The sequence below is a fragment of the Uranotaenia lowii genome, unplaced genomic scaffold, assembly GCF_029784155.1.
Source record: "Uranotaenia lowii strain MFRU-FL unplaced genomic scaffold, ASM2978415v1 HiC_scaffold_59, whole genome shotgun sequence".
NCBI classification, from domain to species: domain Eukaryota; kingdom Metazoa; phylum Arthropoda; class Insecta; order Diptera; family Culicidae; genus Uranotaenia; species Uranotaenia lowii.
In genome coordinates, this window is record NW_026598522.1 from 1 (window position 1) to 125000 (window position 125000).

Sequence of the window (125000 nt, forward strand, 5' to 3'; positions counted from 1 at the left end):
AATTATTATAAACTTGACGTTCTATAACGTTCATTGAATTTTCTGATAAATTTCATTAAAAACTAAAACCATGCAATTGTATTCCATGAGCAAACTCGTAAAAAGTATTAGATTTTTTATTAGTGCAAAAACACTAGAATTTCCGATATTGTTCATAGCCCGATTTCGTTCAGTGCATGGCTGGCGAACGGTAAACAATGTGCAGCTGGAGACCCCGTACACCCAACCTTCGGGTAGTGGTCATATCACCTCTTGTCTTACAACTCTGATTTTCTACCTCCCCGTGGTGCTAGCTGAGGTGCGAGCAATCTTAGCGGAAACCGGGTACCCCGGTGTATGCTCCGCAGTGAACAACATACGAAATCGACGCCCGCCTCGGTTAACACGTTCATCGCCATGGGACCCATAAATGGGTGACGGCTCTCTTACTCAAGAAAGCCGCTCAGTTTCGCCATGCGTTGGTAATCTGGAACTCTCCCCCTCTCTTTACTTTCACGCACCGAGATTTTTTTTTGGGCAACGAACAATGCGGTTGGCAGAGGGCGAGCTTGACGAAGCCACTCTCGAAAATTTTTGGAATACCATCAAGACATGTTGATGGCTGTCTGGTCGTTGCGGAGCTATGTGGTGTATCTATAGGTAGGAACAAGACTACCCTTGTACGAGTGTGAGAATCTGTTTTTTCAATGTTTTGATTGATACGTCACAAACGCTCATGAGCGTCTCGACGTTGAAGTCGCCGTTCATCGACGACATGCAACGTTTCATGTTATTTCAAAAATCACAATCAAAGCACTCTTTTATTTACGCTTTTTTTTCCTGACGCGTAACACGGCGACGCTATGAGTTCTAAATAATGAACAGCTTCCCAAACATTCCTCCTAATCACGGTGAACAATATGATAAGGTGATATCTTCCCAATAATGTCGTCATTACTATCCATCTAGGATTATCTTAGTCACAATCGTTCATAAACAACTGTATGGATACAACTATCTAATAGTAGAGTTTTTGATTGTTCCCACCTATAGATAAACCACATAGGTTGCGGACAACGTCATCGGGCATGTGGAACGAACTCGACGGAACGAGTGGTTCGACGAGGAGTGTAAGAGGGTGATGGACGAAGATAACGCCGCGCGGGTGGCAGCGCCGCCTGGAGCAGGAGGAGCTCGAGGATCTGGAGCAGCTGCATTGTTCCCAAGAAACAGGCAAATTCTATCAGAGACTCAACGCATCCCGCAAAGGCTTCGTGCCGCAAGACAGAATGTGCCGGGACAAAGGCGGAGGCATCCTGACGGACAATCGTGAGGTGATCAAAAGGTGGAAGCCGCACTTCAATGAACACCTGAACGGCGCACATGCATGAGATTAAAACGGTGAGGAAAGATACATCGCCGGCGTAGCCTATGAGCCACACCAAAACCGGTTGATGGGTCGGATTTGTTGGTAGTCTTTCGGAAGTCGGAAGTTCAGACTTCCGAAGTAAAGTTTAGTGCTGACCGTAACGAGCTATGGAAAATCATGGACGAGAAGGGCTTTTCCAGGAAGCTGACCAGACTGATAAAGGCGACGATGGATAAAACACAGTGCTGTGTGCGGATTTCGGGTGAATTGTCGAGTTTATTAGAATTGCGCAGGGGGCTTCAACAAGGGGATGGTCTATCCTGCATGATGTTCAACGTGCTGGAGATAGTCAAAGACTTTGTCTATTTCGGCTCACTGGTGTGGTGACCGCAGACAATGAAACCAGCCATTCGCGAATGATCAGCGGAAGTCTTGCCTACTATGGGCTCCACAAGCAACTGCGGTCTAGAAGACTTAAACCTCGCACAAAGTCAAAACTGTATACAACGCTCATTAGACCGGTTGTCCTCTACGGGCACGAGACGTGGATATTGCTCGAGGAGGACCTGCGTACACTCGGAGTATTCTAGCGACGAGTGTTAAGAACTATCTTTGGCGGTGTGCAGGAAAACAGAGGGTGGAGACGAAAGATGAACCACGAGCTCGTGTGACTCTACGGCGAACCCAGTATCCAGAAGGTGAAGGCTGGCCGGATACGCTGAGCGGGACATGTTGCGAGAATGTCGGACGACTGTCCTGCAAAACAGGAGTTCGCTACGAATCCGGTAGGAACAAGACGAGCGGAGACGCAACGAACGAGGTGGTTAGACCAAGTGGAGCGTGTTCTGGCGAATGTGGGATGCCCAAGAAGTTGGAAAACGGTTACCATGGACCGAGTGAATTGGAAAATTATTGTACATCAGATTATGTCTTAAGACGGAATACCCTGTAAATAAAAAAAAATCTTGTCTGTATACAAAATCTGACACACATATTTTTTTCGAACGATTTCTTTAAAAAATAACTTTCTTATTTTCATTCTATAAATTTGGAAACTCACACGTGCAAGTTTTGTGTGTCGATAATCGGTTTTCGCTATAAAATTTCAGATTCAGAAATATGCTTTTTTACACACTACTTTTATGTCTTCAACATCATCTGTTTCCCCAATCCCCATTCAAGGCCATTGCACTTTATGAAACCGAACAACATTTGGCTTATTTAAATTCCCAAATGACAAAATAAAATAGAACAAAGAAAAGCTATCACATCACGTGGGTGTATGAACTGAGCCATTTTTTCGAATCTCGATGAAGCCGGCTAGAATATTTTTTCCATTAAAAATTTCAATATCAATAAGATATGGGAATGGATTTTTCGATTTACTCCACCGATGATGATTGGGGACAGGTTTTTTGCGAGTTTCTTTAGAACGCTCGAAACCACTATTTGGATATGGTAATCTCTGATGAGTAAGTGGGGCTATAAAAAGCGTTGATTGGGCGATTGTCTAGCGACATTCGGTCGGAATCATTTCATCGATTTGGCTGAGCCACCTGTCTCATGCCTTGTTAGAAATCGTTAAAAATTTCCTATATGTTTAAGGAATATCAGTTTGATCTGTATAGTTGTTATGAGGTTTGAAGGTTCTTCAAATTTTATACAAGTATGCATCGCCAGTGTTATTCCTTAAGAGGCTGTTAATCATTATCTTAGCAGATTTTCGATAAGTTAATGTTACCTGTGCCATTTCCTCTCTTATATAGATAATAAGTGTCTCATTACTTCCTACCAAAAAAATCCCTTCCATATTTTTTCAAACTGAAATGCTGTCTTATTTTACTTTTAGTTTGTTTACCTGATTGTTTACCACCTTACGTACCTCAACAAAGTTATATTTTATTTTTCACTTAAAAATCCAACCGCGTCAGGTAAGGTTCATCTTCAAGAGGTAGCAAATCGGCATGCTAATATGCGAGTACACTCGCGAACATTCAGCGAGTATACTGCTAGTTCGCAACGACCTAGTCTGTCTCTTTTGATTTTACGCCCAGCCAGAGTCCGAAATGTGTAATTTAGTAATTACCTGAACCCGTCTGTCTGTCTGTCTTTTGAGCGGCCAATTCGGTTGGACGAACGACCCGGGGTTTGGTAATTATGTCACCCTCGTTCGATTTAATCGTCTTCGATGCGCCCGAAGGGGGAACGAAAACTCCCCCCAAATAGGTCAACAACTTACAAAGTTGGTGAACTTTAAAGCCCGAATGATTGGATCATTGCGTAACTCTTGAAATCGCACGTACTTACCTAGAAGAGATTTTTGGTTTCTTGATTCTGAGCTCGAAATATACAGGTCAGATATCCCAAGTTTGAGCTACGAATAAAAATTCCCTAAATTATTTCGAGTTCTAGAACTCTAACTTTAAACCTGAAGTTTTTCTCTCCAACAATTTTTTTCTGATATCTGTTTAAAAATTTTGATTAGAAATGAAAGTTTTCAGATGCTTTACCATGTATCTCGTGTGTTAGTAATGGTTTAATCTTCCATATAAAAATTTAGACTCCGGAAATTAATAGATATGGATATTTTGGAAGGATTTTCCATCAACCGATATCATTTTAAAACGACGACGACGCTATCGAACGAAGAATCGCTCTATCCAAAATGTCATCAAGCTTTCAAATCGACATGCTTTTTCTTTCTGCTTAAACCGCACAGCAAAACAAACGGCGTCGTAAATTTCATTTCCCATCACGATTTTACTGGCAGATAGCAGCAGCAACAGTTTGACTGGGTGGAATCCGACCTAAAAGCTGCGGCGTCGTTGTCTTCGGCGTCAATTGTAACAAAACCGCGGATTTTCACTTTCATTGAAGTCACGATTCGCCCATTGTAAACAGTAACATTGGTAGGTACACATGAACCAAATTCATTGACTGTCTTCTTACGTTTAAGCTTAGGGAGGTTAGTTGGGTTTAAAGAGTATGAGAGTGCCATCGGTAAACTTCCCTGGTATTGTCGTGGTTTAAGTTATCTAATCGCTAAATAATAACGAACTGTATCGGTAGCTCGGATCGGATCGCGCCCATCCCTTTAGCCATGTTCCATTTGTGGTCAATCGATTGATCGGTGGTTTCGATAGGATTCAAAACACCGAGTGCCAAGGGTCATAAAATCGGAGAGATGATCATCTATTCTGAGGGTTTGTTGCCATGTCTGAAAACAAAAAAAAAGAAAATTTAAAGAAAAAAAGAAATCATATGAAACTTTAAAAACATCTAACACTTTGTTGGAGATCTGTGTAGAAGAGATTGAAAAATATTTGAAAAATGAAAAACGTTAATGGCACGTTAACACGTGCAAGAAACACATTTTACCGAATGTGCTTTGACCTTTCGAAACGAGTCGTCATGTTGAATTTTAAATCGCCTTAAAGTATGCACAGTTGGTGAAATCTGATGGATGTCATGCTCATGACCGTTAGGTGTAGCACTGCTCAATAATGTTGATTAAGACCAGTTTAAGTAAATGGTCCCTATCGTCCCCTGGGACGTTGAAGGTACCAGGGGAGCGGTGAGCACAATTTTGAAATTTGGGGGGGCGTTAGAAAAGCCCAGGATGCGGTGAGGTCATGTTCAGATTCACATTTTTACAAATTACGAAACAAGGTAGAATTGAAATGACAATGAGTAAGTTCAATGCACAACAATGAAATTACATTACAGAACTAAACATCAAATTGCTGCCAGGTTTGAGACTAAAATATTTATAATTTCGCAGCGCCTGCAGAGAAATTGTTTGTCCCTGTATCTCGATTCCTAACATTTTTTTCATTGTAACAGATTTCGTATACGATCTGCATATTGTTCTGGTTTCGTTAGTTTATTTAGGGTTATACCAAACAATTCATTTATTGCAAAGCTTGTTAAAAATTATTTTTCAGTAACTTTGTAAAAAAAAGCGTCATTATAGATTTTTTGGAAAGAAGAAATTGACAAAATTCTTTTTAGCCGAAATAACTCTCATTTTAAGTTCTAATTTATTCATCGTTATCGTTATCGATCCAAAAATACAATTGGGCCCTTTGCTGTTTAAACTTTAAAAATCATTATTTCACTAAAATTGACAAAGTTCAGTAATTTGAATCTATGTTTAGGTTTAAGACCCGTGAATGCTGCATTACTTTAAACAGGAATGAAATTTAAATTTAAGGTTTCATGAAGATTTTTTAATTATAACTGTTTTTTTTTCTCATGACAAACTGATTGTTTTTATGTATAAGTATTAGTCCTACAAATTTTATAAGTTGGAAGCAATATAAATTTGAAAGTTTTTAATTTTGTCTAAAGACAACAGAAACAGAAAATAAAGCTCATTTTCTTCCAAATATCCCAATCATCATTATGTTTTTTTTAAGATTAAAAAATGGCTCAGAAGTTTGAAAACCACTGTTTTAGGCAATAAATTTAAAGATTGTTGAAATGTGGATCATATTTTTTTGTAATATGAAACCCTAAGATGGATCATAGCAAATTTTTCTTTTACATTCTAGAATTTTTTTCTTGAAATTCAGTAAATATTTGAAAAAACAACCATTGTGATAGAAAGATAAGAACATTTTCTTATCCTTTTTCTTCTTCTACCACCAACATGACTAAAATTTGTATGTATCCTGGAAAAAGGGGGGGGGGGAGGGGGGTTTGGTGACTGATTTTTACTAATCATCAGTTTTTCGCTCAGCAATGTACGAATACAAAAAATAAATAAAACAAATTATGTTTGTGACTATATGGTTATTCATTTTTAAGTACTTTTACTTTAAAAATTTTCGTATTAAATCGTAACTTTAGAAAATTGGTCCCAAACCTAAAAGGTAAGCGAAATTCGCATTCATCGATGTTCAACATCTTTGAATTTGTTTAAGAGTCTGGTAGATAAAAGTTGATTTGAGCATAAAATAAGCTTTTAAGGAGAGCATTCCATTTATTTGAAAAAACTTATTCTATACTCAAATCAAACAAGCTCAATCTTCCAAACTTTTATGAGAATTCAAAGATTTTAACCTTTGATGAAAATAACTCAAATTAAAAAAAAAGTAAAAGATAAAAATCATCAGATTTTTAGATCAAATTTGTTTGATGCAAACTTGAACCAAATTGATGATTTTGGTATGAAATTTGGCTTTAAAATAAACTTCAATATTGACACATTGCGGTCCATTCAAAAGCTTAATTCAAATGTCATGAATCTAATTTTGTTGTCCTCTATGTGTTAATAATGTTTAACAGCACACCGAAACAACATAGAATTTTGTTGCGAGTTTTTAGGTGAAGTCAGGTACATGTTTTTTAACAGCAAATATTTTTCATAAAGAATCAATTCCATAATAAAAATGCTGTGGAAGATTTTTAAAAAATAAAATTTGAGTTTTTTGCATAAAACGAAATGGTCTATACAAACTAAATTTGATTAGAAATTAGAAATATGGAAATTGAATTGACAAGCAATCATATGATTTCTTGAATCCCTCATCAATTTATATTGATTGTAAATTTAATAAACAAGCTAAATCTGTTTCTGAATTTTGAATCTGCATTCTGAATCTGAATTATGAACCTCAATTCAAAAGTTGCGCTGTATACGAATTTCAATACGATTTCTGAGATGTACAAAAAAAATACGATTTTCGAATCTTATTCCAGATCAGAATGTTATGAGCCAAGTTTCAGAGTCCTCATTCATGAATCTATTATTCAAATTCTGTAGTCTGTCTGTTCTGTCTGTCAGTAGTTCTGTAGTGTATTCTGTAGTGTGTTGTGAATCTGAATAGAAATATGAATTTCAAGTGATCTAAATCTGATTTTTTTAAATTTGGATTGCCATATCGAAGCTTTTATTGTTTGAATTGTTTTATGTAAGAATAAATATTAAGAATTTCGAATTTGAATATAAAACAATTTTTTCTTTTTTTCATATTCGGAAAACAATTATCAAAATATTGAAAATGCATTTGATCTCGAAAAACATTATTCAAATTTGATATTGAATGCCAAACCAAATTTAAACCAGAATTTTAAAGAAGCTTCTCATTTCTCATTTCTTTTGATTAATCGAACAGACAATCAAGAATCCTGAACTGGACACAGTATCTGAAATTCGAAAGTAGGAAAACAATTTTGGTTATGGGAATTATGGAATTAGAGCTTCCGAAATGGGTTGAATTTAATTTAAAATTTAATATTCATACCTGAATTTCTATGAACAAGTGAGATATATTTTGAAAAAGTATAGCAAAATTTTGATCCTGGGATGGATCTTTGAAGTTTTGGCATTAGTTTTTAGTCTAGATTGTTATTCTTTGTTGTTTTTTAGTTGACAAAAGAAGAAATTGATATTCGTTCCAGCTTCATTGCACTTAAATTAGGATTTTAACACTAAACATATCGGCACTCTGTATAAACATAATTTTTACAATTTAGAGTTTTGGAAATCCGAAAAAACATGCTGCGGGAAAAAGGGTGTAAGTCAGTTATCAGGTGCTCGTATTTCTTCTGAAGCATGTTTTCTCGGATTTCTTTTCTTAGACTTTGAATAACTTAAAAATCAATGATTGTAGCTGAATATTGTCTGAGAACTATATTTGAGTAACGTTAAAAGCTTTCCAAAACTATAAATTTGGTAAAAAATCGGACGAGAAACAAGAGAGTTCAAGCGGAAAAGATGTTAGGGGTCATTTGACCCCCGGCGCGACGGTATCAATAGGTATACCACATACGTATTTCGAAATCTACAAACTTAAAAAAAGTATGTTAATGACAAAATACGTGAATTTTGAAAATAAAAATAGTCATGAAGAAAAATTTGCGAAAAATCAATAATAATAGGAGTTATAGTTATTTGAAGTCATTTGACCCACTTCGATACAAATAGTGTTAAATATCATTGAATATAGTGTTTTAAAAGTTCAATAAGTATAAAAACAAGTTCATCTCATTTTTTGAAAAATATTCTGATATTTAGAAACTCTACACTATCTTTAAAAGTGTGTGAATTACGTACAAAATTTTGAAGATGAACGCATAAATACCTATACATGAATAATGAGTTTTGTAAAAAAGCGGCCTTTTTAAGATCTGGGCACTAGAGTAATTCCTTTTTAAACATTTCTGTTCCTACTACTTGAAACACGTGCGATGCCGTTAGTAGGTCGACGCCTACTTCTCCAATTGTGATAAAACAAGAAAATCAAAACAAATTGATTATTGTAATAGGCGATGGAAGCGCTGTCGAGTTTGGGTGATGGTTTTGCGTTAGTGCAAGTGGAATTGAGCTAAGATTTCACCCAACTTTTGACAGATCTTACGAGTTTTTCTTAAAAAGAGATAGAATAACTTTTCGATTACAGGGGGCAATAACAAAAAAAATAATAAGAACAAAATTAATACAAATCTGAGAAATAACAAAACTGAAAAAACAACATAAAAAATTGAATAAATGAAAAAAAAAACAAAAAAGTTATATTAATGATTGAAATTTAAAAAAAAAATCAAAATAAGAAATACAACAAAATTGAGGAAAAAATACAATAAAAATAAAAATATGACATAAATGAAAACAGTGCAAAAATGATATAACACTGAACACTGAAAATAACCAACAACAAAATTGAAAAAAATAATTGAAATATAGAAAAATTAAAAAATATATTTCCAAAATACAAAAATAACCAAAGCGACCAAATTGAAAACATGAAAAAATGATAGAAATGTAAGAGTAATATAAAACGAAAACTAATGCAAATTACAAAAGCAACATAACAAACATAATAAAAAAAACAAAAAAAATGCGCAAAAATTGGTACAAATGACAGAATAATAAAAAACAAATAAATTATGTATCAAACCAGATCAATAAACATTAAAAATGCAAAAAAAAAAATCAAAAATTTAATCCCAAAAATATTAAAAAAAAACAAGAGAAAAAAATGTCAAAACAAAGAAATGACAGAAATATTTAAAATAACATGAATGATACAATCCACAAAAATGACAAAATCCACACAAATAACAAAATAAGCTTTAAAAACACAGAAAAAAAAACAATACTAAAACGGATAGATTTAAAACAATACAGAAAGATAAAACAAAAGTTAACTTTATTGAGAAAATTTACAGAAAAAGTACAAAATAACTGAAGAAATGACTCAAGTATCAAGACCGATAAGAAAAAACCCAAAAAAATGACAAAAATGCACAATAGAAAACACACATAAAAAATGACAAAACTGAAAATTGCTAAAAACCTCTAAATTATTTTTTTTAAATGACAGAAACAAGAAACAAAAAGACGGATATTCTTAAAATGATTTAATTTACGAAACATCAGAAACAACAAAAAAAAAACAGAAAAAAGGTGATAGCATAAACAAAAAAAGCAGTAATGATGATGAATAAAACCAAAATGGCAATACTGACAACAAATGAAAAAAAAAAATTACAAAAAAATGACAAAAAATTAAGACGAAGAGACAAAAAAGGCAAGAAAGACGAACTAAAAATGAAATAAAACATATAAAAAATGACAGTCTTGAATAAACAGATTGGCAAAATTACAAATATGGAAATTATAGCGAAATTGAAAAAGATGACAGAAATAACATAGACTTAGATGCCCAAAGTGACAAAGCGAGAAAAATAACACAGTGATGAAAATGCGAAATAACAAAAGAGACATATAGGAGCATAAATTAAACAAATACCTACAAAAACTATAAAAGGTTCATAAAATGACGATCATTTTGGACTTTAATCATCTCAACCGATTCCTATAAACTGATTGATTTTACAAGGGCCCCTAAATGATTTTCACTAACACGGACGTCTATTTGAACCGACGCAACTATACGCGCATCAGCAATTTTAACTGCTGCAATCGAAAAAGTAAGAACCTATCAGGTTCCAGCACTTTTGTTTGCTTACATATGCGGGTTACAACAATTGTGGTCCTGATCCTGATTCAGATCCTAATTCTTGATGATAATCCTGATCCTGTAAAAAAAGATTATGATCAGAATCGGAATCAGGATCAGGATTTGAGTTGTAGCAAATTGTGACTTTTATAGTCACTGAAAATTAACTGCCAAAAAAAGAATTTAATCTGTTGGGATATTTTCGATCCGTTGTGTTTCGCTATGCAAGAGATTTTTCGGATCATCTTAAAAAAAAGCAACAAACAATCGGTAGTGTATCATACATTTATTTATAGCATTTTTCATAAATTTCAACTTTCCCATCCAATCGGAGTTTGCCGCAATAGTTTTAGGTTTATTTTATTGCCATCTTATAGTAACTAAGGGGGGTGTCTTAGCAAAATTTTGCTCGCAAAATAACGATTGACGATCGAAAGCTTCATTTTGCTTAACCCTTTTTTCGGGACTGAGAAAAACCAACTTTTATCAGTAGTTTAGTGTAACTTCTCGCAAACTAAAGCTAAACTTCACTCGATTACTTTCGACTTGACCTGCAGTACAGCTATCAGTTAATGCACTCTCACGCAAACAGTTTTTTTTTTAGATTTTCCCCCAGCTTTGCAGCAATGGAATTACGATGTTTTTTTTTATCAACGAATATTTCTAAAAATTTGCTTTGCTGAGTTTCAATTTGCAAGTAGTTTGAATTTTGGATTTATGGTTTAAGTATTTAAAAAATAATTGTAGTTGCTGAGAACACATCCCCAAAATGGAACATTTGTCGAACATTTCTGCAGGGAAAGTCTAACAGAGAAAAAGATGCGTGCATTCGGGAATAGCACACTTAACCGAATCGCATATTTATTGTAAAGAAAGCACGAGGGAAAATTCTCTGAATTTTCCATCACACTTTTGCCTCGACTTTCGTTTCGTTTCGTTCTCACTTTTTAGTCATTTCAATTATCATCTTCACATGCCTAAATTGGTTTCTTGGACGGAAAACAGTACACTTGCTTTTCTTAGCATTTATGTTTAGAGGAGGTTGTTGGATGGTAAATTAGGTTAGTGCAACTATTATTACACCAAATAAATCGTAACAGTATGGTAGTTTTTAAAGGAAGAATAAGGAAATCATACTAGATAGTGTCTTTTCTGGCACTGTTAAGGGGAAAGTTGTCAATGAGTAAGCGGCCTCTAAAGCACAGAGAGTCCGTTTCAAATTTACATTTGTGTTTAGGGTTATTTTGTTGCTTTCTAGCATCTTTTGAGCCAATCATTGATAAAAACACTGTAGTTTCGAAATCGCCAATTCTGCAACCTTCTACTTTGCTTCCTATTATGTTATAATATCTCGTTAATAATTTTCTTCCTATCAATTTACAACAATATTTACAGAAAAATCTCAGATTGCAGCCAGACTCTCTCACTCCCAATGTGCTCATACAAAACGTTCTTTTATTCGGTACCTGTTCACACAATTATCTTAATTGATTAGTACCTATATGCAGATAATTTATAGCTGTTAGTGTTCTATAGTTAACTATGTTGTTTTTTTTCGGAAACGATCCTAGCAAATAAATGTCCTTTTCTTTCTTTGTCTATATTTAGGAAAACGGAGGACTAATGATTTTCCAGTCGGTTAGTAGCATTCCAAAAATTATCGCTAGGAAAAATACAGTAGTTGTTGTCTTTCGCTTTAAAATAAAAAACCATAAACGGATGGAACAATAAAAATGTGATCTCGCGATTACAACGAGACCACGACACGTGTACATTCACACATTGTATTTGACCACAAACAGCGCAGTGTCTAAAACTTAACGGTAATATTCACACCCCACCGGTTGCCGGGACTGTCTCATTCGAGCGGAGTCGGTTCCTCCGGAAAACCCGTCACTTCGGTTTGCTCCAGCACCGGATTGCCGTCGCACTGGTACGATATCCGCAACCGCATTCGAAGGGTGGCCTGAAGAGCGATTTTTATAAAGTTACAGTAACTTCTATTGTTTTTTTTTAAATCTTACCTTAGCAGTACTAGTGACTCGCATCTCTTGCGTGATTGTTCCTCCCGGGGGTAACGCCGATCCAGAGGGTGACAACATTTGAAGGGTAAAGCTTTTTGGTACGGCAGCCTGGTGAAATAAATTTTAACATTATGAACAAGTTTCCTTTTTTCGGACAAACGATCGCAACTAACCTGGAATAGATATTGTTCTAGGGAGCTCAACGAGTTATTGACGGCGCTCATGACTATCTGTAAACATCCACCACTGTTTTTCGCTACTAACTGTACGAGTAGACCGTTCTTATCTAAGGCCGTTAGGGTTTTTGCATGTTCCTAGAATTAAAATTCAAAATGAGAGATGTTCAACCAATTTTAGTCTCACATGAGTCGACAAACCTCATTATTGTTGATGGACGTGAAGTCGCTGAAAATGCTTCCGGTTGTGTTGGGTGCCGCCAGAATGCCACCCGTTGGAATTGTCATGGGCAGGGCCGCAGTAGGGATGGCAGCCGGTGGCACATTCGCTGAGGTTAGATTGGAGTTTAGTAGATTTTCGAGTCCACCGAAGGAGGAAGATCCGGTCAGGGGGCTACTATTGGACGTTGTGATTCCCGCAGACATCGTTTTGATGCTGTTGTCATTGATGCTGTTCAAATCGAGGGCTCCACCTAGGGGAGGAATGGCCGCTGGCGGTGTACTGGCAGGCATATCGAGTCCTCCGAGTAGGTCCAACAGATCTTGATTGTTGGAACCGCTGCTAGCGGGTGCCTTACCGTTAGTGCTAGCAGTACTGGTAGGAATAATCGAGTTTGCAGCGGGTGTCAGCCCAATTCCATCATCCTCTCCTCCAAGCAAATCCAAAAGAGCATTCTAAAAAAAAGTTTTAATTAGAAATTAATACATTTTACTTGGACAAATATTTGAATTTGTACTCCTACCGAGTCAGTTCCAATCTTAATTGAACCAGGGTTTGAGAACAGCGTGCTACTTTCGATATCATCGGCACCGCCCTCTATTAGGTCGATACTGTTCGAGTGTTCTTCATAAATGCCTCCATTATCCGTTCCATTGGTCAGCGACTTCTGAATCTTGGGCATCTTCTCTAGCAATGCCGGCCTCAGATGGCTGTAGTCTCGGAAGAGTTGCGCAAATTCTACCCCTCGTTGCTGCAGATCGATATGCAGATGGGTTCCGAAAGCTTCGATGATCTGTTTCGCTCGCGATTCTCTGTTGGAATAAAAAAAAATTAGAAAACTTTCTTTGACTAATGGTTTAAAACTATCAATACTTACTCCTCCTTCGACTGGATTCTTGTGCTCAGCTTGACCAGCGAAATCAGCGTATACTGCTTGCTGGTCGTCGAAACGGACGTGGACCACAGAAGCTTCTGGTACAGATCTATCAATTCATTCTCTGGAGGAATTTCAACATCTAGAGGTTAAGTTTACGCGCAAAAGAAAGAATCGAAAAGAACACAAAAAAGAACTACGTTCTACATATTGCATCTCTACTGGGTGTGTATACATAGTCTAGAAGATACCAATTTACACAATGATAAGGGGTGCAACCCGAAGGTTTACAAGGTGATTTTACCAACATCCATTTTCAACAAGGCCAAATAACGTTACGTTACCTCCGATACGGTCGCTGCTCAGTACAAGATCCCCGTATTCGCCGATGGTCCAAACGGCCACCTGCAGCAGCGGTTGCTTGTCCTCGTAGGAGTTGGTAATGTTGTGCAGCGAGTCCCACAACCGGAGCCCGATGTAGGCTTGCTCCTCGGCCGGGCTGTTGAGGATCAGCTGAATTGTGGACGAGACCACATCGTCACGGACGTAGTTGCCGGCCTGAAATAAAAATTTTTAAGGAAGAAAAATTAGCGTCAGTTTCTGTTATCTTCCATTAGAAGATTTGACCCGAGCGAAGGAAGTGTGAGAAGTTTGTCAAATTGCTGACCTAAGACAATGTCTTTTAGTTGACCTTTCGAATTATTCTAAGGCAATCATCAACAGTTCTCGAGCTCCTCAGACCTTTCTATCAAGCCTCAGTAAGCCTCAGAAAACGCATAAAAACTTCTACTTCTGATAATGATACGATATATGCAGTAGAGCTGAGAGAGAGGTCTATCTGGTGATGTTTGATTGTAATCGAGGCTTTCATTTACTAGTAAGGAGCGGTGGATCACACTCTAAATTGAAATTCCCTAGCTTTATCCTAGAATCGCAAACTGTTACCAGCGGGATTTCATCCAGATGACTTCATCCACGCTGAGATACCTGTCAGTAAAATGCTCTTTTCTCCTTAAAGTTCACTGCGGAGAAGGTGTTATCATATCCTTAAAACTTCTATCGCAGGACATTTCCAACACTATTCGGATACTTTCCAGCGGTGGAATGATTCTATTCCGCACAGTATCTACTATGCAGTAGACTAGATTTTGTAGTTTCGATCGTGGGGTCAGACGTAACTCTACTCAAAAGCTGTTGAGATCATAGTAGCGATCGCCTCATCACCAACCAAGCCATTGCTAAGAGCAACCTAACAAACCGTTGTTACCTAGCTGTTATTTTTCAGTCCAATCTTAATAGCCGTTCAAACCAGTCGAAATACACTTAAGCTCTGCAAATTAATAAACGCGTTTTCCTATTGATTCCGAGTCAGTTTAAATTAAGTCCCAGTTGTTAATTTAAACTCAATAGGTTATGGGCACCACCACGAAGGAACTCGCGCACGGAATCCAACAGTTCAACGGAAATGCGGCGGAATTTGCGAACTGGAGCTACCGGGTTCGACTGTACTTAAAGGCGGCAGGTGTCTCGGCAGTTCTGGACGGAGAGCCTCCGGTAACAGCTGCTGAGAGGAGAGCGTTTGAAGCATTGGATGCGAGGGGGCAGTCATTGCTGGTAAGCTGCCTAGCAGACGAAGTCCTTGAGGTCGTGCGTGAGAAGGCAACAACCAGGCAAATGTGGGAGAGTCTTCAGGCTACATTTGCCAAAAAGTGTGTTGCTGATCGGACCATCACGCGGAAGCAGCTGTCCAGGCTACGGTTGAAGGAAGGTGGTGACATGCGGAGCCACCTGGTTGAATTTGACGGGCTGGTTAGGAAGCTGAAAACGGCAGGGGCAAAAATGGAAGAAGAGGATATCGTTTCGCAATTGTTTAACACACTCCCAGACTCCTACGATCCACTCGTTACGGCACTGGAAAGCGTGAACGAAGAGGTTTCCTTGGAAACAGTTAAACAAAGATTGCTAGCCGAAGAAGCCAAACGATCTGATCGTGAAGAGACGTCTACCGATTTCCAATCAGCTTTTTCTGGAAACCGTTACGGTAGAAAACAAGGATCGCAAATGAGAGGCAAATGCCACAGGTGTGGTAAGTCAGGACATTGGAAACGAGATTGCAAGAATGAACCGGAAGAAAATGAAAACGGATCGAACTTGGCGAACAATCGATCTGTTAGTTTCATGGCCGGGTGGGATTCATACTCCGGAAGTAATCAACGATGTGTGGTGTTCAAGCTGGACTCTGGTTGTAGTGACCATCTCATTAGCAACAGGTCGCTCCTTACATCAAGTCGTGATCTGAAGGATCGGATTAGCATCAACGTAGCAAAGAAGGGACAGGTTATGTTTGCCAGAACGAGCGGCGAAATCAGCGGGAGAAGTAACAAAAATTTCACCTTCCACATGAAAGACGTGCTGGTTGTCTCTGACCTACGGGAAAATTCAATGTCCGTGAAGAAATTAGCCAAGTGATTCTGAAGAAGGGCTTCGATGTTTTGGCCACAGGAAGACTCCATGGAAATTTCTACGAAATTGAATTGTTCGTCGAGGAGAAACAGGCAAACTTGTGCGAGCTAGAGGGGGATCCGGATGTTGGAGCAGAATCAATAGTCGACGAAAATGTATCTGGCGATTCAGTCGATGACGTTTACCACGAACACGCAACACCGGAAGCGCTCCCTTCGCACTCAGAACGACGTGACATTTCTGGATGTTCGACGTCCAGGTCCAGCGCGGGCTCCCTGGCTCCCTGGTAAGTTCATTGACAACGTTATGAGGTACAGTGCCACTGCTGGTAATTTGTATATTGCAGAGGTAAATGATACAGAGGAGGATGAACTGCAATCAACACAGAAAAATCACGAAGAGCGGTTCGTGAAAGGCCCAAGCAGTTTGAAAACTCAAATGTACAATTGGACGTCCGACGTAAATAATGGCTGTAGAAATGCTGGTCGATTGAAAATAAGGCGAAAGACCAAGAGACTGCAGTCAGACAACGACAACACTTTCATTGCCATGGGCAAGTTGTTAAAAATGTGTGATTTTAAGGGAACAAGACCACACACAAACCGATTCTTTGAAAGGATCGGAATAGACGATCGAGAGGGGGTGTTGAGATCATAGTAGCGATCGCCTCATCACCAACCAAGCCATTGCTAAGAGCAACCTAACAAACCGTTGTTACCTAGCTGTTATTTTTCAGTCCAATCTTAATAGCCGTTCAAACCAGTCGAAATACACTTAAGCTCTGCAAATTAATAAACGCGTTTTCCTATTGATTCCGAGTCAGTTTAAATTAAGTCCCAGTTGTTAATTTAAACTCAATAAAAGCCTTAAAAGCTGCTGTTGTGCCACTTCTAGTCTAGTCCGCTCTGTACTTTCGTTCTACAATACACCTGGAGCTTCTGACTTGATTGTTTCCAGAATTGTTATGAACATCACTTCAATCTGGAAGAAGTCACCATCAGCATTCAACTCAAGACTTGTACCTCTTTTATCGAAGTTTTCTATTGGTGGTTGATACGCAAGGAGGGAGGTGACAAAACTACTTGGCAAATTTTCGGCGGAGAATTCTTCCTACATCGACAAAAACGGATTGCCATCGGAAGTTCGTCGACGGTTGGCAGCGGTGGAGCAAGAATCCAAATTCGAACCGAAGCCATGGAAGGTCAATGACTGATAGACCCTTGAAAAGTTTTCGATTTAACAACCAGAGCTACTGGAAGGTCGTTGGATCGGTGATATAGAAGTTCGTAACAGGTCATTACGCTGGAGTCACTGAAAGGTCGCTGGGAGTAAGAAGGCCATCGGATCAAGTGTGTTACCAAACATGGTAACGATGGGATAGGCTTTATGTTTCCTGCAATCATTTCCGTGTACTATATGTACAGAATCCATCTCCAAATTCCTTTTGATCTTCCTTTGCTACATGTGTTTATTTTGACAGTTCGAAATAGCTCGAATTCACGAGAATATCGGCAACACTGTCGCAGACAGAAAATAGGGGAAAAAAAAAAGTTAAAGGGGTTGTATATAAGAAACGACCGAGATGTGTACGTAGAATTACGATAGCCTATCTTTTGTCAATGTGTTTTTCATATTTAATAAGCGATGATGCGGGACAAAGGGTCTAGAACGCACCTTTGAAGCTTTCCATTAAATATGCTCTTGACTCAATTTCAACATCTATTAATTTTCTCCTACTTGGCATCTGCTTTATCTATCCGTCATTTAATTTCAATCTTTTATTCTTCAATAAAGAATTTTTGTCGTAACGTTCACTGCAATGTCATTAAACTAGCATATATCTAATATCAACGGTGACTATTCGTAAAAATATTAAATAAGCATACCCGAATAAAGTTTTTTTTTAACAGGAGTTGTTTTTCCATAAATTGTTTATTTTATACCTTCTAATGGTCTGAAACGGCCGATATGTTTGGTTTGCAGCTCTTTACAGCTGCATAACAAAAGGCGAATTAAATATAAGTATAAGCAGCTTCATGGTCTATATCGTCGAAATGTTTGCGCCCGACAGTTATGCAAAGAATTTGATCAGCACACGAGCTTTGTATCAAACGCTTGCGAGAAAAGCTTACAATGACTGCTTTGATCTAAACGCTTGACTCAGTGCAAAAGCTCTCAAACAGTTTAGCCTCATGCGTCTCATTGGAATCAGTTTCATGTTTTCATTTCCCTTCAGATCGCATAGCAATCACTAGCTAACATCGTTTCTTTTACATGGGATTTCCGAGGAAGCGATAGAAATAATAAGTTAACTTTTCAGCTAACAACTATAAACGGCCCTTATCAGGGCCACAATATTTAAGAGAGAGGTTCTTGAATTTTCATTTTTTGGACGGTGGATGAGCGTTGAGTGGGTGGCGTGCGATGGGTGGGTGGGTGGTGTGCAATTGGTGTGTGGGTGGGTTGGTATGCGATGGTTGGGTGAGTGGGTGTTTGGTGTGTGATGGTTGGGAGCGTGGGTGGTTGGTGTGCGATGGGTGAGTGGTGTGCGGGTGATTGTCGAGCGATGGGTGGGTGGTGGAGTGTAATGTGTGGGTGGGTGGTGTCCAATGGTGGGTGGGTGGTGTGCAATGGGTGGGTGGTGGTGTGCTGGTGGATGTCGAGCGATGGGTGGGTGGTGGTGTGCGGGTCGGGTGCGAGCGAGGGGGGTTGGTGTGCGATGGGTGGATGGTGTGCGATGGGTGGATGGTGTGCGATGGTGGGTGTTGAGCGGGTGGGTGGTGTACAAGTTGGGTGGCGAGCGACGGTGGGTGGTGTGCGATTGGTGGATGGTGAGTGGGTGGGTGGTGTGCGAAGGGTGGGTGGTGTGCGAAGGGTGGATGGTGTGCGGTGGGTGGTTGGGTGCTGGGTCGGTGGTGATGTACGATGAGTGGGTGGAGGCTTGCAGTAGGTTTGTGTTGGGCCATGGGTGAATCCAGGCCGGAAACAATGCGGTTTCTCCTTCACTCCTCCGGTGGCTGGAGCACTCCATCAGGCAGCCTTGGTCGCCAGCTGCTTGCGATGTTGTTTCCTTGAAAGCACGAACACGAATGAAACATGAGGCAGCGAGTCGCACTTCTTTTTATATCTGCGCGTGGAAGATTTCCGTACCATCCGTATATGCGCTGAATGAGTATTGGTGCACCAACACATAGCCAACCCAAAATGATGCACGAAAAAGATGTCTCTGAAAGAGGAGTTTTTCGTGACGCGAGATCCGTTCGCGAATTTCAATTTGCCCCCCTATAGTGTTGCCGTAAGACGTAATTCTACGTCAAAACAGAAGATTAGTTTGGAGCGTCGCTAAAAAACGGTCAAGTTTCGTCCTGAGTACCTTGAGTAATTGGGGATTTTTTTTTATTATCTGACAATTTGCGCCGGGGGTCTTCAGATTTTCCCAAAAATTGAAAATTTGGTTCATTTTTGCGACTTAAAAACACATGTATTTTTTTCAGATTTCTAACATTTTTATTTTTTGATTTAGCTTCGGTTAGATTTTTTTATCAATAAAAAATAACCATTTTTCAAAGCTACATAACTCTGTTATTTTTCAACGGAAATTATAAAATAGCACATCAAAATGCATTGAAATTTTATCAGCTTTCCAAATAAAAAGGCTGGAAAAATATAAATAAAGACCTTCAACATGAAAAGTTGTAAAAAAACTTTAAATGGCGTCTTAAAGTACCGGCTGCACCACCGAATATTTTGCAAAAAATACCATTGAATAGCTCAATTTATGATGCAACTTTCATCTGAAGACACCAAAGTGGGCCATCAACTCCTTGAAGAGTTATGAAAGAAATAATGGCAACAAATCTCTTTTTTTGCATCGAAAACAAACAATGGTCGAACAATTGCACTAACACATGGAGCGAGCGCGTACTTCTAACAACATGGAAACAAAAGAACTTTTCAAAGCAGGTAAAAAACACTACTTTTTCGTGCTATGTAGAGTATTTGCAGCATAACTGACTTAAAATTTTTACCAAAATTCTTAGTATCGTATTGTTAATGTGATATAACAAATAATGGAAATGTTGCTTTTACAACTTGGTCATATGCTATATAACGTATTAACTTTTCGATCAAAGATCATTGTGAAGCATAATCAATGCCAATAGTAGAAGGTTCAGTCCCTGTGTTTGAGATCACAAAAACGTGATCAAAAAAATGAAATATAGACGTGCTTTACATAGTTTTTATATCGGGAGCTAAGCACTGGACACCAAAATCCTTTCCCGTTGATCATTAACAAAGAGTGTGGCACAAATGTAGAAATAATCGGAGAGCTCAGTATGGCCAGCCCAGGCTGTAAACAGCATCATTCCCATTGTAGGTAATATGACATTGAAAATATGATACTTTTACCGTATTCGTTTTCTCCATTCGCCCAGTTTTGAGGTTTACCATACTAGAACGAACATAATTTGTCGTCAGTGTTTTGCTACCTCGATCAAACGAATCTTCAGTGTTCCACCGTCCATTTTAAATCAAATCTGTTGAATTACGAATGCAAAACTGAGCGCATAAACTTCTAAAGATGACAGCAAAATTTGCAAAACTTGTTGTGACCTGGTGCAAAACTGGGTATAAACGAATACGTTATTAGATTTTTGGATATAACATGAAGTCAGTTTAGCTGCAACACTCTACCGCCCCTACTTTCATAACAGTCCATTTGCAAAAACAAGCAAGCGAGAAAATCAGCTTTTCCTGTTTTGGAATACATTCTTAAATTGTGATCACCACTTTCGGCATGGACGAAAATCGTTTCTAGGTTGTCATAATAAATCGTCAGACCTGAAATTTTCGAAATTAAGTTATTGGTAAGGTCGAGAGCACCATTTTTATTCATCATGGGACTGTTAATCGACCATATTTGAAACCTTTTTCAAATCTACTCGCATAACAGTCCCATACAGAATATTTTTTTCTCACCAAGCTACTTTCTAAGACTTAAATTTGATCATTTTTGAACTTCTAAATGCAACTGTCAGAAAAAGAAACATACAAAATATCGTAAATTCCACATTGTAAGTTGAATATTTTTACGATTTTTGATTGCATCCGATAGTTTTTCGCTCAGGAAGTCATTCCTAAGGAAGTCAGACCTGCCTTCAAAACTCGTGTGCATCATTCGACATCAAGTGAGTTAAATTTGTTTTAAATGATTCAAAGCAATAAATCAAAGACTATTTCGCCGAAAGAAGCATTGAAAAGTAACCAAATCCGTGGTATTTCATGGAACTGTTATTCGGGTATATTTCATATAGGACAGCCACAAATTGATATTTTTTTCGAAATTTGTAGAACAAAACCAAAGAATCTTTTTTAAGTGTTTTATATTGAATCCCTATGTTGACCTAAAATGACGAAAATTCATATGGGACTGTTATACGAGTAGGGTCAGTCTACAAAGCACAAAAAAAAGTGTTTTTTACCTGCTTTGAAAAGTTCTTTTGTTTCCATGTTGTTAGAAGTACGCGCTCGCTCCATGTATTAGTGCAATTGTTCGACCATTGTTTGTTTTCGATGCAAAAAAAGAGATTTGTTGCCATTATTTCTTTCATAACTCTTCAAGGAGTTGATGGCCCACTTTGGTGTCTTCAGATGAAAGTTGCATCATAAATTGAGCTATTCAATGGTATTTTTTGCAAAATATTCGGTGGTGCAGCCGGTACTTTAAGACGCCATTTAAAGTTTTTTTACAACTTTTCATGTTGAAGGTCTTTATTTATATTTTTCCAGCCTTTTTATTTGGAAAGCTGATAAAATTTCAATGCATTTTGATGTGCTATTTTATAATTTCCGTTGAAAAATAACAGAGTTATGTAGCTTTGAAAAATGGTTATTTTTTATTGATAAAAAAATCTAACCGAAGCTAAATCAAAAAATAAAAATGTTAGAAATCTGAAAAAATACATGTGATTTTAAGTCGCAAAAATGAACCAAATTTTCAATTTTGGGGAAAATCTGAAGACCCCCGGCGCAAACCCGTCAGATAATAAAAAAAAATCCCCAGTTGTCAAAACCGGAAAACGCAGAGCCATAAGGAAGAACATCGGGTCAAGCTACCGTTTGACCAACCCAAAGTCTAGAACCGCTCATCAGCTAACTTCAGTTCGAGTCAAAACTGCAGCATATACACCCTGCCCCTTGTTACGATTCAAGACTAAGGACCTCTCCTCTGACGACTCGAGGTCTGGCCTTTACTCGCAACTCTAGGCTCCGTTGGTTTCCACGACTATCGTGGGCTCCGCCTCTGTTCGAGACCACTGCAAGAGACCAATGACCTCTCCTCTAACGACTTGAGCTCCACTTGGTTTGGCTCGAGGCCCTCTCCTCTTTGCCGTCCGTGTGCCGAATCGAGAGCAGCTTATCCTAGACTCGCGCCTGTCACAGCACACGTCTGGGGCTTTACCAAAAACTACTCGGATGATTCCCGGCGAAGAATTCATCCTACACCGACTCAAGTGACTCACTTGCCGATGACGTGAAGTCACCCTACCCGAGAGTATTTCTCGGCATAAATACTCTCCCCAGACATCTGTAGCACCGTTCTGGAAAAGCAGCCACGGGAGGCCTCTTTCACTGGATACATCCGGAATTCTTCGTCTTCACCGGGTGGAAGATCAGCCTTCCGAGTGGACCAATAAAGCCGGTTCTATTCAGCCGTCTCTGGGATCTACTCCAGCTGCATCGGAACTAGCCCTAGCATCGTCGAATAGTAAGCCTGGAAATTCCTGCGTCCGAGTTGATCTTACAGGAGCGTTAAACGGAAGTAACGATAACAATTCTGAGCAGTGCATATTATTCTGTAGAATATCTAAGATTAAGAGCCGTTGTAGGAGAATGTCTTGATGCCAGCGTCGGTAGATTCAGCAACAAGCAGCGCTGTTCGTAGAGCGTGAGGTTCAAGTTATCCATGTTATCTGGCACAGAGCGTATCTGAGGAAGCCTCGTTGTACTCTTTCGATCCTGTTTGCCTTTACAACCTTGTAGGTAGAGCCTAGAATTGCACTCCGTATTCGACAATACTGCACACAAGAGCACAACAATAAAGTGCTTTTAAACTGTAGTAGTCGTTGAAAAATTGCGTGTTTCGTCGTATGAAGCCAAGAACCGCAAAGCCTTCCCCAGGTAACCATGAGCACTAAGCTAGCAGTTAATTTCGCCAAATCTGGGTCATAGAGCTTAGAAAGAGCAGAGAAGCTCTAAAGATGTTTTTGGATACCATTTTAACAAGTCGTTAGGCTTATGGTTACTTGGGTCAGCTTTTGTAGTCGAGCTATGCTGCGAGAAAGTGAGCTTGGTGTGCAAAGTTATGCCAAGGTCCTTGAAGATGCTGCTTAAGGTAGTCGATGACATTTTGTATTCTTAGTTCAAAGGTTGACGTTTACGAGTAAAAGAAATGACACTACATTTGAAAATATTAGGAGCCATACCATTCTGATAACATCACGTTAGTACTGAATCGATATCTTTTTGAAGAGCACAGCAGTCAACTAGTAAAGCAATTTACGAACAATCTTGAGATCGTCGGCGTACAACAGCTATTCCGACGATATTCTATCAAATGCCTGGCTCAAGTCTAAAACCGCATCGACTTGTTGACGTTTGTCAAGCCTAAATAATAACCAACTTCGAAACGTACGTCATGAGGTTGGTGGTCGTAGATCTACGTTTAATGAACCCGTGTTGATCTTCAAAAATACATATTGATATTGATGAAGCACGTCATAAACGAGGCTCTTGAATTTACATACCTACCGCCGGATTTGAGGATTGGAGTGATCGATGCGATCCTCCATGCGGTGGGAAAAGTACATTCCGTTAACGATTGGTTAAAAGTCGTCGAAATTTGTACGGATAACGAATCGGCGCATTTCTTAACCAGAATAGGAGGAATGCCATATGGTCTAGGTCCATTTGTTTCATCTAACATATTTAGCTTCCGTGAGACGTCATTCGAGGAGAAATTCAGCAGAGGATGTTGAATGTTCTATTCAACTATTCGGCAAGCTACTTAAGTATGATTCGTATAAAGGTGAGGAGTTAGTGCTAAGCACGCTCTGAATGCCGAAGAATTAAGAATGTCGAGAATTGGTTTGCAACAGCATTTGGTGTTTGATGAATGCAATTGATGACGTCACAGAAACTTGTCACAGAAACTGAAACAGAACGTGTAATGAGGTGTTAGGCGCTCTCTAAGTTACGTGCCTCAAGATACTCATTTATATCATTTGAATCATTATTGACATTTTTCTCGCTGTCTTCAGACGATTGCGAAGGTTACGAAGTTCGATGATAAGTGGCAATGGAAGGTGTAAAGCCAAAGCCTTTGAAAGATAATCAAACCAGGAAATCATTTGGAATGTCGTCGAGTAGGGTCTACTTAAAGGTCATCGGACAAGAAGCCATTGGAAGGTAGTTGAGCCAAGAACTTAGTGGAAGTACGATGGACAAGTTCTCCTGGGGGGTCGCTGGACCATGGAAGGTCTTAGAGGTGCTTTGGAAGGTCGTCGTATCTGATACGACCTGATCTGATTCAAGAACTCTGCACTGTGTCTGAGGCACCTCCAGCCAGGATTTATGCTCGAGAACCATGTACTGTGTCTGAGGTATCCCGGCACCACAAGCTGGCCACCTCCAGCCAGGATTTATAACTCGACTGCATGGTCATATAAAATAGCCATACTTTGGGCAACTTATCAAGGAACTTCCAGCTTCCCAGGTCCTGGCATTAGCTTCCAGAACTCGAGAAACCTGTACTGTGTCTGAGGCACTTTTGTAGCTTTATTGTACTGGTATACAAACTACGCATTAAAGGGTGATACGGTAAAAATTTGGTCAAGGGAAAACGCGTGTAAATCGGTGAAATCGTTTATTTAAAAAATCAAATTAAATTTCTTTTTCAAGTTTAATTAGTATAAAATTCAGGAAAAATATTCAGTTAGGCTTCCGCTTTTCCAAACCGGAATTGCCGGGCCTTACGCTTAACCCCTTCCATCAGATTTTGTACAGCCACCTTGTCCACCTTCTCCGCCGCAGAAAGCCAGTTTGCCTTGAACTGCTGCTCGTCCTTAGCAGTTTTTTGGTCTTCTTTAGGTTCCGCTTGACAATAGCCCAGTATTTCTCAATTGGGCGGAGCTCTGGCGTGTTGGGAGGGTTCTTGTCCTTGGGGACCACCTGCACGTTGTTGGCGGCGTACCACTCCATGGCCTTTTTACCGTTATGGTAAAATGCCAAATCCGGCCAAAACTGTACGGAACAACCGTGTTTCTTCAGGAAAGGCAGCAGACGTTTATTCAAACCTCTTTCAAGTAAATTTCTTGGTTGACAGTCCCGGAATCTATGAAAATATCGCGATATTATATCGCGAACTTTGACAGTTTCATGTGCTTGAAAATATCTGCTACCTTCCCCCTTCCTTTTGCCGTACAAAACTCCTGTTCCGGAAGCTGCTTGTAGTCGGCTTTGACGTAGGTTTCGTCGTCCATTACCACGCAGTCAAATTTCGTCAGCATCGTCGTATACAGCCTCCGGGATCGCGCTTTGGCCGTCGTATTTTGTTTATCATCGCGATGTGGAGTCACTACCTTCTTGTAAGTCAATAGTCCGGCTTGTTTTTTGGCTCGATGCACGGTTGTAGACGATACACCCAGCTTATTTGCGGCATCTCGGAGAGAGAGGTTAGGATTTCGCTTGAAACTACCGGCAAATCTCTTTGTCGTCTCAGCGGCTTCCGGTTTTCGATTTCCCCCCGATCCAGACTTCCTGGTTGTCGACAAACGTTCCCCAAACACTTTAATTACATTTGTAACGGTTGATTTGGCAACTTTTAGCGATTTTGCCAGCTTTGCGTGCGAGTAGCTCGGATTTGCGCGATGCTTGAGCAAAATTTTGATACGCTGCTCTTCTTCCTTGAACGGCATTTTGACAACTGAAAAGTGAATTCCGAAATCGAAACAGGAGTAACATTTTACACACACACACACACACACCTTCAAAATGACGGGTGTTCAGGTTTTTTAAATGCAAAATTGAAAGAAATAAGTCAAGTTGATACTGACCAAATTTTGAACGTATCACCTTTTACAACCTCCAACCTTTTCCATTCGTCGACTGCATAGTGACGTTTGTCATCATACTTTGGCTAGTTTCTTCGGGATTCACCCGTTTACCGGGTTTTGACAATAACCCCCAATTTTCGAGCGTTCGTCAGGCTGTGTTCGAGGCACTTCTGGGCTCCGTAGCTTTACAGTTATGCTAAACCCACTACGTACTTAACGGTACGAAAAAGATGAGAATGAATTATTTTGTAAATATTGTCCTTTGACCGCAACATGGCTTCCAGATATGTTCAAAATTGTTAACTTACAACTTACAAACCCGATCGAATCTCCCTTTCATGATCCAATTGAAGTTCATTCGTCGACAGTTTCGTCCTGTTTGTTTATTAAAATTAAGAAACAAGTCCTACTCACCGCAATCAGCACACTGAGCAACGTGTCCAACCGCCAGCGAATGGACGACGAATACCGCTCCGCCACCAAAACCATCCGGCTGCTGCACTGCGCCTTGAACTCGGCATCGGCCTTCTCCAGGAAAATCAGCAGCTCCTTGGACATGGCCCGAATGTTCTGAGAATTGATTAGCGCAAACGATAGCTCCATCGCCCGCCGCCGAATCGAAACGTCCGGATCCTTGAGACATTCGAGAATGGTGCTGCGATGCCGCTGCACCGCCGAGATATCCGCGTGAACCGTCCTCAGCAGCGTATTGAGCGCGACGTACCGGATGTTTTTGTCGCTATTGAGCAGGAACCGGCCCAGAATGTTAACCGCCAGCACCCGAAGGCCACCTTCAGATCTGGTAGAGAAAAAAAAACCAAAATTAGAAACGTATGTTTCGAGAAATAACGTTCTATCAGTTGGTTACTTTATATCCATGATGGAGAGGACCGTTTCGTAAAGGATGGTGTTGCCCACGTTTTTACTGGTTTCGGTGTTGGTCGCCACCTGGGCCAGGATGTCATTCATTGCTTCGGAAGCTTCCGGATCGTTGTGGCCCAGTATTCGGAGAAGTCGCAAGATTTTTACCTGTAAGATGGAAAAAAAAACGTTACATTAAAATTATGTTCGTTTAGTCAAAGGAAAATTCAAGCATACCTGCAGGAAGGGATCACTCACGCCGCTGACGTCGTGCTCCGGGGAATACCCGGCCAGAATGAGATTTTTCAGAATCCGCACCAGATTCGGTACAATCTGCGAAGTAATTGGAACGAAATACAATCAACGGAAAGAAATGCAAATTAAGGTGTATGTATGTTGCGGAAACAAACAGCAGCTCGATTTGAATTGTTTTTTTTTTTGTTCTGGATGAACTGATTTTTTTTTGCACGTTCCTTTACTTGGTTGGTCACAATTCCAGAGCCAAGGAACAGAGAGATTGAATGAAAAAAAAAAATCGTTTGGAAAGAAAGGCGGTTACTAGAAGTGACAAATGTTGAGAATAAAAATGAGGAGGGTTTCCCAGGAAAGGTATACAAACTGGAAAGGGTAGCGGCGAGGCAGATGATTGAGGCAACAAGGCGGATGTGGGTGGTGGGAAAAACAATTCTTGATGCACATGCAAAAAAGAAGCTGCAGCCTGGAAAAGTTTTGCACAGCTGGCTGCTAGACGACAGATGCACTTTTAGCCGGTGAGGTTTTTTGTCATATTTTTTTTTTCTAAAGGGAAGGAAAAAATTCGCAAACTCAAACTGTGTCAATGGAAAGCGAAAATGAGAGGAAATTTTCATAATTTATGACAACAACAGCCGGGACTGCGGAGATAAAACTGAGCATGAAAAAACGCTTATATTCCAGTCCGGAAGCATGCGAAGTTTTACTGGTTAGGATGTTTCAATTCATGACTGCATTTTTTTTTTAAATTTAAGGTTGAATTTTACAACCGGATGTTGGTCATAAAGTGTTTTTGGCTTTTTTGGTTTTTTAAGTATATCAAACAACTTTGTTTAGAAATACTCGACGTTTCGACCAGTTTTGGTGGTCTTTTTCGTTGTTGGATAAAAACGACACTGACAAAAACAACAGACAGACAATTCTTGTTCAAAACTGATCGAAACGTCAGGTATTTAAGAACAAAGTTGTTTGACATGCTTAACAGACCGAAAAAGCCAACATTTATTTTTTTTAAATTTTAAACCGATAATTTTAAGGTTTGAATCACCCTAACGCTTCAGTCGGAGTTAAATCATATAAATTTCACGCCGTTTTTCCTGAAATAATCATAAAAAAAGCTTTCCGTACGACAAACGTAGCTGATAATATAATTGCATGCACACAGGGACTAATTGGATTTCACATTTGCACATTCGGCTAAAAAGGAAAAACTGATCAAGCCGAGATGGAAAATGAATTATTTCAGGCGTGATTGATGTGTACTGTTATGCGAATGAATGAAAAATTTGTTTGATGAACAAGTGAAAACACACACAAAAAGTGAGCGGAAACGAACTACTGAAGCATTCATGCTAAGATAACAGTCGGGATGCGAGACTGATATCTTTCTCTTGACGATTCAGTTGATTTGAATTGATAATCTAATACTAAAGTGCTATTTCGAAGAATTTCTTTAACAGAGAGTTCAGATCAGTTTGACAACTTTTAGTCAATTGAATCTCAGAAGTCAAATTATAAAAAATCAAACTTCAATTTTCAATAACTTTTTTTAGTCAACTCTCTATTCTGGTAATTTTTTTTCAGCTCTTCATTCTCTGAACTTTAAAACCGAAATTCATTTTTTTTTACGCTCAACTCTCAAATTCTAACTCTCTTCTAAACTTTCAACTATCAACTATCGTTCTCAACTCCTGACTCTCAACTCTGACTCTAAATTTTGCACCCTCGAGTCGTGATCTCAATTCTCTAGTCTTTACTCACTACTCTCGACTGTCGACCTACAAATCTCGAACTTCGACATATCATTATTAACTTTTATATATCTGATCTCTAATCTAAACTCTCGGATCTCTACTCTTGACTCTCGAATCTTTACCTTTTTAACACTCGACTCTGAATTGTAGAATCTAGCTAAACTCTCAGCTTCAAACTCTTTATTCCTGTCAATTTGTCATTTTTATCTTTCAATGTTCAACATCAAATTCTCGACTTTCGGCTCTTGACTTCCAACTTTCAACCCTCGTATCTCTGCTCTAAACTCACAACTCTCGACTATTAGCTTAGCTTAGCTTAGCTTGTTTGACTACTCACATCCACCTGAATCATTGAACTCGAAATGCTGCCTTACTAATTTTTACAAAATGATTTTCTTCGAAAAAAAAATGTATCATTCTTCTAATTATCAATCAAATGTATCATTGTGTGTCTATCATTTCCTTCAATAAAAGCATTTCGAAAACCATGATCACAAGCGTGGCTCAGTAGAAATCATTCCACATCGCCAATGGTTGCTACTCCGTGATTGACCGAGGCCATCAGTTTTGTCCAGAGGTCAAAAGAATGGTGTCTGGGATTGACAGCACATTCACAATGTCCAAAACTGATGCTCTCTCTTTGCACATCAATAACGGCGCTGGCCACGTCCTAGTAGTCAATAGATAGAGAGGAAAATAAGAGAAAGGGATGATAGAATATAAAATCATGCTTTAGGACCGAGGTTACCTCTGCATCCTAGCAAAACAATTTTGGTTTGGAGGTTTGGGTGGTAGGATATGATCAGGACACACTTTTGACTAGTGTGATCAAGTTTATTTTATCTATCTTATTCTCGAAATTTATTTTACTATGAACACTCATTAACTGTTTAAAGGTAAATCCAAAAAAAAAACACAATTAAATCAGTAACTTGATCGTGAAAACCTTCTTCGTTTCTTGAAATCGTTTAGTCAATTAAATAGTTTAACTTTATAGTTCAAGATTAGTTTTGGTAAATAGTGCGAACATAGGTTTTCTTACACCTTTTGTTTTCTTTTTTTTTCAATCCTTTACAAAATCCAGGTTCTTGAACCTGCCTCTTGCAATGATGGACTATCTCCTATTAAACTGGGGGACAGATATATAATAATATTGAGTAACCCCATATTATTGAAAAACAGCTGCTAAGATAAAATGACCAGACTAGCGCAATTGTTAACGAAATTGTTCTGTCTCCACTTGTTCATATTCAATTTCTTCACAAATTCATGCACCTATCATGGACACTACTAACATTATAAACATCAGGTTCATCAGCTCGAATGTACGTTATGTTTCTCCATAAGTTTGTTAAAAAAACACTAATTCTCTTCTAGGTTTGCGACTTAGAAATCATCTCATTGTCCTTAAATTTTGTTAACTGATCAAGATTTATGTTTGTATTTAAATCCAAAAACAAGTTTCATTATATTTTGATTAGTATATTCCAGATCTTACCAGATTTTCTGAACAGCACAGAATTCCCAATCGTCTAAATTCAATACTTGGCAATAATTATTTTTGACTAAACACTAATGCTCTCACTGAAACCCTTCATACAAAGAACAATTCTAAGCCCCCATTGGAATAAGAACAATCGATCACTCACTCACTCACGTTTTTACAACTCGAGTAATTTGTTTTGTTACCTATTAACGTTTCAAGAAAGCTATAAAATGATTTTAAGTCAAACCTAATTTACAATTTGATTATTGATACGCCACTGCTAAAAAATCTTAAATTGCAACATCTACCCTGCACCTGGATGCTCTCTCAAACTTCAAAAATCAAAAAATTAAATAAAATATCTTTTCAACGGAACATCAAGTTCCATAACAAACACCCACCAAATTAGATTATTATGACAATTCTAAACTCACAACTCTCGACTATTCATGTTTAACTCTTTTCTTTACTCTCGACTTTCGACTCCGAATTGTCGACTATTAATTTTTGTCGATTCTCGACTCTTGTCTTTTGAGTTTCAACTCTCAATCTCCTGATCTTTCACAGTCAGTTCTAAGTTCTCAACTTTAAACTTTCAAATTCAACAACAATTTTATTTAGTCAACGCTCAACTTTATTTAGTCATATTCTCGTAACTTCAAAACTGAAATTCTAATTTTTTACACTCAACTCTCAAGTTCTAAAACTCATCTAAACTTTCAACAATCAACTCTCGATTCTCAACTCTTGACTCGCAACTCTGGCTCAAAATTTGGCACCCTCGAGTCTTGATGTTTATATCTCAATTCTCTAGTCTTTACTCACTACTCTCGAACTGCAAACCTCTAACTTCGGCATTTGATCATAAACTTTTATATCTCTGATCTCTAATCTCAACTCTCGAATCTCTACTCTTGACTCTCGAATCTCGAACCTTTTCAACACTGGACTCTGAACTGTAAAAAAAAATATTCTCATATTCTCTGAACTTCTGAACTTCAAAACTGAAATTCAAAATTTTTTACACTAAACTCTCAGGTTCTAACTCTCCTCTAAATTTCAAAACTATCAACTCTCGCTTCTCAACTCATGACTCTCTGACTCTAAATTTTGCACCCTCGAGTCGTGATGTTTATATCTCAATTCTCTAGTCTTTACTCACTACTCTCGAATGTTGACCTACAAATCTCGAACTTCGACATTTCTCTCAACTCTCGAATATCGACTCTTGACTCTCGATTTTTTACCTTTTCATCACTCGACTCTGAACTATAAAATCTAGCTAGACTCTCAGCTCTGAACTCTTTATTTCTGTCGATTTACAATTTTTAACTTTCAATGTTCAACTCTAAATTCACGACTTTCGGCTCTTGACTTTCAACTTTCAACCCTCGAATCTCGGCTCTAAACTCACAACTCTCGACTTTTCATGTTTTACTCTAATCTCTGCTCTTTACTCTCGATTTTCGACTTCGAATGGTCGGCTCTTAACATTTGTCGATTCTTGACTCTTGTTTTTTGAGTATTAACTCTCAAACTCCTGATCTTCCAAACTCGATCTAGATTCTCAACTTTAAACTTTCAAATTCAACAACAGCTTTATCAAGTCAACTTTATTAAGTCCTTTCTTTATTTAGTCATATTCTCTGAACTTCAAAACTGATCTTTAAATTTTTTTACACTAAATCCTCTAGTTCTAAATCTCATCTAAACTTTCAACAGCCAACTCTCGATTCTCATCTCTTGACTCTCAACTCTGACTCAAAATTTGGCACCCTCGAGTCTCGAACTTCGACATTTCATCATAATTTTAATACCTCTGATCTCAACTCTCGGATCTCTACTTTTGACTCTCGAATCTCTCGAATCGGCTTTAAACTCTCGTCTTTAATATTCAACTCTACTCTTTATTTTTTACTCTCGACTTTCGACACCGAATTGTCGACTCTTTAGCCGATTCTCGACTCTCGCTTTTTTTACTCTTAACTATGAATCTCCGGATCTTTCACACTCGGCTCTAGATTCTCAACTTTAAAACTTTCAATTTGAAATCTCCAATGTTGACTCTCAACTTACAACTCTCGATTTTCGATTCTCGATTCTAAACTGAGTCGAGTTGAAAATGAGAGTTCAGAGTTGAGAGCCTTCAGCCGAATGTTAAAGATGAGGAGTTGAAAGTTGAGAGTCAAGCTACAAAAGTCGAGAATTCGGAGTCAAAAAGCGAGAGCAAAGCTTAACAATGGAGAGTCAAACATTACGAGTCGAGAGTTAGGCATTTATATTTTATAGTCAATAGTTGAGAATCGAGCATGTAAAGTTGAGAATTGAAACTGAGGAGTTTAGAATTCAGAATCAAAAATATAGAGGCGAGAATAAGGACTCGAGAGTTAAGAGTCGGGATTCGAGAGTTAATAGTTGAGAATCGAGAGTCGAGCTTCTATAGCTGAAAGTAGAGAGATGAACTTTAGTATTCAGAGCTGAAGGTCTAAATTCTTTAGAGCCGAGTATTAAAAAGGTGGGGAATCGAAAGTCAAGATTCGAGCAGATAGTTTTTTTTTGTAATTTCTTTATTTGAAACGGCTCATAAATTGAAGCTTTGAGATGCCAAACTCGTTTTGTATATTTACAAGTCTAGATCTAAATCTTCACTTTTAGAAGAGAACAGGAAATAGATAGGGCAATACGAAAATAAAAAGAATTATGGACGCAGATCATTAGCTTTTAGGAAAAAAAAATGTAGTCCAAGTTCATCACAGTTAAACAAGGTTGCCGAAAAAAATCCTGTGTTTTGGCCAAAAAAAATCTAAATTTTTGTGATTTTACCCAAAAAATCTGTGATGGTTTCTGTGACGCTAATTCCTGATGTTTCATTAAAAACTCATAAAAATGGGTCTTTTTTACCTTTTACTTGAGCAAAATCAACTTACCTTACTAATCTTATCATATTTTTCCAATATAAACTTAGAAATAAAAAATTTATATTGACATCAAAAACTAAAATTTGGGAAATACGAACAAAATTTCAAAAATTTGTGAAATCTGTTAAATTTAATCAAAATTCTGTGAAATAACAGTTTTTTTTTGTGATCTCGGCAACCTTGCAGCTAACACATCCCTTACTGGAACGTCGGATGTTTTTCCTCGGGCCCGAAGAAAATCTATGAAGTTAGCTTAGGCGACAAGGGTGTCCTCACTAAGAGCAGAGAGTTGTGAGTAGAGTTTCGAAAACTTTCATTTCTCGACTCACGAATTTTTACTTCAATCCTCAACGTGCAATTCACGACACTTCAAGATTAATTTTTTATAGTAATTTTGGATATTTTTCGGTCTATGGATTCAATAAAAAAAACTGAAAAAAAATTCCAGTTCCATTGAGAAAGACCACCAAAAATGGTCGAAACGTCAGGCATTTCAAAAGATAAATTATTTGATTGAATCCCTAGACCGAAAAATAGCCAAAATTACTAGTAAACATCAATCACGGTCGAAAACATAAATTTAAGATAAATTCTCAATTGTTTACCTTCAACTCTCTGCTCTTCACTCTAAACTCTCGACTCTTGACTTTCGACTCTTCATCTTTCACATTCGATCCTAGACTCTCAATTTTCAACTCTCAAATCTCAACACTTAACTATCAACCTCTGGTTTCCTTAAAATTCTCGACTCAAGATTTTTGACTTCATAGTTTCAACCTCAACCTCCAACTCTTCAAGTTAACTCTAAATTGTTTACTCATTACTCTCTGCTCTTCACTCTCATTTCTCGACTCTTGACTTTCAATATTTAATCTCTAACAATTCTCAACTTTTGACTCTCAATTCTCAAAGCTCAACTCTCAGTTCTTAATTGTAGTCTCTTCTCTCGATTATCGACTCAAATGTCAACAATTACTCGATTTTGGAACTTTTAACTGTCTCTGTTGATTCTCAACTCTCAACTCATGACCCTCGACTCTTGAATAAGCCAAAATTCGAGAGTTGAAAGTCAAGTCTGTAAATTCCGAGAGTAGAGTTTTGAGATTTGAAGGTCGAAAAAAGTTGAGGGTTATTAGTCGGCAAACGAGAATCGAGAAGCGAAAATTGAAAGACTAGAATCGTAATTGAAGAGTGAAGAGAGGTGAATTTAAATTGAGAATTCCAGTTGAAAGTTTAAAGTTGAGCGTCGAGAGTTGAGTGTTGAAGATTAAGAATCAAGGGTCGAGAGTTTATTGTCGATAGTTAGAGGTAGAGATTAAAGAAATGAAAATTAGATATAAAGAGCTGATAGTCTCAATTTGATATTTGACTTTCGATTTTCGGCTCTTTATTTTTTAATTCTCCAGTCTCATCTCTCGATTGTCGACAATTACTTCATTGATCCTCAACTCTCAACTCATGAACTTCATTGATCCTCAACTCTCAACTCATGAATCTCTACTCTTGAAAGAGCCAAAATTCGAGAGTTGAAAGTCGAGACTTGAGTTTTGGGATTTGGAGGTCGAAAAAAGTTGAGGGTTGAAAATCGACAAACGAGAATCGAAAATTGAAAGGCTAGAATCGTGATTGGTGAGTGGAGAGAAGAGAATTAAAATTGAGAGTTTGAGTTGAGAGTCTAACACTGAGAGTCGAGAGTTGAGTGAAGATAAAGAATCGAAGGTCAAGAATTTAGAGTCGATAGTCAGAGGTAAAGATAAAAGAAAAAAAAAAACAAATATAAAGAGCTGAAAGTTAGACTTGAGCTGAGATTTGAGAATTGAAAGTCGAGAGTTGACAATTTTAGAGTAAAGAGTTGTTACTCGAATTTCGAATCTTAACCTTTTAGCTCCCTAATCTCAACTGTCAAGTCATAACTCTCGACTCTCAACAGTCGACAATCAAGAATCGAAAATCGAAAATTGGAAGACTAGAATCGTAATTGAGGAGTGGAGAGAAGAGAATTAACATTGAGAGTTTGAGTTGAGAGTCGAGAATTGAGTGTTGAGTGTTGAAGATAAAGAATCGAGAGTCGAGTGTTAAGAGACGATAGTTAGAGAAAGAGATAAGAGAAATGAAAATTAAACATAAAGACCATTAATTCTCGACTCTTACTCTCGACTCTCACATCTTAATGCTCGACTCAAACATCTTGACTCTCAACTGTCGACTTTCGACTCTAACTTTAAACTCATCATCCTCGACCTGTTTTTCTCAGCTCTCAACATTCGACTTTCAATTGCTGTTTACTTAAACTTGTGATGTTTTGTTTTGTAAAATTCCCATGGTTCAAATCTTTTAAATTTAACGATGCATTGTTATTGTTAAAAAAAAATAGCCACGAAACATCAAACAAAAGCAAAGAGAGATAAAAAAAAACATCCAACACAGACCGTACGATTGACGGCTTTTTTTTATAGAATTTTAAGCAAAATGGTAGAGATTTTTCAGAGAAATGGGACACAGACAGGCGACATTCTCAACCGGCAGTTCCAGTAGCAGCAACGAGGACACGTTTTCAACATTGTTTTGGTTGCTGAACTGCTGAAAGTTTACAAAAAAGAGTGAGGCGGCAGAGCAAACGAGCAGGTGGTTGTCTGGAAAAATCAGGCGGCTGTCCATTTTTTTAAAGAACATGAAAAGGGAAAGAGGACTTCAGTTAGGAACTTTTCTTCCATCATGATAATTATCTAAGTGATAGGAGAACACGGTCGGTCGGTGTCTCTCGATTTTTTTTTTCTGAGGAAAAGGGTGGAAGTGAACCAGACGGGGTTTTGGTGGGACGCTGCAGAGATAGTTGGAGAGCATGAAAAAACGGGGAGTTTGGAACACGAGAGCAAAAAACTCGGAAGCATAATTTCGAACGAATTTAATGAGATTTGATTTTTCAACACCGATAAAATTTGGAGGAGAAAGCTTAGTTTTTTTTTTGCAAATGAGAGGCGGGAAACAGAATCGGTTGTTTGCGGAACGCGGAAAGAGCTGCATTACCTCTTGATTTCCAATGTCCTGGCAAGCGATAAAAAGTATGGGGTAAGGCGGACACCAAGAAATACATAATAAAAGTTAACATTTGACTACGCTTTGGATTAGTTTATCGCTTAAAAGTTAATGAACGAGGATGATTTATATTGAAAAAAAAAAATTATATATTTTTAAATTTCATTCATGTTAAAAACATACAAATCATTAGCATATCTGAGAAAATGAGCGAAAATTATGTTTTAGTGTATTAATTGTCGGTATTCAAGAAAAAATTACTAATAATTTTTTTTTTATTTTATTCGGAACACTTCAGATTGAATAAGTTTAAAATATTTCGATGAAAATAGACGATTTTTTTAAAATAAAAATACCGAGCTTTGCGAGTTTTTTTGGTAAAAAAAAACCTTTTATTATTTTAGTTTCTAATTTACCGGTAAAAAAATTATCAGTTATTTGTGAATAAAACTACACTTTTAGTTGATTATTGCCAGAAGTAAAATTTACCGATCAATTTAAACTAACTACCATAATTTCGTAGTTCATTGAGTAAAATTACCGACTATTCGGTTAAAATTACTAAATTAAAAAAAAATGTCCGGCGGTATTGTCAGTTTGGAAAAGGTTGAAGATATTTCGATGAAAATTACGGTACTTTGGGTAAAATTACCGTACTTTCAGAAACATTGAAAGTTCATGGCGATTTTCAAACTATTAATTAGTTTGATTTCGGTACTTTTAAACCTAAAAAAACGTTCGTAAAAGTCATATTAAATAATTGATGTTTTAAATTGAATGATTCCGGCATTTAAGTTTGAATAACAGATGAAGTTTTTACGGAAAACTATAATGTTTTTTATTAAAATTATCGAGTTTTTACAGTTTTTTCGATAAAAAATTTACCGATAAATAATTTATCGGTTATTTGAATAAAACTACACTTATATTTGACTATTGCCGGAATTAAAGTAAAATTTACCGATCAATTTAAACTTACTACCATAATTTTGTAGTTTATTCAGAAAATCACGGACTATTCGATTTAAGTTACTTAATTTAAAAAAAGTCTGGCAGAATTTGTCAGTTTGGAAAAGGTTGAAGATATTTCGATTTAAATTACCGGTACTTTGGGTAAAATTACCGTACTTTCAGAAACATTGAAAGTTCATGGCGATTCTAAACTAACCAAATTTCGGTATTTTTAACCAAAAATAAACATTCGCAAAAGTCATATTATAATTAATATGTTTTGAATTGAAAAATTCCGACATTTAAGTGAGAGTAACAGGTAGAGCTTTAACAGAAAACTGTTATTTTTTAATTAAAATTACCGAGCTTTTACAGATTTTTCTGTCAAAAAAAATAACGTTTCATTATTTCAGTTTATAATTTAACGATAAATAATTTATCGGTTATTTTAATAGAACTTAACTTTTAATTGATTATTGCCGGAACTCAAGTGAAATTCACCGATTGAAAATTACTGGTACTTTGGGTAAAATTACCGTACTTTTAGAAAAATTGAAAGTTTAATGCTATTTTTAACTAACCAAATTTCAAAAATTCCAACCAAAAAAAAACATTTGCTATAGTCATATTAATTATTGTTTTAAATTGAAAGATTCCGGCATTTAAGTTGGAATAACAGAAGGAGTTTTTACAGAAAACTATTTTTTTTGATTAAAATTACCTGGCATTTACAGCTTTTTCGGTAAAAAAAACCTTTAATTATTCTAGTTTTTAATTTACCGATAAATTATTTATCGGTTACTTGAATAAAACTACACTTTCAGTTTATAATTTTCGGAATTCAAGTAAAATTTACCGATCAATTCAAACTTACTACCATCATTTTGTAGGTGGATTCAGTAAAACTACAGACTATTCGATTAAAATTACTGAATTTAAAAAAAATGTCCAGCAGAAATTTTCAGTTCGGAAAAGGTTGAAGATATTTCGATGAAAATTACCAGTACTTTGGGTAAAATTACCGTACATTCAGAAATATTGGAAGTTCAAGCCGATTTTTAACTAACCAAATTTTGAAAAATTCCGGCATTTAAGTGAGAATAACAGGTAGAGCTTAAACAAAAAACTGTTATTCCATTAACTGTTACGTTCCATTATTTTAGTTTTTAATTTACGGATCAATAAGTTACAGGTGATTTGAATAAAACTACACTTTTAGTTGATTATTGCCGGAATTCACGTAAAATGTACCGATCAATTAAAACTAACTACCATTATTGTATAGTTCATTCAGTAAAATTACCGAATGCTCGGTTAAGAATACAAAATTTCAGAAAAATTACTGTGTAATTGTTACTGGTACTTTGGGTAAAATTACCGTACTTTCAGAAACACTGAAAGTTCATGGCGATTTTTAAGCTAACCAAATTTTGGTAATTCTTTCCAAAAAACATTCGGAACAGCCATATTAACTAATGTTTTAAATTGAAAGATTCCGGCATTTAAGTTGCACTGAACCAAAATTCACTCTTAAAATACACATGATTTTTCACTTAAAAACAAGGATCCAGTGATTTCCTTCCATTCAAGTGCAACATATACATATCACTTGGCAGTCATAATTCAAACTAACTACCATCATTTTGTAGTTCATTCAGCAAAATGACAGGCTATTCGATTAAAATTACTAAATTAAAAAAAATGGCCGACAGAATTTGTCAGTTTGGAAAAGGTTGAAGATATTTCGATGACAATTACCAGTACTTTGGGTAAAATTACCGTACTTCCAGGAACATTGACAGTTCATGGCGATTTTTTACTAACTAAATTTCGATAAGTAATTCTAACAACAAAAAACGTTCGTATAAGTCATATTAATTAATGTGTTAAATTCAGTAAAATTACTGTCTATTCGGTTAACTAAGTTAAAAAAAATGTCCGGCAATATTTGTCAGTTTGGAAAGGGTTGAAGACGTTTCTTTAAAAATTACCAATACTATGGGTAAAATTGCCGTACTTTCTGAAACATTGAAAGTTCATGGCGATTTTTAACTATCCAAATTTTGATAATTTTGACACAAAAAAACATCTATAATAGTTTTATTGATTACAATTATAAAAATCTAACGAACTTCTGAAAATGCTTTAAATTGAAAGGTTCCAGCATTTAAGTTAGAATAACAGGTGGAATTTTTACAGAAAACAATAAATAGAATAATGACAGTTGGTTGGGTAAAATGAACCGATGCTACGATTAAAATTTACAACGTTGCAAACTTAGAACGCAATTTTCATTGACGGTGCTTTCTGAAATCATTGTAAAAGATTACAAAATTTTTACATGTAAATAAATATATTATCGTGTTGGGTAAATAGGTAAAGATAATCGCTTAAACTGTATAAGGGAAATCATGTGGTGAAAAACTAAAATATTTGATGAAAGAAACTCTAATCGGTGAGTATCAACTTCATTCGACTAAGTCCAGCTTGCAGTATTACCAACTACTATTTAGCCGAACTAAAGCCAGCACACATTAAGGTAAAATTTAAATAAGCTCATCTATTTTTTGAAAAAAAAAAAAAAACTAAAAAAAGGACATGTTCATCTCATAATCGGAAAGGGGAAAATATCCACATTAACGATCTACATTTTTCAAGAAAAAAAAACTCTACACAATCACCTAGTGAGGAGCTACGAAATAAGAGAGGAAGTAGGATATGTTAGGTAAACAGGTCTTAAAGTTAATGATGATGTTACAGACAACAAAAACGTTTACCTTTCGCGAGAAAAAAAAACAATTTGAATCTAGAAGAAGTCTCAAATGATTAAATCATTTAAAAAAAATCTAGAAGAATCTTTTTTGGAAGTAAACAAATCAAAAATTTAAATATATCATATGTAGCACACATGTTAGAAAAGGCCAAAACTGGCTCGAATCCTATTTTTTAAACAAGTCTTCAACATCTTTGTATTCAACGCAAAGGTAAGGACAAGAAAGTGGCTGATTAAAGAAGTTGGTTAAATGGGATTTTTTCGTTTTTTTTGCTGTGAAAATTCTATCAACATAAAAAGAACAACATGAGCCCTTTTTACTCGTCCCACGAACCATCTCAGCTGCTGGTGTTTTTATATTCGCAACGAACCAACAAATGATGATGGGACGTGGGTGGGTGGGTGAAAAGATGAATACGAGGATTGAACCATAACCTACACTAAATGTAATAACATCCTACTCTGTTTCTTCTATGATGGGGGACGCGCCCCGCAAAGGATTACAGTTTGGGTTTACCTTTTTAAAGTGATTTAGCGTGTCCTGGCTTTTCTCGCACATCTCGGTGATCAGGGTGACTCCGGCGATTAGGATACCTGAGTTGATGTTGATTTTTTTTTTTTTTTTGGTTGCGTTGATGATGTTGTTGTTTCGGTGGAATGAAAGAAAAACAAAAAGGGTGGATTAATATTGGTTGACTTTTTTCCTGTAGAATCTGTCAGCCTTTTGTGTCAATTCGGCCTATTGGCTGCAATGAAGTCGTATGAGAATGTTTATACCATTAAAATAAAAATAGTTGATTGAAAAAAAAAACTAGTATTAGTCCTACTCCAAAACCCTGGATCATAATATTAGTCCAAAGTCCAAGTCTAAGCCCATAGTCCATAACCCTAGTCCATAGTCCATAATCCTAGTCTATAGTTCAAGTCCATAGTCCTAGCCCATAGTCCTAGTCCATAGTCCTAGTCCATAGTCCTAGTCCATAGTCCTAGTCCATAGTCCTAGTCCATAGTCCTAGTCCATAGTCCTAGTCCATAGTCCTAGTCCATAGTCCTAGTCCATAGTCCTAGTCCATAGTCCTAGTCCATAGTCCTAGTCCATAGTCCTAGTCCATAGTCCTAGTCCATAGTCCTAGTCCATAGTCCTAGTCCATAGTCCTAGTCCATAGTCCTAGTCCATAGTCCTAGTCCATAGTCCTAGTCCATAGTCCTAGTCCATAGTCCTAGTCCATAGTCCTAGTCCATAGTCCTAGTCCATAGTCCTAGTCCATAGTCCTAGTCCATAGTCCTAGTCCATAGTCCTAGTCCATAGTCCTAGTCCATAGTCCTAGTCCATAGTCCTAGTCCATAGTCCTAGTCCATAGTCCTAGTCCATAGTCCTAGTCCATAGTCCTAGTCCATAGTCCTAGTCCATAGTCCTAGTCCATAGTCCTAGTCCATAGTCCTAGTCCATAGTCCTAGTCCATAGTCCTAGTCCATAGTCCTAGTCCATAGTCCTAGTCCATAGTCCTAGTCCATAGTCCTAGTCCATAGTCCTAGTCCATAGTCCTAGTCCATAGTCCTAGTCCATAGTCCTAGTCCATAGTCCTAGTCCATAGTCCTAGTCCATAGTCCTAGTCCATAGTCCTAGTCCATAGTCCTAGTCCATAGTCCTAGTCCATAGTCCTAGTCCATAGTCCTAGTCCATAGTCCTAGTCCATAGTCCTAGTCCATAGTCCTAGTCCATAGTCCTAGTCCATAGTCCTAGTCCATAGTCCTAGTCCATAGTCCTAGTCCATAGTCCTAGTCCATAGTCCTAGTCCATAGTCCTAGTCCATAGTCCTAGTCCATAGTCCTAGTCCATAGTCCTAGTCCATAGTCCTAGTCCATAGTCCTAGTCCATAGTCCTAGTCCATAGTCCTAGTCCATAGTCCTAGTCCATAGTCCTAGTCCATAGTCCTAGTCCATAGTCCTAGTCCATAGTCCTAGTCCATAGTCCTAGTCCATAGTCCTAGTCCATAGTCCTAGTCCATAGTCCTAGTCCATAGTCCATAGTCCTAGTCCATAGTCCTGTCAAAATAATTATTATGATAAAACTTTTACGACTGTTGTTTGTTAATTTTGGAAAATATTACACAACACCTTTTATTGTTACACTCACAAATTACAGTAAAACCCTGAAGAAGGCGAAATACATTACGCCGAAACGTCGGATGAAATAGGAAAAACGTTATTTTTCTTATTTCATCCGTTATAATTGCATGTCCAATACTTGCTGAAAATTCTTATCTCAGTTTACTGCCTTTCAGAAAACAAAACTCAAATAGAATCAAAAGTTGTTAGAAATCGATACCGTAGCTCGAGACAAAACTTCTCGAAACGCCAACACCCCAACCCGCATAAATCCTCACCGAAAAGCAAAATTATGTTTCCGACAAAACAGCTGATGCGGTTGGTTGATGATGCTGCCGGCCAGAAAGTCGAGCAACACACAACTGGACCGGCCCGATTTTCTCCCATTCATTGTAAATTGGATTTAATTTATTCATATAGCATCCAGCATCAAGCAACCAGCCAAGCCGCAAACGAAAAACCAGCCCCATCAGATGCGAACGAGATATGAACGGGCTTTCTTACTCGGTGTTTTGAATTAATTTGCAACCGATGCAAATGAACGTTTTGGGTCTCCAGCTCCGGTTATCAGGGCGTCTTGGAAAGCAGAAACCCTTCTTGCTTGGAGTGAAAAGTCAAGAAAACAAACGGACACGCTTTGTGTTGATATGTTAAACGATGTCAGTTGACGTTAATGCCGATGTCTCGCCCTGGAATTTGTAGTTACAAGTTATGGTATGCTTTGAGTATCGATTTTCCGAAACGGATTTCTATCGATGTTCTTCCATAATTATTATTTTTACAGAAAATATAAACGGTCATGATCTACATGAAAAAACGAAATATTCAATATTCGTAGAATAATATCTTCAACTCAAATTTCCATAGAAATTTGACTGAAACGAAAAATAGTAAGTGACGAACTTTGTTTGCAAAGTTCTATACTAAGAATGACACAAATAAGCGCCGTACCAATTCATAAGTACCAGAACGTCCAAACCGTAAACCTTATCAGTCGTATTCTGAGGTGATATGGGTTCTAGCTAGCAAAGCATTTATTTACGTTTGTATAGGTAGCAATGACTAATGGCACCCATAACGGATTGTAAAGCACATAAATATATCGTGTTTCACATGCAATAGCGGCATCAGCAGCAGGTGTTTGGCCAGACCGGCCATCATCATCATCCGCGCCATTTGGTGCCGTCATCATCGTCATCGCTGTTGGCTGTCGGCTGAAGTTTGAAGTTAGACCAAGCACCATACATTATCAACGACAATGTGTCGTGCCGGGAAAATATAACGGAGGCCGCCGCCCGCCTGCAGTGAAAAGCCAGTTCATGCAAAGGAATTTTCAGATACTTCACTTGTATTCTTTGCACTTATTTGTAGGTATTAATATTCGAAGCTAAGGGTTAATAAAGCACTGGAGAATAGTATTATAGTAAAAGCTACACCCACAAATCAGACTCTACTCCAATAATGAACTTCCTTGGAGGTGGAATTATCGGTCTCAGATTCTATGCCGGACCGGCATTGACAAGCTTTCTAATAACTGACATTGTCCTCCCATCTCAATCGCATTGCATATGTTTTGAAGAAACCAACAAAAACATAGACAAAGACAACACAAGACAAAGCAGGATGGAAAGAATCAGCCCGCAAGGATAATGTACCTGTGTATGTAAACCGACAGTACAGAAAAATCATTCTTTGTTTCCAAAAAAATCCTCCGGCCAAGATGAGCTGTGCGTGTGTATGTTAAAATACACCGGCTTTACCGGCTAATCGACAGTGGCAGAAGGACTATGACAATTTCAATTGCTAACCGACTCAGATAGTGCACTAGGTAAAGATACCGGACTGGCAAGCCAAGATGAGATGTTGCAGTGAGTTCGATTCTCACTATATTTTTATTTGGGATCATGTATCCAATAGAACGAAAATCTCATACATTTTTTTTCTTGTTTCGCTTGAATGTAGTGGTCATGCATCCTTTTGCTAGGGAGCTCGAGTCTTCATGCCAGAAGTACTTTTCCAATCATTTTATCTTTGGTACAGTACACTTTTCAGCGCATTTTCGGTACAGAGATTGGATTTTTCCAACTTCTTCTATGGGTGTATATAAGAAGCTTTCCCACGCACAATTGTCCCAAATTCTGGAAAGATTGTTGAAGCGTTTGAAAGGTAAAATATAACAAGTATTTAATTGGAGTACGAACGTGTGAAATGATTTTAGCTGGTAACGGTTTTTTGCTCAAATCTATGTCATTCTTTTAGGTGATTTATTTGGCATATCGTCTTCAATACACATAAAGAAGTTTCTGTTTGAATTGGTTGACGGAATAAGTGCTCTTGGGAGATTCCTCCTTCCAATTTATCAAATCTTTTCTCCCGGTGACACAAGGTTTGAAATCGTTTTGCTTGATCATGACAAATTTTCAGCAGTTTTCAAGAGCGTTTTACAGGGTTGTTTTGAAAATTACAATATCGCACGTCAATCGATAGTTTTAATGGGCGGTTTGACAAGAGTTATGAACACAACTTTTTTTTCGGTAACATTTGAGCTGTATGATTAGAACGATAGAGTACAACTTTTAGAGTTTTATACCCTTGAAATAAAAAAAAAGTTTTTACATGTAGGGAAGAGTGAGAATTTTGTTCCTTGGGGTGACTTGATTCTTTTAACCATATCTCGTAATCTGAACCTCTTACTTCTTAATTTCAAATTCAATAAGTAAGACTGGATCGATTTAATAAGGTTTAATGCGAATCGATTGTTTCTCGTGTGTTTTCATTCATTCTTGCTGAATGCGACCAAATTTGAATAAATTTTGGTTCGCTACCAACATTTCAATGATTATGATGTACCAAAAATTAAATTGAAAAAAATTTTGTTGCTCGAAAAAGATGTCCGTTATAAGTGACGTCACAGAGACCTACAGACCTACAAGCTAGTCTACAAAACTTATGTAAAAATCTGAAAAATAATTTCAAAAATGGGTTTTCTTTTTTTTTTAGCCAACAGATGAATACACCAATGAGAACTGACAAAACTAATATGCATAGTAAACCAGAAAAGTATCAAAGCTTTAGTCAGTTTTGAAGCGTCGTATAAATACGTGACGTTCCAAAAAAACAAAGATTATTTTGTTAAACTATTCAGAACCTTCTTAAGACTAAAATTTGTTTTTGTAGTGTGCAATACAACTTGAATTGTTACTTGGGGTGTTCCAAATAAATGACTATTGAAGCAACACATTCGACATTTTGTAATATGAAACAATATTTTGAAACTTATTCCCTATTTTTTTTTCGAACATTCTTGTAGTAAAACATGTTCAGGGTGGCCACTCAAAATCGATTTTTGATTTCCCGCATTTTTCCCGTTTTTTCCCCGCATGGTCTCACGAAATTCCCGATTTTGTAAAACAGAAAACCAAGTAAAATTCCTAATTTTTTTTTTTTTTTAATATTTATTTATTTCTTTCAGTGGTAAATGATCCTTCAATGACTTTTTTAAGGTTATTTTTACCAATTAAACTACAAATCATCAGATAGATTCGCAGGGCCTTTTTTTAATTTTTAAAACTACGTCACTCGAGTCGAAAATGTTGAACAAATATGATTGTTCATAGAAGAAAAGGGTAAGGTACACCGTAGGAAGTGGGGACGATGGATGTTTAAAAAATACTGTGCACTATTTTTTCAAACTTTGAATGCAGAATGTGAAATTTACTTGTAATCTATCCAATAACTGTAAAAGAAATAAGATTCCGAAAATAGCGGATGATAACAACGACTTTTTGTTAATTTTCTATTTTTAACTACGATGTCGAGTTGATGTACATCTTTTTCAATGGCAAATTTCTCATAAACTAGCAGGCTCTTAACCAAAAATTTCTAAATTGAAACAATCGTTACATTTGAAACAACCAGTTAGGAAAAAAAAACAGCGGTTATAAATGAAAAAAAAACGAGTTTATTTACAGGGCTTTATACAGACTTGATGTTCACACATTTTTATCAATTTTCTCTCCTTCATCCAATACAATTTAGCTATATTTAGCATTTGGATCATGAAAAGTTCTGTAAAATACTTGTTTCTTCTGGAGGCGTTTTCTTGGTAACACAAGTGAAAGTGAAGTGAAATTTGGTATCCAAGGGTTTTTTGGGTCAGAGATGGTTTGTATAATAATTTCAAGAATCTCACTTTTTATAGAAAGGGGGTCCTCATACAAAATAAACTTTAAATGGAACGAAAGCCGTACAATTTTTTTACTATTTTCTTAAAAATCATTTTCACAACTCGCCGAAATGCCAAAAAATTAAATAAGAATATATCCCAGCGGCGATTAAAATAAGATAACAGAATCACTTGGCTAAAGAAGGGGGGAAATGGGATAACAAAAATTACAACACAATGCACCACGATGCATTTGGTAAAAAAGTAAGGCATCGAATGGATAATATGCGAAAAAAAAGTAGCAACCATCCGATGTACCTAAAAAAAGTAGCACGCATCGATAGAATTGGCTTAGCAATAGAACAGCACATGTGAGCGCTGCTTGGGTGATTTTTTGCCCGGTCGAACACAATCTCATGTGTTCGACCCGTCCGTGTTTCAATGTGGGTAGGAATGCGATGGGTTTCTTCATCGCTTCCTATCAACATTGAAACGGCGCGCGGCAAAGAATCACGCAAGTAGTTCAAAAGCTGTTCACAAAACAAAAGCCCTGCTCACATTTTCACCAACTATTCAATTTCTTCTACCCAAAGCGCTCTAGCTTTGATCTTTCCACCTATAATACTTTCATGTTCTTTCTAAATATTCTACCTTGAATTTTTACAACTCGCCGAAATGCCAAAAAATTAAATAAGAATAAAAATCGTTTCGCGAGCACGACGCAGTTTAAGACGTGTCGATGAAATAAAACATTAATAACGATTTATTTATTTAACACTAAACATACCGACACTTTGTATATACCTATTCATACCGCGAGCGGTCAAATGACGGCAAACACCGTTTTCGCTAAAACTCTCTTGTTTCTCAGCCGATTTCTACCAAATTTATAGTTTTGAAAAGCTTATAACTCGACTCAAATATGTTTCTCAGACAATTTTCAGCTACAATCAATAACTTTAAAGTTATTTACAGTACAAGAAAAATTTTATGAAAAAACATGCTTCAGGAAAAAGGTTGTAAATCAGTTACTAAGTGCTCGAAAAAAATTTCACTTAGTGCCTGAGAAAGCTGAAGTTAGAAGCTATATGTTGCACATATGAAACATTTTTTCAAAAATTTTCTAATATCATGGCCACAAAAAATGTAAAAAAGTTGTGTAAAACCCGTACTTATCAATCAATCAACCGCCAAATCTGTTCCTGTTACAGTAGAAAATTTTGAAAAAGTGAATTGAAAAGTAGACGTAATTTGTCACATTTTGGCATCTTTAGATTTTTAAAATACTAAATACATAATTTTTGACGGCTTTTCAAAGGTAGTAGTTTTGCGAACTTTTTATGAATCTGGATTTTCTGAGACAATCCCTACACCCAAATTCAGCTTTGCACTGGGTTTTGAGTACGTTAACGTATAGTTTAGGCAATAAAACTATATGCAAAAGAAAGCAAATTTCATACCGGTTCTAGTGATGTAACTGCATTGGCGGTGCGATGCTTGACAAAAATATAATAAATATATTTCTGAAAGTAAAACCAGAAAATTTGAGCTAATGCTTGTTTGTTTTTTCGTTTCTTTTCATCCGTCTTCGTGTGCAAAATAGCTTTGAGATATTACCACCCACTGCGCCCGTCTGCCAAGCAAGAATTTGTGCTGACTTCTCAAAATTCAGAAACTAGTTCACTGTTTTATTTATCATATTTTTGCTAAGCATTGCACCGCCAATGCAGTTACACCACTAGAACCGGTTTGAAATAAGCTTTCTTTTGCATATAGTGTTATTGCCTAAACCTTACGTTAACGTACTCAAAACCCAGTGCAAAGCTGAGCTTAGGTGTAGGAATTGCCATAGAAAATCCAAATTGATAAAAAGTTCGATAAACAGCTACCTTTGAAAAGTCGTCATAAATTATGTATTTCGTATTTTAAAAATCTAAAGATGCCAAAATGTGACAAATTACGTCTACTTTTCAATTCACTTTTTCAAAATTTTCTACTGTAACAGGAACAGATTTGGCGGTTGATTGATTGAAAAGTACAGGTTTTACACAATTTTTTTACATTTTTTGTGGCCATGATCTTAGAATTTTTTTGAAAAAATGTTTCATATGTGCAACATATAGCTTCTAACTTTAGCTTTCTCAGGCACTAAGTGAAATTTTTTTCGAGCACTTAGTAACTGATTTACAACCCTTTTCCTGAAGCATGTTTTTTCATAAAATTTTTCTTGTACTGTAAATAACTTTAAAGTTATTGATTGTAGCTGAAAATTGTCTGAGAAACATATTTGAGTCGAGTTATAAGCTTTTCAAAACTATAAATTTGGTAGAAATCGGCTGAGAAACAAGAGAGTTTTAGCGAAAACGGTGTTTGCCGTCATTTGACCGCTCGCGGTATGAATAGGTATACCACATGCGTTATTCGAAAACCGTAACACTTAAAAAAAATTTAAAAACGCAAAAATACTTGCTTTTTGAAAACAAAAATAGTCCTGTCGTTAAATTTGCGAAAAAACAATTTTATAAGGCATAATCATCGTTTAAAGTTCAAAAACCGTCATTTGACCGCCTCCGGTACGTTTAGTGTTAAAGGTAAAACGAAGTTTACCAGGTCAGCTAGTAAGTACATATATATTTTCGATAAAATCGTGTGTAGCAACATAAATTACTCATAATAATCGTTGGAAGATACCTTACTAATATGTAGTACCATGAACTTTTTTCAAATTTTTATGGTTTGAGCAATAAAGTAACGTATTAAACCAAGAAAAGAAAAATTTGTTGAAAATTTCCTGAGAAATCAAAGGGAAAATCTACCGTCCCTACTTATCCCATAAAGAGAAGTGAAGACACTGGCAGTTCATAACAATTTAGGAGATAACTTTTCTTGATTTGCGTATATCAAGCTCATCTCTTCAGCGTTTGTAAACAATAAGTTCTGCACCGAATTGAACGTAATTTTATCAAAATTAAACCATTGCTGATTTTTTAATGGTTTTTTTTTCAAGTTGAACTTTACGAAAAACCGTCCACACTTACCCCAGTGGACCTCATATTAATAATTTTTTTTTGTTATAATCATTTTTTCGCTGTATTTGTTTCTCAGATATTTTTAAGTATTTTAATTTTTTCGTCCATCAAGCTTGCCTCTCTCTGAGCGTCAGATAACACTTTCATTTTTTTCGCCTTCAGTTCCTTTGCCTTATTTTCTGCCTCTCGCTTCCGTTTTGCAATAGTTTCTTTCAGATTCTTCTCTATTTTTTGCTTTTAAGGACTCGGCATACCTCGAGTGAGAATTGCGAGCATACTGCATTGACGATTTCGTTACAATTATTCCCGTTGTTCAATGAAGCAAGTTGAAACTAGTCAAAACCAATCCAACTCGGCAGGAAGATCCGTTTCGACCTGGTAAAATTCATCGAAGTCAATTGGAACTGTCCACTGGTGACCACTGGTGATCAACTGTCAATCCATTTCTACTTGTTTCGACCTATTTCGACCCAACTTCATTGAACTGAGCCAAAAATTCCCGACTTATCAAAAAAAATTCCCGGCTTTTTCCCGCTATTTTCCCGTTGGATTTCAATTCCCGTCTTTTTCCCGCATTTCCCGCTTTTCCCGAATGAGTGGCCACCCTGCATGTTACGTAAAAAGAGCGAAAATGATATGTATGTACATGAAATTCACTCAGATTTGCTAAGAATCTGCACTGTTGTTCGTCAAAAATATTTATATCTAATTGAAGGAAGTGGGTTGGGTCCTTTGATTCCAATAAACGTTCAAGATGTACGAGAACTTATTATTGAGTACTGAAATTTTGGTCTGGTATAAAATATGTACCACTTATAATTAGGTCATATACAATAACTTACAAAATTGGTAAAAACAGATTTTTTCAGAGTTTTTATTAAACTTTTAGGGAAAATACAAAAAAAAAATCTGTGTTGATGAATTTTCGAACTTTTCGTCGAATACCTCCCAAAAATGTGTGTACAATGATAACATCAACCGTTTCGGTCATTTTTATCACTCTTCTATATCAGATGATGATTCGATTGATTTGAACCCTTTTTACAATTTACGTTCGATTATTGCCCAATATCTTTCGATGACACGAAACTGTGGGCAGTTTGGTGGAATAAAACTTTATACAAAATCTTAAAAATTATTCTTCTGATACCATTACAATTTATCCCATTTGTTGTGGATGCTAGCTAGATCGGGCTAGAACCTCACGGGGCTTTAGTATAGGCTTACCAGATACTTTTAGAAAAAAGCGGGACATTTCACGAAAAAAAAAAGCGTGACACCGCCGAAAATATATTTTAGAAACTCCTAAAAGTATATTTTTATGACCATTCCTATATACAGACCCCGTTCGTTTTTGGCAACATCCGATTTTGGCACATGTGCCGGTTTTTAGAAGCAACATCACCATTTAGTTTTCGCTATAAAAGAACCATTATAATTTAGACAAACACCGAAAATGAGTTTGTCCTCAGCCTTCAGTGGAGTCGGACGTACTAAAACGCGCTCGTGCCCCACAAGTGAAAGGCTATTGTTCCTTTTCAATGAAAGAAACTTTAACAAGTGAGTTGTCAGCGGGATGAGTCCTTCCCCAGGAGATCATCCGGATAGGACCATTCCGGAATGGATGGATCCGCAAGGAGTGCATGGTAGATTGTACTACATGTTTCTAAAAGCGAAAAAAGGTTTCGAACTACCGAAAAATCCGTTCGTCATTGGAAGATCGATAGAAGAGCACGCGGGAAAAATAGAAAGTGGGTACTATGTGAAAAGCAAGAGTTGGTACGTGTTAAAGATCCGGAGTAAAGAACAAGCCCGAAAAATATTTACCCTTGCTACACTTCTTGATGGCACGCCGATCGAAATGGGCCGCCATCCAGAGTTAAACAGTCGAAAGTTTGTAGTGAGATGCAACGAGGTAGAAGGCATGTCCGAAGAAAATCTTCTAAAAGAGCTATCGTCGCAAAAGATTATAGCTGTGAGACGAATTATGAAGAAAACAGCGGCTGGACTAGTAGAAACACCGACACTAGTTTTGACTATAAATTCGACTGTTGTGCCGGAATTTATAAATTTCGGATTTATTCGTTTAAGGACAAGACTGTATTATCCACAACCACTCATCTGCAGAAATTGTTTGCAATATGGACACCCCAAAAACAAATGTGTGTCAGAAAAAGCGTGTATAGTTTGCTCTGGCATCCACAGCAGCGAAGCTTGCACTGCTAAATCGAAGTTTTGTGCAAACTGCAAATCAAACCACTCTCCGCTTGATAGAAACTGCCCTGTGTACGCTTATGAAACTGCCGTGCTGAAAATAAAAACCGAGCAGAACATCACACTGGACGCCGCTCGCAGATTAATCCAAACACCGAATACTACCAGCTACGCAGAAGTAGTCAAATATCATAACGATACCTTCAACCAGCAGAAGAAAAAACAGCAGCCGAAAAAAATCACCGCACCGACCGAACCGATACAACAGAAGGACCAACAGCAACAACAACCCCAAAAAAGACTTCATCACTCGACAGAACGCAACACTCCAGCTCCAGCAACAGTACACTTGACCGTTTCGCCGCCCCGCAAAAGATTAACCCCTCAAGCTTCGCCCATCGCCTCAGGTGACGAGGCTGAAAATGACCCTCAACGTACAAACATTACACTTATCAATTCCGAGGCTCGGAAATCGACCAGTGAAATAAATTGTTCTCCTTCCCCAATCCCTTCCTCCACATCCAAAAACCCCTTCCAACCCCCCCTTAATTCTAAGTCAAAACCAGACCCTCGGCACAATAACACTTTTATAAAGTGAATTGCCTCAATAAATATAGTATAAGATTTAAAAAAAACACCGAAAATATGTTTTTACGTTCTGAAATGATGATAATAGACAACAAAAAAATCAAAAGTTTTTTTTAAATATTATAAAGTACTAAAAAATGACAAAAGATGAAAAATTCAAAAAATTAAAAAAACAAATACAAACAAAAGACTAAAACTGACAAAAAACAACTGAAAAATGATGAAGAATGACAAAAACAGTGAATAAGACAAAATACAAAAATATTATAAACAAAACAAAAGTAGTGCAAAATGCATCAAAAACATGAGAAAAATAATAAAAAAAATTACTAAAAATGGTCGGAAACTGACTAAAAATAATATTTATAATAATAAAAATAGTTATTTTGTAAAAATTAAAGAAAAAAATTTTAAGAAAAAAACCGTTCGATTTTGGCAACACAAAATGTTGCCAAAAACGAACGGAGTCTGTATATGTATTTGTTGTATTTGTATTATGTTTTTGAAAGTTCATCGAAAGTAATAAAATATGGAAAAATGAAATTTGGTTTAAGAAATTGAATTGAAGAAAACTGCCATCTTTGTATACTGCGACCACTTAAGTCGAAAATGCTGTAGTAATTTAAATCCCGAAATCTGAAGAATTATTTTTATATTTTTTAACCAAGTTTATTTAATTTAACTCAACATTCATTGTTTTATTGAAAATCGTATTTTTAGCTCGGTAGTCCTGTTCTATTTTATCCGAAATTTGCTTTTTTTAAGCTTTCTTTCAAGGGATGTGGCTAGGATTCCGGCGAAACATACGGAGCTATAATCCTTTGGAAGCTTCTTAAAGCATATTTGCTTCAATCGAAAAATATAAACAGCGCTATAACGTGCTCAAAGAACGCTTAACTGAACCAGATTGTTATTTTCATGATAAGATTAGCTTGCCAGATTGCCCGGTTTTACCCGGACGTGCCCGGATATTTGACAATAAATTTAGGAAAAGTTCGATCCGGCCCGGTTGCCCGGATTTCGTAAAAAAAGGCACAGATGTTTTAACTTTATTTCCAAAACTGAACAAAAAATACTCCAATTGAGTAAATTTAAATTTATTAAAATTAAAATTAAAAATTAATATTTTTTTATCTATGCGGTCGAAAACGATTCTATTAGCAAGTTTCACCTGAGTAGGTAATCATAATTTTTTTTTAGCAAGCCTAAAATACGATTCAAAATCTGCTGATGAATTTTGATGTAAAAATATTTTTTTTTGATTTTCAATTGAATAATTTCGTGTTTTAATCAAATTTGCCAGGATGTTGCCCGGATTGAAAATTTTGTAGTCAGATGCCCGAATTTTGCCAGGTTTCAAGATAAATTCCGGCAAACTTAAATGGTTAGAACTAAACGAGTTATAGGGGAGATAAGGGCATAACGAGAACTCAGGGCATAATAAGCACTCTTTTTTTCTACAAAAGTACATTATTTCTTAAACAAATTTTCATGAGGATTTGTTTCGTACTATCTATAGCATTAATTTTTCACCAAACTTATCATCTTTATAGAAATATTAAATAATAATCAGCTAGGTTCTCAAGTGACGAAAATATTATAATTTTTGAGCACCACCAAATAAGCTTTTATGACATTTAAATCATCTTTATCTGAAATTTACACACTACAAGATAATTTACACATTGTTTCTCAATTTTCTCCATCATAAAATTTTTGATTTTTTACTTTTATCAATTTTAAAACGCGTTTTAACTTAAATTTGTTGACCTGGGGCGAACAGAGCACTATCAACCAGGACAAGATGAGCGTTTTCTGCCGCATAATCTAGCAGCGAATCCAACTCGCTGAAGTCAACTGAATAATAGAGCTACAGCTTGACTTGTTTCATCTGTCGATTTGGCCTATTGCTATAGGTAAGGTGTCGGAGAGAAAATCAGTAGGCTCGAGTTCGATTCCTTTTCGAGGGGATATTTTTTTCACGTACCATTCATGATTGATTATTTGATTGTTACATTATACGAAGCATCATCCGTCAAACAAAACACCAGAAACATAATGTATGAGCATGTGTTAATTCTTTGAATTTTACAAACATACCTAGATTATTTTGTTACTGCTTTGTTTGATGAATCCACGCCTCGCCGTTTAGTGAAAAATTCAACGATCATGAATGATAAATGAAGAATAAAAAAATTACCTTGACCAGGAATAGAACTCGAGTCTACTGATTATCTCTCCGACACCTTACCAATAGGCCAAATCGACAGATGAAACAAGTCAAGCTAGCTCTATTATTCAGTTGATTTCATCGAGTCGAATTCGCTGCTAGATTCCCCGGCAGAAAACGCTCATCTTGCCCCGAAAAATGGTGCTTATACTGCCCCAAGGGGGTTCTCATTATGCCCCTACAGTGACTGGTTTTCAGCTTTCGGCAAAAAAAAAAAATGAAATGCATTTTTGAACGCTAATATCTACTTTTTCAAGTTTCATCCAATTAGGCAATGAACTATTTTAGTGTCTTAACACGAAACCCACATGATTCGTTGCTATGTCGACAAATTTGAATTGTTCGGGTTACTGTGTCAGTCATGAATGTGTGGTTAAAGTCACAAACTGTTAATTGATTAAATCGATATTCAAAACTTTCTCCCGCAATACCTTTTGGATGAGTTAATTTCAAAAGATTTTGTGATGATAATAATTTTTCTCTGTTCTTCCAATATTTATTTTCATTAGCGAGTATAGTCACTGTATCCAAGGTCAATGACCAGAGATGATGGTGCACAAAAATCCGAAACATGTCGTTTGATTAAACGTCTATGATATGATGCAATTACAATTTATGTGCAGAATTACTTCATTTCCATCCACATAATGACGAACTCTCAAAAGCCAGCCATCAAGAAGCATAGTAAATTTAAGCAAATGTTTTTCCAACGTGAATATTTAAAACATTTTATAACCATGGAAACGTATGGTACTGTTGTCCACGTTTCTTCCGCCCTTAGTTTTAGTTGTCTCTGCGCAGGGGGTCCACTGCACAGTGGGCCCGGGTCAGTTTAGGTGAGTAGTAAATGTACTTTTACTACTCACCGAGATGCTGACAAGATCTGGCAGTGTATGTATCATAAGCATGAGCAAGCATAAGCTTAAGCATTTTTTATTTCGAAAAGCCTCGATTTGCATGGTATGTTTTCATAAAATGTAGTGCAAGAACCAAGGAATATTTATTATCCAAAATTACATTTTTTTTATTTTCTGTAAATCTTTGATGATTTTTTGAATGAAATAATTCTTGTTTCATGTGATGACTCAGATTATGAAACTTTTCTAAGATTTCTGAAAAAGAATATGTAGTTGACACGCTAAATTTTGGACTCAACCGGATGGATTTCTTCTCACCCTTTAAAGCTCGATTCTGCTGTGAGCATCAGGGTGGAAAATAATCAACCTTGTCCCAAGTTTCTATCAAATCCTTCCACTCGATCGAAGATGCCAATTCAATTAGTCTGGCAATTAAAAACGATGTGATTTTACCGATGCCGTAACTTTTAATGGCATGATACCATATATACGCTGATGGAAATTTGTACTACAACAAAATTCAATTCAATAGAAATATTTTTCCTCAAAATACATAATAGAAGCATCAAAATTCATCCATTATCAAGAGTAAGAAAATGATGAAATAAATAACAAGCTGTACCAGCCTATTCAATAATCACAACCAAACGGTCTGTTATCGTCGGCCGGCCCCACCAAAGGCTGCTAATGCAATTATTTTCCCCCATTAGGGCATTAGTGTAGTGTGTCTCCGGACATTATCAATCGTCGATGCGTGATTGAAAGACATACGCGACACGCGATAGGCAATCGTTCCTCGCGAGACTCACCGGGGGAAAATATACACACGTTCAAATTGTTTGTCGATGGAACCATACAATAATGGGTGACAGCTGTGACTCAAACAACATAAATATCATCGTGCTTTGTTAATGGGAAACAGAACTTACCATGGTTTTTCTCGTTCAGCAACGACCGGGTGGCCGGCAGGAAAATCTCCATTAGCTCCGGTACCCGTTTGATGATTCGAAACGCACAGAGGGCGGCCTTTTTCCGGATGTACGCGTTTGGCGATCGCATCAGCTTTTCCACCTCGCCGGCCAAATCTCGGGACATTTCCGGTGACGCGATGGCACCCAAAGTGCACAACGCCAAGCCCACGACGAACTGCGTCGGGCTGTTGAGGTCACTGTTTGGGGGAGGAAAAGTTTTCGGTTGGGTTTGGTTTCAAGAGGGGGGGAACGGAATGATAAATTGCAGGTGTAATACTAGAGATTGCATCCTAGAGTGCATCGTACTCACTTTTTCAAACAATTGGTAATCAACAAATGCACATCCTGTCGCTCGTCGAGTAGCAGCATCGCACCCAGATAGCCGATGCGTTTGTCTGTGAAGCGTGGGCTCGCAGTCAGCTTTAGACATTCCAGCTGTCCAAAGTGTGCCGGATAGCCGAGCATGTGAATGTACAGTAGTTTGGCAATGTTCCTGCATCGCCAGACGGAATCCTCCTCCCGGAATGTGCCCCGGATGTATGCGCACTCGCGGTTGACCACTGCCCGTTCCTCGGCCGCGGTCCGGGCTGCTCGGATCTGTCGGATTAGGTCCCGCAAGCGGGTTGGAGTTGGGATGCGCACTGTTTTGAGGAGAGCACCAAAATCTAACGTTAAACGAATCAGTTTCTGTCTATTTCCAATTTGAATGCACAACGAAACGTTATCCTTCCCGTATAATCTAATCATAAATCTCAAACTAGGACAAGCTTTCCCTCCAATATCCGCTCATCTGACTACATATATTAGATAAATTTATAAGGGGTACTCACCTCGCTCGATGGTTTCATTGATTGCCTGTCTTATGGTGGCCATGTTAAATGCTGGATTGAATCTGCAAGTGGAAGAGAAAGTAGAGAAAACCGTCAATTAGTCCCCGCGGATAATAACATGTTCTTGAGCCTGGAGTTTTGTTGTTGTACTCAGACCTACGCTATTGTTTCAATTAGATTCAAATTTGCATTTTTACCCAAACAAACAACCTCAGGCAGTCAGGGGATGTCATAATTATTGTCAACATCTTCATCATCATTGTCGTCATCCACCATCATCACCATACTTTTTGTTGCTACTAAACGATGTCGTATTTAGGGATAACTTAAGTTGAGAAGTCGATTACGGGATTACAGGCGGTGATTTTTTTTTGCATCGCATTTAAAAATTATGTTTTGATGAGCACTAGACTGAGTCGATTAGGAGTCATTTTCGAATTTCTCAAACCCTGGGGTCTAAAAAGTCTCGTTTTGTTTCAAAACTTATCCATGATGTTTTGTAGAATTTTTCAGTAACGTTTACATGAGTAAATTTGAACTTGTATGGGAAAATTGAATATTTTGTACTAAAACATCAACATCATTTTTATTTTTTCTGTGGAACCGAGAAGTTACGGCCTTCGGCGAAGCTGTTCAGGGGAAAATTTCCTTAAGAGAATTTATAAATTGGCACAAAAACCATAAGCAGGCTTGGTTCCACAGAAGAAAAAAAATGACGTAGATTTTTTAGTACAAAGTATTTTATTTTCCCATACGAACAAAAAAGTTCAAATTTACTCATGTAAACGTTAGATACCTAAAAGTTCTGCAAAAAAAATTAAGGATAAGTTTTAAACTAAAAAGCAGCTTTTTAAACCCCAGGGTTTGATAATTTCGAAAATTACCCCAAATCGACTCAGTTTAATTGAGCACCCTTCTTTTGGTAAATCGACACAGTCTAATGAAGCACCCTTCTTCTGGTAAGGGTGTTCCATTAGACTGAGTCGATTTCGGGTCATTTTTAAACATTTGCAACGCCGAAAAAGTGCTAATTGTAAAAAATGAGAATTTCATCAATTTTCAATTTCAACTTTTGTTAAATTTTTAATCTAAAATTTAACTGCATTTTGTGCAATGAAGTATTTGAGTGACCAGAGCCAAGGTACATTTGCAACTGAACTTGTTTCAAATCAAACAATAATTTCTAGAAATCTTTTAAACGTGATATAAAATCATTTTTCTACATTGGGCTTGTGATATAGCTCAGATGGCAAGTCAGTTGCTTCCTGAGCCGATGTCCGTGAGTTCGAGCCCAAGAGTAAACATCGATCACAGTTGTACCGGATAAGTTTTTCAATAACTGTCCGCCAACTGCATCGCAGATATAAGTCGCGAATGACATAAAGTTGTTAAAACGACTTCAATCGAAACGAAAAAAAAAGTTTTTCTACATACATAAATTCAACTTAAATTAGGCATGGGAATGTATTTATGTATGTAATAAGCAACGAATAAACGTTGGATCCACCACCTTTTCCCAGTGGGAACATAGAAAAGGGGAAGGAGGGGTTCCGATACATATTATTCCATAACTCAAAATCGAATCGAGCAAATTGTATCAAATTTGGCATGGGTTGAAATTTGGATACGAGAAATCTTTCTATGATTATTTGGGACCCCTCTCTCCTCGTAATGGGAGAATCGAGAGGGAAGAGTAGGACTCTCATGCAATATTTTGCATAACTCGAGTACTAATGAAGCAAATCAAACCAAATTTGGTATGAGAGGGTACTTTGATACGAGAAATATTTCTATGATTTTTGAGACCACGTCTTGCTTCCATTGGGGATTGAGAAGAGGGGAGAGAGACTTTCATGCAATGTTTTTCGCATGACTAAACCTCGACATTGCGAACCAAGCGAATAAAATCAAATTCGACAGGATAGAGTATAGGGTCTATACGACAAATGCTTCTGTGATTATTGGATATCCTATTTTCTTCAACTGCAGTGGAGAAATAGGAAAAAGATATGAGGTTTAACCCCTTACCCCCCAAATTTTCCAAATATGTTTCTCAGACATTATTCAGCTTCAACACTTAAGTTTTCCGTTATTCAAAGTCTAAGAAAAAAATCCAAAAAACATGCTTCAGAAAAAAGGCTGTAAATCAGCTACGAAATACTCAAAAAAAAATATTTCACATAGTGTCCAAAAAAGTTGAAGTTCAATGCTATACGTTGCACATAAGCAGATATTTTTTTAGAATTTCTAAAAATCATGACCCCAGAAAATGTAAAAAAGTAGTGTAAAAACCGTACTTTTCAATCAATGAACCGTTAAAATTGTTAAAGTCATAACAGATAAATTATGAAAAGAACATTGGAAAGTTGACGTAATTTGGCACATTTGTACATTTTAAGATTATTAAAATATGAAACACAGGATTTATGACGAATTTTCAAAGGTAGCTGTGTTTCTCACTTTTTGTCAATTTGCTATTTCTTAGATTTTCTTGCCCTTAAATTTAACTTTGCACTGGATTTTGGATATATTAATTCAATATTTTCGTAATAAATTTATATTCACCAGAAAGCCAATTTCATACAGATTATAGTGGTGTAATTACAAAAGCGCCGAGATACTTAAAATATATAAATTGATAAATATAAAACTAAAAGTAAATCCAGAAAATTTACGCGGATTATAAATTTTGTATAAATTGGGTTTAAGCGAGCAGTTTTAAATTGACACTTGAGGTCTACTTAGGGAGTTTTTTTCCTGGGCTTTCAGAGTGTGTCCATAAAAAAGTAATGATGCAAAATTAAAGATTTTGAGAATTGATTGAGGGTCCTCGAAGAAATTGTATTATTTGGGTGCACCCGAATAAAGTTACAAGCCGCCAAACTTGCAATAGTGTCATATTAGGGTTAATAAACCGAATCTTTATGAAAGTTTTTTTTTGGTTGAACCGAATTTTAGTCAAACTTTTATTTATTTTTTTAATGTTTTCAATAAGTTTGTCCTTGTTTTGCAATCATGATTTTTTGTGTTGTGTAGAAAAATTCTACTTGAAAGTCTATAAATCTAAATTTTTGATAGGAAAACAAAACATAATTTCTACATTTTGTCCTTTCCAGGACCCAATATTCCAATAGACGGCGACAAAACATTCAGATCTTGAAATTTTAAACTACAAAACCTGCGCTCGAACAATAAAAATGTTTCACTTATTTATATTATTTTAAATAAAATTTCTTTAATCGTTGATTTTTTAAAATTACTCTATGATAAATGATTCGAAGTAGCAGCTTGTAAAGCTAAATTTTAATGCGCAATGTCAACTAAATTAGTATATGCTTCGAACTTTCAATATTTACAACAAATAGGAAATTACTCATTATCATTTCTATCAGTTAGGGGAGAATGAGGATACTTGATCCCTGGGGATACTTGATTCCTTAGCTATATCTCGAAACTGGAATGTCTTACAAAGATCAAATATTCTAGAAAAATGTGCCAACATGAGTAAAATAACAATGCTTGTAGCTTAAAAAATTTTAAAAAAATTATTGTTTGAGTAATTGAACTTTGTTTAAAAAATTTCACAAAATGTAACTTGAAGATCTTTTTGCATCACTTTAAAATGTTCCTTACATGGGAAAATTATGAAAAAAATATTTGTTCCAATGTATCAATCGTTCGAACGTAAAATGAACTTCATTGTGCCATATTTTCAAAGCAATGGAATACTCTCAACTTTTTTCAGAAAAAGTTCTTTAAAATGTGGATTATGGGTACAATTGATCCCTAGAGTTGGGTTACAATTGATCCCCCTTCCAAACGGCATATTCTTCTTCTGAATTGATCGTTATGATTGCTGATTACAGAATTACTAATATCTATGGAAAAACTAATATTTATCCAACAATTGTCTGAAGAAAAGAGCAAAAATAATTAATTTTCTCTTAATTATAAAAAATAGCGCCATTAAGTATGCAATGTTATTAGTGTTGAGACAAAGTTATAGAATTTTCTTCTTATGTCTGCTATAAATTGTGAAATGAGAACAAACATGACCAAAATAGTCAATTAACATTTTATCTTGGGGTTTTGTTTGATTTTAATACAAGGATTAGGGCTTCCTGAATAAAAGATCAAGTCTCCTTCAATAGGGGATCAAGTCACCCCTAACTTCAGAAAAATCGCAATTTTTTTACTCCCACGAAAATGCTTCTAGTTCATCAACGGGTTCAAGTATCGTTCTAATTTTTGGAGTATAGGAACTTGAAGTTACAAGCTGTCAGAAAATGTCAAAGACGGCGAGTTGCTAAATTTTTCCAAAAAGATATGGTGAAAATAAGAAAAGGGGATCAAGTATCCCCACTCTCCCCTACTTATTGTTCAATGAATTGAACATGATGTTTTATAAACCCTTCAATTGAAAATGAAGAAAAGCAATTCAAACTTACATGATCAATGATCAACAATAACTATCATTTCGCTGAACAATTTTTAATCATGGTTAATTTAGTTCACATTCAGAAAATTATTTCACATTTCGAATTTGATTTCTTTTTAAATCTGGTGTTATATTTTATATTTTCTATTTCTGTACTCTAATTCTAATAAATGAAGCTTGAAATTCTGATTGTATGCGAAATTTTAGGTTTCACTCTATTTCTGGTGTTCCTGAAATACTGATTTCAAATTTGTAAACAACACCGCTTGAAATTTATTTTCATGCAAATTTCTAGATCAGAATAATAATCATCATTTTGAATAGTTGATGAATGGCTTACCGGATATCGCAATAAATTGCAATATTGATTCTGATTGACTTTAATTCGTAGCGTTAAAACTTATTATTTTTTCGAGCATGTGTGATGGTGTTTGTTTTGCATTTTTGGTATTGCTATTATTTCTAGCAAAATTTAAATTTCGGAAACCAAACCTAATTAAGCTTCGCTGGACACGTTCATGTCAGTAAGAGTGTGTACTCTGAGTAGGAGCCCATACTTAAGCGGCGTATTCCATAACGCTGCGAACCGAAGAGCAGTACACTGCTTTCAGAGCATAGACGTGTCGTCGAAGTCTTTTGTGCTACGACGCCAAAATCCTAATGCAGCAAATCCCTTTGCAGATGTGAGCGCGATATGTTCAGTGAATGATAGTTTGTTGTCAATTTTCACCCCCAGGTCGAGAATGGACTTGAAATTTTCCAATGTTGATCCCGAGAGTTGATATTTTAAGTTGACTGTGTTTCGTGCACGAGTGAAGTTGACTATCTTACATTTTTTGGCGTTTGCCGTCATTCCATTTAAGCGGCACCAGCAGTCTTCTAATCTGCCGATGTCGTTTTGTAAGGCAAGACAGTCAACAGCACTGATAATCTTTCTAAACAGCTTCAGGTCATCAGCATAAAGCAGAGTGTCCGATTGAAAAGTATTACATAGGTCATCCACGAAAACTATGAACAGAAGGGGTCCAAGGTGACTTCCCTGCGGTACTCCAGATGGGATGTCGAAAGTTCGTGATCGCGAATTCCTAATTTTCGTGAAAGCCTGTCGGAGCAATAGATATGAGGCAACAGACTGAGTCGATATGAGGTCATTATAGAATTTCTCAAACCCTGGGGTCTATAAAACTCCGTTTTGGTTCAAAACTCATCCTTGATTTTTTTGCAGAAATTTTAAGTTACGTTTACATGAGTAAATTTTAACTTTTAGAATTTTATGGGAAGAAAGAATGATTTGTACTGAAAAATCAACATCAATTTTGTTTCTTCTGTGGAACCGATTTAAGATACTGCAAATCGGGGCAGCAACAGATGCGGCGCAATGTTTCAGAATCGCAGGAAGTATGCCGTCAGGACCAGATCCTTTCGTTGGGTCAACTGCGGTCAGCTTCTCGTAGATATTGTGAACGGAAACACACGGAAAGGACATGTTTATGTCGTAGGACTCGAGTGATGCGAGGTAACTACTGTTTGTAACAATACTAGGTGGAGAGTAAACGCTTTGAAAGAATTCAGCAAACATATTAACCGATTCGGTCAAGCTGGAGGAAGTGACACTGCGGAGCTATTTTATTGTGTTTGAGATGTGTCCAAAATAATGAGGGGTCGTTTTTCATGTTTTCTTGACATGTTGACGGCAATTTGACTGTGGAAGTGTGACATCAATTTATTCCCGCTACTTATGGCTCAGACTCTATGGAAAGCTGAGTTGCTATGCATGCACAAAACTTTAATACTCAAGGCTACTCTGAAGCTTACTTATTTTGTTAGCTTTCGGACGTAGTCGAACTTTGAACATTTTCTTTAAGATATTTTGTTTAAGGGTCACATTTTGTAAGAAGACTTTTGGAATTCCTTCACTGAATCCATTGTCCCGTTCTATGTGATATAAGATTGAGCTTCGCATCGCGTATACCACCGTACGTTATTTATTTTATGTAAAAGGGCAATTGTTTTAAATTTGTCAAATGTAAAATTTAGTACATCGATTTGTTTCCCTGTACTTTGCTGGAATGGAACGAAAAATGTCTAGCGCTGCATTATCTACCTTGTCGCAAAATTTATATTGTTGTAGAACTCAAATGGAATACGTTATCAAGACTAATAAAGATATTCGAAAAGGACGATAAATTCCAAACATTCCTACCAGTAAACAAACCACTCTATTAAAAGAGGATCCCAAAGAGTGATTATCAGTTGCCAGTTCGAGAGCATTACATAAACTTTGAGTAGGTACGTTATTCCCGATAATCACACAAATACAGAAGCACACCCGCGCAAAACTACCGCGGTCGCTACTAGCTAGTAGCAAGCCAAAGGAAGGTGACACAAATTGAAAACTGGTGTGGTGATGGACTGGTGGTATGCAAATTAGTCGGCAAATATACGACAAAAGCACTTCGCAACTACAAGTGATTGGGACTTCTGTCTGATCAGCCGCTACGGAACCGGGAATATATTTCAAACCGAATGGAAAACTTTTTCCAACAGCTCGAGCCCGCGACAATGAGGGTGTCGATATGTGTTCGAATATCTTTTCCCACACCTCTAAGTTTGACTCACATGGAGCTTCCACCAGTAACGTGCAGTCAGGAGAATACGAAAGTAGAATACGATTTCGGTGACGAGTATATGAATGACTGAATGACTGACTCATCGTTGAGCTACGTTTGTTTGGGGAAACACCGTAGGTACAAACGTAATTGTTTGACGACGCTGATGAAATTTTCTACTAACCCGAACGAAACGCGTTGGCAGTGAACACGTGTACTGATTACTGGAAGACGGTTGCTTATTTCGGTCTTGAATTAATGAGCAACTTTTTCACTTTGTTTATACCTGGTGAAAGGGTTTCTTCAATTCTAGGAAAAGTTTATCAAGCCTCAAACAAATCATCAAAATTTTCTTGAACAGAGATAACACCTCATAAATTCACATGTATAACGAAAGATAATCGAATGATATTCATCCAAAACTTGGTGAATGTATTTTTGCTTTTTTTTCACGGCTAACTTCGCTGATTACCAAAGACAGATCCGATTCAACTTCAGTTTTCAGGATTTTTTTCGAAGCGAAAACACGCCATTGAAAACATACATACATGATTATGAATAATGAAATGGATGTGATTAAATTTTTATCTAAAATTTTGATGAAAATTTCATCTTTGTAAACCGACGTACTTTTGAAACCATGTTTTTTTTTTTAAAATGATGCTGAAAATGATAAATTAAAATGTTCACACAGTTGAGGATATAATTTGGAACTTGCAAACCAAAAAAATTCAAACCTGAGAATTCAAGTCTTTAAACCCATTACAAAGATAGTGAAATTAAGCACACTTACCCTATAGACGACTAAACTACTCATGTTTACTTGTAATAGAAACAGTTGAGAGTGTCATCAGGCTAATCCTATATTTAGATTTTTTTTTAATTTAAAAAATATATATAAAAAAATTAAGATCTCATAAGATTTTTTCTATTTAAATTGTATTTTTAACAACAGCCTCTTATGGTTTACATTGAGATTACAGCAGAAGTGAAAAAAAACAGAAAATATTACGTAAAGCACTAACTTTAAAATTAAAACTATCATAATAGGTACCTATTTACACTCAAAGAAGAGGTTTCAATGCTGATTGGAGCTAACTACATGTTTTAAACTCAAAATTAAGTAGTTTTGGTTCAACACAGCACTTGAATAACAGCCCTCAGCTTTGAGTTCGACTAGGCAAACGCAAAAACTATGTTCTGACTGCCATACTCAAACCTAAGTTCGACAGCCGAACTGCAATTTGAACTTTCTTTATGCCTTTATTCGTAGCTACTCATAATGCAGCTCGGCAGCCGAACTCGCTAAAAGCTTTCAGTTCAACATACACAAGGAGGGTTCAATTTTTAGTTGACTAGATCGATCTCAGTTTTGCTCCTTCGCCGGATTGGGATTAGTTTTAGTTCACAGTTCGCACTCCGTTTTGAACCATCGCAAGGAGGAAGAAGGGTACTTAACTTTAAGTTCATAGAATCGAACTATGCTTTGAACCTCGGTCATACTTAATTTTTAGTTTAAAAAAAGGAGCGTGTATGTATGTGCCGGAAATGCGCTGAAATGTGCATTGCGCCAAAGATGACATAATAGCTTTCCCGTCTACTGGCATGAGGGCTGGAGCTCTCGGGCATAATGATGCAGGACCACTAGACTGCCCCAAATGACCCGACCTTTGAAAATGTTATACGCTGCAGGCTAAAATTGATCCTGGGCCTAGTACAAGATCTCATGCCAAATTTGGGCCAGATCGGACCACGGGAAGGGGTCGCTCAACGAGCCTGAAGTTTGTATGGGATTTTGAGACATTTTGTTCGAGAGGAACATGAAAAACCAGTTTTTCGTCAATAACTGTTATCTCCTTCGACCGATTTCTTTCAAAAACTGGTTTTCTTAAAGCCTAAATTATGACAAATGTTTCATCCGAAGGTTGCATTTCAATTAAAGTTAAGATAAAAAAGTTATTAAGCTTCAAAAATTGGTTAACTTTTTTAAGGGTGATATTCATCACGGTTTTAATGAGACGACTAAAGTCCGACCAGAACACTCAATGTGAAATGCATGCCGTTTCGTCAAATAATGACCGATTTTAACCATTGTTGTTGCGCTCGATTGCAATTTTTAATGTTTTTCTAATATTTGAGTTTGGATGATATTCACTTGATAATTCGGAAAGAAGTAAGGGCGGAAAAATGCTTGACAATTAAATAAAAATTGCATAACCACAGGGGCTTAGGAAAATGACTGGACGGTTCGTGATGCCAATAAAAAGATAAATTTTTGAAAAACAGGTCCATTTACAGTGTTTTCGCGTTTTTCTATAATTTTATCTTTAGTTAAAAGAGAGTACTTTATTTGGCCTAGAGTGCGTTTTATTACAAATAATAATGAGGTTGACATGCGAAGTTATTCAAACTCTTTTTTTTATTCATAGAGGAACTAACATAGTTCAAATTTTATGCACAACATTTCAGATCAAATTGTTTTTTGTTGGAGATTTGAATTTTTTTAAGGGCCTCAACTACCTTCAATAAATATTGCAGTTGTTCTTCATTTCTGGTTATTTTACCATTAAATTCCGAAATCAATGCAACAACTTTTTCGGCACAGTCGTTCACTGTAACCATCTTTAAAATCTCTCTGGATTTTTCATAGTCTCGGTTTTAATTCCATTTGTTGGGATTTTCTTTTGATAAATCAGTGATTAAAAAAAACTGTTCGTGTTTGAAATCTTTGAGCAGATCAAAATTCTCCATTTTGAGGCTTCGATTCTCATGTGATACATTTTGTTGAAGTGCTGCAACCATATCTTGTTTTTCTTCCAAGGAAACATTTTCGTCAAAAAAGCCAAAGCAACTAATTTCGCACCAAGATACACCAAGTGTTTCGCCATTTTGTTTGCAGCAGCTTCGTAAATATTAATTTTAAAGCTTTATAGCAATTCAGAAAAATGTAAACTGTTAATATAAAGGGCTAAATCTCGAGCCTATACTTTTTTCTATCTGCGCTGCAGCTGTCATAATTCTTAACACATTTTCCCTACACCATTCGACGTACTCTTAGTTATCTTTGTGTCAACGCTAATTGCCACAAGCATTCACCGAACACTATTTTCAAAATGACCTAACCAACCAAAAACTGACAAACGAATTCTATACCGACACTTAATTTTTAGATTAATTTTTAGAATATTTAGGTATTTCGGTATGAATGAAGTCGAAATATGAAGCAATTGCTTGGCAAATATCGTAGAAACTGCTTCTTTTCGGAGAAAAAAAGATCCTGAGTTAGGTAGAAAAGATGAAACATAAAATAAAAAGCGGAAATATGTACAATAGACTGCCCCAAATTTGTATGGGAAATTTTAACCCTGTGAAATATTATGCGCTGCAGGTTAAAATTGACTATAGTCCTAGTACAAGATCCCATGCTAAATTTGGGCCAGATCGGATCACGGGAAGGGGTCGCTCAACGAGCCTGAAGTTTGTGTGGATTTTGAGACATTTTGCTCGGAAGAAACATGAAAAACCTGTTTTTCATCAATAACTTTGGTTCCCGTTGGCCGATTTCATTCAAAAACGGGTTTTCTTAAAGGATGGTATTCATCACTGTTAATGAGTCGGGGCGGTCGGACATATTGACGCCTCATTAACAGATACCCCCGTAGAAAAGTTAGCCCATTTTTAAAGCCTAATAACTTTTTTATCTTAATTTTTATCGAAATGCAGTCTTCGGATGAAATATTTTTCATAATTTAGGCTTTAAGAAAACCCGTTTTTGAAAGAAATCGGTCGACGGGAGCAAAGTTATTGATGAAAACCTGTTTTTTTTATTGGCATCACAAATCGTCCAGTCATGTTTCTAAGCCCCTGTGGGTATGCAATTTTTATTTAATTGTCAAGCATTTTTCCGCCCTTACTTCTTTCCGAATTATCAAGTGAATATCATCCAAACTCAAATATTAGAAAAACATTAAAAATTGCAATCGAGCGCATCAACAATGGTTAAAATCGGTCATTATTTGACGAAACGGCATGCATTTCACATTGAGTGTTCTGGTCGGACATTTAGTCGTCTCATTAAAACAGTGATGAATATCACCCTTAAAAAAGTTAACCAATTTTTGAAGCTTAATAACTTTTTTATCTTAACTTTAATTGAAATGCAACCTTCGGATGAAACATTTGTCATAATTTAGGCTTTAAGAAAACCCGTTTTTGAAAGAAATCGGTCGAAGGAGACAACAGTTATTGACGAAAAACTGGTTTTTCATGTTCCTCTCGAACAAAATGTCTCAAAATCCCATACAAACTTCAGGCTCGTTGAGCGACCCCTTCCCGTGGTCCGATCTGGCCCAAATTTGGCATGAGATCTTGTACTAGGCCCAGGATTAATTTTAGCCTGCAGCGTATAACATTTTACAGGTTTTAAATTTCCCATACAAATTTGGGGCAGTCTAAGGACCACTAAATACAAACATTCAAGCTAAACAAGAAAAGCATTTTATGGGATTTTCAACCTATTGGATAATTCATCCCAGAAACAAATAAATAAGAAAAATTGCCGTCGGAGATAATCGAACTCACATCAATTCTCTACCTTCATCTAAATAACGCACAGTGCTGGCCTTATGGCGATTGGCCGGGAGTGTTCCAGTATTGTATTATGATGGGAAAGAGAATTGGTAACGCGAAACTGTTTTTTTCATATCCTACTGCCTACACACTCATAGCCGCGTTCAGCTAGGAAACATCGTAGAATGTTGAAATCTTGTGCAAAACATGTGATTTATATACTTCAACAAATGTTTAGAACATCTTGTTCATGTAAATCTTCATCTAACAATAGTTAAGTTTAAAAAAATACTTAAAAAAATTTCTAAATTACTATTAAAGTAAAACCTCTATAGCTCTGCCCTGAACAAAGATATTATTTTGATATTATCAACAAAGTTTCATATTTGTGCATATTCTGCAACTTTGTCAAACAAAATAACGCTGTATCTATTAATAAAGTAAGAGTTTATATTTTTTCATAGTAGACTTTGACCAATTTTTTACGAATTATATTTTTACGATTATTTGAGACCCCTCCTTTTTTCCATTGAGGTTCCTATAAAATTTTTATATTGTATAACCCGAGAAATATTCGAATAAATGGGACCAAATTTGGCATGGAAAAGCTTTTGAGAACGACAAAGGTTTCTGTAGCTATTTGGCACCACTTCCTCCTTCCTGTAGGGAGATAAAGGAGGGGCTTCCTCACTTTTTTTCCATCACTTGAGAACCAAGTTTGGCATGGGAAATCATGTGGCACGAGAAATGGCTACCTATATGATTATTTGAGATCCCTCCATTCTTCCATTAGGGAATATAGGAGGAAGGGACAAAGAGTGCTCCCATACAACTTTTTGCACAACCTGATAAAATTTTGTTGTTTAGCTTCAGAACGTAGAGGGTTTTGGGTACGAAAAAGTGGGTATGAATAAGAAACGCCTACTTTCTTCAAGAAGTGGGATATGGGTAAGGGGAAAGGTTATCTAAATACTTATAATGTTTTTGGGATATTTCATGAGCGCTTCCCACTTTGGAAAAAGGAAAGGATAGAAATCCATACTAGTAAAACACACATTTTGGCATTATTAAAGAAATCATGAAGCTTTTAAAACGAAATAAAAATTTCGAATCTAGAAAAACAAATTAATAGATCAAGTTTTATTCAATAATTGAAATACAAAAATTACTTCAGCTGCAACCCTCATTTCAAAGTGGTTGCTTATAATTTTTCTATTCTTAATTATATCTGAAAAAAATGATTTTATTTACAAATTTCATTTATTTTTGGAAGGGTTAGCAAAGCACACCGGATCAGTTAGTTTGGAATAAAAAAAAAAAGAAAAATAGTTTTAATGATATTGAGGCATGATTTTAAACATTCATGAGTGAGTACTTTGTTTAAGAATTTGAAAAACTAAAAAACACTTTGACTATGTAAACCAGTTGATAATGTAACTGATTTAATCCAAAATTTTAATTATTAAGTCAAATCTCATTCAACCACTGATTAACTTTATCAAAGCAGAATCGTTGATCCCCCCAGTGGGTTTAAAACTCAAAGCCGCAAAGTACTGAATTTGAAAATAGATTTTCACCAGTTTATCGATTTGAACCGGACTGAAACCAGCTGTGCTGATGGCCCGAATAATAGTTCAGGACCAACTAGTTAGTTCAGTGTTTATTTATGTAGGTACGTTTGTATATTTCGTTATTTCAGCCCGGTCGGACTGTCCTCGGGAGACTAATAAATCGCGAAAGTTGTCCACAATAGCACAGTCAGGATGCCGGAAACGCTTTCACTGCTTTCGGTAGCCATTTATTTATGAGTTGAGGGAAACTGCCATGACGATACCAGTGTAGTGTTTGGAGCACTATAAAGCTATAGAGCAGAAAAACTTCAGCTTTGTTTTACGGACTTGCCAGTGAAACATTTCAATTGAAAAGTTTTTCTAAAAGTAAGAACAATTTTTATGGCCTCCGGTTGTTTGCATATCTCACAATACCTGTCATGGGTAAATGTTGTTTTTAAAGAGTGTTAAATCCATAAAGTTGACAAACTGCTGCCGACCGAAGAATTCTCATATACATATGTAGACTCCCGAAGGCAGAGAATGAACACATCTTAACGAAGAATTTATATCCAGAAGCTACTTCCAGACGTGAGGGATATAAAATATTTACAGTGCGACACTCCCTTTATCCCCGAGATAACACATTCAAGCAGTTTGAGATTTGAGGGTTATAATTTGAATATTGAAGATTGGTACAACTTTGTTGGAAATATGATTTTAATCGCCGTAATTTGTATGATTATAATTTTAATGGCATGTGCGGCGGAATGAAAACTAGAGAGAATTTTATTTTATAGAATTTGAAAGAAAGGTGGGCTCGCTATACATGGGAATTCTCTTTCTGGGTTTCTCATGTATAGTTAGCTAATGCAGAGCAAAGGCGGGAGCAATTCATGGGAGCTTTTCATCAACATGCCCTCTAGCCTAAAATTTCAACACCTATCAAGCTTTCTCCTATTGGCGCACTAATGCCTGTCTATCCACCTTTCTTTCAAATTCTTTAAAATAAAATTCTCTCTAGTTTTCATTCCGCCGCACATGCCATTAAAATTATAATCAACTTTGTTGGAAGCAAAAATACAACCAAACATTATGTTTTACCAAGTGAACAAACTCCCGCTTTAATCACCTTTGTAAAACAACAGAAACAAATGTTTGTCAAAGCACATATGTACATACATTGTCGTAGAGCTACTCCGGAATCCCGAGGAACATTCCCAGTCGACACTTGGCTTGGAGAAGATTCCGAAAGCTTACCCCTTCGTTTGGCCTATGGCCTCGGGTCGAGTTTACTTGCCAAGTATGTATGGTTTCTTATCTTATCAATGTACCAGGCAGGGTCGTGAGATATTGGCGTAATAAATATTGAGACAAGGTATCTACTGTGGTGGCACGTTCGGTTTTTTTTTGCATCGGGCAAATATTTTGATCACATACCATAGATATGTTATTGAACATGCCCGTTTATCTTTCCTCCTTGGCTCAATGTTTATTTTGGAGGCATATGTAGGACCATATGTGTCTTTTTGTTCACAACTAGACAAAACATAATTTATTTGTTTATCATAAATCGTCGGAAAGCAAGTTGACTGTCCTTGGCATTTTTAAAGTGTCAAAACATAATATTGTAACGGACTTCTTCAGAAAATAACAAAAAAAAAACATATGCAAATAGACAGTAGGTACAAATTTGTTTAGAATCCAAACATCTTCGACTAATGCATATTGAATTATGTTCTAACGATGTCCAATTCTATGTCCACAGAGCATCATAAATATTACAACATCTAATACAGGTAATTCAATATGCGAAGACACAGTTCTTCATAGGGTTATCAAATTAAGATAACAATTTGAAAGACACAAACACACAAACTTTAATAATTTTCAGGCACGATAATAGGCCAAAACCCTCCCATGGGTATTATTCTTTCATCTGAATTTCTAATTCAAATGAAAGCTACTGCTCGCATGTAGGGATGTAATATTTGCAAAGGCGTCTCACTCTACTACCTACTTTGTCATATATATACCTCTGCATAATGAAATTCCGCACACGAATTTCTGCTCCTAGAATAGAGGTGTGTTATGCTGTCACGACGACGAGTCGGAACGAGACTACGACACTGAAGAACCGCAAAGAAATGCACCTTAGGCAACCGGGGCCGACTGTCGTTGTCGTCGTCGTCGTATGCAAATCTTACTTAACTCCGGAACGATAAAAGGAAAATGGAAACGATACAGTGGAGCTGATAACTACATATTCGATAAACAAGGAAAAATAGAAAATGGGAAAATGAGTCTTCCATGTTTAAGGGGGGGGGGGGGGGAGGGGTAGGGTCTAACGGGTATAAAAAAAACACCATTTTCACGATTTTTTTCTGGAGCTATCGTTCAAACAAATGTATTCAATTTTTTTGCATTATACAAAGCATTGTTAAAAGAACATTAAGTAATTTTGTCGTAGAAAAATATTGAAAAATGAGCCGGTGACGGAGCATTTACGAGGATGCCTTTTAGAAAACAGGATTTGCGGTGGACACTGTATCTCAGCACAGAATCATCTGAAGTCAAAAAATCAGTGCAAAATATTTTTAATAGATGTTTTTCTGGACCCCAACGTTTTTATTTAACTTAAAAATATTTTTATGAAATTTTTGAGGCTGTTTGAAGTAAAAACTACGATTTTTCACTTAAAAATCCGCCATTTTTCACCTGTAAATTCTCCCCAAAATAAAAAAATCAAAAAAGAGAAACGTTGGGGTTTGGTATTTTATATGTAGAAAATATGTTCCAAATTTGAAAAGAATCGGATAAGTAGTTTTCAAATGACGATGTCCACGGACTTTAAAAATGTGCTTTCGAGAAAAACGCGTTTGACGTTTCTGCTCTTGCTTTCTTGCAGTATTAGATAGGAGGAGATAAAGGCCTATAACTTCTACAGTTTTGCTTCAATTGACTTGAAAATTTGACAGAACATTCTTGAAATGTTTTACAATAAGAAAATAAAAAAATAAAAAAAATCGATTTTTTGAAAACGTTAGACCCTAGCCCCCCCCCCCCCCCCCCCCCCCCCCCCTCTTAAATCGCTCCCTTTGAGAAACTTCCAGTTTTTACATTTTTATTTTTGTATGTTTCATTTGCCATTTGCTCTCCACAATCTTTCCTGTACTTTCTCTCCACTGTCTTCCTCTACAATTGTTCTCTACAATCTTTCTATACAATATCTTTCTCTACAATCTATCCCTCTACAATCTCTCTCTCTCTCTACAATCTCTCTCTGTTTACAATCTTTCTCTCTACAATCTCTCTCTAAAATCCCTTTCTACGATCTATTTTTTTTACAACCCGTCTTTTTGTTTTCCACTCTCTTTTCCTCTTTCATTTTACTCTATCCTCTATTTTGAAAGCCCCTCATTCAATTTAATATAATTATTTGTTTACTTCCTTCTTTCTTAAACTCTTTCCATTAAAAAGAGAGAGGAATGTTATAAGAAAAGAGAGACTTGAAGAGAAAGAAGGTGTTAATGAGAGAGTAATTCTCTGATTAACATCTCCTTTCTCTTCAAGTTTCTTTTTTTTTTTTCAACATTTACCGCTTTTTAAATATTTTTCTTTCTTTTAACATTTTTTTCTCTTAATAAAATCGCTCGCTCTCTTTCATTTTAATATCTCTCGCTCTATCTTGAACATATATCTCTCTCTCTCTCTTTAATAACTCCCCTCTCTTTTAAACATTTTTTGTTTTCTTCAACTCTCTCCGTTTTCCAGTCACTCCTTGTTTTACTGTGTATTTAGTTTTATTTTTTTATTAACCTTTTTTTTTATTTTTATTTTTTTATTTTTTCTCTTGGCTGCATGGCATCGGCATAAAGTATACTGTCACTGGGATACTGAGCCATGTCGTAAGAGGCGACTTATCTAGTACTTCCCAGATACTTTTATCTCATATTTCTTGTCCATTGGAAATCAATGAGGTTGTATCTGGGAGGGGGAGAAAATAGGACGAGAGCAATTATAGCTCTATAATCTCTCTCTACTATCTCTTTCTACAATCTCTCTCTACAATCTCTAACTACAATCTCTATCTACAATCTCTCTCTACAATCTCTTTTTAAAAGCTCTCTCCACAATCTTTCTCTATTATCTCTCTCGACTATCTATCTCTACAATCTCGCTCTACAATCACTCTCTACATTCTTTCTATACAATATCTTTCTCTACAATCTGTTTCTCTACAATCTGTTTCTCTACTATCTCTCTTTATCTACAATTTCTCTCTACAATCTTCAATTTCTCTCTACGATCTCCAATTCCTCTCTACAATCTTCAATCTCTCTCAACAATGTACAATCTCTCTCTGCAATCTCCAATCTCTCTACAAGCTCTTTCTACAATATATGTCCACAATCTCTCTCTCTACAATACCTTTCTCTCTAATCTTTTTCTCTCTTCAATCCTTTCTCTCTACAATTTCTTTCTTTCTACAATATCTTTCTTTCTACGATTCCTCTCTACAATTCCTCTCTTTACAATCTCCAATTTCTCTCTCTTTGAAATTTCTCTGCGGTAAATCTCTCTTTTTTCCCACATTCTTTTTTTTTCTTTTAAATCAATCCTCGATTCCATTTAATATAAATCTTTGTATTTTCTCTCTCTCTCTTTTTCTTTCTAAAATTCTTGCCCTTTAAAAGAGAGAGAAAAGTTATAAAACAGAAAGACTTTGTTGAAGTATGAGTAATCAACGCAGGTTTGTGTTGGAATTGACCTAAGCTTCATTTATTTCCTTTCTCAAGTCCTTAAACAATAACTCAATACTATAGCTATTACCATGTCGCTTAAAACTAGCTGATTCCCAAATTCAGAATCTTTGCTTATTCTCTATCGGATTCTGAGATATACTCTCATAATAAACTGAAAACACTGCTGGGTTACTCTGAACCACATGCTGTGTTGGCTTAGTTGATCGTGTATGATGACAACATTTGTATTGTTGTCATCATCATCGATCACATTAGTTGTCAAAACACTATTGTTCCCAGTATGCGAATTGACCGAACAATGAGAAGACGAAACCAAAACAAACCAATGTGGTTTTGATTTTTTCCCCACGGAGGAACGGAATCATCCGAATGACGAGAAAGAATTTGTTAAGAAGATCCGAAAACAGTGAGTATCAACAGATTAAAAGAGAAAGGAGATGTTGAGAGAGAGAGAGTAATTCTCTGTTTGACATTTTCTTTCTCTTCAAGTTTCTCTTTTTTTTTAAACATTTATTTCTTTTTTTTTCACATTCATTTCTTTCCTTAAACATCTCTCTCTCTATCTTTCTTTTGCGCATCTCTCGCTCTCTTTGTTTTCAACATCTCTCACTCTCTCTCTTTTCAACATCTCTCGCTCTCTATCTGTCTAACATCTCTCACTCTATTTTAAAATCTCTCTCTCTCTCTCTCTTCATAAAATTTCCTCTCTCTTTTAAACATCTCACTTTTTCTTCAACTCTCTCTTTCTTTTATCACTCATTTTTTTACTCTCTATTTATTTATTTTTATCAACCCATTTTTTCAATTTTCGGCTTTCTCTTTATCTCTCTCTCTCTCTCTCCCAACTAATCTCTCTTTTCTTACCCTTTATATTCTTTCTAACTTTGTTCCATTTTTTTACTCATTTTTTCTGCTTCTCCTTCTCTATTTATTTAACTCTTTCTTTTTCTCTTTCTGTCTTTAATTATTCTTAAATTTTTTCACTCTATCATTCTTTCAATTTTTCTTCTTCATCAAAGCAGGCGTTGGTGATGACTTCATAATCCTTTAGACAGGATGTCCGATAAAGATGCGTTTTTTCGTGACGTGAGATCCGTTCGCGAATTTCAATTTGCCCCCCTATAGTGTTGCCGTAAGAAGTAATTCTACGTCAAAACAAATTTACATTCATAGAATTTGCATTAAACTACACTTTTCAAGTAACTTCGACTCATCTTTCAGAACCAGAACTATGTAGGTACTATATTTTTTGATAAAGCCTTTCGAATTTGTGTATTTTATGCGACTCGGTCTTATTTACCGGAGCTGGAGCTGGAGCCTGTTACTCTGTCTGATGATCTGTGTCAGACATATTGATAGCTTTTCGAATCTGTGCATTCAGTCACTCGAAGCCGATACCATCTCATAGTAGTCCAAGCACTAGGATTTTGAATTTGCGCTCAGAAAGCCACTCCGTCTTACTTGAATGATGCTGTGTCAGTCACTCTGTCTTATTTACCGGAGCCAGAACAATCTTCATCTTGCAAAATGCACAATTGTCGTGAACTGACTAAACTTCAGATTGTTCAGATTTTTTGTCGTTCGTTTACAAGAATGAACCACTTTTTTTTGTTTACATATTATTTCTTTCTCCAGTGTTTCCAAATTCTCATTTTATTTAATATTTTTCACTTTTATGTTTACCTATGTGGCCTTAATCTTACCTTTATAATTCTTACTAACCCTTTAATGCACGACTTTTTTTAAAAGAAAATTCCAGTTATTGAATCAGTGAAATAATAACATTTTAATGCGAATATCAAAACTCAACAGGTTTGAAGTCGTTGTTTTGAGTATAACAAAAGTTATGGCCCATTAAAAATGAAAAATTATTTTTGAAATTCTTAGCTCTTTTCAATATGGTTTTGCTAATTTCTTCAAAACCTTGTAAATTGGGTGCAGGAAGGTGTTTGTGATTGATGGAGATCGATAAATTTGTTGGAATTTTAAAATCTGAAGAAATAACAGCGATTTTCCAAAAACTACTTTTTTTCAAAAAAACAAATAAATTTGATTTTTGCAATTTTGCTGCATACTTTGTTCGATATCTCACACATACATTGGAATATCGTAATAAAAATACCATGGGCTGATTTCTTTTAATCTCTAGAATATTTTTTGTGAATACATCACTCATAAATATCCACGCGTTTTCAAGATATTCGGATTTGGATTAATGTTGTTTTAAAACAACACTATGCATTAAAGGGTTAAAAATGTCTAAAAAAAATCTTAAGCTTATCAAATTTTTGAAAAAGTGATGAAAAAGTGAAAAATTTCAGAAAACACAGCTGACGAACCATGTTTGAAAGATTGAATAATAATACTGGGCGACTCTGGTGATATTATGAAGCTTTCTACCAATAGGCACCATAAATTGTCTCAACAAAAATGTACATTACAACAAGAAATGATTAGCCATGAAAATTTATACAATCATTACAATATACCGATGGAAACTCTGAAATACTAAACCATTTCCAAGCTTTACGGAACCAATATTTTTCCTGTATAAGCTCGGAATGACTCGGTACATAACGAACTAAATAGAACCAGGACTAGGATACGTTCCGGCAGAGACAGCTCAAATAAATCCAGCCCGAGTCTGACAGGAGTTCAAAGATGATTAATTATTCAGTCGTTCCGGTTGTCTGGCTTTGGTTTGCCGCCAGCCACCATCAGGAACGACATCCTCGACAAGGCACCGACCCTAAAAAACTCTCTTTGGGGATGCACTCTTTAAACTGTAGAAGGATTTTTGGAAGTGCCACACATCGTGAGTATAAATTGGCTTGAAGATAACCTTATTCCACCAGCTCTTATGGAGCTATTCCAGGGATATATCGTTTATTTCTGTCCATCTATCGTTAGAAGGAAAAAAGATTGGTTCAAACGATTTTCGATGACTCCGGTCGAAGGTTCTTTTTTTTTTCGAACTAAAGTGCAAACTCAGAAGGTGTGTTCCTTCATCATTCGTCTATCTTTTAATTTTCAGGCATGAATTTGACACGCACAAAGTTTAAGGGTTTTCTTAACACATGAACAAATTCCCGGCAGTAAATTATGATCCTTTAAATTTTTGAGCCCAACTCCTGATCCAACGAGTCGTCTTCAAAGTTGGATGCTAATCGAATCCGGCAGCAGCGGAGCGGCCGGCCATAAATATATCGTCGGATCCACATAGTAGCGTAAGCCTTTTTCGTGCTCTGGTTTCACAAATTCGCAAATCCCGTTTGCTCCCCCGCATCTACATACAATCTACTTCTGAAAGCTTTCGGAAACCATTTTCCGAGAAATCCCGCTGGCAAATAAAGTGTTCTGTCTCTTGCGGAGTGAGCACTCATTTTACGGTTTCAGTCACATCAACCGGAGGTATTAATTCTGCATGTGGTCTGCAAGAGATTTACGCTTCGTCCTTTACAGTACTGTGCGTTGGATTGGAACATTTGTTCGATGTCGTTTTACTCCCTTTTAAGAAATATTGATCCGCATTTGCATAAATGCTATAAATAACAACCAACCTAATCCCAATGCAGCTTCATAAAACAATGCAATCATACCCTAAATTCATTCTTTACAACTCGATTAAACTGTTTCCGTACTCAACACCCTCGGTGCATATTTTTAGCAGCCTAAACGGAGAACCGAACCTGTTGCAAGGAGGTGCCAATAGGATATTCTTGTAAATCTCAGCCAAAACACCCCAAACCTTCGAATGGAAAAACGGAAGTTTGTGGATGGGTTTTGGGGGGTTCAACCTCTTTGTGCCTTTTCCCGCAAATCCGGCTGGCTGAACCAAACCAGCTTTGCAATATGGGTGTATGGAAAACGTATGCGGCGACGGCATAACACATTCCCGGAATATTGTGCCCGGTAAAATCGTGTTAGCACGGCATAGTTAGTTAGGTACAGAAACATTTCACTCCATGGATGAGCACCATCAGCATCGTCATACCGACTCAATATGGAAAGATGCCTCTGTGAGTCTCTCTCGCTTAATTCAGTCACCTCTCAGTCAGTTTTTTCGCTTCTGGGTGGGGGTGGCACATGTGTTAGATTACCGGTAGACAGAACGGAACAATGACGTTTAAGTGGAAACCACAATTCCCCCGGCCGACACCTTCTGCCTGATACTTTTTTGCCTTTTGATGGCTTCTCTCTAGCTTAACGATGAGGGTGGTGTACGAGAGTATTTATTGTTTTCTGGATGCAGGTCCCTGACCTGGGGAGGTGTTATTGATTGATGTATTTTGGTTCCGTAATTGGAATTTGAGAAAAGTCATACGACAAGAAGGAGAACCTCTCAAATACTGAAATGTAATAAGGGAATAATGTGTAAATCAGCATTCAGTTTCCGGAGAAAACATCATTAGTGACTACCAATTCTTACAGCTTCGAAACAGTATCGATACGGGATTTGTTTTGATGATAAAGTCGGTTACTCTATATGACTCCAAATTACGACTCATTACTTAATGAAGAATAATTGTAATTCAAATTATCCAAATCAAAGGTATAAGCAAGTTCAATCCTACGAGTTATCAGGTGGACAGGGACTGCCAAAAATGGTGCAAAATGTGTACCTTTGTGATTTAAAGCATTCTAGTGATCTGAACCTACGATACGAGTGAGTTTTTGAGGTAAAGCTCTCCAGAATTGACTACGTTGGAACAAGACAGGAACATTTTTTGACGGTCGCCATAGAAGGCGTTAAAACAATCAAGGCTAATCACCAGAATTGTTTTGCTCGTCCAACACAAAACTTAGATCGCTAATGTTAAATTTACCGGATTAATGTAATTTTTTAACTTTTCGCAATTTCAATATATGTGGGAAGTAGGCAGAGTCAATTTAGGGTCATTTTTTAATTTCTCAAACCCTGGGACCAAAAAAGCTTCGTTTTGGTCAAAACTAATCCATGACTTTTGCAGAATTTTTGAGTTACGTTTACATGAGTAAATTTCAATTTTTATATATGTATGGGAAAATTGAATCATTTATACTGAAAACTCAACATAATTTTTGTTTCTTCTGTGGAACCGAGCCTGCTGATGATTTTTGTGCCAATTTATAAATTTTCTAAAGGAAATTTTCCGCTGAACAACTTTGTCCAAAACCGTGAATTCGTATCATATTAGGCAAAAAAGTTATTAGCTGTTCAACAATAAATTCAATTGACATCACTGCTGATACCTTGCGAAGAATTGCACGAATAGTAGTCATGCAATACCTTGCAAGGCATCCAGCAGTGATGTCAATTGAATTTATTGTTTTTCAATGCCAAAAGACATACCCCTGTTAAACAGCTAATATCTTTTTTGCCTTATAAGATTCGAAGTTATAGTCTTCAACAAAGTTGATCAGCGGAAAATTTCCTTTAGAGAATTTATAAATTGGCACCAAACCATTAGCAGGCTCGGATCCACAGAAAAACAAAATTAATGTTTATTTGTCAGTACTAAATATTAAATTTTCCCATAGAAACCTAAAAGTTCAAATTTACTCATGTGAATATTAATTTAAAAATATGCAAGAAATCACGAATGAGTTTTGAACCAAAACGAAGCTTTTTAGAGTCCAGAGTTCGAGAAATTCAAAAATGATGCCAAATCGACTCATTCTAGTGAGAAACTGTCACTGAAAGGAGCAGAGTTTAAAGCGATCTTAAGAAGTTAGTCTTGACTATCTGTTAAAGCATTAAATCCACAGATGATAATTTTACTCCTCCCCTAACTACTTTTTTCGATATGAGGACTCGAACCCAAAATCTACTACCGATACCAGGATTCAAATTAGAAATGTCTGGGGTCACCAGACTCACGCTACTCTAATTGTTCGCCCAGTTAAGCGCTATTGTGAATTTTAATAAAAATTTTCGAAACGTCGCTAGTGAACTGGCAACAAAACACAGACTTCCGACAATCTAGTACTTCACTTTTCTTTGTCGGAAGTCTTTCGGAATCGGAAGTCCGGACTTCCGAAGTAAAATTTAGTACTGGTGCTATTATATTACAGCCAGGATTAGTCGACTTTGGATCGATCTCTGCAAAACCGATCTTTTCTATTCGGATTTTCGATTTTTTAAATCAAATCATTTTTTGTAATGAAAAAAAATCGATAAGATTGGTTTATTTTCGATAGGATGAGTTCCATCTTCTCCATCTCGGTAAGCCGAAGTATTTTAGATCCAATTTTGAGTACCGATACCAATCTAGTACAGCAAACATAATATCGCATTAGAAATGATAGCTCAAGTCGTTAACAACGAATCGCAATTCCTACCCAATAAGTATACGATCGTTAAAAAGGGGTGCTTGAAGTCGGTATAAATTGGATATCTATATATTTAAATATATAAACATGGATTTCTGACTGTCTATCTGTTCCCCATAGACTCGAAAACTACTGAGCCGATTTGCGTGAAACTTGGCTGATGGGGGTCTTGGAGGCCGGGGAAGCTTCCTATAGTAGTTTGGGATCCCTCCCTATCTCTTGAAGGGAGGAGGTGGTATCTCAAATAAATGTAATAAGTTTTCATAACTCGAGAACTGATCATGCAAATGGAACCAAATATGGCATGGGAGTGCATTTCGGTAGGAGGAATGTTTCTATGATTGTTTAGTACTTCTCCCTCCTTTCAATGGGGAAATAGGAAGCGGGGAGGGGGGCTCCCATATAACTTTTCACACAATTCGAAAAAAAATCAAGCGAACGGAAACAAATTGGGCATGCGAAGGTATATGGGCAGGAAGAATATTTTAAAGATGATTTGAGACTCCTCCTCCTTTCCAGAGTGGAGATAGAAAGGGGGGACATTTTGCACAATGTTGTGCAAATTTCGAGAACTAATGAAGCAAATGGAACCAAATTGACCGTGGGTGGTTATTTGAGTACGAGGTAAGTTTCTATGATTATTTGGGACTCCACCCTCTTCGCTTTGGTAGAGGGGGTAAAGCAGGAAGGGGGTCTTCCATATAATTTAATGCATTATTCGATAACCAATCATGCAAATGAATCCAAATTTAACAAAGGAAGGTATACGGATACGAGTTAAGTTTCTACGATGTTCGAGACCCATATGTTCTTCTACCGGGGGGATAAGAAAGGGGGAGGGCACTACTCGAGAACCAATCGAATAAAAAAAAACAAATTTATCATGGGGGTATATTCGAGTACGAGATTTTTTTTTATGTTTCAAGACCCTTCTCTCTCTCCAATGGGAAGAGGGGAAGGAGGAGGGATGTTGTCATACAATATTTTTGGATCACTCTTATAATTCAAATAATATATCATCATATTATTCTAACATTATATCAGAGGGAATTTGAGTAGAATTTTTTTCTATGATTGTTTAAGGCTTCTTCCTCCTTCCACTGATTCAATAGAAAGGGGGAAGGGGAGCTCTCATACAATTTTCTTAATAACACGAGTGCTAATCTAGCAGATGATAACAAATTGCGAAAAGTAATTCCTCCTTTCACTGATTCAATAGAAAGGGGGAAGGGGAGCTCACATACAATTTTTTAATAACTCAAGTGCTAATCTCAAAAAAATTCAAGAGCTCATCAAATAAATTTAACCACATTTTACAGGGGATAGTATTGGAAAAACCCTTTTCACCTTCCAGTGCAGTGGGGGATAATTATGATCTGTAGGAATCCCACAAAACCTTGATATCTTGTTCCACCTTTTATAAATTAATTAAAGAACAAAATAACACGGTAGCCACCCAATTTAAATTTTTGTTTCTTGAATTTTTCCCCGCTTGACCTTATGAATTCTACATTCTCAAGAGTTGAATATTGAGTATATGTATTGTAAAAAAAAACATTTTCGAAACCATATAATTTATTTTCCTCGAGTTTTTGCTACTTGTCAGTAATTTGTTTTTTTATCGGTATGAAATCATTAAAAATACTTCAACGTATTATAACACCTAGTCTTTTCTTTCTTTAAATTGACAGGTTTTCATAAAATTTTGGGACGAATCCAACGAAATTGGCATTTATTTGTTGTTGTTCCTTTTAATGGTCTGGAGGTTCTTTAAGTCATTTAGAAAATTTAAGTTTTTCTGGAATTTGTAGGATTGTATAAATTGTATAGTTTTGTATAGAAATATATCGAATCAACTTGTCAACTTGACTGGGGATTTGTCTTACAAAGCTCAAAATTTTCAGATTGCAGGAAAATGTTAAGTTACCTGGAACCTGGATAAGAGATAACTGGATAAGCGAGTAACTTCTAGACGAATAACTTTCTTCCAGGAGAGAACTCGTCAGGTCCCGTGATTTTTATACCACGCAACCTCTTCAAGCGAGAGTCAAAAACCTCTGTAAGTGAGTTTAACTGGCTCTACTGAGGAAACGTTTGAAATGCACAAACCCTTAGATACTGAAGTTTTGGAATCAAACGGATTTCTGGTAACAAACTGACAACGTGATATCAAAAGAAACTGACATCGTGGTACCAAAACATTGGTGTTGTACATTAGCTAGGAAAAATCGTTTGTAATAAGTCGTTCAAATGAACAAGTATGGAAAAGTCAAGTCAATAAACTCAAACTTGCTATACACTCGCTGAGAATAAATTAAAAGTGGTGCATCTTGTATATTTAAGGCGATTTTTTATCATAAAGAAAATTATGACATTCGTTCGAGTCTTAATATGACTTAGTTATCATTTAAGGCATTATTATCCTATTCAGTCAAAATATTTTCGATTACTTCCTGAGGAGGTGTTTAGACAGGATTTAAGAAAACCTCTATACGGAAAAGGATTGTTCCAAAAACTCTATAAACAAAAACCTGAATAAGTGAGAAACCTCTTTAAGCAAGAAAAAGAAGATTCGTCCTCTTATCCAGGTTCGACTGTTTTAGAAAAAAAACAGATTTTCATGCAAGAAATAAATTACTTTAGTAATGTTCTAGTAATTTGAACAAAAGATTCATGAAAATAGTTAATAAGACAGAACTTAGCTTTAATTGTTTGAATGTAAGATAGTGTTTCGACAACAGCTTGTTTTCGACAAAATTTTTACATAAATAAGACATATTTTCCAGCTCAGCAAATGTTTGAAAAAAAAGTAAGATTAGAATAACAAAACATAACGAAAAATGTGGAACGAGCTCACCAAATTTAACAGCATTTGAGCAGTGCCAACGACTGGGAAAAGATCGTTCATCTTTGATTTCTTGAGTTCAAATCCAAATTTTGTCCAGATGGCTGGATGCGTCTGACGAGAACTTTTCTCCGAAACCAACAAGTGAAATCTCCCTTCACCCTCACATTTCAATGCAAATCAACATTTTGCCCTTAATTAGTTTCTTCGAGACTAAATGTTCTCATTCAAACAGATTTTCCAGACACTCCTCACATAATCCCCTTTTCATTAAGAACTCAAACTAAACCAACAAGAAAAAACCAACTAAACACGAATATCCGGTTGACACTTTTGAACTTCACTCGAGACATCAGTTAAGTTAACATTAAGTGTTAAACACTTTTTGAAAATTTGATTTCCAATCCATGATGCCACATACAAAATTTTATGAAATTTTCGCGGACGGAGAGGAAAACGCGTGCGATTGGGAAAAGTCATCGCCTACTTCCGGAAATCTCGAGTTGATATACTCAAAATCCAGTTCATAGTCTTAGAAAATCTGAAAAATTGCAAATTGACAAAAGGTTCAAAAAACAGCTGCCTTTGAAAATTCGTCAAAAATTCTGTGTTCCGTATTTTAAAAATAGCAAAAATGTGCCAAATTACGTCACTTTTCCAATGACAATTTTTTTTCCGGTGATGTGTCGAAATTCTCGATTCGATGATATTAAAAAGTTTTTCCCGTTATTCCCGGTTTGCTAGCAACCCTGATTCGATGTATCGTGGGATACTCCATGAAAACACCACATTTTTTTTTTAATAAAGGCGTCGGTAAGTTGGATGAATAATTGGATACAAGAGCTTATAAAAGTATGATTCAATAGTACTGTGGAAAACCAACGCCTTTCATTTTGGTTTCACATTCAGACCCAAACATTTCCGTAACATTTAGCTCGAACTAAACTTTACGACCCAAATTTCAGCTAACAGCTTTGATTTGCTTGCCCCACAGAAAAAAACATGAAAAGCTCACGGCTTTCTGTTCCAAACATTTCCAACCGAAAACGTCTGTTTCCGTTTCTGTAGAGAAATAGTCCTCTCAGCTAGTCCAAATAAAATGAAACTGATGACATCTTTCTACCACAGTCACGTCCGAACCAAATAGTCACTTTCCGCGCTTGACAGAGCCATAGCAGTAAGAGGGCATCTGGTCTGGGACACCGACAAACGGACGTTGTTCTTGATTTTTTTTAAAGATTTTATTTTATCAGCTGTGTCAGGAAATACAGATGTTACATAAATTTATGAGGAAAACTATCCAGAATGATTCCATAAGGATACTGCTTTAAAAACTGTTTTTTTTAAGAGAAATGTTTTCACAAGTACCAGCCACTTGTCTTTGCTCTTAGTTCTAGATTCCACTAACTTAACCTACGGAACCCCGACTAGAAAACGGACGTGTGCCTGGCTGGTACAGAACATATCGGGGTCACGCCAAGAACAGGGTCACTCTACGTGCCATTTCTCGATTCGAATGAATGGGTACTGCACTGCATTCCTGCTCCCAGATTTACTCATATTGGCCATTTTCCGGGGAGCTAAAGTTCTGCTATACACGAAGAGCGCGAACTTTTTTTGCTTTGAATTTGTTTTCGGTTTTAAGCTGCTAGTTTCGCTTAGAGGTACTCGCGAAAATGAAATACGTCTGCCTAGTATTTTGTATCACTGACGGACAATCATTGCTGGAGGCGTAATCACTTTAACTTCTGAATGGTTGACACGCAATCTGCGGCACACCGGTTGTGTGAGGGAGTAGCCAAAAGGTAGTCGGGCACTGTTGAATCTGGTTCTGATACAAACCTACATACTCGTCTAGTACCGATAACTATGAATGTATCGACTCAGTCCGAGTTGTTTGACTATCGAGTAGATACACGCGGCGCGGCCAATGACAGCATTGGTAATGTGCGAGAAAACTTTGTGTGTACGGTACAATCAATGCTAGCTAGGTAAAATGTACGACGCTCATTCGGGGTCGCTATTCGATAATCGATGCTAATTGGAATGTCGCCTTTTGATGGATGAGATCAGCTTCATTCATCACTATACGTTGTCTGCACCCGAGTGTAGCACTACTATTCGATTTGGAAATACAATCTCAATAACAATCTCAATGGAAACACGATCTCTGATTTTTGATGTTTGTATGATCGTAACAGATATTTCATTTCTCTTTAAATATATTTTATGATGTGAGAAGATTGTTTCAAAACTATTTAAAAATCTACGGTTTTTCTTTTCTTAGCGAATAATTCACCGATATGTTGTATAAGTAAAAAGTAATATTGTGCATCTCAGCTCATTACCAATGCAGGAAAAACTCCAATATGCTTCAAACCAACAAGAATAAACTCCGAAAAGGACTGTACATTTTTAGAATACGTATTTGTTTCTCTCATGGAAAATATCATATACTAAAATTCTATTTTTCAGCACAATTACGGTAAATTGAGGCCATAGCCATAGAAAATATTTACATTCGTTGAACATTTTTTACGAATTTTTAATATCTGGTAAGTTTTTTGGTAAATTAATCGAAAAAATCAACCTCTTGTACAGAAGAGCAGGCTACGCTTGTTAGTGACCGGTGTGTTTTTTTGGCAGAAAAAAAATCAAGGAAGACAAAGTTTGGAAAATTTTTGAAAATATATTCGAATGGAACACCAAATTTAGCCAGAGTGTTCACAGAACCTGATCACCATTTTCCGGAATAGGTCGAAAATTAGTAGCAGCTAAACAATTGCATCAAAATTGTCCTTCTTGATGATGGCTGACATGTTTCAAAAGACATCAGAATACGGAACAAAACTAAGTACTTCCATTATGGTATTTGGTATGTAGACTACATAACATCAAATTACTTTTAAATAGGTTAAGGTTGTTGAGGAAAATTAAGATTACCCACACAGAAAAGGAATAAGACTTTGTAAACTCACAGTTCATGAAAATGTTCTTTAACATTGTCTTTAGAATCTAGTTACACATTCATCTCATGAAATTGTGTACAACAATAGTCAGCTCTATTTAAAGCCTATTATTTTAAATGAATTTTGTGAAAAATCAGAGATTTCAATGTCATTTTTAATCAAATCAAATTTAATCAAACTCGATTCTCCAAATGGTTTGATCTTTAAACGGTGAAAATCGATGAATATTTCGCAGTTTTTAAGGTACAATAGTTTTATTATTCATAGCCAAATTGATAGAAGTTTGTGTAAAATTTTAACGAAAATGTTTTTTTGGTTACCATCGTGACACGACATCTGCTGATTTTAGCTTATCGCTTTTTGAAATGAAAACCAGCATTCACATTTGTTGAAATGAAAGATTCATCGCAGTGGTGGAGTAGTGTTAACTATATTTCCTTCCTTCATCTAGCCGTTTTCATATATTCTCGCATCGCACTATGTCATCGGCATTACACTAGCAATTGCTTTTTGTCGATGACCACTTCTCATATTCAATATCCGGGAAAGTACTCATTTCTGAATGAGTATATGAGAAACTACTAACACTGATGAACTGATGTACAAGCTCGAACAAAAAATCTTCAGAAACTTGTGTAAAATTTCCAGTGCTCTCTTTTAAAGAAGCCGTTAAAAAGTGACAAAAAAATAGTGCCATCTATTGCTTGATTTGTAACTTTTGAACGGCGCAATAGATGGCACTGTTTCTAGATAGCTCTTTTGAAAGTAGGAATTTTTCGAGAGGACGCAATGATGTTTGAACTCATTATTAAATAAACTTAAATACAATTAAATGAATTGCTCTGTATAATTAGATGAACTATGAATAAATTTCAGCTGAGAAAAATAGCATCATCATAATGTTGTCACTAGAGAGACTCACGAAATGACAGATATACAAGATTGAATTATAAAATTCCAGAAACGTATTCAAAATTTCAAATGCTATCATTTAAACAAGCCGAATCAACTTTTGAAGTACCTGATTTTTGGAAAAGAGCAACTGTATATGATCTAAAAAATTAATAAACTAACATCGTGGAAAAATGGACGGCTGCAATATATTCACAACAAGGTAAATTCATCTGGTTGATTTTACCTTGATTCTTTTTACTAAAGAGTTACTTAGCACTAACAACTTTGAACAAGTCAGACGAATCAGTTATTTTATCTAGTTGAGCTTAAAATTAACAATCCAACGAGGAAATTCTGATTCTATTCTTCTCTGAGCGGGTATTTTCACGCATCTTATCTGTTTCCATTAAGTGATTCATGCTAGTTTGAAGCAATTCGAAAAACAGCTTTAAGCGTAAAATTTTGATAACGCAAATCAGAAATGTGTTACGAATCTTCAACATCAATTTGTTCGAAACTCGTCAAATAGATACGACCTTTTCATAAGTGACTAAAAGTTTGTTATTTTGTTTTGTTTACATTTCATTTTCTTCTTGACAGTTCTCTCTGGTGTCCTTGGAGACATCTGGTGGCTCAACCAAAAAACATAAAATTGATTCAAAACGGTCGTCGGGACTTTACACACTTTACGAGGCTTAGCTTGTACATCAGTTCATCAGTGCTACTAATTTCTGTGTGAATATTTTGAGATATCCATTCAGAGTATCTGAATCAGATATTCGTGAGTTACCACGAGAACCTCTAAAATACCCAAACTTGAGAAATTTTCCCACCAATCTGAATGAAACTCCGTCCCTACAGGTTTGTTTATGGACGGCTTAGCCAAAAGTTAAGCTCTTGAAAGAGAACTTACCCCTCCATAAACTTATGTGAGACTTAGCCAGCGGCCTTGGCGTAGTGGTTAGAGTTCAAATCATCCACGCCAAAGTTCATGAGATCGAATCCAGGTCATGGCATACATAGTACACTTTCTGTGGTCTGGTGGTTTTAGCATTTGTAAGATGGTAGCCATCATTACTTTGAAAGATGTGCGCTTAGAGTTGAGGAAAGAAGATCTCTTCAAAGAAACATGAAGTTTCACTGAGATTCTATGTGTGTGTGTTCGTTTTTTTACTCTCTACGAATGAAGCAATAATAAAAATTATCCGCTAAAAACAGTTTTTTGCTTTGAACTTACCCCCCAAACTTAAATCTGCCACGATGGAGGTAATAGAATCAGATTTATCAAAATCAAAAATCCCCCAAAAAACAGTTCTCCGCTTGAAGGACGAGTTGGGCGTATTTACAAGACTTTTTCACAAACTTGAGTTGTCAATTAGGAACTCAGGTTTGGGGAGTGGGAGTTCTCAAATTTGGCCATTTTTGATTTTCAGTGTAACCGTGTGATGATGTAAACATTTGTACCGTGTTTATCATCATCACCTGTCATCAGCAATCATTGATGATTTCTGATAATTCTATAAGGCATTTCCCCACTTGTCAGACGAACAGCTGATTTCTCATGTTTACATTTTGTCGGCATATCGTGGTAGGGTAAACATAACAACAACATTACGCATGTTCAATGACCAGATAGTAACGAAATAAAATTGGCAATGCAATTGTTGTGGTTTTGCAAGCGCACCTTGGTGAGGAGAATATAAATTCTTTATTTAATGATTTTTAAATTCATAACAAGTTGAGACATGAAGGTATGTTGATGCTTTTAATTAAAGAAGTTTTTAAAAGAAAGCATTGAACAGTGCTTATCACCAAAGATCAAAATGGCGACCAGTTGGTGTTTACATTTTTCAAAACAAAAACAAAACGCTACCCTACCACAATCTGTCTCAGGAAAAACTCTATACTTAAAAGAAAATTGATCCTCAATCTATCTTACTAACAATCCTTCCTTCTTCCCTTATTGACTACTAGGACGTGGCCGGCACCGTTATTGTTTTTTTTTAAGAGAGAGTATCCGTTTTGTGTACTGAAAATGTGTTGCTAATCCCAAGCTCCATTCTATTAGCCTCTGCGAAAAGTTGATGGCCTCGGTCAATCACAGCGTAGCAACCATTGCTGGCGAGGAAGAACTTGTTCTACTTAGCCACTTCAGCGATTGTGGTATTCGAATTGCGCACATTTATGCTTAATAATGATAACATGAGATTATTTAAAATTGTATAAATATAGTTATTTGAATTCAGTGTTTCAGGTTCTACAATTAAGGGGGATATGAGTAGTCAACTAAGCTAAGCTAAATAATCAATCTGTGCTGGATCGAACGAGCAATATTGAACCACCCTAAGGCTGATGACTGATGTCATGCTGAGGCGACAAGCAGCGCAACACGTTCACGCGACATACCTGCTCTCTTTTAATCTCCATGGAAAAAGCGCAAACCTGTCATGCTGAACGCATTGGATAGGGCGACAAAGCTGATGCCAGGGTGTTTTGAAGCGCGACAAGTAGGACATCCAATGGGAATATTGTTTTTTCACGGTTTGAAGCAGTGATTCGGGGTTTCAAGCACAATAGTTCAAAAATACGTCTGAACTAGTGATAATAAACTATGAAATATCTTAATCGGCGAGAAATTTTCAAGAGATCTTAGTTCCGGCAAAAAAACAGGGAATTTTGTCTGCTCAAATTTCGGCATTCTTGCAATCCGGGTCATGATCTGATGAGTTTTTAATGGCTCCTGAAAGAAAGGAGACGATTCCAAGCATTATCAGATGGGAGAAGTGATGATTTGTAGTGAATTTCAAAGCGACATGGCGCGCCAACATGACATACTAATGTCATGCATTGCTTTCTTATAGGAACGTAGAACGCAAAGCGATGCTTGTCGCCTCAGCTTGACATCAGCCATCATCAGCTTTGCGTTCTACGTTCCAATAAGAAAGCAATGCAACGTATTGGTATGTCGTGCTGGCGCGCCATGTCGCTTTGAAACTCACTACAAATTATCACTTCTCTACATCTGATAATGCTTGGAATCGTCTCCTTTCTTTCGGGAACCATTAAAAACTCATCAGATCACGACCCGGATTGCAAGAATTCCGAAATTTGAACCGACAAAATTCCTTGTTTTTTTTTGCCGGAACTAAGAATTCTGGAACATTTCTCGCCGATTAAGATATTTTTTAGTTTAATAATCACAAGGTCGGACGAATCTTTGAACTACTTAAAACCCCGAATCACTGCTTCAAACCGAGAAAAAAACAATATTCTTATTGGATTTCTTACTTGTCGCGTTTCAAAACACCCTGGCATCAGCTTTGTCGCGCTTTCCAATGCGCTCAGCATGATAGGTCTGCGCTTTTTCCATGGAGATCAAATGAGAGCAGGTATGTCGTGTGAACGTGTTGCGCTGCTTGTCGCCTCAGCATAACATCAACCTTAAGGTGTATTTCACACAGAAAAATAAGACGTACTCAGAGGTATCAAGAACATTGCATGTTGCACACAGTAATCAATATGCTCAAAGTTAAGGTATATCACAAGAATATTTAAAAAGAAAATTTGTAATTGTCATGTAAGTCACATAACCTCCAAGACATTAAATCGACGTTTTTTGCATGTTTTAAGTCTAAACTTGCAAGAAACGTCGATTAATTGATAAATAAAATCCATTTAAGAACTGAGCTATGCGCCTAAATGACATGCAATACTAGACCAAAAGTATAGGGGTTGTCAATGTATTTCGTTTAATCCGAGGTTTCACTAATCCGATGTGGTCCATCCTCCGACTACCTAAGGTCAGCAGGGTTCTTCTGTACATCCTTTTGCATACCATCCGGGCACAAAGCTCGATAAATATATGGATCTCGTGTCGACCTGATGGCTGGGAGAACGCGGGAGCTTAGAAAACTGTAGTTCGGATAAGCGGGGTTCTACTGTTTAACGTTTTTACCGACTTTTTGATTAAATGATCCCCATGTACTCTTTTTAGTGTTGCAGGTTATGGTAACCCTATTTTAGCCCCAAGTATACGCGTTCTTCGATTGAGGAGGGCTCATCAGTTGCGTAGAAGATGCTCTGGAGCATCTTTTTCGAATCTACAGAACCTACAGTCATCGTTTGGAATCAATTTTATTCTTTTGAGATGCTGTTTTGTTGGACAATGCCGTGCGCTTGGTTCAAAAAATCTTTTCGCCTGAGCTGTTCCCTCTACTGTTCTCCAATTGGAAACTGTTGAAACTCACCGTTCGGGTCCTCCGACAGGGCAACGTTTTGTGGATCGGAACGATCCACTAGCAGAAATTATCTACTGCTCCACGCAGAAACAAAACACTATTTGTTTTGTTCTCCACATGCTTTTGACAATGCGCAATTGAACAATAAATCGATGATTCCTGATGACAGGTGATGATGATAAACACGGTACAAATGTGTACATCATCACACAGTAAACGAGACCGACTCAAACTGAGTTTGTGATAACTCAGCAGTGTTGCCATATATTATTTATTTATTTACATAGTATTCCGTCTCACGACATAACTTGGCGAACATAATTCCTAAAATTCACTCGGTTCATAGCAACCGTTCTCCAATTTCTCGGGCACCCCACGTTCGCCAGATCACGCTCCACTTGGTCTAACCACCTCGCTCGTTGCGCCCCCGCTCGTCTTGTTCCTACCGGATTCGTAGCGAACACCTGTTTTGCAGGACAGTCGTCCGGCATTCTCGCAACATGTCCAGCCCAGCGTATCCGGCCAGCTTTCACCACCTTCTGGATACTGGGTTCGCCGTAGAGTCGCGCGAGCTCGTGGTTCATCCTTCGCCTCCACACTCCGTTCTCCTGTACGCCGCCAAAGATGGTTCTTAACACTCGTCGCTCGAATACTCCGAGTGTACGCAGGTCCTCCTCGAGCAATATCCATGTCTCGTGCCCGTAGAGAACAACCGGTCTAATAAGCGTCATATACAGGTTACACTTCGTACGAGGGCAAAGTCTTCTCGACCGCAGTTGCTTGTGGAGTCCATAGTAGGCACGACTTCCGCTGATAATTCGCCTCCGGATCTCACGGCTGGTGTCATTGTCTGCGGTCACCAGTGAGCCGAGATAGACAAAGTCTTCGACTATCTCCAGCTCGTCGCCGTCGATCATGACCTTGTTATTACTGGACAAGCGGGTTCGGTCGGTCTCGGATCCGCAGGCCAGCATGTACTTCGTCTTGGACGTATTAATCATCAACCCAATCCTTCCTGCTTCGCGTTTCAGTTTGCGGTAGATCTCCTCCACCGCCGCAGATGATCTGCCGACTATATCAATGTCATCGGCAAAGCAGATAAGTTGACTGGATCTGTTGAAAATCGTGCCCCGCATTTCGCCCATCGCTCGTCGAATAACACTCTCAAGCGCCACGTTGAACATCATGCAGGATGGACCATCACCTTGTCGAAGCCCCCTGCGCGATTCGAATGAACTCGACAATTCACCCGAAATCCGCACACAGCACTGCGTTCCATCCATCGTCGCCTTGATCAGTCTGATTAGCTTCCCGGAAAAGCCGTTCTCGTCCATGATTTTCCATAGCTCGTTACGGTCGATCGTGTCGTATGCGGCTTTGAAGTCGATGAATAGATGATGCGTAGGGACTTGGTGTTCACGGCATTTTTGGAGGATTTGCCGTAATGTGAATATCTGGTCCGTCGTAGACCGTCCCTCTATGAAGCCGGCCTGATGACTTCCCACGAATCTGTTTGCTTGTGGCGTGAGGCGGCGGAGTAGGATTCGGGACAACACTTTGTAGGCGGCATTGAGGACAGTGATCGCTCGGTAGTTCTCACAGTCCAATTTGTCGCCCTTCTTGTAGATGGGGCTTATTACCCCCTCCTTCCACTCCTCCGGTAGCTGTTCTATGTCCCAGATCCGGACTATCAACCGGTGTAGGCAGTCGGCCAACCTGTCCGGGCCCATTTTGATGAGTTCAGCTGCGATGCCATCCTTCCCAGCCGACTTGTTTCTCTTCAGCTGGCGAATGGCTTCCTTAACTTCACTCATCGTTGGGAGTGGCTCCTCTTCGTCGTTGGCTACGCCGGCGATGTACCTTCCCCCACCGTCTTGATCTCCTGCATGTGCGCCGTTCAGGTGTTCATCGAAGTGCTGCTTCCACCTTTTGATCACCTCACGATTGTCCGTCAGGATACCCCCGTCCTTATCCCGGCACATTTCGGCTTGCGGCACGAAGCCTTTGCGGGATGCGTTGAGTTTCTGATAGAACTTTCGTGTTTCTTGGGAACGATGCAGCTGCTCCAGCTCCTCGAGCTCCTCCTCCTCCAGGCGGCGCTTTTTCTCCTGGAAAAGTCGGACTCGCTGCCTCTTCCGCTGTCGGTGATTTTCCACATTTCGACGGGTGCCTCTTTGCACTACTGCCGCCCGCGCGGCATTCTCTTCGTCCATCACCCTCCTACACTCCTCGTCGAACCAGTCGTTCCGTCGAGATCGCTCCACATAACCGATGACGTTCTCCGCAGCACTGTTGATGGCTGTTTTGATGGTATCCCAACAGTCCTCGAAAGGGGCTTCGTCAAGCTCGCCCTCTGCCGGCAGCGCTGCTTCGACCGATTGCGCGTAGTCTGCCGCGACCTCAGGTTGCTTCAGTCGCGCGATATTTAACCGAGGCGGGCGCCGGTTTTGCGTGTTGTTCACTACGGAGAGTTTTGGGCGCATCTTCACCATCACCAGATAATGGTCCGACTCGATGTTGGCGCCCCGACAGGATCTAACGTCGATGATGTCCGAAAAGTGCCGGCTGTCGATCAAAACGTGGTCGATCTGTGATTGAGTTTGGTACGGTGATCTCCAGGTGTACTTGTGTGGGAGGCGGTGCTGAAAAAAGGTACTACGTACGGCCATTCGTTTGGAGGCGGCGAAATCAATGAGTCTGAGGCCGTTTTCGTTGGTCAGCTGGTGCGCGCTGAACCTTCCAATTGTCGGTTTAAATTCCTCCTCCTGGCCGACCTGAGCATTGAAATCCCCGATGACGATCTTGATATCATGTTTTGGGCAACGGTCGTATTCACGCTCCAGCTGCGCGTAGAATTCGTCTTTGTCGTCACCGGTACTTCCGAGGTGAGGGCTGTGCACGTTGATGATGCTGATGTTGAAGAACCGGCCCTTGATTCTCAACCGGCACATTCGTGAGTTGATCGGCCACCACCCGATCACGCGCTTTTGCATCTTTCCCATCACTATAAAAGCTGTTCCAAGCTCGTGTGTGTTGCCGCAGCTCTGGTAGATGGCACGACCATCTGGATACGTTCGTACCGTGGAGCCCTTCCAGCATACCTCCTGCAGCGCTACGATGTCGAATTTGCGGCTCTTCAATTCGTTGGAGAGCACGTGGGTACTGCCCACAAAATTTAGAGATCGGCAGTTCCATGTTCCAAGTTTCCAATCGCTAGTCCCTTTTCGTCGCGTGGGTCTTTGCCGATTTCCATCCGAAATTTGTTGTTCGTTATTCGTTGCTTATGTTTTTTAGTAGTCACAGGCTCGCAAGGCCCGCAGCTAACCCCACTATCTCGCAGGAGGACCGTCGTGATGTGTTGCCATATATGCTGAGTGGATAGCTCAGAATATTCACACGGAAGTGAGAAGTTTCTCATTTACTCATTAAGAAATAAATAGTTTCTCATTTCATTATTCATAAATGAGTACTTTCCCGAATAGGAAATACGATAAGTGGAGATTGCGTCAATAGCAATCGCTAATGAATTGTGTAGCGATGTACATAAAGACTAGACTGACGAAACATGACTAAAGATAACTCTATTCCACAACCAAAACCTGCGTTGGATCTTTCATTTCAACACAAACAATAGTTGTGCTTTTCCAGTTCTTGAGCTCCTTAGTCAAGGCTCTCCTCGGTACTCCTCAGAAAGGTTCAGGTCCAATCAACAGTCCCTGAGATCCTCCCGTAGCTAGTTGGTCTGCTTCTTCGTTCCCGAGGATACCGCAGTGGCCTGGTACTCAGAAAATATTCTGTTGCTTTTGGCCAGGTTTCTTAGTGCAACAATACACTCCCATACAAGCTTGGAGTAACATGTTAACGTACTTAGTGCTCGACGAGCGGCCTGGCTGTCAGAGAACGTTGTGGTGACTTGTGTACCTGTATCCTCTTTCCAAACAGGCTAAAGTGCATTCTAGAATTGCTTTAACTTCTGCTTGCAAAACTGTTGACCAGTTTTCCATGGGAATTGAGATGGTGAGTCTAAGTCCGAACACCTCTCCTCTCCCCCAGTTCTATTATCCATTTTTGACCCCTCAGTAAAGAACTTAATCGATCCAGGAGGAACCGCAGTCCCACTTGATTCTCACACGCCCCTATTGTTGAAAGTTACACTGAATGATACATACGTCTAGATTGGAAACGGGTTCCATCCAGTCATCATTCTTTACAATAAGTGAGTTTAGATGTCCTGTAAGATCCCCCTCATAGAGAATTTTTTTAGGCACTACGTTCTGCCTCTAACTCAATGAATTGAGGTCGTGACAGAATATTTAGAAGTGTATTGAGAGCCTCGTTTGATGTGTTTCGCATGGTTTCAGTTATAAAATAGAGTTGTTATTGGTACTAGTCCAGTCAACAATTGCCGTGTGGTACCTTCGTCTTTTCATAGCTGATTCGATTGAGTTATGAGATGCTCTCTCGAAGGCTCATTCGATGTCTGGAAAAGAAGCAAATGTTGTTTCTTTTGCCTCCATAGTCTTTTCAGTTTTGGTGTTAGTGTATATGTAAAGCTGTAGCCGTGGACATATATTTTTTGTTGACGAACTGAAAGCTGTTTAGCTTACTTAAGCTAAGACACTGCGATTTAATGTACTCGTTAAGTATCATCTTCATTATTTTCAAAATAACTGATGTTAGACTGATAGGTCTGAATGCCTTTGATTGAGTTTTATCTTTTCTCCCTGGTTTTGGGATGAAGATAACACGCACCTTTTTCCACTGATTGGGAATATGACACAGGGTCATACTGGCGACTTGGCGACGAACATATCTACCATGCCAGGGGTTACTATTTGTTTTGCTTGCTGTATCTGGATTGGTATAATCCATTTCCACAAGCAGCTTTAAATAGCTCTAATGTACTGATTGCCCAGTGTAATCATTGACGGTTTATCAACGCAGGTTTCGATGGAATAGACTTAATTCTTTATTTTTTTGGGATTTTAAACCAATTGGTTTATTCATCCCCAGTTAATTCTTTATTCAATACTTTAGCGAGGTCCTTACATAACTACACTCTACAATAGCGATTGGTTATTCCACCAGCTAACTTCAATACGCGAATTATCAATCGGGGGTTTCATCACCTCTCCTCAATTCCCAGATTGAGAATATTGAATAGCATCGTCGACTGTCGAGCTTCCCTCAACACCAACAAATTCTTCCAGCCGTTGGAAATCAGCAGACGCATGCTAACCGGTACCTAGTTGTATATCGCTAGATGGAGTCTGAGCTTTTCCTCTCAAACTCGACAGTTTTTGTCGTCCAGCTTGGCTCTGGAGTCGGAAATGAGGCGAGGCTGGCAGGCAACTGACCGTCGCCCAAACAACTTCCCCTAATATGCCAGAATGTTCCTCCAGCAGTCGAATGCGAGCTCACGACAGCTTAGCGCCACACCACGGAAGTAACTCACTGAGCTGACCAATCTTGGGTCTTCTCTTCCCGACCGTCGGAAATGAACTCACGCTACTAACCGCAGCGTCACTCTTGGCTGCATCGAGATTGACCCTTTCGGACCCCGCCTTCCGGGCCTCAATCAGTGATGTCAACAACCTTCTTCCAAATTTTGTCTGTATCTTTCAGATTTTATGGACTTCCGTCAGACATTTTTTTTAGGTTTTCCAGACTTCCAGACTTTTGACATTTCTTCTAGACTTTTGAGTGTGGACATGAATTTTTCTACAAAATGGTCAAAATTCAATAGGTCGTGGAAAAATGGCAGGAAATGATTCCAATTAGTAACTAAAAAGTGAGGAATGCTACGAAGATGGATGAAAAACAGGGAGTTAATCATAGAACGTGCTACATCTTCCAGACTTTTCTAAAAAAAATAGTTGGCATCTCTTAAATTTATTCCAAAAATTGTTAGTGTTCACCAACATTTGAAGAATTCAGATAAGATTTTAGGGAATTTTTGTTGTTTGCTGTTTGTTGCCTTTCTTAAACTCATGCTGGGAATCTCTCTGTACCACTACTTTAAATTCCAAATTGAGTAAAAGAACGTGAAAAATACTACTCGCGGTTTGCATCCCACCGTGTTTACCGAAAAAAGCTATAAATTTTCCGTATCTCGCTGTGATGGTAAAAGCTCAATGGGTGGTAAATATCCTTGAAGGAAGTCCAAGTCATAGAATTCTAAGCTGAGCACTCTGGTGTTACCTTGCTGAGATATACCAACTAAATTCTAGTTCTTATTCTTCCGATTTTCTGATTTATTATCATTTGTTTTTAAAGTTTATGATCTTAAAAACTTAAAGTTATGTAAACCGGAAACATATTTTTTTCTAGAAATTATAATGTTTTCCTAATTTTCTGTGTCACTTTCTCTAAAACAAACAAATTTTTAATTAAATTGTACCCAATCAAAAGAGGCGTCTTTAGCGAAGTAATAATTCCTTCTGCAGCAAACAAACCAATTAAGCTTGTTAAGAATGTGACAAGAAAGAAAAAAGTAAACCGTTCATCATCAATGTGAATGAACGAGAGATGGTGTTCGTGATAGTTAATAATAATTTCTGGGACTGACTGACGAAAGATACGGGATGATGACGATGGTGGTTCGATGATAATAGAAGATTCAAAGAAACAGAAACAAAATCCTACTTATCAAACTGTAACAGTAGCAAATGGACAGCTTACCCATGATCGGAGGCATTCATCTTTTGTCCGTTGACGTCGTCTCCGTCGTTGTTGACCTCGTTTTTTGTCAAGCTTCTCTCACTTTGTGACCGCCGTTAAGTTAAATTTAGCTGGCTGGAAATGACGGTTCCACCGAAACGTCGTTTTTTTAATAGCACTTCCGACGATTTATCAGAAGAAAGGAAACACCAAACACTTGTGACCATAAACAGCTTGGAACCCGTAGGATCAATCCAACTATTCTTCTGGCTAACGCCCGTTGTTTTCAGAAGACCCACCACACTTACACAAAACACAATATTTTTTTCTATATTTTGGATTGGAACCTACTGCTCCAGCACAACAACCAGACTTGGGTCAGCGATTGGCCGGATTGCGGGTGTAGGCGTCACTCACGGTGCTCAACCGAACACATAACACAAACCTGGGTCTGAGATACGGGGGCCTGCTGATAATGACTCCCCTCTTTGAATGGTGGCTCAACAACCACACATCAAATATCCATCCGTGGCCGTGTTTATTACGACGATGGCTACCACTCAATCGAAAACCGGTAATGGTGATTGCATTTGGTAGCTTATAATGGTTGGTATAAACGTTGAACTTTTTTTTTTCTCACTTTTCGATTCGATACAAGCTCTGCCGATGATAAATACGCCTTTTTCCTGTCGTGATAACCATACTCTGATGACACGTTTCAACACACCACTACTTCCTATGAGTAACAAATTGGATATTGTAAGGGTTGTCTCGATTACGACTTCATAAACACTTGACAATTTTGCTGACTTCAATTTATCTGTAAGAAAAAAAAGCCAATGGTAGAAGATTAAAACTTAACGGACCACAGGATGATAATATTTCAAAGCAAAAATTCGGGGAAGGAAGTCAATAAATATAAGCTTGGATTTTAATTTCCGACTAGAGTAAACCTACGCATCCGACAACTAAACTAACGTTCTTGGAAAATGTCGAATGAAATCGATGCACTCCTAGCTGCTATTCATGGAAAAGAATTTATCAAATGAGGCGCTTAGGATCAGAGGGGTGCAAGTGCCGAAATGATGATTTCGAGAAAACGGGCCTCAAAGTTTTTTTTCTAAATCAGAATTATCGAATCAATTTTTCTACTAAATTTTCGATGGAGCGTGTCTCATGAGGTCTAAAATGAACGATTCTGAAAGAAAAACCAAATTTTTTGCGATATTTATGTTAAAACGGCGAACTACTTTTATTGATATTTTTCACTTGCACCCTTCTGATCCCAAGAATGACACTTGCACCCCTCTGACTCCAAACAATATGATAGCATCCTTTTGGAACCTGTATGTAACGAGTATTTTCAGTACGATACTAGATGTTTTGTTTTTGTTCACACATTTAATTTTCTGCGTTTTCGGGCTTCAAATTTCTATGCAACTTATAATGAACGAGGTTTGCAAGTTCCACTATCCTAATTCCCAGAATTTGTTGAAAACTTTCAATCTTTCTTTTTCCTTTATGGATACATAAGAATACCTGCATATGTGTTCATTCATTGAAATTAACTGTTTAGCTGGTCGCTTTTTCCGGTAGAACCAACGTACGCTTCCCCTTGGTTTCGTAGCTTTTTTCGCAAGATGAGTTTCCAGACTGCCTGATTTCGTTGGCGTTTTTGAGGTCTTGATGAATGGCCAGTTGACTCTCAAGGAATGGACTCATTCTCGCTAGCAACTTCTGATTCTCCAGAAGAACCGGTGATGTTTAATTTTTCTTTTTTTGGTCTAATTATACCAGGCCTCTTTCCTAAACAGTTATGTAAATATTCCTTAAAAGACTTGATGTAATTTTTTATAAACTACCTGTCGCAACGACCCATCTGAACTTTTCGAAGTTTCATTTTGTTCCGTGGGATAGTATGTGACATCATGATCAGAGCCTGTCGAAAACTCTGAATCCTCTGAGCTTTCATCCGAGAGATTTTTCTTAGATATATTTGCCAAAAAATTATTCCCCCTTATTCTGCGCCGCGCGTGAGGTGACGATAGTCGAATCGAGTCGGAGTCACGTGTGTCTTGTCACTTTATTCTCGAAGCCGATGTGACAGAGCATACGATTTGTACCTCACGGTGACTACTAGATTAGGATAAGAAGTCAAAAAGTTCATTCTAAAAGACGTTTCTCACCTAAAGCGACTACTGGAATCGGGTGACTCGACTATCGTCACCTCACGCGCGGCGCAGAATAAGGGGGATTGTTAAGTGCGTTTTGTGTTTGCCTTTTATCCCTATTAGCATTGGCTAAATTTGCCATAAAAAAATATTTTAGAATTTTTGGTATACATAACAATGAGATTTTCATGCCGACGAAGTTACACCTGAATCTATTTTCAGCACTTCTCTATCTGAGGACTTTGGATTATCCTGGTCAGAACCAGTAGAAAATCCTAGTAGGAGCTAGATGATGTTGTTTTCAACTGACAAAAATGTATACGTTCTAATGAAATTAGCCTAAAAGTATAATCCTTTGGTGTCAGAAGGGTGCAAGTGCACTTGCACCCTTCTGACACCAAACGAAACAGGATTTTCATTGACACGTTTTTTTATAAATAGCTTAAAAATATCGAAATAATTTTTCTTTTGACCTATGTCTTCTACAGAATGTTAATCTATACTTTAACTATCCAAAAAACAGTTTTTCTCAGTTTTGATAAAAAAATCACTTGCACCCCTCTGATCCTAAGTGCCTCAAATGTGTTTTTTTTCTCTCCTATATCATATGAACTAGACTAGTGATATAGCTATTGTAGTAACCAAAAATTGGGTTTCGTTAGAAGGTCGTCATCGGCCCGAGATTTCAATCGGTGGTACCGAAAGCATTGTGGAATGACGACGAACGACGAGGACAACATTCACTGTGTCGGATGTGTGTCGTCGTGTCGATTTCGATGACAGCTGACCGACGATGAGGGGAATCGATTACTTCGCTAAACTCTACAGAGATGCTATCAGATTGGAGCAGCGTAGCTTGGAAAGGAGTGCACATCTGCGTGGCATTTCGTTCTATCTATCTGGGGAAATATTCATTAATATAGATGGCGAAATCGAACGATATTCTAGGATACTTCTACGAATAAAATCAAAACTATGAGAATCGATTGATAAGTAAATCAAAAGACGTTCAGATTCACAATTTGGATTTTTGATTGCAGATGAAAAAATAACTTTCAGATTTCATTTTTTAAAGGTTCAAAATAAATATCCAAAATCTCAAATTCAGATTTAATTTACAAAATTCAAGATAAAATTTAAATCTCGAGTAAAAGACGATAAAAACAGCCCTCGAATTGATAATTCTGCCTTAAGATTCAGATTCCAGACTAAAATTTAGATTCGGACTTCATATTGAGCATTTGAATTTAGATTTAAGCCAGAAATTCAGATTTCCAACCAAAATACAGATCTCAGACTTGAGATTCAGCAGATTTTTTTAATTCAGATTCAGACCTCAAATCCATATTTCCGATCTCAGATTCAGATTAAGATACAGATTTCAGATTTAGATTTCAACTTCACATTTCAGATTTAGATTTCAGCTTCACATTTCAGATTTAGATTGATATTTTATTTTAAAATATTAGGTTCAGTTTTCAGATTTGAAATTCAAATTAGAGATCGAGATTTCAAATTCAAATTTGCGATTCAGGTTTTAGATTTGGTATTAAAAATGTCAAATTGTTAGATTTTCAAATTGAGATATTTTAGATTCATATTTCAGATTCAGATTTTAGATTTTAGACTCAGATTTCATTTTCAAATTTCAGCTTCAGATCTCAGATTAAGATTTCAAATCTAAGATACAGATCTAAGATTAAAATTTCAGATAAGGATTTCAGATTCAGATCGCAAATTCCAGTTTCAAATTTCAGATTTCAGATTCAGATTTCAGATTCAGATTTCAGTTTCAAATTCAGTTCCAGATTTCAGTTTCAGACTTCAAAACCAGATTTCAGATTCTTAGATTTCAAATTTCAGATTCAGTTTTAGATTCAGATTTAGATTTTAGCCTCAAATTTTATAATCAAATTTAGATTTTAGATTCAGATTTTAGGTTCATATTTCAGATTTCAGGATTTAGGTTTCAGTTTCAGATATCAGATTTCAGTTCCAGATTTCAGATTTAGATTTAGATCTCAGATTACAGAATAAAATTTCAGATTCAGAGTCAGATTTCAGTTTCAGATTCAGATCTTAGATTCAAATTTCATATTTAAATTTCAGATTCAGATCCCGTTTTAAAATTTCAGATTCAGATCCCAGATTCAGATTTGAGATTTTGATTTTAGAATATAGATTTCAGTTTCAGAGTTAAGATTAAAATTTCATCAATTCATCTCTGATTTCAGATGTCAGATGCAGTTTAAGATTCAGATCTCAGATTCAGATTTTAGATTACAGATTACCGATTCAGATTTAAGTTTCAGACTCAGATTTCAGATTCAGATCTCAGATTCAGATTTCAGATTAAAATTTCAGATTCAGATCGTAGATTTCAGTTTCAAATTTCAGATTCAGATTTCAGTTTCAAATTTCAGATTTCAGTTCCAGATTTTTTAGTTTCAGACTTCAAATCCAGATTTTAGATTACAGGTTAAAATTTCAAATTTCAGATTCAAATTTTAGATTAGATTCAAATTTCAGTTTCAGATTTCAATTTCGAATTTCAGATTTCAGTTTCAGACTTCAAATCTAGATTTCAGATTAAAATTTCAAATAAAATATTAAAATTTCATATTCAGATTTCAGATTAGAGATTGACATTTCAGATTGGAATTTTAGAATCCCGATTCAGATTTCAGTTTCAAATTTCAGATTACCAACAGATTAAAATTTCAGATTGAGATTTCTGTTTCAAGCCAATCCAGATTTCAGATTCTGATTTAAGATTAAAGATTAAGATTTCAGATTTCAGTTTCAGAGTCAGATTTCATATTCAGATTTCAGATTCAGATTTCAGTTTCAAATTTCAAATTTCAGATTCAGATTTCAGATTATAGATTAAACTTCAGATTTTGATGTCAGATTCAAGTTTCAGACTTAAATTTCAGATTTAGATTTCAGATTCAGATCCCAGATTAAAATTTTAGATTCAGATTTGCGATTCAGATTTTAGATTAAGATTCAAATTTAAGTTTCTGAATTAAGATTAAAATTTCATATTCAGATCTCTGATTCAGATTTCAGATTCAGTTGAGGATTCAGATTTTAGATTACAGATTCAAATTTCAGATTCAGACTTCAAATCTGGAATTCAGATTATATTTTACATAAAAGATTAAAATTTCAGATTCAGATTCCAAATTCAGATTTCAGATTTTGATTTCGGATTCAGATTTCAGATTACAGAAATTTCATATTAAGATTTCAGTTTCAAATTTCAGATTACAGACTTAAATTTAAGATTAAGATTTCAGTTTAAGATTCAGATTTAGATTACAGATACAAATTTCAAATCCAGATTTCATATTCTGATATCAGGTTTCGGATGTCGAATTCAGATTCAGATTTTAGACTCAGGTATTCCAAACATCCATTTGAGATTTAAGATTAAAGATTCAGATCTCAAAAATAAATTCCAGATTCAGTTTTCGGAACATAAATTCATATTTTAATTTTAAAACATTGATTTTAGATTTTTAGATTTAACAAAAAATTTTCAAAGAAAATGCAAAAATATGAAATATTCTGGTTATTTTGATTTTTTTTGCAATATATCATCATAGTAAAAAAAAATCTCATTTAACATAAACAATAACTGAAATTCCTGAGAAATTGTGACAAATTCATCGCCAGTTCAAAGCAGAGGTTGCAAAATACTTTGCACAGCCTAGCAGTAGCAAAAATTGACGTCACAACTCAACCCAATCAATTCAATTAGCGAGCCAGTGCTGTTATTATCGTGTTTTGTAAGCTTTTAGTTGAACAAAATCTGCGATTGAACACGTATTATAGAATGCTCATAGTGATTTACTGTCGCGAAAGATATCGACATTACATCAGCCAGCAGAATTGACTTCTTTCCCCAGACAGGGCAAAATATTGTTTCCCAATTCTTCGCCTGTATCGTGTGTCTTTTTCTTCGGTATCCATTATTCGAAAACGACCAGCCATTTGCAGTCTTCTTGCTTGCTGCTGGCTGACTTTCTAGAAGTGGCTGGCTCTTGTTGGCTTTTCTTCCTCTTTACTTTCTACCCACACTTGAAAGCCTTTGCGTATATGGGATGGAGTGGGAAACTTCATAACTGGAACAGCCCAAACAGGTTTTCGTGAGGCTTGTCTACCGTATGGCCCTCGACTCGAATGCTCCAAAATGACGACTGACTGGCTCAAGGCCCAAAATGTCACCAGCTGCTTCCAAAAAGCCAATAATTATTGCTGCCACTATGTTTTTCGCTCTCCTCCCATCGTACTGTCACAATTCGCACACGAGTTTTCATGGCCTCGGACTGACATCCGACTTCCGATAGGCTTTCGTCACAGGAGAATCCGGATATGGCACTTCCTTCCCTAAGAAATCCACACAGAAAAACTCGGCTCAAACAAGCGAAAAATCACTTTTTCCAGCCATCGATAAATAACCCACCAATTTTTCCGCCACGTCACGCACAGCACACAACTCTCGGAACATCCGTCGAAACTCCGCACACCGTATTTCACCATCCACCGAAAACGGAAACCCGTAGACCGGAAACGGAAACGCGAACCTGAGAAACGAAAACGCAAAACTCCACGGCGGAACTGCACCTACTTTGTAATCGAATGCTAGTTTATCCAAGAGGGCACACTACTTCTTGCCACAATATATTCGTCAGGGACGGTCGTCGGTCACACACAGAGCGAAAATTCTCACTTTTGCTGCTGCTGACTGCGATGAAGGAACCGAAAAAACTGGACTGCGAACGAAGAAGGAAACGCGAAAAACGGGAGAAAAAAGTTCGAGTCAAAACTGACAGCACCCTTTGACAGTTGGAGTGGTTCGCGGATTCGAGAGGAGATAGCGCTGTGAAAACTGAAGAGGGATAGGAATGTGACGCAATAAAGGAGTAAAAAATTACAATTTTTAGTTAACATTTTTAAAACACACAAATAGGTGACGACAGTTAGGTCACAGACCTCTAATCACTTGGTTTAAAATCCCTGAGAAAAAAAAGGACCTCTAGTCACCTTATTCCAATAGTCGGTGTAAATGAAGTGACAGAGGTGCATCCGAAGTGACGACTGTTGGAATCCAGTTGACTCAACTATCGTCAACTCACGCGCGGCTCAGAATAAAGGCCATAATTATTATCATTCAAATCGGTTTTATATTCTTGGAAAAATATGCCTTTTTTGTTTTTATTAGTTTTATCATTTTGATGATTTTTAACTCTTTTCGACATTTTAAATGGTTTATAATTTCCGTCATTTTTTGTTGTAATTTTCATAGTTTTTTGTTGGTAAATTTTAAATTTTTGACAGTTTTTGCGTCAATTTCGGCCTTTATCATTCATTTAATTTAGTTATTTTTTAGTTTAATTTAATTGTATCACTTTTGTTATTTTTGTAATTAAATAGTAAAATATTTTTGTCATGTTATTTTTTTCCGCCTTTTTTATTTCAAAATATATTGCTTTTTTTTGTCATTCCAGTAATTTGCCATTTTTGTTGTTCTTGAATTTTTTTGTCAGTTATTAATTTGAGACCAAATTCAATATTTTTTTACACGATAAAACATTTTTAATATTTGTGAATATGTATTTATCTTCTAACTAATTTTGTTGTCTGTAACATTTTCATCAGTATCCTGTATTTTTTCCCATTTTTATTTTTGTCATTTTTGTTTTACTTTCAAAGTTTTGTCATTATTAATTTTATTTATTTATTTTTTTTCATTTTGGTTAGTTTTGTTATTTGAATCAGTTTTATAAATTTTCAGTTCAACGAATCTGGTTTTAGCGTCTTTATTTTTTCCTTTTTCAGTTTTCTCAATTTCTTACTAGGGTGCCCAAAACGGGATAACACATGGCACGCTTCCAAATAAACGAATGGTAAATTAAATCAATGAAATTCTTACTTTTTTTTTGTTCTTTTCGCTTTTTCTAAGTCCTTTATTTTTATTTACCTTAAAAATCATTTTAAACAGTTGTAAATGATGTGTACATCAAAATTAAAATAAAATACGATTTTTCACTTTTCATTTTCATACTTTCTGTCAGTTTGGTAATAAAACCACTATCATGTTATTTTTGGCGTTTTCGTGATTTCCATCACTTATGTTAGACTTTTCTGTTTTGCAATTTTTGGCAATTTCGTCGTTTGAATTCTGTTTCCGGTTGTTTTTACCTTCGTCGTTTCTGTTATTTTTGATATATTTTTCATTTTTATTATTTTTTGTGTTTGCCATTTTCTTAATTATATCATTGATGGTGTTGGCTCGATCAATAAAAAAGGGCTTTTTCAGCAGACTTTTCAGTACAGCTCAAAACTGTAATTTATTTTAAAGTTAATTAGTTAAAAGTTATAAAAGAAAATGGTATTGTACCTACATTTATGGTCCTTTGATAATTGTTAGATCGAACACCAACAGGGCGGACGAGCTAATCTTCCTGACCTGATTGTGAGAAGTATAATATAGTTTTATGGATACAAATCAATGTTATTTACTTACAAAGATATCCGGAATACAATGAAATAAGAAAATTACTAGCTCTAAATAAGTTTACACTTTTAACTGCGAAACTTTATGGCGAGAAATAAAAATGGCGTGGCACGCGACTGCATACTTTTAAAGGGGAGCCTAACACGCTAACTTAAAACAATCATTTCTCATCTAAACTGTTGCAGTGCGGCCAATCGCGTCAACAGATGGCATTTTATTAATATTGTATTTTTCATTATTGTCAGTTTCGTAATTTTATATAATTTTCCGCATTTTAGTTTTTTTTCTCTCAATTTAGACAGTGTTTTAAAATATAATTTTACATTTTTTTTCTTTTTTATTTGTAAACTTCGGCATTTTTCACTTCTTTTATTGTTTTTTCGTTATTTTTGTAGTTTTTTCTTTATAAAGAATAATATTCAAATATTAGTCAATTCAAATAATAGCCAAATTTTTCCTTTTTTTTTGTCAATTTTGTAATTTTTAATTTAGATTTTTAATGTTTCATCATTTTTTTATGACATAATATCTGATATTATCTGTAAAATTTGTCACATTTTTCATTTTGGTCTCATTTTTATTATTTGCACCAGGTATTTTTTCTTTTTCAGTTTTGTTATTATTTCTTCTTTGTCATTTTTTCTAAAATAATTTACGATAGTTATCTCAACTTTATTATTTTTTGGTGTTTTCAAATTCTCGTAATCTTTTATCTTTTTTTTTGTTATTTTTGTGTTTCATGTCAACTTCGTTTTTTTTGTAATTGCAGATTATTTTTGTAGCTTTGATGTTTAAAAATTTTCTTATTTTTGTCGTTTTTGCTTTATCATATCGATATTTTAAAGAACTTTTGACGGCTATCTTTTCTGGTTTTCGCCATGTAAATTATTTTTGTTTTATTTTTCAATTTTATTCTTTTTTGCTGGGTAGTATGGCTGGAACAAATTTGAAATTTTTTTTTGTCTCTTGGAGTTGAAACATCTACCAAAAAGTAATTCAAATTTGCAATAATTTTAAACAAATTGGGCGAAACTTGCATACAATCGACATAGCGCAACATCGAAAAATCGAGTTTTTTTTATCGAAAATTTGAAAAAAATCTCGAATACAAAAGGTGATAAAATTTCCATTCTCTACAGTTTCACTTTCATTTATGAATTTTCGAAAAATTTATCAAATTTTTCAATAAAATACATAACTTAAACTTTATTTATTTCCCCCTTCTGGATTTTCGAAAAACCCGAAGGGGGGATGACAAAAAAAGAAACTGAAACTTGTTCCGGCCTAATTTTCATTCGTAATTCGTTATACCGTATTTTGCACAGGTTCTGTATTGTTCAACGAAAAAATAGTAGGTACGTGAATTATCGGCTTTTTATTGCTTTTTTAAATAAATCACTGAAGGAATTTCTTTCATACTTTTAAAATCTTATAATATCCATGTTGAGTGTACGAGGTTATTTATTGTTTTGTGTACGCTAGACTTTACTGGTTCAAATGTTGTAGTGTTAAGTAAACGAGAGTATAAAGCACTTAACCATCTAGTTGGATTTTTTTATTCTTTAGAATTAGTAATAGTTAGAAGCTCATCAATGCAAGCTAAAAGATGAATGAGGTGATTTAAAAAAAAACAGAAAATGAACTTTAACAAGCTTCATTTTCAAACCACACACGGACCATGCCGATAAGAAAACAGCACTTACATACCGTTCCTGTTCAAGAATTTATTTTTGGAATTGAATTGATTTCGGGCATGAAAGAAAGAAAATAAACATGTTTGTATGTTATTAAAAATATTCACTGCCTTATTCAATGGAATAGGAAAAAAAACCATTTATGAATCGGGTAATGCATGATACTTGCAAGCGGGTGGTGCAAACACGAAAGAAAAATTTAAGATGTAAATCTAAATAATTACTTATCGGCTGGTGTTCTAACATCGTCGATTTTGAGGATCATCTTGACCAGCTGGGTAGCCAGGATGATCTGCTGCTTTTTGGAGTGCAACGATTCGATTACGTGATGGTCCTTCATGTCCGAGTTACCAGTCAGCATGCAATCCACACCGAGGGTTGACGTATTTTCGGCAACCTGCCGTGATTTCAGTTCTGCTAGTGTTTCAATCGGAAGCAATCCGCTGTTTTCGGCTAAAGCTAGAGGAACCGATTCCAGTGCTACGCTGAATGAACGGAACGCGTACTGTTCGAGTGTGGACAGCTGATCGGCTTCCCGGGCCACGGCCAAGGAGCAGGCAATTTCAGCAGCACCACCACCATACACGATACGAGAATCCTGAATCAGGGATCGCACCACGCAAAGAGCGTCGTGGATTGAGCGTTTGGCTTCGGCGGTAATCATCTGGTTGCCACCGCGGATCAAAATGGTAACGGCGCGGGAGTTCTTGCACTCTTCGATGACCAGCATCTTGTCCTTGGTTGTTCCGAAACCTGGGCAAACAAAATTTGTGTGAAAAAGGATTGAAAAAATCGTTTATAAAAGCTTCTTACTCAATTCGCGGACCAATCCAGCGTAACCCAGCTTATCGGTTGTCAGCTCTTCGAAGCGCGGTACGATTCGACCTCCGGTTGCGATAGCAATCAGCTCAATCTCAGGTCCACCAACCCAACGCACAGCCGGAAGTTCCTGCTGCAACAGCAAGTGATTGGCCTCATCGTCGAAGCCCCACTGGCAGATGGCCAAGGTAGCGCCAGCATCCTTTACCTGCTTAACCATCTGCAAGAATTTCTCCTGCTCATATTCACGCAGCTTACGGTAATCATCGGCCGAAGTAACGTCCAACTTATGCTTGGTCTTGGGCTTTGGCGGCTCGAACGGGCAGGTCAGGATGGCTAGCTTAACATCTCGCAGTGTCTTAGGCATTTGCGAGTGGGACATTGTTTTGTCCACGACCACACCCTTTACCAGGCAAGTGTCTTCCATACGGCCACCAACCTTGCATTCCAGCTTGATAAGTTCAAAGTTGACGTCTTTCTTTTCCAAATCGGCAACAGTCAGAACTGCATCGACAGCAATCTCAGCCATTTGTCTGTGACACTTGTTGACGATCTTACTACCCAAGGTGGTCATAGCCACTTTAATCAGTGGTTCCTTGTTCTCCCGTGAAATCGGGAACGGTTCAGCAATCGAATCCAAATGTTTGATAGCGCATTGAGCGGCCAGTTCGAACCCATCGGCAATACGGATCGGATGAATACCGCGATCCAGCAGCGATTCGGCCTGTTCCAATAGAGCTCCAGCCAGCACAACCACACCAGTGGTTCCGTCACCGATTTCGTCGTCCTGCGACTGGCTGAGCTGCACCATCAGCTTGCCAATTTCGTGATCCACATCCATCAGCTTCAGGATGGTGGCTCCGTCGTTGGTAACCGTAACTTCGCCATCGCCGCTGACCATCATCTTGTCCAGACCCTTGGGGCCCAACGAGGTTCGGATCGTGGAGGCGATCGATTTGCCGGCCATGATGTGACTCTGGAACGGAGAGGTGTGAAACGATGAATACCGATGAACTTTTATCAAACTGATAGAAATTTCAATCCGTTGTAATCAAAATTCATTATCAGAAGTAACAACCAGATGTAATATTTTCAAACTAGCAGAAATTTCATACTATGTTAGGTTTATTTTCATAAAAAAAAAGTCTCAATACGCTTTGATAATTTTCAAATACTGGGCCTCTCAATTAGTAGAAAAAAATTTCATAAGCAAAAGGCTTAATTCGCTGGAATCCTTTATACAGCAAAAGTCTAAATTCACTTACCATTCTATTCTATGAACGAAAGTCTCATTTTTCATTATTCTCATCTAGCAGAAGTCTCAATCAGTTGTTGCAATGTATCTTAACCCGCCTTCAAACTTTATATAAAGACAATTAGGCAATTTTATTACACAAACAGTAACCTCAATTCATATGTATAAAGTTTGTTTCCGTAAGCCTCAATGTATATTTACAAAATTTTACAGAATTCACAAAGTTAACAAAATTCAATAAAACTACAAAATTGATAAATTTTTTTAATCAATTAATTTTTAAAATTCTATTTCGAAAATCATAACATTAAATTTTACTTTTTTCTAATAGTTCATTTTAACACACATAATGCTCAAATGTATCCCCGGTGGAGTTGCCCTTAATGTTAGGGAGCAACATACAGATTGAGGTTATGGTTGGGATGGACTCATCCGGCTGTGAAAAACACTTTCAATTTTCTATTGAAAAACATGTTCCGGAAGTGAAAACCTATTCAGAATCCCCTCAAATTCAAAGAAAACAACTTATTATCCCGAAAAAATATATACTAAACCCCGCCTTTCTAAAATAATTTAATTTTCTTTCTCGATGGTTCCAATCAATGCCTTCGTTCACTCAACCCACACGAAATCATAGCGTTATAAAGACGACCCAAACCCATGTGATTCCTTGAATGCAATTTGCCAGCTAACGGGAAAAGGTCAAAAAGAAAAACCTACCTTAATGGCATCGTTTCCGGTCAATCGCTTCTGGTTCTCCTGATCCCGGAGGATGATGAAGGGCCGGCCGTACTCATCGAAGGCAATACTTCCCGGTAAGGACATCATCTTGAGGCGTTTTCTCCTGAGACTCCTTCGCCGTTTATTTCAAAACACTTGAACGCTGAGTGAACCGTACCGTATCCGGTCACTTTCGAATTCCGGAAGCACTAGGGAAAACTCGCTGGAACCACCGAAAAATCGTTGCAGCTGGTCAGCCACAAAGGAAAGAACGGTATCCGAACTCGCGTGATGAACAATCCAGCACGCACTCACACACTTCAGGGGATCGGTTTTTTTTGGGAAGAAAAACTTGACAGATGAGTCATGTTTTTCTCGGTTGACGGAACAGGGGCGTGGAAAATTTTCCAATAATTTTGCTGGGCATGTGGCTGTCAGTTAGCTTCAACAAAAGGCTTTAGCAGAGACACGAACCAAATGAAAGATATCACAGTTGATTGAAGGAAGGTACACTGATGAGTTGATTTTGTGCCCAGGAAATATTTAAAAGATGAAAAAATTGTATATCATTTAATTTATAACTGCCTAATAATGTCTTTAAAATAATCAGTAGATTAATAATGTTCTTACATAATTTAAAAACAGTTGAGTAAATGATTGACTCATTTTTCCAAATAACACATGTAACTATAGTTACATTCAATCACAGTTTACACAAAGCCATGGTGACGTGGTGTGTGGTGGTAAATTTACAAAATTTATTAAAAGTTTCAAAAAATAATTAAAAAGCTTTTAAAGTTTTGCAAAATTACCTTTAAACAATTAGTTGAAAAATTGTAGGGAAGTTAGCAACATTCAGGGATGTTAACTTTTGCAAACAAAAAAAAAATAACAATTTTGAAAATACTAAAACTAAAATGTATTTTTTAATGTTGGAATTTGAGTATTCTTTATAACCGTAAAGTTTTTTTTTTTTTTTTTTTGTTTCGATTATAGTCGTTTTACCATCATTATGGCATTCGCGACTTTATCAACGTTACAGTTGGCGGATCGTTATTGAAAAACTTATCCGGTACAACTGTGTTCGATGTTTACTCTTGGGCTCGAACTCGCAGACATCCGCTCAGGAGACAGCAGACTTGCCAACTGAGCTATATCACAAGCCCAACGTAAAGTTTTGAAAATTTACATTCATGAAATATGTAGAATTAAAAAAAAATAAAATAAAAATCCATGCCATTTGAAAAAAAGAAAAAGAAGGAAAATTCAAAATGTAAAAAAAAAAATTATTGAAAATTTGAAAATGCTGCAAAGATGTAAAGTTTTGAAAATTTACATTCATTAAATTTGAAGAATTATAAAAATATAAAAATCCAGGCTGTTTGAAAATAAAACAGAAAAATTACCAAAATAATAAAAATCAAGAAAATTTTGAAAAATTATAAATGCTAAGAAATATTTAGAAGAAAAAATGTAAAACTGGAAAAAAATATCAATATCAGGGAATTTCAGAAAATTAGGAAATTAGAAAATTTGAACCAAGGAAATATAAGAATATTCAAGAAAATCTAATAAATCGAGAAACATAATTCGGGACATTTTGAAAAAGGGGGAAACCTATTTCTTTCTTTAAAAATAGTTATAAAAATGTTGGAAAATTCAGATTTTTTTAGGAAATTAAAAAAAAATAATGGGAATTTATGAGAATTTGTGAAAGTTTAGTGTAATTCAGGATAATTCGGGAAAAATTAAGAACATTTAAAAAAATTTGAAAAAAATTCTAAGAATTTAGGAAAACTTGAAAAATTTTGAAAAATTTACAAAAAAAAAATTAATATCAGTGAATTGTTAAAAAAATTATAGAAGTTATAAAAAAATTCGGGAAATTTGGAATTTCAGGAAAGTTTAGGAAAATTTGAAAAAAAAAAATTTAGGTTATTTACGAGGATTTAGCGAAATTTTTCTCGTTAGCACGTTTTTTCACATGGGACAATTTTGCTTGGAATGGTAGTTGAAGAATATTTAGAAAAATTTAGGGGAACTTACGCAAATTTAAAAAAAATCTTAATATTGGTCACGACTTGAATAAATTTTAAGAAAATGTGTATTGAAACATTTTGGAACATTGAAGAAATTATGAGAAAAAAATGAAAGGTGTAGAAAATTTAAAGGCCAATTTGAAAATTTTTAAAATACAAACTACATACAAAGCTTACAAAAACTTAATTTGGATAACTTAGTGCAATGGAAGAATATTAAGAAATATTAAGAAATATTTAGAAAAATAGTAAAACTAAAAAAATACCAAAATATGGAAATTTTAGAAATTAGAAAAATGAAATATTTGAACCAAGGAAATGTAAGAATATTCAAGAAAATCTAGAAAATCCAGAGACATTGAGGAAACTTTAGGGAAATTTAAAAAAAATGGGGGAAACCTATATCTTTCTTTAAGAAAATTTAAAAAAAATGTTGGAAAATTCAGAAAAAATTAGGAAATTTTAGTAATCTTTATGAGAATTTGTGAAAATTTAGTGTAATTGAGGAATATTCGGGAAAACTTAATAAAATTTGATAATATTTCTAAAAATTTAGAAAAAACTTGAAAAATCCAGGAACATTTAAAAAAAAATTAAAAATAAGTAAATTGAAAAAAATTTATAGAAGGTATAACAAATTTCGGGAAAATTCGAAATAATTGTTGCAAAATTTTCTGAAATTTTTTATAACTTCTATTCAGAATTCTAATAATTCAGGAAAATTTAAAAAACTTTAGGAAATTCCTTGAACATTTTTGAACATTTACGAAGATTTGGCGAAGTTTTTCTCGTTTGCACGTTTTTTCACAAGGGACAATTTAGCTTGGAATGGCAGTTGAAGAATTTAGAAAAATTTAGGGAAACTTCTTCTTAACATTGGTCATGACTTGAATAAGTTTTAGGAAAGTATGTTTAGAAAAACTTTGTAAAATTTAGTGACATGCAAAGCTTACAAGTACTTAATTTGGATAACTTAAATAAATTTAGGAAAATATAAGTGAATTATAAAAATATAGAAATCCAGGCAATTTGAAAATATAAATAAAAAAAAACATAAAATTAAAAAATTAATAAAATTAAGAAATATTTAGAAAAAAAACTGTAAATCAAAAATTAATCAAAATATGGAAATTTTAGAAAATTAAAAAATTGGAATATTTGAACCAAGGAAAAGTAAGAATATTCAAGAAAATCTAGAAAATCCAGAGACCTTAAGGAAACTTTATGGGAATTTATGAGAATTTGTGAAAACTTAGTGTAATTGAGGAATATTCGGTAAAACTTAAGAAAATTTAATAAAATTTAATAAAAATCCTAAAAATTTGGGAAAACTTGAAAAAATTCGGGAAAAATTACAAAAAACATTTACGAGGATTTGGCGAAGTTTCTCGTTTGCACGTTATTTCAAAAGGGACAATTTTGCTTTTAATGGTAGTTGAAGAATATTTAGAAAAATTTAGGGAAACTTCCGCATATTTTGGAAAAATTCTAAAGATTGGTCACGACTTGAATAAATTTTGGGAAAACGTGTATAGAAAAATTTCGAGAAAAAACTGAAAGGTGTAGAAAATTTTAAGGCCAATTTTAAAAATTTTGTGAAATTTATAGACATAAAAAGCTTACCAAAACTTAATTTGGATAACTTAGTACAATTGAGGAAAATATAAGTGAATTATAAAAATGTAGAAATCCAGGCCATTTGAAAACACAAAAACAGAAAATAAGAAAATTAATAAAAATTAAGAAAATTTAGAAATATTAAGAAATATTTAGAAAAAAATGTAAAACTTAAAAAATAAAAAAATATGGAAATTTCAGAAAATTAAAAAATTCAGAGACATTAAGGAAACTTTAGAGAAATTTAATAAAAAGGGGGAACCCTAAATCTTTGCTAAAGAAAAGTTAGAAAAATGTTGGAAAAAAAATTAGAAAATAGAAAATTTTAGGAAATTTTTAACAATTATATACTATATATATACGACAATTTCAAATTTGTCAAAATTTGGTGTAGTTTAGGAATATTCAGGAAAACTTGAATAAATTTAATAAAATTTGGGAATATTTCGTAAATTAAGGAAAATTTGGAAAATTTCGGAAAAATTACAAAAAATTTTATAAATCAAAATTTATGAAAGTTATAAGAAATTTGGGAAAATTTCAAAAATATTAGAATAATTCAGGAAAGTTAAGGAAAATGCAAAAAACTTTAGGAAAATATTTAAACATTTTTGAACATTTACGACAATTTGACAAAATTTAGAAAACTTGAAGAATATTCAGGAAAATTTAGGGAAACTTCGGAAAACTTAAAGAAAAAAAACTCTTAAAATAAGTAACGACTTGAATAAATTTCGGGAAAATGTGTATAGAAAAACTTGAAAGTTGTTGAAAATTAAAGATCAATTGGAAAATATTGTAAAATTGATAGACATGAAAAGCTTACAAAAACTTACAAAATTTTTGAAAATTTAGAAAATTCATGAAATTTTGGAAGTTGTAACAAAATGTAGGAAAATTTAGTAGAATTAATGAAAATAATAGTGAATTTGCTAACATCCAGGAAAATTGAAGATACGCTCAGAGTAATCATGGTGTTCGAATCAGAAAAAAAATTGATTTTGATTCAAAAAAATATTCTGTTGAAACAAACTCTTTTTTTATTTGATACAATGTATTATGAGTTGGATTCTAAAGAAAAAAAATTGAAACAATTGATTTATACTTTGAACTAAAAAAATAATTTGTTTGTTTTCATTTTAAATATGTATGTATGTATGTATGGTAGCCACCTTGGGTGCACGGTTGTACCGCAGTTGTGGCTAAGGCTTCACCAACAAGTCACCGTAAGTTACCATATATCCAGTTAATAACTGCTGGATGAGACGTTCAAGGGAATGGATTCGTAAGTAGAGTAACTTACAATATCCGAAGGGTTAGGATCGATTGGTCTCGAGAAGTTATTGCCGAATATACAACTAACTCACTATGCAAGTCTCTGTAGTCCCCGCCCCCAAGATTTGTTTTTAGAAGAGCGCGTCAAACAGCAGGAGAACTTAATACGAGTAGGACTGCCACAGATCCATACCCATGCGCTCAATCCCTTTGTTTGATGCCCTGATGCATCCCACCAACCCCATAAAAACGTAAGTGGTGTACAGTACAATTCATAAATACAATAAATAATTATAATAAGGAATAATAATAATGAATAATATTGATAAATGATAATAATGACAATTGAAAAAGAATAAAAAATAAAAATAATAATAATGATCATAGTGATAAAAATGATTATAATAATAAATGCGGTAATACTAGGATGATTATATCTGATAAAATGATGCTGTGGAATGAAAAAAAATGATAAGAATTAAAATGGAAATCGTTTGAAGAGTTTTTCATTAAAAGATAAAAAAGGAGAATAATTGAAATCAGTGTAATAAAAATAGTAATTGGTTATATGAGTAGATATTTTTAACATACAATGTAAATCTGGACCGAATGCATGATGAAATCTGGAATTGAGAGCTGCAGCACATTACAAAAGGAAAAAAAAAGGAGTAACATAGGAATATTAAAGTTGAGACGATATTGAATCTTGTGATAGAATTAACAATCACTATACATAAGTTGTGAATATCTGAAAATGAATGTGATTATGAATAAGACTATAAATATTAATTTGAAAATGAATATGAATATTGTATCTTATACATGCAATTTATCTGGAACAGTAATGTGAAATGAAATTACTAATAACAATATGAGAATGTGAATATTGAAGTAACCGATAAAAATATTTATTTATATTCAAAACACATCTCGCTCTTCAGTAAAACTAGTGTGTAAAAAAATAAATAAATATAAAATATAGTCGGTATGAAATGAACATAAAATTTATGAAATATAAGTTAAAGAATGGCTAAATTCAAGTTCAATCTATACATGGGAAATATAATATTGTATAATATATATAAGATAGAATAAAAATGTAAATATAAAAAAGAGATTTCAAACTCCATTACTAAATTTTGAACAAAGCTAAGGAATTTGTTTGTTTTCATTTTAAAGGTGAAAAATTCTTCGAAATAAAGGAAAACAGATTAGAAACAAAGGATTTTTATTTGTCCCAGAATCAAAGTAATTTTCCTTTGTTTGGCAACTAAACAAAGTAAACTTGTCCTTAAAAACTTTTTCGCTGCGTGAATTAAGACCATTTATGAAAACTTAGAAAAACTGAAAAAAAGGTATGGATAAGTTATTATAAAAAAAAAATTTTTTAATAAGATTTAACCTAAAGGAAAGCTGAGGAAAATTTAGGAATTTTTTTTTAAATGTAGGAAACTTATGGAATAAAGAATTTAAAAAATAACATACTTCAAATCAAATCATGAGAAATATTTAAAAACTTTGAAAAAAATATAAACATATTATAAATCTTTATTTCTCGCGTGAACTTTCATTACTTCGTATGAAACAAAATGTAAACAAAGAGTTTTATTACGGAAAAATACAAAAACTGGCTTAAACTAGTAGCGACGTTATCTGTGTCGTAACTTCTTTCCACTTGTTGTTGTTACATTTGTAGCCTGGACAACATATTCTATATGTGAAATACATTTTTCAAAGTTGTTTCAATAACTTTTGCAGCAGTTTTCTGTGAATTATACGACGTAATGAAAGTTCACGCGAAATTTCATAATGAAATAGAAAAACTGAAACGATAAAACGTGATAAAACATACTATTTGAAAATTGAAAATATTTCTCTTACTCTTAACTTTCAAAATATTGATAATTTATTCATTGAAAATGTAGGTATTGTTTAAAATTAAATACTTCGAAAATTTCAAAACTGAAATATCTCAAAAACGGTCTGGATTTCGAAAAAGCTCGATCAGCTCAAGCAAGAATTTAGAAAATCCAACAAACTTGTAGAATTTTAACAATGTAAATAATCCAGTAAACCAGTAGTTTCATTAAACAATTGAAAAATTTTCAAACATAAAAAAAAACAGAGACAATAGTGGATTTTTAAGATTTTTATTTTTTTTTATTATCCTTATCTTAAATTAGAAATAGAAAAAAAATAGGAGGTTTTAAAAATATGGTATTGGAAAAGCAATAATTGAAATAATTTGTTTAATAAAATTCGCAGAATTCAATTAAAACTTTAACATTTAAAAGATTTATGATTATGAAATATTTCTTAATTAGAAAATACAAACCCCCCCTCTTACTAACCCAAAGTTAGGAAAAATACTCCCGGCACATAAAAACTTTATAAGTAAAATGCCTCAATAAAACCATTTGTAAAAAAAAAAAAATTGAAAATACAAACTTCTTTACAAGAAAAGCCAGGATAAACATAAAAATAAAATGTTATGGATTTAAAAAAGGACACACTTGGAATGCGTAAAATGTAGAACATTCCGGTAACGTATTGATAACCCAAATTAAAAAAAAAAAACAAAAATTTCAGAAAATTGAACAGAACCTATTTTAAAACCGTAAAAACAGTTTTTGCATGGAAAAACTAAAAAAAATTGTTTGTTTTCTTGGTTTACTCATCTTTTCCAACGGTTTGAAATGATTTTTTAGAAAGTTTAAAACAAATCATGAAATGAAGGGTTTAAATGTTAAAAATGGTATATTTAGAAAAAAGGGGTGTCTATAGCTAAACATAAAGTGGCTTTGCCGCTAACCATAAACCATTTTCTTTACAAAAACTACAAATTATGTTGTGATCTATAAAATAGCATAATGTTATTCAAGTTTTTAACACATTCGTCACCACGGCACCCATATTCGGGTGACGGGTTATAACACTTCTCTGTTCCGTGTCGTAATCAAGAATGCCTCGATATTTTCGCATCGGTTTCTTTCTCCCCTCCGTCGTCTACACGCTTATCCTAGAGAACCCTTTTACCTCACGTTTAACCCAATACACGCATCGTTACATCCCTCCATTTTTTAAATTCTGATTCCATAAGACTTATTTTAACTATTATACGATGAACAATCAAAAAGTTCAGAAGAGGAATCAATCCATTAAGTCGTCTCTGAGTTTGTTAAGCAGCCCCTGAAGTCCCGCCCATCACTGCGATCACTTCTATCACTGTCTGCTTCCTGCCACTTGGCGCAGTGTCCCTTGAGATATGTGCCGCTTCTGAGAATCACCTTCCCGAAATCAAACTCCGTATCCCTTTTCAATCCCAACCATCCACATCTCCCTTCAAGGAATACAGGGTCCAACGCTCCGACCCTCCGGCCCATTACAGCGACAGCAATCTCCTCCTTCAGTCTATGAGGAGTTGAACTAAAACCCTTGTCCAAGTTTCTCCAACTTCTTGACCCTGCTCCAAGTTTTTCTCTGCCGACTAGATTTCAATTTAGCATTTCTTTCTTCTCAAGAGTTGGAGGCAGCTGATGTTTCGAGAAAATATCGGAAACATGCCATCCATTTCGTGAGCCAATCTGGTCATGCATCCCAACCCTTTTCAGGTCTCCCACCGATGTCTCGCAAATGTCCCTCGGCCGCGCAAGTCTATGTTCGCCAACATGGAATGGATAAATGGGAATAGTAGTGCAACATATAGAAATGCCACTCGCACGTCCCAATGATCACCATAATCAACCAGGAACAGAATCGACATCTCTTATATACTTCCCCATCACTACTCGAGTAGCTTTATTGTAGCGCCCATCGTGAAGCACTACAAACAGCCACCAACAGAGACATGTCACCTGACAGAATTCAGCGACTGATCCTGCCATCATCGCTCTGCTATAACTCTACCGACAATGGAGTCCGGTCTTTGATGCAAGCATGCAATGTTGCAGCGTTTGGAATCATTGCCTACACTTGATCCTCGGAAACAGTCAAACGTCTCACTGCCAACATCGTCCATACAACCCTGCAAACTCTACCGAGCTAGAAAGCATACCTCCTTCTAATGCCTCGTTCTAGTAGGTATGTTCCTTCCAAATTTCGACACTGACACTGCCACCATCCATCAGCAAACTTATTAACACAGGCTCTCCTGGCAACGTCGCTCAGCATGTTAACGATGGAGAACGCCCCTCACCGTAAACGCTAGACGTCGTATCGCTTGTTCCAGCTGATAGATAGCTACGATTATAAAATTTTTAAATTTTTTTCTTAACAAACCCGTTCGATTTATAGAAACAATAAATAAATAAATAAACAGCCACCAGGCGGCAGACACTCGCATCCTCTCTCATCTCTGCTACTGTGGAAAATTAACATTATGATCTGAGTTCAACCATTAAACTCCCACTTGATGGATTCTCAAACGCTCCCCACATTTGAGGTCTGTGAGCTACACGCTAAACGTCGTCATTAGGCGCTACTCCTCTATGTTCAACAGTTAGTCATATCTTCCAACACATTGACACCAGTGCAGTGCCCCCGGATCCAGCCCTTGAGCATCAATTAAATTATTACTAGATGGTTCACGAAACTGACAGGAATACCTGTGCGCGACAATCACGACCACTCCTCAATCAAACACCACCATGACCATGACTATTGTGATTGATGACCCACGTGAACAAAAATAAGCCAAGTCCGACATTCCCCAAACCAACTCTGGCACAGCCAAAACTATTCATTAAATGCGCTGTCCTGCATGCCTCCTCCCAGAGTAATTTTTATTTTAAACTACACTTAATTTTTTTTTAGATAGTCTCAATGAAATGGCAAAATTGAGTTTGCTCTTACAAACTAAACAAATAGTTCAAGACGGTTCTTTATTGCCTGGGCACATAGTCGTTAGTCGGTATAAACATGAAACTTAAATTGCTTATTTTTTTCTGTAGGTCAATTATTTAACTAACGAGGAGATCGCTGATTTATGTTCAAAAACAGCATCGTTAGCCTTTCTATCATCCGATGTAGCAAAAACTTGTCAATAAAAAATGTCAATATTATATACAAAGTTCTAGTCTCCTATCACCAAGAGTATAGTTTCTTTTGAAGTGTCCAAGTTAGAAAAAAATATCGTTTTGTCTTCGTGTCCAAAATAAAATAATCATTCTTTTTTTTATCAACTTATTGCCGTTTAACATGTCTTATCCAGTGTCATTTTAAACCAGTTGACTTAAGACATGTGTAAGACTCTTTATTGCGGCGGACAATATTTATGCTCGGAACATGGATGGTTTTCAAGCAATGTAGAACAGTGTTACAATCTCTAAATTATAAGTACGATACAATTTGTCTTTTGCACGAAGCATATCAGCTTAAGGTCTACCAGTAAAGATAACACCTCTAGCATGAAGCGCATCATCTCAAACAAAACCCCAGTATGAAGCATGTAATCTCCAGCACGAAGTTTCTCTAGCATGAAGCTAATCGTATCAAGCACGAGCTTTCATCTTTTGCTTAAAACTCCCGAAGCATCTCAAGCACAAAGCTTTTCATCTCCTGCATAAAGCTGTCCAACTGTCCATATCTAGCACGAAGCTAATCGTCTCAAGCACGAAGCTTTTCATCACTAGCATGAAGCTTCTCATCGCAAGCACAAAGCTTCCCATCTTAAGCACACAGCTTTTCATCTCTAGCACGAAGCTTATCATCTCTGGAACGAAGCTTTTCATATTTTGCATGAAACTATAATCATCTCTAGCTACTCATCGCAAACATGAAGCTAACCATCTCGAGCATAAAGCATTTCATCTCTAGCACGAAGCTAATCGTCTGAAGCATGAAGCTAATCGTCTCAAGCACGCAGCTTTTTCATCTTCAGCACGAAGCTAACCATCTCAAGTACATCTCTAGTTCCACAACCACAGTTCGGAAGTCCGAACACCATTCATGGCACAAAGTATACAACCTCAAGTTGAACGAAGGTCACTCTCTCTCTAGCACGAAGCACATTATTCCCACTCGTTTCCAATCTTGATCAAAAGCACCTTCGGCATTCAGCAAAAAATGCTTAAGACAAGGCATTTCAAGCACAAAGCCTGAGAATTCACGCTTACACACCGAAACTACAACACCGAAACCAATATTCCATCACGACTCAGTGTCCACTATAAACGTCCTCGTTTACGATATACTTCTCCATTCCGTAAAGGACAATCATCTCAATTGTCAGTGGAAAAAAAACCATTATTTTAGTCTCATTTCAAATTCTGAGATGCACACCGCCAGCGCACTTCCAATGTTGCACTCTTAGACCATTTCCTAAAATGAGCCACCGGGATCCGGATCTTTTAACATCCTATAAAACCACCAATCTGCACCAAAATGCACAATCAAATCTGTGGCTCCTCTCGCTGCACACATCTGTCTACCGGATTCCATTTCACCTTCTGCTCGAGTTTTGGTAAACTTGTTTGTGTGTAAAAATGCATATATTTTTACGGAGCAACTTCCATGGATCGCACCTTTTCTTTTCATATTCCTTTTTCTTTTGGTTAGTCCGGAAGCCTTCAATATTACGCAGGAAACTTTTCACTTTGACCGCCATTTTTAATGTTTTTGAATTTAGATGATGAAAGATAACTTTTCTCTTTCATCCTTTTTAATTCCATTTTGTAGAATCGCAGACGAAACTTGAACCATTGACTTTCAATACACTCTATTTTCCAGTATTCTTAATATATGAGCACAGCGTTAATCTTCTTACCGAGAATTTTAACCTCGTTGCCATTATAACACTTCTCTGTTCCGTGTCGTAATCAAGAATGCCTCGATATTTTCGCATCGGTTTCTTTCTCCCCTCCGTCGTCTACACGCTTATCCTAGAGAACCCTTTTACCTCACGTTTAACCCAATACACGCATCGTTACACGGGTGTATTTCCTGGGGGGCCCCGTCACATCAAAAAGCGTGTGACGCTCTCTTACTTAAGTTTATAGCTCAGCTTCGCCACACGTTTCAAATATGGGAGTTCTCCTTTCTCTTCTCTTTCTGAAAATTTCTTTGGGCCCGGCTAGTAAAACTACCAAAATGAGCGTGGCGACGAACGTGTTAATGGATTTTAGTTTATAGAAATAGTCTTAATTCAGGTGATTTTTTCGAACCAGTGTAATTTTTCAAAGGAAATCAAAAATATTTAATTTTCATGGAAACTAGAATTTTGACTTGTATTGTAAACAAGTAAACAAATCATCCAATTTTTTTTTAATTCATATTCAATTATTTTAACATGTGAGATTTTCTTTCAATTCTCATTAGAAGTTCACAAACCGCCATCCTGTTTTTCTGCATTCTCAAATAGGAAAACTCATGGAAGGTGTGTATCCAGGGAAGAAATTTCCTATTAAAAAAGCCTTTCCGACGGTACACTAGCGCCAAATTGTATAATTTTCCCTTCCCGTATAGATTTCACCTTTCCACCACCCCTCGTACACGTGGTTCGAATCACATTTTCGCTTACATACGCCTGGCAAAGGGGGGGTTTTGCGCAACAACAAAAACATTTTGCAACGCACCGACTTTTGTTGGTGTAGGATTCCTGCTTCTGTCAAAAACTGGGGATCCCGCGATGGTACAAATACACTTCAATCGGGGGGGAATCTCCCGGTGTCCTACCCCAACACCCATCGGCTAGACCCGCTTCCATTTTTGCGACTGTGTGCGGTTCCATTCTTGCTTTTCCATCCATCCGATCCGCATACAAACGGAGTGGAGTTTCGCGTCTCGCGTATTCTGCCACCTGCCGCGTGACCATTTTCGCGAGTT

The 125000-nt window shown here is 36.5% G+C and overlaps 2 protein-coding genes across 8 annotated transcripts; both read right to left on the reverse strand.

Moving 5' to 3' along the window:
• Window positions 1-10588: 10588 nt before the first annotated feature.
• LOC129760370 (AP-1 complex subunit gamma-1) lies at window positions 10589-106015 on the reverse strand. Of its 7 annotated transcripts, none has more exons than XM_055758016.1 (17): window positions 105706-106015; window positions 99085-99799; window positions 57214-57275; window positions 56694-57048; window positions 56342-56580; window positions 40738-40814; window positions 36488-36505; window positions 27288-27383; window positions 27058-27218; window positions 26604-26988; window positions 13956-14169; window positions 13615-13753; window positions 13261-13549; window positions 12719-13192; window positions 12515-12655; window positions 12342-12449; window positions 10589-12283 (listed from the first exon to the last, which is right to left on the reverse strand). In XM_055758016.1, exons 2-17 carry the CDS (start codon window positions 99102-99104, stop codon window positions 12176-12178), a joined length of 2886 nt encoding a protein of 961 aa, XP_055613991.1. In that variant the 5' UTR covers window positions 99105-99799; window positions 105706-106015; the 3' UTR covers window positions 10589-12175. The 7 variants fall into 7 exon arrangements, with proteins under 7 accessions (XP_055613991.1, XP_055613995.1, XP_055613994.1 ...); XM_055758020.1 differs by having other exon boundaries at window positions 56694-57024; window positions 99085-99883; XM_055758019.1 differs by having other exon boundaries at window positions 13615-13735; window positions 99085-99883.
• Window positions 106016-109203: 3188 nt separating this feature from the next.
• On the reverse strand, window positions 109204-112580 carry LOC129760369 (T-complex protein 1 subunit epsilon). Its single transcript, XM_055758014.1, has 4 exons — window positions 112249-112580; window positions 110268-111249; window positions 109679-110207; window positions 109204-109472 (listed from the first exon to the last, which is right to left on the reverse strand). Exons 1-4 carry the CDS (start codon window positions 112354-112356, stop codon window positions 109460-109462), a joined length of 1632 nt encoding a protein of 543 aa, XP_055613989.1. The 5' UTR covers window positions 112357-112580; the 3' UTR covers window positions 109204-109459.
• Window positions 112581-125000: the final 12420 nt, after the last annotated feature.

Excerpts from the sequence above, each read along its gene's own strand:
- LOC129760370 (XM_055758016.1), bottom strand. The coding sequence starts at position 99,104 with ATGAATGCCTCCGATCATGG. Across the intron at positions 40,815-56,341 it reads GCTGAACGAGAAAAACCATG|GTATCCTAATCGCCGGAGTC; the intron begins GTAAGTTCTGTT and ends ACATCAACTCAG. Across the intron at positions 12,656-12,718 it reads CGTCCATCAACAATAATGAG|GAACATGCAAAAACCCTAAC; the intron begins GTTTGTCGACTC and ends TTTTAATTCTAG.
- LOC129760369 (XM_055758014.1), bottom strand. The coding sequence starts at position 112,356 with ATGATGTCCTTACCGGGAAGTATTGCCTTCGATGAGTACGGCCGGCCC. Across the intron at positions 111,250-112,248 it reads CCGGAAACGATGCCATTAAG|AGTCACATCATGGCCGGCAA; the intron begins GTAGGTTTTTCT and ends TCTCCGTTCCAG. Across the intron at positions 110,208-110,267 it reads TGGATTGGTCCGCGAATTGA|GTTTCGGAACAACCAAGGAC; the intron begins GTAAGAAGCTTT and ends TTGTTTGCCCAG.